At 46.7% G+C, this 115612-nt stretch overlaps 8 protein-coding genes and 2 long non-coding RNA genes across 40 annotated transcripts; 3 read left to right on the top strand and 7 right to left on the bottom strand.

Annotated features, from left to right (window-relative positions):
- Window positions 1-1362: 1362 nt before the first annotated feature.
- GPR55 (G protein-coupled receptor 55) lies at window positions 1363-21089 on the bottom strand. 3 transcript variants are annotated; one of them, XM_090147165.1, is made up of 4 exons: window positions 20947-21089; window positions 18559-18682; window positions 6513-6724; window positions 1363-4067 (listed from the first exon to the last, which is right to left on the bottom strand). In XM_090147165.1, exon 4 carries the CDS (start codon window positions 4058-4060, stop codon window positions 3140-3142), a length of 921 nt encoding a protein of 306 aa, XP_090003291.1. In that variant the 5' UTR covers window positions 4061-4067; window positions 6513-6724; window positions 18559-18682; window positions 20947-21089; the 3' UTR covers window positions 1363-3139. The 3 variants fall into 3 exon arrangements, with proteins under 3 accessions (XP_090003291.1, XP_090003292.1, XP_031452291.1); XM_090147166.1 differs by lacking the exon at window positions 20947-21089 and having other exon boundaries at window positions 18559-19004; XM_031596431.2 differs by lacking the exons at window positions 18559-18682; window positions 20947-21089 and adding an exon at window positions 7742-7944.
- Window positions 5442-29207, top strand: LOC116230959 (uncharacterized). Of its 5 annotated transcripts, none has more exons than XR_016469558.1 (6): window positions 5442-5754; window positions 14028-14373; window positions 15162-15240; window positions 15744-17989; window positions 28843-28997; window positions 29071-29207. It is a non-coding gene; the product is annotated as an uncharacterized LOC116230959 (long non-coding RNA). The 5 variants fall into 5 exon arrangements; XR_016469560.1 differs by having other exon boundaries at window positions 15744-15808; window positions 17907-17989; window positions 28843-29201; XR_016469559.1 differs by adding an exon at window positions 7934-8079 and having other exon boundaries at window positions 28843-29201.
- Window positions 24156-28702, bottom strand: LOC116230958 (G protein-coupled receptor 35-like). The gene is made up of 2 exons (XM_031596434.2): window positions 28446-28702; window positions 24156-27089 (listed from the first exon to the last, which is right to left on the bottom strand). The coding sequence occupies exon 2, from the start codon at window positions 27061-27063 to the stop codon at window positions 26116-26118; it is 948 nt and encodes a 315-aa protein (XP_031452294.2). The 5' UTR covers window positions 27064-27089; window positions 28446-28702; the 3' UTR covers window positions 24156-26115.
- A 4000-nt stretch (window positions 29208-33207) lies between the features above and the next one.
- On the bottom strand, window positions 33208-36836 carry LOC116230816 (G protein-coupled receptor 35-like). Its single transcript, XM_031596198.2, has 2 exons — window positions 36262-36836; window positions 33208-34676 (listed from the first exon to the last, which is right to left on the bottom strand). Exon 2 carries the CDS (start codon window positions 34662-34664, stop codon window positions 33717-33719), a length of 948 nt encoding a protein of 315 aa, XP_031452058.2. The 5' UTR covers window positions 34665-34676; window positions 36262-36836; the 3' UTR covers window positions 33208-33716.
- Window positions 36837-37440: 604 nt separating this feature from the next.
- On the bottom strand, window positions 37441-39673 carry LOC116230960 (G protein-coupled receptor 35-like). Its single transcript, XM_090147782.1, has 2 exons — window positions 39586-39673; window positions 37441-38831 (listed from the first exon to the last, which is right to left on the bottom strand). The coding sequence occupies exons 1-2, from the start codon at window positions 39671-39673 to the stop codon at window positions 37828-37830; spliced, it is 1092 nt and encodes a 363-aa protein (XP_090003908.1). The 3' UTR covers window positions 37441-37827.
- An 8428-nt stretch (window positions 39674-48101) lies between these two features.
- Window positions 48102-53427, top strand: LOC149916576 (uncharacterized). Its single transcript, XR_016469561.1, has 2 exons — window positions 48102-48430; window positions 50792-53427. It is a non-coding gene; the product is annotated as an uncharacterized LOC149916576 (long non-coding RNA).
- Window positions 53428-58270: 4843 nt separating this feature from the next.
- Window positions 58271-90694, bottom strand: ST6GAL1 (ST6 beta-galactoside alpha-2,6-sialyltransferase 1). Of its 23 annotated transcripts, none has more exons than XM_090147143.1 (10): window positions 88556-88902; window positions 82091-82241; window positions 76268-76429; window positions 73424-74187; window positions 69743-69872; window positions 68115-68790; window positions 65233-65330; window positions 62278-62379; window positions 61297-61471; window positions 58271-59753 (listed from the first exon to the last, which is right to left on the bottom strand). In XM_090147143.1, the coding sequence occupies exons 6-10, from the start codon at window positions 68737-68739 to the stop codon at window positions 59512-59514; spliced, it is 1242 nt and encodes a 413-aa protein (XP_090003269.1). In that variant the 5' UTR covers window positions 68740-68790; window positions 69743-69872; window positions 73424-74187; window positions 76268-76429; window positions 82091-82241; window positions 88556-88902; the 3' UTR covers window positions 58271-59511. The 23 variants fall into 23 exon arrangements, with proteins under 23 accessions (XP_090003269.1, XP_090003270.1, XP_090003275.1 ...); XM_090147144.1 differs by having other exon boundaries at window positions 73424-73603; XM_090147149.1 differs by lacking the exon at window positions 73424-74187 and having other exon boundaries at window positions 88556-88648; window positions 88741-88902.
- Window positions 90695-99098: 8404 nt separating this feature from the next.
- On the top strand, window positions 99099-103511 carry ADIPOQ (adiponectin, C1Q and collagen domain containing). The gene is made up of 3 exons (XM_031596447.2): window positions 99099-99405; window positions 101643-101865; window positions 102290-103511. The coding sequence occupies exons 2-3, from the start codon at window positions 101652-101654 to the stop codon at window positions 102814-102816; spliced, it is 741 nt and encodes a 246-aa protein (XP_031452307.1). The 5' UTR covers window positions 99099-99405; window positions 101643-101651; the 3' UTR covers window positions 102817-103511.
- A 3326-nt stretch (window positions 103512-106837) lies between these two features.
- On the bottom strand, window positions 106838-109547 carry COPS9 (COP9 signalosome subunit 9). Its single transcript, XM_031596449.2, has 3 exons — window positions 109394-109547; window positions 109240-109312; window positions 106838-108616 (listed from the first exon to the last, which is right to left on the bottom strand). Exons 1-3 carry the CDS (start codon window positions 109454-109456, stop codon window positions 108579-108581), a joined length of 174 nt encoding a protein of 57 aa, XP_031452309.2. The 5' UTR covers window positions 109457-109547; the 3' UTR covers window positions 106838-108578.
- Window positions 109548-109662: 115 nt separating this feature from the next.
- OTOS (otospiralin) lies at window positions 109663-112960 on the bottom strand. 3 transcript variants are annotated; one of them, XM_090147141.1, is made up of 4 exons: window positions 112891-112945; window positions 112495-112591; window positions 112147-112173; window positions 109663-110399 (listed from the first exon to the last, which is right to left on the bottom strand). In XM_090147141.1, the coding sequence occupies exons 2-4, from the start codon at window positions 112544-112546 to the stop codon at window positions 110221-110223; spliced, it is 258 nt and encodes an 85-aa protein (XP_090003267.1). In that variant the 5' UTR covers window positions 112547-112591; window positions 112891-112945; the 3' UTR covers window positions 109663-110220. The 3 variants fall into 3 exon arrangements, with proteins under 3 accessions (XP_090003267.1, XP_031452308.2, XP_090003268.1); XM_031596448.2 differs by having other exon boundaries at window positions 112495-112960; XM_090147142.1 differs by lacking the exons at window positions 112147-112173; window positions 112495-112591; window positions 112891-112945 and adding an exon at window positions 110602-110924.
- Window positions 112961-115612: the final 2652 nt, after the last annotated feature.

The following is a 115612-nucleotide window of genomic DNA, read 5'->3' as shown; positions in this document are numbered from 1 at the left end:
TAAAGCCAGCACAGCTGGGCTCTCTTCCTGCTTTCTCTTCCTTCAGAAATGCCAAGTATACTCAGACAGGTCTTCTCATTCACAAGCAAAATGTAGTCAAATTGAGTTATATACAACATCACTTAGGGCCCACAGAGAAGTGGCACTGGTGGTGATAAGAAGGAGGACAATACCCCAATTTGATTTCTATATTCTATTCTCTGAGTTTGCATGGCATGAGCAGGCTGAATCTATGTCATGGCTACCATCACTTCCATTCTTACAGATAATTTTCATAAAAAGATCTCTGTTTCTTTCATTGAGCAAATTAAGTTTCTTTCTGTAAATGAAATCTTTTCTTGTCTGCCATTGACAATGCATGGCCATGCACACAAGCACCGTCATAGAGAGCCCTGGCACATCAAACTTCTCCACCCACATCTACAAGAATCCTCGTATCCTTTTCCTCTCTGCCTATGAGGTCTGTGGACTTATTCCTTTTAAGATTATAAAATTATCTTTTCCAAGCATTTTTATTCCAATAAATACTTAGAAGACAAGGATATTGCCTCATTAGTCCCAACAGTGTTTATCATAACTTTGTGCCATGTGTCACAGTTGCTACCTGGTGGTTTTTAAGAAGCTCCTGCAATTCCTCAGTCTTGTGCTGTGCTTGAAATAGAGCTATTGCCAACCAGTGCCATAATATCAGCAACACCGAAGCAGCTTTTTGTCTTGTACAGGAAAAATATAAACAGCTTTGCATTTGCTGAAATCACAGGGCAGTGGGAAGGGCCCTCTGGGACCAGCTGCCTTCTCACAGCAGGTATTCCTCCAACACAAGATCAGATCATTTCTGTGATAAATCTGACTACATGTTGGAAACATCCATGAGTGGTTATCACACGGCTTCTCTAGGCAATCCCTTCCAGTGTTGCATTGCTCTCTTGTGGAGAAGAGGGTAGTTCCCCCTGGAAGGGTACTGTCAATGACTTATGGAGAGATTTTCCTCAGAACTTTATTATCTAAACTTCTGGGTGTGATCATCTTTCCTGTTTTTACTTTTTTCCCTGTTTATTTCTGGTAATTCGGTTGTTCTTCAATACCGTAGCTTCAATACCGTAAACATGAAGTATTTTCTGGGAAGCAAAATCTTCAGCTAAGTCTTGGAGCTGTTTTAAGGAGAAAATGAGCTGGGAACGTTTGGATTTTGTGTTGAGGGATATGGTTTAGTAAGAACTATTGGTGATAGGTGGATGGTTGGACTAGATGATCTTGTAGATCTTTTCCAACCTTGGTGTTTCTGTGATTCTGGGATGAAATAGGGAGATAAGGATCGTCTGCTGCTGTCAGACTGGGGAATTAAAATGTATTTTCAAATCATACATTTCACACATACAGTTTATTTTCTAGAACATGTTCTTTCCAAAACACACATCTCATATGCAAAGTAATGCAAAAAGTACAAGAAAGAAAGGCTATCTCATACTGAAAAGGATGCAGGTTTCTGAATGATCGAGGCAGTAGCAAATAATGTTTTGCAGACCTCCTGTTTTGTAAAACTTCTCTTTCAGCGTAACAGCAGATTATGGCAAAGGTGATGATAAAAACCTGTTTGTCTCTGTGCTCCTCTCATGACTCAGCTGGGCAATATCTAGTATTAGTGAGCTGTAAAGCACTCTTACATTAGGTCCAGTGTGAGATGTGTACAGCTGCCCACTTGTGCAATCAGTCATTTATTTAGAAATCAATTGACTGAAAATTCTATTTTCGAAACTAGCCCTGTGTCTTTTGTTTCTTTCCTTCAAACAGAAGCCAATTTCTTTTCCAATTTTAAATAAAAGGAGTATCTGCCTCAGAAAAAAAGACCTGGTTCCCACAATTTAAAGCAATTTTATGGCTGTTTTTTAAAGACACAGAAATGGATTTCTTGATGTGAAAGTGCTTCTGGGTAAGAGCATAAACCATAACAATATAATGGTACAAGAAATAGGAGGCTTACATTGCAATAAGGAAGCCTTTAGCTTCAACTCAGGGCTGAATGTACAAACGGCCCAAGGGCAGTGACACACCAGAAGAGCTGGCACAGAGTGATTAAGGCACGTCCAGAGACATTTTGTGAAATGGAAAGTCCAGGCTAGGAGGACTCCTCTGAGGAATGAGTTTGACAGAGCTGATCCAGTGTTTCGTCTGGGAGCCTGGAGTACATCAGACAAGTGCTCCCAACTGTATTTCATGCTTGTGACGTTGTACTTGCTTACGTACGTTCTTCTTCCCCAAAAAAGAATGAGAAGACAGGCAGAAAATTTTCATACATCTATCTTGTTATATCTTAGAATGATTACCTACGCTTCCGTATGTACAGCCTTTCACTAAATGCAGTATTTGAAGGGGTTATTTTGTTTTTAATGTGCAAAAGCTGTTTTAAAGTTGCAGGATAAAACCATGCTAGTTCCTGAGCAACAATTATCAGAAAGGTTTGTTGTTTGTTGCTGTTACCCAAGATGGGGTGTTGTATAAAGACGTGTTGTCATGTCCTGGGCAGCCTGGTCCTATGTGGAATAGCCCTGGCTGGTGTATGATGGTTTATAATGCTTATGGGAGGGCCAGCCAAGATTTTGGAGCAAAGGAGCTCCAACAGAGACCTTCTGCAGGGTTTCCAGAAGGAAAGAGCAGAGCCAGGCTTTTGGCCAGATACTTTCTTGTATCTCTCAGTTACCTTCTAAGTTAGCAAGAAGGTGTTGAAGTTATTTCTGTGTTTGAGTGGCCCAGAGCAACAAGTTTCTGATCACACTGGTGAAAGGAAAACCACTGTGGTGATGGCAAAGGCTGATTTTAATTGGCAGTCCAGTGACCTTGGTAGTTTTCCTCTGACAAGCCTTTCAGTTTAATAGATTGCATCAAGGCTAATGCTTCTTTTGGCATCACTGATATTTTCATAATGCTGGTTCTTTTTTCCCCATATTCTTACCCTTTGATCTCTAAAAAAGAAGATAAATATTCACATTTGTGAGAAAAATATTGTCCTTCTCCCTCCTGTGCCCTTCCTGCAACGGCCAAGCTGGCCTTACTGCCATGTTGGGAATAATGCTGTCAGTGTTCTACCTGCAGGGCAAGTGGCAGCCAAGGAAGAGGCATTCTTCTATTGCAAAAGGTCCTATCATGTGGCACAAGGCTTAAAGACAGGGCATCGCTGAATAATTTTTTTCAGGTGTGTTTTTTCACGGAATTCTTTGGCAGCGAAGTAATAGAAGATGGCATCCAGGCAGCAGTTGAGGTTGGCTAGTATCATTGACACCTGGATGAAGAGGCTGATGGTTTGTTTCAGGAAGCAGTCCACTATCACATGCTGTCTTACCAGGCACTGCAGGCAGATGGCAAGATGGACAGGTGTGAAACATACCAAAAAGACAACAAGGTTGATGATAATGACTCGTAAGGAATCTTCTACTTTCTCTTTGGCTCTGTTTTTGTGATTCAGAAGAATCCAGATGTTTTGTGCAGAGCAGAAAACCATCACTGAGAGTGGAATCAGAAATCCGAAGATCTCCACAGAAACGATGAGAGGGACACTCCAGGCCTCATCTGACATGTTGTGAAAACATTTTAAAGAATCTTTCTTTTGAAACACATATATTGGGCTGCTGCAAAGCCAAGCTACTGCCCAGATAAAACAGCAAATCAAGATTGCCCACCTGGGGGATTGGTTAGCTCGACCTTCAAATGGATGCTTTAAGCAGATGTACCTATCAACAGTAATGCAAACAATGATGAAGATACTGCCATAGGTATTGACAAAGTACAGTGACTGTATAAAGGCACACAGGAGTCCGGGTGCTTCTGCAATAGAGTAGTGCAACTTAAGTGGGAGGGAGAGAAGCAGCAGAACATCTGCAAGTGCCAGATTGATCATATAGACTGAGGTTTTGGTTTGTTTCTTCCAAAAGCAGCAGAATACTGAGAGGGCCAGGGTGTTGAGAACCAAGCCAAGAATGAAGGTGGGGATGGAGATCCCAAACCGGAGGGTCTCTGCTAATCTGTCGATGCTTGTAAAGTTGCATTCTTCACTGATGTTGGTCATCTCTCCCCTAAACCACAGAGAGAACATGTTAGAGTGTGTAAGGCTCCTCTATATACTTGATACATCTTTTACTTAGGCGTGAACTGAATAATTGCATTTTCTAGTATTTAACCTTCAGCATTGGTTAAATTTTGGATTTGCAAGTGCTTTAAATTGCAGTTGATAGCCTCAGGTAATCTGGCAAAGAACAGCAAATGGAAGGCATTGCATCTTGATAGTTCTTAAATATATACATACATCATTTGTGTGGCAAAAATGTTATAATTCTTAAACATATATACATATAAGTCTTAACAAGCTATTCCTTACAAATACTTTCCATAACCTCTTTAGACTAGAATCACATTTAATTCTAATGAAGAAGAAAAAAAAAATAGGTTCAGGTTTTCAGTTAATCTCGACCAAACAGGTAGCTCAAAATAAATTCTAGGAATAAGTGAAGAGCTTTTAAGACAAACTTGATCAAAAGAAGAATCTGCTTCGGAGAGCAGAAAGTGATGTGTAGCTCATAAGCACTAGCAAGTGGTCCTAGACTTTTCTACAGAAGCCAAAAAAACAATTAGTAGAATAATTTTTGTTTACTTAGCTAAAATAGAAAAAGAAAGAGAGAAAGAGCAAGTAGAAATACTAACAGAGGAAGTGTCCATGTGCCTTGCCAAACCTTCTACCTCTGCTTTTCATGCACATGCTGGTGTTGTGCTGGACAACAGAGGGGGGGACTTACTGCAATCAGTGGGTGATAATATCTGAAGTAGATGATCTGGGAATATCTGCATCTGAACAGAGAATGTATTCAGAGTTTAACACGCTTATGCTGGTAAATAATCTTGTTTCCAGCTCAAATTGCTAAAATAACTGGCACACAAATCTGAAGTTCCAACCTAAGAAGTACAGAGTATGCTATTGCTGTATCTGGAAAAGGATCAGTCTAGCCTATCTGTTAAAGGAAATGAAAGTAAACATGATTTAGACAAAAGTAGAAGTTTTAGGCCAAATCCTCCCTCAGATTTTAAATAAAAGAAAAACTGAAAACATGATAATCTAAATGAAGCCTTGGCAGATCATGCCAGATCATTAACTTCTCTGATGAAGTATCTGCTTTTTCAGATAAGGCAAAGGCTGAAGGTCAAAGACACTTGCACTAGAAACTGTAATTGAACTGCACTAGAAATAACTAAATACCACTAGATATACTTGAGATTTGAGCAAGAGCTGTTAAATAGGTAAGGAAATGTTTACACAAAAGCTGGTGAGGCCTGCAGACAGGCTGAATGAAGGTCAACAGGGAGATGCACAAGGTCGCCCAGCCCAGTCCTTATCAGGTTCACCTGGCCACCCCATTGCTAGTATGGATGCGACCTGCAAGGATGTGCTGTTGGCCATGGGGCAAGATCTGGCTGGCATCTCCAGAGGACTGAGCAACTCTCCTCTGAATTTAGGAAATGCAAAAGGAAGTCTGACTGTTATCAGTGGATTTATCTGTCGGAAATGAGAACAAAAAGAAAACCTTGGTTTGTTAGTCAGACTGAGATTGAGTCAGTCTCTTTGAGCTAGCAAGGTGAGGCAGCTGCTTATAAAGTCATGTGATTGTGGTGCATGGTGAGTGAGAGAATGCCACCAGAGCTGGGGATGCACCAGTGCAAGATGTGCCAGGGAGTCACAGGCAGAAGCTGCTGTTACCTGGGCCAGCACAGGTAAGAGGAGATGGGGGTGTGTTGTGTTGTTGTGTGAGCATGTGTGTCCTATGACCAGGAGCACCCATTTAGCTGGGGAGAGATCAGATGGCATGAAACATTTTGGGGGAGAAAAAACAGCTCTTAATCTAGCATTTGATAAATATCAGAAAATTGCTTGTGGCATCCCTTAGAAGTATGAGCTTTGATTCTAACTGTTACTGCATTTGTCATCACAAAATTACAGACAGCACTGCTCCTGAAAATAGTTTCGGAAGGTGTTAGCCAGCCTTTAAAGCCATGGTTTCAGGTGTTCACTTCCAGTGCCTGAAGCTTTTGATCCCATAGCCCACCTCACATTCAAATTTCACATCTCGAGCAACCCACGGGAATTGTTTGCAAACTGTCTGCATGGAGCAACATTTGCCCAAAGTTTCCCAAAGACTCACTTCCATTGACAAATAAGCTCAGGCATCTGATAAGCTTCATCTTTATCACAGCGTCCAAACGATTAACAAAAATACTGAAGCTGAAAGATGCGGAACTGAATACATCTTTCCCGTCTGACAGATCGAGGAGTACCTCAGTGAGTTGATCACTCATGTATAAGTTTCATACAGATAACATTTCCTTCGTTTGGTTATGAGAATTTCTTTATAGACAGTGCCCAAAGCCTGCTCTCCCCACGCTCAGTCAGGGTTGGCTGACTGTGACAAAAGAAAGTCAAATTACTTCTATTTCAAAGACTTTCAGACAAACCTGTGTGGGTTGATACTTACTGCTGAGATGTCGTCTGGGTGCTCACAACAGATTCTGCAGCGGGTGACTCCAGTCCAAATACCGAAGCCAGGCTTAGAGATTTACCATTTCCCAACTCCTCTTCCACTTTCTTAAGAGACAGGCAACGTGTTTTCTCTTCTGAAGAGAATTTTTTCTGCCCTCTGAGAGCGTCCTGAAGAAATTGCCTGCAGCCCCAGGATTGCTTCAGCTTCTGGAAGTCAAAGGATAATGTCAGAGCCTGGACTTAGCGCCTCTCAAGGCAGACTGCATGAGCTGGAGCAGACCCAGTGCTGTCACTGCTCCGCTTGTTCTTAATTCTTCCTACTCAGTGAGGATTTTCCACTTCCTATGCACTATGCAAGTATTCATGGTTTACCAATGAGCAGAAGCTGGTGGTTAAGCTAGCAGCAAATGTAATGACCTAGGAGCACCAAGGTTTTATAGTACTAACTTTCCTCGTTTGTTTTTTTTTTGCAGTACAATAGGGTGCATGAACGGTTTTCATTTTATAGCTCAGATTGGAGTTCATCTGGCTCTAGCTGGGATTCCCACAAGTCTGTATGTTAGCACAGGTTGGGGATGATGAAGTAAGGGCATAGTAATCCATGAAAGCTTCATTCATAGGAAAGTTCGTCATTAAATCTATGACTTACTCTAAGTATAGGTGTAGCTTTAATAAGGAAATGTTAATCAGATGAAAGAACAAAGCAAACCAATCATTCTCGATCTAGCTGTAATATAAAAGAGGAATGAGGGAAATTCAGCTTACTGCTTCAGCAGGGACTTTTACAGCACTTACCATAATTACCCTTTGCTAATTACAAACCACGTAATGTTACTGCTATGAAGCAGTCTTTGATTGTATCTGTTTTCTAGATCATTATTTGTGTTAGATATGTTATTCTCTCATGAATATGCAAGATAACAGAAAGATGGCTTAGTGCAGTAAAAAGTCGTAAGTCCACATCTGCTATATATTTTATCTGTAGCTGGAAAATCTCTTACCACTTTATACTAAACATTTCGATTGCAATGAAATATATCTATCCTTATCTCTGAAACTAAAAATCTTTTCATTCTCTAAGACAAACCACACTACATAGTTCATTAATTTTTTTTATCCTTATAAGAAATAATTATCAGACAAGCCTAACAATAATACTCTGCACTCAATGCTAGTGTTTAATTGCTGGAAAAAAAAAATCAATTAAAAGACAAATTCTTTTACCTGAATCTTAGCAAGAAGTTCAGCAGGATTGCTTCAGTCCAGGTTGTTCTACAGAACACGAGAGCATTTGCTTAAAGACCATGCTCTGCCAGTACTCTTACTAAATAACCACATCCTTCTTTCCTTCTCACTCTTTTTTTTTCCTCCCTATTTCAAAGGGCACAGCTCTGTGTTTTGTGTTTCTTTATATAGATGAGTGAAGGTGAGAGAGTGTAAAGGCTTGAATCCTCAGCTGTTTCCAGCAAGTAGTTGGCATGGGGAGAGCAGTTTGTCCCTGGAGCCAGGCCTGACTGTGGGCTGGCCTTCACTTGGTGTGAAGCAGCCAAGAGCCGTTACAGGTATGTGGTGACTACCCCCAAATTGCAGATTGTTCATTGTGCTGGAGGGAAGATGGACAAGTAGAAAGTTGTAGGAGAGACAGTCATAGAAAGAGGGCTTTTCCCCCCAGTTCTGTCCAATTTGCATGCTGGAAATCAGCGGTTCTGCACTCAGCTGCTTCTGAAAGATTCAGCTACTTATGTGTGCGCAGCTGTTAAACTATTTAAAGCCAATTCGGGTGTTTGGTTCGTGGCTGGAAGGCAGCAAACAAATGCTTATTGGCAGGAGGAGCGAGGTGTACCTGGTAGATAACGTGTGAGTCACACCGTAGCCAGGACACACTCTCAAAATGTGCTGTCCCTCAAACTCCCGAGACACACAAAGCTTTCAGAGATTTTTCATCATTAGCACTTTCCTAACGGAGTGTGAAGGTCTTCCTCTGCTTTGGGAGCTGTCATTTAATGTACAGCATTTGGAAAGGTAATAGTGCTTACAAAGAGTGAAACAGCAGAAAAATGGGAGCGTCAATCCATTGCCATCTTCAGGAGCTAACAGACAAGGGTGTAATGCTGAGTTGGACTCAAAGCTGTTGGTCTCAGTCCCTAGTTGGCTGTGGTCTGGAGGCAGGGCTGTCAGGTGGTCATGTTTGCACCAAGTGACATAATACACAGGAGAGAAAACATCACTGCTGATCGATGACATAGTGATGTTCTCTTAAATAATAACTGTGCCCTCACACAACAGAACTGTAAGAAGAAAAAACCCTAAATATAGTGTCATATATATAAAATATATAAATAAGTAAATATATATGTACACACATATATATATGTGAAATTTGGCACTTCACATATATGAATAGAAGCAGTCCGCCTCTGGACCTCCTCTGGTTGGAGTGTGAAACTCACCTGCTGGTGCCAGGAACCACCGCTGTGTGTTGTGGTAACTGCTGGCTGCTCATTTACCTTACACATTGCAATACTCCAAACTTAGGGGAAAAAAAAAAAAAAAAAGGTAGCTCTAAATAGCTCTAAGTGACATTTTTCACATTGCCACCTGTTTTTGGAGGTAATTTAATCTTTATAGAGAAGTTCTGTTCTTACCACAGAAAAAGTAACGCCAGTACTGTGGCAATTTCTGAACACTTTTTTTCTACCTGCAAATGAGATTGGAAGAAAAAATAAAGGAAAATAGAGAACCCAAGCAAAGCTTGAGTAGAGTTTGTAACAGGATTGCATAGCTGAGGAAATAAAGCTAGTGCGATTCATAATGTTTTAGAAATATGTTATAGAACTGAGAGGCTCTAAGGGCTTTCCAACTTCTGTCTTCTCTGAGCTGTGGGCTAGCTATGGGTCACAGCAACAGACCATTATAAGTCTGAAGTCGTGAAAAGAAATCTAAGAGTGCACCTAAACATTAACTAAACATTTTGCTCAAGGAGGCTGTGGATGCCCCATTCCTGCAGGCATTCAAGGCCAGGCTGGATGTGGCTCTGGGCAGCCTGGTCTGCTGCTGGCGGCCCTGCACATAGCAGGGGGTTGGAACTGGTTGATCACTGTGATCCTTTTCAACCCAGGCCATTCTATGATTCTATAATTAAAAATGCACTTTTATACCCAGGAGTGGATTCATTGCTCATGGCTCTGCAAATTTCCCCCTTGGTGATGCTTGGCGAAGCAGAACTAAAAAATCAGCATTTCTGCACACCGACCGCATGGTTGCTAAGTTGGCAGTTTGCTTGTGATATGTGTGGGTGCATCGCTTTTATGTAAGCACATAATTTGTTGGTACACAGATAAGTTGTGCTTTTGCAGGCTAGCTCTTCATTAAAAACTAGTACAGCTTAAATCTAGAGCATGTCTAATCTGGGCAAGCTGTGAATGACTCACTGCCATACCTGCAGATAGATTATCAGCTGAGAAATTAGAGCTTGTTTCCCCTTCTCTTTGGTGGCTGCTTATTTAATTTTTCCCAACAAGTGCTATGTGTGATCATGCTCAGCAGGGGATATTTCTGTGAGTTTGGTGTTCCCAGTGCCTTTATCACCCTGCTATCCTGCTTACTAAATGCTTAATTCTAGAGATGCAGGCAGATACGTACACCTCTAAGGTTTTTGATGGGAAGGAGATAGGATGTTATTGTTTGCTTCAGTTTTTTGCTTCTCTTTTTTCTTTTTTTTAAATTAACCACAGAAATGTGGTAAATGCCTATTACTAGCCCTGCCTAGAGACAACAGTTTCATCAACCTTATCCTTTTGCTCTTAGTGTACTGCAGCTAGAAAACAAATAGTGGTCAGTGGGAAAGGAATAACCTAAATAATAGTCTGAGTAACTAGAACAAAATATACAAGCGAACAACTTACAAAGCTTATGGCAAAGATAAGGCTGAGAGGCTGTTCAGCCTGGAGAAAACAGAGGGGGGATTTTATCAATGCTTATACGTTTGTGATGGGTGGGAGTCAAGTGGGCAGGGCCGGGTTCTTTGCAGTGGTGCCCAGCAAGGGGCAATGGGCACAAACTGGAACACAGGAAACTCCATACAAACACAAGGAAGAAAACTTCTTTGAGGGTGACAGAGCCTTGGAATAGGCCGCCCAGAGTGCTGGTGGGGTCTGCTTCTCTGGAGATACTCAGGACCTGCCTGGACACTTTCCTGTGCAACCTGCTGTAGGGAAGTTGCTTTAGCAGCGGGGTTGCGCCCAATGATCTCCGGTTGTCCCTTCCAGCCCCTGCAATTCTGTGATTCTGTGGGTTTCTTTAGGGACTGCTGATTTTTCTCCATGTTTTATCCTTTATGTGCAAGTGCTGCTGTTGCTAAACCAGGTAGCACTTGTCATTTTCAAGGACTCAAAGCCTGTTTCAGAGGAAACACATCCATACATTGCGAAACCACATTCATGAATGCTGCTGTTCTTTTTTTAGTGGAAAATGTATCGAAGCAAATTTGCAGTTCAGCTTTCACAAATGTCTAAAATATGTGTTTGTTTGTATTTAATGGCAAGAATGGAATGAGCTTAGTTTCAGATCTAGAATTAGGATGCCTAAATGCAAATGAATCAGATTTCAAAGATGAGGTCTGACAGATTTCTGTGCCACTCTGGAGGCGTGTGTGACTTGCTCTCCCAGATAACTATAGAACATAGACTTAGATATCCAGAACACAGAGTCAGGAAAAGAGATTGCCAGTGAAGAGCTGAAAGGTGAGTGAAAAACTGTGTTCATCCTTGGGAAGAAATTCTGGATGCGATGAAGAAGTGGAAGGTTCATCAGCCCAGACCTGAGTCTAAGCCCATCTCAAAGTAATCTTCAGTGGTGTACTGTGAGTGGCATCTGATATTTTTGTGTGTCATAATGGTTTCAAATACTGGATGTATAAATTGAGTTAAGATAATAAGTTGTCTTGTTCTGAGCAGGCTACCATTGCTTGCTACCACAAAATTGGCCTCTTTTTCCTAAAAGGCTGTTTTCTAAGTTCAGCTCATCAAGTGCACTCATGGAAAGGAGAACTATCCAAAGAGCCAGTGATGGGGAACAGCCAAATTCAGCCTCTGAGACATAGAGATCTTTAATGGCAACAAATACAGTAGCTCTTGGAGCTGGCTGTCTGTGAGTATAGAACTACAGCAGTAATAATTCTGAGGCACAAATCCTCAAGCTGTATCTGATCCAGAAGTTCAACAACAGGACACCAAGCATACGGTGTGGCATCTTCCTCATAGCTTCAGAGGGCCACAATACATATCTGAGAGACAGAGCAGCTTGCATCTTGCCAAAGCACTTCTGATCATGGATGTACCAAAAGGCTACAACTTCTCTTGGCTATTCATAGCCAGACAAGCTGTGAGCTCAGCCTAGTGAAACTGTAAGAATAGACGCAGGGCTTCTTGAGTGAAGAATATACACAGAGCTAGCTGCACAATTGTGCTTTGCAGCCTGCTCCAGTGAGATTTTCCAGCACACCCCTCTTGTGCCAGCTGAGAAGGTTTGTGGTTACCCTATTGGCTTTGGTGAAGCCCAGGGCAGATGCAGCCTACCAAAATGCACATAATTCTTACAGTGTTTCCATGGGATTTGTACAGAGCGCATCTTTTGAGGAGCCCCTTGGAAAGGGAAAAATGTGAGGTCACTGTGTTGATCTTCTAAAGTAGAGAATAACTTCTGTTTTATGAAGATGCTATGCTTACCAAACAGTGGCACTGCTGGGGGAAGTGGTGTACAAAAAACCTGAGGTTTCAAAGGAAGCAATGGCAAATTTCACATCCATCTGGTAAAAAGAAACAATGATTTGCAGCAGTGTGGATATGAGGCACGCTGGGATCTGAGCAGGTGGAGCACACAGCTCCTCGGCAGGTCTCTGAGCTCTCAGGCTCCTGTGGGTTACAATGTCATATTGCAGGATATTTCTCCTGCCAGACACTATGTGGTTCTTAGACATTATTCTTTTTCCTCACAGCAGGAGAGATCAGATCAGAAAGTGATGTTACGATCACAGTCTCAATCATAGATCATAATAAATAAATGGCATGTCGAATATTTTCCCTTCAAAGACTACAAATATTTTCTTTGCGTTTCAGTTATACCTGACCACTGTTGACTATTGGAAGTCAACAACCTTCACTACAGTCTCGCACAGAGTGAAGAAAAGTGGCAGCAGCCGTGCTACCCACACCTGCCTTGCACAGTCATTCCTGTACTTCGTCTGGAGCTGCCTTGTCTGCAGGGTTTAAGCATACCCAGTGTTATGACTTCCTGAAAGATGTAGTTCTGTTGAATGGCTTGAATAGAAAAAGTGCTGACTTTAACAGAAACTGCACTTTTTTCCCCCCCAGTTTTCTGTAACATTTCCTTATCCATCTTTCCTCAGTGTAGGGACTGATATTTCTGGACAGAAAGCCTTACACAACCAAGTCCATAACTGCAATGGGCTGGAGTTGAATGATCACAGGTTTGCCTAAAAGCAACATTTCCCCCATCTGTGATGTGGCCTAGATTATTGCAGATAGAGTGAAGTCTGCCATTGTACATCTCTGAACTTCTTTGCGAGAGGTCCACTTGGGAATTTTTGCTCTTCACCACCCTAGAAATGTGTAAATGTTTATTACTAGCAAGCTGCAGTTCATGGTTTATCTTGTGGTTAACAGGGTTTATCTTGTGATACCAGGTTAGCAGTATTTGATGGGAAGGGGCAGGTGGATTGCTGCTTGAGGGTGGCTGGGATTTCCCTCTTCTTGCACTGGGTGCACCTCAAGTCTGGAGGGGCTAGATGGGCAAGTGCTCCTTTTCAGCCCTTGACAAGGTAGTGTTCTCACGTTTTCGAATGCACTGATCACCAGAATTGCTCAATGTTGTACAAGAGTGGGACCTCATGAAAGCCACGGCCCGAAGCAACGACTAATTAATGTTATCTCAGCACTGCTATATGTGTGTGTCTTCCACACTGCTTGCCAGCTCACTTGTTGAGAGTGAGAAGGACGTATGAGAGCATGAGAAATCAAACCTAGTTTGTGACTAATAGATCTGATAGGGATCCCTAAGTAGTGATCATACAGCAGATTGAGATCCCCTCAGGAGTTTAAGAGCATGAACATTAAAAATAGCCTTACTCTTCGTGGTCTCCTGATTGAAATTCTTCTGACGGTAAGCCAAGAAAGCTGTTACTAATTTAATGCAAGACTATTTAATAGCAGAAATTTCATCTGCCTCGCACCTGTATGCTATGGAAGTCTAAAACACATTGTAGCTAGAAAATGGGTGTTTATCTCTTTCCTTCTGAGCCAATGCCACTGAAAGGAGCTGATTCCAGCTAAGGAGCACTGGGTTGAATATAAATTAGTATACTGCGAAAAACATCACTCAAACTGTCTGCATTGAGATGTTTTTGGATCTTTGCAGAATATGCTGCTTCCATTGCAGTTTAAAACACTTTTCCATGCTATAATCATCTCTTTGTTGTTGTTCCCTGTTTAAGGCAATTTGGTCACTGTTACAGAAGGTTTGTGAAGATGTGAAACTGCTGACATAGAGCAAGCCTGAAAGGGAAGCCACAGCTTGCAATCTCTATCGTCTCAGAACCCAAACGCAAGTTTTCAAGGCAGTGCCATGCATGTAGCCAGATGGAAGCATCAAAGCCCATTGCCCTTGAGCCCATTTGTTCCCATCCTGCATTGGCAGCGCCCTGTGGGCACATTAAGTTCCTCAGCTCCAAGAGAAAGAAGCCAGAGCCTGTTGCTGTCCACAAAGAACATCTCCTGTGCTCATTTGCTGCTAGGTTGATGAGCAAAACTGCCTTGAAAGAAGCAGACATAAAATAAGAGGTAAATCATTTTCTCTTCAAACTAAGTGTATCTTAGCTAACAGTTATTCTGGGATTCCATAGGGAAAAAGAGAGTAAAATCAATTATTCAATATGTTTCATTGATGTGTGTTGTCTTTGCATTCTGGGATTTTCCCATTGTAGCTCGTGTAATGCTGAGCTGCCACTACATTTTTACTGCTTTCAGACCCATGTGTTTTCAACTATGCTTTAATGTTTGGTTGAGCATGTCTCAAAGGGTTGCGGAGGAACGAGACCAGCTCTGACACCACACAGAACAATTAAAATGAGTGGTGCTGCCCAAGGGACAGGGGTGTGTGAGGCATGAGCTGAGGCTCATTTTTCATACTGGTGTTGCCTCAGCTGGATGATGGCAATTAGTATGCCTGTAGCTCCCGTGTTGGCTTAGCTTGGTGTTTTTCTTGAAGTTTCTGCACAAATTACTCTTGTCGCAACCCAAGTGCACTGTCAGGGTGCACATTTCAATGCACACCACCCAGTTTGTGTCCCCTCGTCTTGGCACTTAGATTTCTGGGTATGAGAATGAGAATGTCAACCTTGCTGCTGCCACAGTGTATCCTGAGAAATCCCTGAGCACCAAAATCCCAGATTTAATTACTGAGATGTTTAATGTGGAGATGCCATGAGTGCTGCTGAGAAACAGAAAGTGCCCAAGAGGAGCTAGTCAGATGTGACCAAAAAAAAAAAAAAGTAGTAATAATAAAAAAATGAAAAAGAAAGCTTAAGAAAATGCTTACAAGGAGTGATTCCTGCCTTTACTTGAGATAGGTTGGAGTGGCTGCCTCTATAGGTGGAGGAAATACAACCCGACAGTGCCATCTTGAGGAAGTGGACAAGAGGCGTCAAGGTGGGTTTTTGTTCTTGTGATTCTCCCTCTCTCTCGATATAGAGATGTATATGTATATCACATTTTGTTCTGGCTGCCTGCCACTGGCAAGTGTGTTTACACTCAAGTTAGAGTGAACAAATGGCTTCGGAAGTAAAATTGCACTTCGTGTGCATATAATGATGCCACTTACAATGATAACCTTCCAGCTTTCTGCTGCAAACCAAGTTCTAGAGGTTTATTTGTAATGTTGAAAAGGTCTATTCCCTTTATCACAAGTGCATTCTTATAAACAGCCTGTATTGAAAAGCCTTTCAATATGAAGAGAATCAAGAAGGCAGTCTGCAGGAAAGTAAAAAACCCCCAAACAAATGAGAAGAGCCTCTCAAATTGCCAAACAGTAGTGGAGTGGCTGAAACTGCCACGCAACCAAAGACAGGCATTTTCTGAACAAAGAGTTAAGCAACAACAACAACAAAAATCTTATGGAACAGAAGTAACTTTACCAGGTTGATCTCTCTTAGGGTGGTTGCTAAGGCCAAGACACTTGTAGAGTGATTGTTCCAAGGCAGATGGAAAACTCATGAAGGTAGGCCATTGGATAGGAATTTAATTGTATTCTTGCCTTGAAGTCTTGTGTTTTGTACTCCTCGCTGACCACAAGGGTTAATTTGTATAAACACACCTTGAGTGACATATCTTGGTCTTAGCAGAAAGGGACTTCAGATTCTTAGAGCGGTCCTTCATGGACCTGTGCTCATCAGCCATCAGTGTAGTCAAAGCAAGTCAGACAGCTGGAAATTCTTTCTCCAGTGTTGCTCCTGTGATGCTTAAATTTTCTAGGCCAGAGGAAGAAGTTCCTTTGCAAACCATTTCACTGAGTCTAAACCTACAATTGGGATTGTTCTTAAGCACCAAGATATACAGTGGCAGCTGTGCAGATACTCCTACAATTCTGCCTTAGTTTTGGCATGGTGAGCTTGTTAGTCAGTCACTAGTGAAACATAAAAGCTCAGCTTGCTCATCACTTCAGCCTTGGCAGAGTTTTCCTGGTGAAATGAGAGCCATCTGGAGTGCCCTGTGGTGCATGGTACTAACATTACACTGTACCTCTGCAAATCTTAGCATTCTGCTTTGTTTAACAAAACAAACAAACAAACAAACAAAAGCCTTAAACTGAAGTTAATTTAACACCACAACACACATCCTCACAGCTTTGACTTTCTGAAGGCAGCAGTTGTATTCCTGTGTTTGCACAGCTAGCCATGCAGCATCTGTTACTTCTCTCTGATCTCCCTTAGCAGTAGGTGGGAATGCCAGCCTTCTGCAGCCTGAAGGAAGGGGCTCTACCCTTCTGCTTCTCATTCATCTCTGATGACTTACAGTCAGAAAATTGGTGCACAAAAGAGCAAATTAACAATTGTGTGAAAAAGCAGTTGATTTTTCAGATTTTTATGTAATCTTTGTACTCATAGGAGCTAGAATAACTCATAACGCTGCAGAACAAATGGATGTAGTTTATGAATGAATGAACATATTGCTTTATAATGATATTGCTTTATGTTGTCACATGTTACGAAAACTACTTTCTCTGTTCGCAGCCTCCTAGGTATTTCAGATGGTACTGACAAGTTTGATGAATGGTTTGGGAAAGGAAGAATGCAATGTGTCATAAAGTTGTATGCATAGTTTTACATGTGGGTTCTAGGTCTTAGAGCAGCTTGGAGATGGAGCATGACTAGATATGAAATGGAAGGTTATGTAGGAAAAAAAAAAATCAATATAGTTATAGAATAAGCAATTGTTTAAGGTTCTGGGGAGCAGCGTTCAGTCTTGCGTGCCTCTCCTAAAAAAAATACAGAGAGGAAAATACAGAACAGCCCAATTCAAGACAGTAAAACAGGAACAAATACAGTGAGATACTTCGAAATGCAGAAGTGGCTGAGCACAGAGTACAAATGCTGAAGTGTGGAGAGCATAAATAGATCTTCAAACACATTCATAGTAGCTATTAAGACAAAGGAAGTAGGTATTGCTATATCCTCACTGCAGATCAGAAAAGAAATAATGGCTTTACACTGCAGCTGGAAATGCTCTGCTCAGAAACTAAAAGAAACTCTTGTAGCTGAAGATAGCTGAGCACCAGAAATACCCCTTGCTGGGAGGTGTTATTAAAAGAAAGTTAGACACATTTCTGCTTGTTGTAACACGGGAATGCTTCAGGTCGCCCTTTTTTAGATTGCCTTTTCTTGCCTTTTCTGCAAGCCTGTGTTTTCACATGCAAAAGACTGGGTTGAATTAAAGGCATTGCCCTGTATAATGTGACAGCTGCATGTGTGTTAGTACTGAGGGTGCAAAGAAGACCCTAGCCAATTAGGCTCCTTGAGTACCAATCAGTGTAATCCCAGTGACATTAACTCTAACCTTTGTATGAGTCCTCTTTATTTTCTGCAGGTTGTCAGTAACCCTTTGACCAGTGACATATCATTGGATTTAATTATGCTATGCCTAATTTTGAATGGATTTGCCTCCTCATCTCAGCCTTGGCTGTCAGCAGTCACCCTGCCCATACACACCATTACACTTTATAAAAAGCATCCAAAAAGTAGACGGATACAGAAAAGGGGAGGGAGAAAGAAAGAAAGAAAAAAAGGATGTGATGAAGAATTACTGCTATTTTTCTTCAGATACATCTTTGCCACGTGTCATTTGTAGACAAGAGTATGTGCTACTGAAGAAGACCTTTCTGGGCTACTCTCAAGAAACTGAGGTAAAGGAGCATGGATCTTATTTTTGTGTTAGGTCTTAAAGAGTTGTTTAAAGGGTATTACTTCTAACTTGCACTGCTAATTCTGCCTGGTTAAAAACAAAAGGTAATAGCTGCATGAAGCTTTTTGTCCTAGAAGGATAGATCATTTGACATCATTTGACTAATGTTTAAAGATCTGAATATATATTATTCTATTGCCAAAAGTACTGGTGCTGTAAAAGATGAGGGTAGAAATATCATGCAGCTGCAGCAGACAGATGCAGATCTGAGGCTTGCTGCTAATTGTTGACCAAGTCACTCTTTTGTGGATCATAATTTAGTAAATAGCCACAAGGAAGATGGTGTGGTCAGCTCTCATCTCCGTGCCTATAAACTAATGACACTTTTTTTCTTCATTTTGATATGCCCAATTATGTAAGATGAATATTTAGATAGTGTTGTACATGTGAGGGAGTTTCTTCAGCAGAGCTTGTTTAGCTCTTCTCCAAACCCTGGTATATAAAGCAATAGTTACAACAAACATGATGCAACCAAAGCTAGTAAAATCACGATGAAACAGGACCACTCACCTTCAATGTTCTCCATTCTTCTTGGCTCTCTCCAGTTCTTAATGCATTTCCTCACTATCGTGATGGACTGCAAAAAGAGATTTTTGTCCTCTTTTCTGTGCTTGTTGTAGGAGACTCATCAGATCTGGACAGTGGAGAAGGGGTTTGATTAAAATCAAATTCATTCTGATAGGTGCTGGCTGCAGCTCATGAGATAGCATGTAGTCAAAAGACAACTTTTTGTGACTACAAAGAGAGAGAAATTAAAATTACAGCTGATAATCATGGGACAAGGACGTGAAGATGTACTCTTCTGATATATACAACAATAGCTTTGAGAGCTTTGTCAGGATGGATTTCAAGAGGCGTGACAGAATTTGCTACTGACAGAGGTCAGGCTTCCCTCTAGTGGTTTGTTACCTTCTGCACAGCCCCATAGCATAGCTAACTTGGGCCTTTTACATTTCATAGCTCTCCCTAGCTTTTGACAGGTGTATGTGGGTGCAGGTGTTTGCCATTCAGAGCAGCCTGCAGCTCAGCAGGATGTACCTGGTGAGACCTGGCTGCAGTTGGCCTCTCTTGCTCTGGCACATATGGGGACATGAGTGCTGACTGTGCTCTGAAAAATAGAAGTCAATAATCTGTTTGGATTTCTAGTTTTAGAAGATAATTCTATGTGTATACAAAGTGATTCCGTTTACTCACTGAAGGCAAAAATAGCTCCTGATGGGCTGTTATATGCAAAATGAGACCTAAAGCACAGACCCCAGTAACCTGGGAAGGCTTCTGTAGGCTTGCAGTCCATCACAGCAAGGGTGGCCTTCTTTTCAGCTTTGCAGTTTGGTGCCAAGGCCCTGCATCTGTCCTTTCCTGGGCTCAGACTCTGCTCATTATGCCGTGTTTGTGTAGGTGGCATTACAGCTGGGACTGGGCCAGCAGAGGACGTGCTGGAGTCACATTTCCCACCAGCCTGAAATCACTAATAAAGTATGATGGACTTATGTCTGAGCCAAAGGAAAAGCCTCTGCTTTCCAGTGACTGAAGCAGATGTCCTTAAAATACCCAATCAGTGAGAAGTGTAGGAACACAGCTTCTTCAAATACTGGTAAAGGTAACTTAGAGACAAATTGCTGCATTGCAAATCAAATTCAACCAACCTACCAAAAAAAACCCACCAAACCCAGTAAAAGCAAAGCAAATACTGCCCTAAGCCTGGAAATCCCAACTGGAGAACACTGACTGGATCTTCTGGCCCATGCAGAACATCTCTCCCATCTTCTCTCCCATGCAGAATCAGGAGTTCAGGAAAATAAAGCAGTTTATACGAAATAAGGCATCTGCTAAACTAACAGTACCTTCTGTTCAGAATTATTAGTCATGGGGGACTCCTAATTTCTCTACTTTTGCAAACCTTATGCATCAGGAACTGAACTTACATAAAAGTTTTTGTCTTTCCCCTCATCCAGCCCACAGCCTCTGCCGTTTCTCCAGATTCTTACTTGCTTTCTTTTCCCCTTACATCCTTTGTGTGCTGCTGCTATGTTTTGTCACCAGTTTAGGGAAGAAAGCAGAAGAAGGCAGTTTTCTGTCCACACTAACGTGCCATTAGTAAATAGTAAATTAGTAAATTTCACTGGAGACTGAGAGTTCACAACATTTTCTCTCAAATCAGCATTATTACAAATAATAGAGGATGATTCATGGCGAGTTTTTCTTTGGCTAACATTATAAAATGAACCTTGAAATATTTTTCCTTCCTTCCTTTTTTTTTTTTTTTCTTCTTATTTCTGTGTGACAGCTTTGTGGTCTGCAGATATTGCTGAAGTAACTAACATCTCACATTTGTTGGTCTTGAACTGGTTGTTTACTGAGTGAAATAATTTAATAGCCTGAGCTTTGCTGGTCAGACATAGGCTGCTCTGGCACGAGGTGGAGAAGCAAAGGGGCAGATAAGGAAGCTGGAAGATTGGCTCTACTCCCATACTGCACCTTGGTGTGATGTTGGCTGTGGAACTCAGCAGTAAACCAGGGCGGAGAGGATGACCTGATCACTGGAGTTGGGACTTCTCCTGCTGTGCTTGTTGTTGAAGGTGGGCAGCTTGGAGGAGCAGATGTGGAATAACCGTTGCACTGTCCTGGTGCCTGCCTAAGCATAAGGTGATTAGAGGTCCTGTGAAACCACGCTGGCCCTGTGTTAGTGTCTGATGGAGGTTGCTGGCCTTTGCTGACATTGGAAAGGTGGGTGAGGTTACTCCAGAAATAGCACTAACGCTGCTTTTAGAGAAAAGCACTGGATTTTCATGACACCAAGGCTCCCTGCTGCCTGTATCAGCACAGGTTATAAACATGTTCAATAGCAAGAGGGTAAATACAGGCTTGAGGACAAGCTCTAGCAGCTGCTGCACTTACCTGTGAATTCATCTTCCTGATAAGAGAAAGTGGGTGGTTTTCAGTTGCATGCATTCTCCCCAAAGTACATCTGTCAGCCCTGCTGCTTGCCCTTCATTCCACAAACCGCTGTAACTGCAGGGCGGCTGGAGGCTGTCAGTGAGGCTGTGGAAAGGAACAGGCTTGCGCAGATCAACCCTTTCACAAGGTTATGGCTTGAAAGAAGATGGTCACATGCTGTGGTTTTAACATCTGTCCTGTCATAAATCCGCTGTGATGATTCGGTTTGTCAGTGTGCTCACACCTCCAAAAAGTGGGGGTATAGGTTCACAGGCAGCCAGTCTTATGGGAAGATCTGACTTTGGTGTTCCTTTTCTTAATAAACATAAGGTGACCACCACATCTTGGCTTTAGATTAGGGATGGTTCTCTGAAAAGGAAAGAAAAAGAATGTGAGAGGCAGTGCTAAAGACAGATAGGAGTAAGGTACTGCTCGCAGAATTCTTTTTTCTTGCATTTGTTGTGTTTGCTTTTTTGTTTGTTCATTTTGCTTCCTATCAACTCCCCAACACAGTTTCAGGTGCATGAGAAGAAGCTCTTGTGGTTTCTCCTTCTGTATTTCTGGGTGATGTACGATGTGGGAGCTGAAAATGGAAGGAACTTGGCTGAGCACAAAAGTGACAAATGTTATTTAGCATCTTTATTTCACACAGCCCTGTCTGAAAGCAGAGCAGCAATTCGTCTTTCCCTCAGGTTTGCCAAAAAAAAAATGAAAACAAAGTAACAGCTGAATAGGGAAATGTTTCAAGGGAAGCTAGAGTGAGATACCAGGGTGTTGTGTGTCTATGAGAAAGAGGGAAGTGTTGAAATACACCACTGGAGAAAAATCAGCCTTGGGTCATCCTGTGCTGCTCTGCCAACCAAAAGTGTCACCTGCTCTTCCTAAGGAAGTACATCCACCATCCACCCACCAGAGAAGTTACAGATGTGCCAGCAGGTGCTCTCCTCCTGGCTGCACAGCGGGTCCCTGGGGTTTGCCTGCTGCTGGGGGTGGGAACGAGGCCCCTGAGGTCATGGGTAGTGCCACTCAGATCTCATATGGTCATTGGCCACAACCTGAAAGGGAGCAGCCCTGAAGTGGTTAAAATTAAGGTCTTAATTCTTCTCTCATTACACAGTTGCCACTGAGAGAAGTAGGAGAGCGTTGAACGTTTATATTGTTTATATTGTTGACCGGAGCAGTGAAATATCCGATTTACTGTAAGAGTGTAGATTGAAGAGGAATCTCTTTTTTCCTGCCCCAAGATCACTGCTGGCTGTTAGCAGCTCCTGCTGGTGCTGCCCTGCCTGTGCTGGCTGCTGAACCGTTGCTGCCTTTGCTGTGAAGCTAGATAAGATCGTGTATTTCCTTTCCTTCCACCACCCAGGGCTGTCCTCAGAAGAAATGGTCAAATAATCCTTGGTACAGACAGCAGTATAAACTTAAGCAGGCCGTGAAATGGCTCTGGCAATGTGGAGGAGCAGTGCAATCCACTGATGGTGATGGTGTGCACACTGATGTCCTGCCTGTACAAAACACAATGTCTCTGTGCTGGAGACATGAAGCAGGGCCTCTCTGAACCCCAGAGAAAGGCCCACCAGTCCTTCTGTTCCTGCCTGGTGCAACGTGACTTCTGGTGGCGGATCCCATTTTTACGTGCTAACAAGCGGCTTTGAGCTGTGATACCCACAAGGCCAAAAGACCTACAAAGTTGTCTGAGCTGGTAACAGTCTTGCTTGAAAAATGCCAAACTTCAGCTTAACCTAGTACAAACTTCTATCTGGCCAGGAGGGCTACACTGGTAGAAAAAAATTGCCAGAGAAAAGTGACATGAGAGCTTTGAAACTGATAAGCTGCTGACAGAGCACTGTATTTCAGGCAGATAGGGCTGCAGGTGCTGCAGCCTGTTAGTGCCTTCATGGAGGGCAAGGAGCACATGGTGTCAGATGCTATCCCTGGCTGGTGTGTGAGCTGCCCATGTGGGACAGCTGCTCCCATCGCAGTGACTCAGTGATGGTTCTGAGCCCTCATTCAGAAACTGAGGCACATAGGAATGCTTCTGAGTTGGGCTAACAACTGTGAGCCACCCTGATTTTCACTTCCCCAGCAGTGCCCTCTTTCTGTCTTCGATGAAGGCATCTCTGAACTGTGTCATAATCTCTTGGTGAGAGCTTTCGCACTTTCCCCCTACACCTGACATTCAGTTGAACTCTCATTTTTCAGTCAGCTGCCCCAACTGTGCTTGGCAGCAGGGTTCAGTTAAAGTGTGACAACAATGGAAAGCCCCAGGCAGGAAAATTGGTGTGAGACATCACCAGACTTCAGCGAGTGACAGCATGAAAGCTGGAGGTTATTTTGGATGTTATACTATGGTGTGCCTGTGTACCAGTTTGTGCAGCTACCTCTCGTGTGCTGCAGCATCTCTTCATGTGCTTGATTTGATTTTCTTCAGGTGATTTGATTTTGGTAACTTGTCCATTCAGTGCTTGTGTGGAGTGTGAGCTGACTGCCCTCAAACAATTATAGAATGATTTGGGTTGGAAGGAACTTACTGCTCACTCATTTCCAACCCCCTGCCCTGGGCTGGTTGCCCTCCACCAGATCAGGCTGCCCAGGGCCCGATTCAACTAAAGCCTCCAGAGCTGGGGCACAGCTTCTTTGGGCAGCCTGTGCCAGTATGTCACCATTTCTGAGTACAGAATTTCTTTTCTTCAGGCCGCGGTGGATGAAAGGGTATCTTGTCAACAAGCGGTCATGTCCCCCTCATCTTCTGGTGGTTACTGAGCTCACCAGAGGTGCTGAAAAATAGGAAATTGCTGCTGCTTCCTCACTGCTTGATACATCTCTTAAACCTTCTGCGTGTGAGAACTTGGCCAGATGGTTACAGGTTTGGAAGGAAGCTCAAAAGCTTTTAGATGGAAAAGGCAAGCAAGCTGAACAGCATAATCCAGTATTCTGGCTGGGGAGATGGAGTGTGTTTCTCCATCGTGCACTCAGTGCATGTGCCACATATCTCGGCCCCAGCACAACCAAATCCCTGACTGCCCACAACTCCCCCTGGACAGCCCCTGTCAAACAGTTCAGAGTAGAGATTTGGGGCCTGTTTCAAAGGGACAGCACCACACCGCTCCAGCGTAGCCTTACTGTCCCATCCGCAGCCCCACTGAGCATTTGAGGCTTTTCCATTGTGTGCACCTCACGCCTTGATGTGAGGTTCGTGTGGTTAGAAAATTTGGCCACCTGACCAAGTGTTCATGGTGTGTATTTTGTGCAAGCAGCTGCTGGAGGAAGGGGTGTTACTTAGAGCGAGACGGCTGAGCAGAATCTGCTGAAAATACTTTGTAGTCAGCTTTGTGTCTCCCCCACCCATTTAATTAGCGGTTAGTGGAGGAGCAGTATTTTTTTTCCTGCTGCATCTAAAATAACTGTTTGGTTTGTGCAGTGCTTTCACCTCTGAACAGTTGGTGAGGCTGCAGGTTCAGAGAAAACACTGGCAACCTGCTATTCTTCCAAACCTGCTCCCTCAGCACACAAATCCCACACAGAGGAGTGAATCTTGAAGATTAGTTAATTTTTATTAGGGAGAAGCCCATCAAACTAAACTCACAAAAGTATCCTGCATGTATGTCAATGCAGCAGTGCAGGAGACCCATCAGCACACAGGGCTAGGGCCTCACTGCACCTTGGGCTGGGGGAGGGAGGAGATACCTATCTGTGCACACAGTGCTTTGATGTTTGCTGAGAAAAGGAGGGAGCAGAAGCAGGGAGAAACCAGCCTCCTTCAAAGGTGCACTTTGTCATCAGAACCTCTTGTCATCCCACTCTTCACTGTGCTGTGAACATAGGCTGGATGTTGCTTGCAGATTTTCATGATGACCGAGCAGCTTTCCCCATTGCTGTCTGAATCTCTGGTAAGTGCAGTGAGAAGCTGCAGCACCCAGAGTCTGACCAGCCTTTGCTCCCATCCTGCCCCGGTGAACGGAGCGCTCTGCCCAGTGGTTGCCTGCAGCAAGGTCTCTCCATGAGGGGTTTCTTCCTTTTGCCACTTTTCTTGAGCAGGAGGATTCAAAGCTGAGCTGGGTCTGGGGCTGGAAGGCAGCAGCAGGGCTCAGCCTACAGGCAGCTGGAAGCCCAGTCTAGGCTCAGGAGGGATGGGTGGAGGTGTGCAGCTGGTTTACACATCCCACCTCAGAGCACGTGCTGTTGTTTGAGCATCGTTATGGGGGAGCTGGTTAGTTGTTTTTCTCCCCTGCTGTTTGTAAGTGCATCATGGGGTTCCTGCAGTGCTCTGCTTTTGAAGATCCCAGTCTCTGTTGCAGCCCGTGCTCCCTGCTTGTTGCTTAGGCAGCAGAGGCAATGAGCTGTCCCCATCAGGGACAGAGAGCAAAGTGGGTCTCATCACCACTGGATCCTCTGATGTTTCCATTTAGCTCAATAAGAGGAAGAGCTCATTGCCAGTAATACAAATTTATTTAGATTGGATACTTTGGAAGAATTTGTTGCTACTTTCTTTAGAGAATTATTTACACTATAATGTGGATCTGACTCCATTTACAGAGTTGTCATTCCCACCCACCCCAGCTCTTTGGATAGTATTTTTAATGCAGTTTGACTCAGATGCATTCAGTGTGAAGCTTTTTCCCCTATACAAACAATTGCAGTTCCTTTTGACCCCATTTTTCTACTGATCACCATTTTATTGCTGTCATACAGTCCAAACAATGCTGTAAACTTGACTAAAGCATCTGCTTCTGGGACTGGGTGTTTATTACTAAGAAAAGACATTTGTGACATAAAACCATCCACCTTACTTCTTCTGCAACGGTTTCGCTTTGAGATTTTTTTTCCTTTTTTGATATTTCAAATAATTCCTGTTCATTTGTCAAAGCTACATCAAAACTGGCCCAAGGTAGGGGGATGGACAGTAAAAACTTTTCCCACTGATTGTACTTGCTGGGGTTTATGGGGAAATGATTCTATGATTCTATCTTACTCTGATTTGGATAAGGCAGGGAATTGTCACTGATGATCTAGATTGTTGCATGAGCATCTGGACTGCTGTGGTTGTCTGAATGAGGGCTGATTTTCATGTATGAATCTTTCCCGTCAGTAGAAAGTCCCTCCATCACTCTCACACAAAAAGAGATACCTCTACATTTGGCAATGTTGTGTTATTACTGGGAGCTGAACTTCAGCTGCTTCTCCTGAGTCAGATTTGGACCTCGCGAGTTTGGGAGACGCTTCCTGAAATTCCTTGTTTACAAAGTAGTAACAAATAGCATCCAGGCAGCAGTTCGTGTTGGCAAGGACTGAGGCAAGGTGAACAAAGTCATTAACCTTCTGTATCGCAGGGCAACTGGAGCTGAAGGAGTCCAGTAGAAAGCGAAGGAGATGCCCAGAGTAAACAGGCAAAAAACATACGATAAACACAGCCATGTTTGCTGTCACGATGTAGACAGCCTTCCTGATTAACCTTTCCTCGTGGCAGTTTTCGTTCTTCATTCTCATGAGCTCTGCAATGACTTGTGTGGAGCAGTAAATCACGACGATCAGTGGTATGAAGAACCCTCCGATAATAGCACACAGCGTGATGACAGAGGGGTTGACAGAAGATTTCTCAAAGCAAAAATCATCATGCTCTCGGTTTTCCAGCGTTTTAATGAGGGAAATCACACAGATGATGACTATCCAAAGAAATCCAGATGTAAAAGCTGCCTGCAGTGGTGACCGCAGTGCTCTGGCTTTCAAGGGATACTTGATAGCCACGTACCGGTCGGCTGCTACAACAGTGATGATACCGATGCTCATTAAGCGGTTTATGAAATAGCCACCTTCCAGAATCAGGCACCATCTGTCTACCTTCATCTGTTGGAACTGGGATAATGTTTTAAAAGGTAAAGTGAAGAGCAGTAAGCAGTCAGCCACAGCCAGGTTGACCATGTATACTCTGGTTTCCGTCCACTTGCTGAGCTTGCAGCAGAACACCCATAGCGCCAATACGTTCAGCAAAACGCCCAACAGCAATACTGGGATGTAAACACACAACTGGACAAGTGGAAAGTTTTCGTCAGCTGTGATATTGCAGCTGCTCTGGTTCATTTTGGAGATATTAAGAGGCACAGTTCCTGGAAAAGCAGATTATATTTTTTAGAAGCTAGACTATGACTGAATCGGTGATTAATTCAGATAGTACTTCATGGGCCTCAGAGATTTACCAGCAGTGAAAATGAGACAGAGCAGATGATACTGCAGAGCAGAACTGTCTACGGGGCACCTGGTGGGAAGAGATAAGATGGGACATGAGCCTGGTCAGTTGTGGAGGGGGCAAAAAGCATCTCTCACTGCATTCCATACAAGGCGAATGGCTAGCAGAAGGCAAGGCTGGAAAATGACTGCTTCTGTTTTAGGCCAGACTCAGATGAGCCAGAAGCAGGTATTCTGCAGCTGGAAGTTATGTGAACTGTTACAGCTCGTTTGGCAATGGGAAGGGGATGCCTAAACTTGGGTCTCATCCCTCCCATCATAGTGGTGCTCACAAGAAGCCAGCCAGCATCCTCACTGCTCAGAATGCTCTGGGAGACGTGCTGCAAAGAGACAGCTGTCCTCTCCTTCGATCCTGTGCTGTCATCACTTCTTATTAGTGAAAAGAGCCATTATTCATCTATCTCTCATTATTTTAGCTGCCATCGAGTACTATCTTTAGTCATAACATTTTGTAGTTTGCGGCAAGAATCAGAGATAGGTCTGTGGGCTGCAGGCTGTCTTTCAAGGATTGTGAAAGTTGGTCCTAATCTCTGAAGTAACAGAGCAATCTGCCAAAGTGCAAGAAAAAAAAAGGCATGGCAAGAGATGGGATCAGCCACCATGTAAAATACAATGGTGAACTGAACATGATCTGGTGGGTGTTTTTTCACCCAAAGGGCCATGCTGCTTCTTGCCTTCCTGCTTTGGAAGAGTTAATGCAGGTTCATATTCTGTGCTGCCCTGTGAGACGTGGCCACAAAAACCCTGGGAGGTATGAGATGTGAGGGAAACATGGCTCTGTGTGTGCAGATTCTCTGGGCTCCAAGCATTCTGGCTAAGCCATCTCTAGGGCAGTGCTGCAGCCTCTGCGGGAGCTGCAGCTCTCAACCAGTTTTGAAAATCATTCTGCCAAGTAACCCTGCTGTGAGGGAACGTGCACTGCGGGTACCTGCAGCAGCTCTGTGTTTTGGATACAGGGAACATTTTGAGACCAGAAGAAATAAGGGAAATGGGTAAATTGTAATAGACAATGGGGAGATTTAGCAAAGGTGGAGGCTACCCTTTAGCATCTACAGCATGTCTACTGTGGCTAGTATCAAAACGAGATTTGAAAATGCACAAGCTCCATTCCTCTCCCAGTTTCTCCACCACCAGTTGGGTATCCCACCATAGATGGAGAAAGGCAATGCCTCACAGAGCTCCAGTAACCGTGCCAACAAATAACCAGGATGGATTACCTGCTCGCTCGTTGTCCTTTGAGAGGTCGAACGTTCCTCCAGTCTGGCTGTGGTGCAGCGTGCAGTGTGCTGAGCTCTCCCAGCATGTGAGGTGCTCTGTGATGACCACTTGAAGGTGGTTGTGGCAGCAACAATGCTGGTGGAGGAAGCATCCCCACCCCTCCTCAATGCATTTCCCCGGGGCAGAGCTTCCTCTGCTGCTGTCGCTGCCATGGCTCACACCACCCCCTATTGACTGAGGAGCCCATGTAGTAGCCCTGTGGTAAGGTGAAACGTTCATAAGCCATGTAGTCCTGCAGACGTTCCTCTGGCGATGGAGTGACTTTGGGTTTTTCCTTCAATTCACTTCCAGTGCCCAATGCCTCGCTGGCATCCATCAACCTTTCTCGCCCAACAGGCTGTGCGCGCTGCCCGAAGAGAACGTGTTGTCCTGGAGGGTCCCTGAGATCCTCTCTCTGCTGCCTGCTGCTCCCTGTGCTGAGCCCCAGGATGGAGCAGCCTTGGTGGACTCCTGGTCCCGTTCACCCAGCTGTGGGAGTGCTGAAGGCTAAGGTTTGCAGACAGTTTTGTGTTTTTCGTAAGTGTGTTTCAGTCTGAATCACAGTAATACTTTTCTCTTCCACAGTTCTTGTCAACCAGTAATTCTGAGAAAACCTGGCACGGTGACCCTTTGACCCCCAGAATTTACATCTGCCCTGTGGTGCAGGCACCTCTTGGCCAGGGGCTCCATGACAGCCATCCACTGCAAGTCCACCTACTCAGTTGAGGGGCTCAGCAAGCTCAGAGGTCCTGTTATCAGTACCTTGAGTTGCTGTTTTGGGCAAACCCTTCCAACTTTCTGCTTCTAAGATCTTGAGACCTGCTTCCAGGTCAAAGAGTAGCTTCTGGAGTATTTGTGCACTGTCTGTCTATGCATTGCAAATCAGCCTCTGAGATTTACACCTTGCTACTGTATTGTTGTAATAGAGCTTGGCTTAAATACTTCTCCTGTGGCTTCCCATTCTCCCTCTTTGCAGATCTTACAAACAGTTGTCGACCTATTAGTACACCCAGCTATTTGATCCCTAAATGGCATCATTTCCATGTCACTTTTGTTGTTTGTTTCAACAGCAGCACTGGGTGATTTGCTCCCTTCTGCTTGTGATTCATATGTGTAAGCAGCTTTTTTGTTTAAGGAGAGAATGTCTCCTGTTTAAATACCTATCACCTTGATTTATTGCTGAGAGCTATTTGATCTTTACACTTCCTGAGCTCTAAGACTTATTTCTGTACTGAACAATCACTTTTTCCTTCCTCCATAAGCTCTGCCTGGTTTCTGACTTGAAGCTGATCCGTAGCCAAACAGAGCCCTCCCCAGGGTGCTCACCCATGCTTCTGGTACAGCTCTGCTAGCTCAGGTGTGCAAGGCCTGGCACATGGCAGCAGGACAGGGCCTGGGGAAAGGTGAGGGAGGTACCAGCATCCCTTCCCCACATGCAGCAGGACACTGCATTGCCCTGCTGCATTCAGGCTCTGCAAGCTTCTTGCCCAGGGTCTTTCTTTCTCTGATTTTCTGATGGGAAGAAGAGACATTGCAACAGTCGGTGTTGATCAAAATGAAACTAGGGTTTGGGAGCAGAATGCATCGGTGCTATTTTTAGCATGGGAAGCCTGTGAAACAGCAGTGTTAATTGCATCAGCCCCATCTCATGAGTGACCCTGGCTGCTGCCTGCTTCCCCTTTCTCTGTCCTCAGAGCCACACAGGAACCAACGGTGGCAGATAACACACTCACAGGCTGCTTTGTGCTGTAACCCAGCTTTGACCCTCCAGCCACACCAACATTGAGCACGAACACTGAAAGGTTCAGCTTGTTTCTCTCCATCCCTTGGAAACTGCCGAGCAATGCTTGTGTTTGGATGTTCAAATGTTAGTGCGATTAACCTTTTGTTTGAAATAGCAATGTTCATGCACCTCACTTTGTGCACCTGCTGGGGACACAGGTATTTAGGTAGGGTTGGTTCCAAACAATGTGTGGTGTGCACAAACAGGTGCAGTGCCCTGCAAAACTAAGGGATCCTGAATGCAGTAGGTGTCTCAGTGAATGCGGATGTCAGAATTAGTGGCTATAAATCATAGAATCATAGAATCCTTAGTGTTGGAAGGGACCTTTAAAGATCGCCTAATCCAACTTCCCTGCACTAATAGGGGCATCCATCAGGTTGCCCAGGGGCCTTGCCTTGAGAGTCTCCAGAGTCAGGGCATCCACCGTATCTCTGGGCGACCTGTTCCTGTGTCTCACCACCCTTACTGTAAGACTTTTTCCTTATATGCAACCTAAATCTCCTCCCCTTTAAGCTTGAAACCATTTCCCCTTGTTTTATCACCACAGACCCTGCTACAGAGTCTGTTCCCTTCTTTCCCGTATCTCCCCTTTAGATACTGGCAGGCCACTATCAGGTCACCTCACAGCCTTCTCCTCTCCAGGTTGCACAGCCCCAGCTCTCTCAGTCTGTCCTCATAGGAGAGGTGTTCCATCCCTTGGATCATTTCTGTGGCCATCCTCTGGATGTGCTCCAACAGGTTCATGTCTCTCCTGTACAGAGAACTTCATGGATAGGAGGGTCTGGATGAACTGAGAGCCATCAGTTGTGCAGAGGCCGTGAAGCCAGCCCTGGCTGGACCTGGTGGGATCAGAGCCAGCCCAAATTTCCTATGTGCATCCACCTATTCTTCCCCCAGCCCTGTCCCTCCCATCTGTCTCCTCACCTCCTACTTTGGCCCCCTTTGGTAACCTTTTAGGAAAGAGACAGCAATGTAGAAGTGCAGTGGACCACTGCAATTTTCAAAGAAATTTTAAAATGTATTTAAAGGCGGTGTGTTGTCTAACAGGGTCTAACTCACATGCAAAAGCAACGTGTGACGTGGCAGGAAAGGGTAGAGAACCCACATCTGATATCAGGAGGCCTTTCCCAGTAAAGCCTGAACAAAGGGCTCATGCTGACTTTAGCAGACATCGCCTTATAGAGTAAGAGTGGTTTGTACACTTTTTCCACTGATTCTATCTTCTTTTCATTCTAGCAAAAGTTACTTTTTGTACTGACAGGTACAGTGCCAGTTACAAGCCTCTTTAGATTTTACAAAAAGCTTAACAAAGTGCCAGCCCTGCTTGTCAGAGCTACTGAAAGGCTGTGGCTGCTGCTTCCTGCTGTCATTACTCAGATTCCTGTGCTGGGAGATGGCAAAGATTTGTGTATCACCACATTATCATTTTCATGAATTGCTCCTCCAGTGAACACCATGCTGTAGGATGGTCAGTACCCAGAAGACAGCAGTGTGCCATGCAATGTAGATGCAGCCCTGGTCACTCCACAAAGAGTTTTCAGAGGAAGCCTGATGTGGGTGGGCTTTGCGAGACCTTTCTGTGGAAGTTGTGGTAGAGCCGTGGCTGAAGGCTTCTCAGAACTGCCCTGCGTGATGAAACGTCGTTTTGGTTTTGGGAAGTCCCATCATGAGACTGGGATGACTTTGGCAGATACGATCTTTGGATTTTCCAAGGGTGTATTTTGGTTTATTTCAGGACCCAGCTGACAGAGTCCCTCAGGAGTTAGTTCTAAAGGACAGAGGAGTCCAGGAAGGCTAGATATTCTTCTGGAACAAAATCTGGAATGCACAGGAGCAGGCTGTCCCTTTGTGTCAAAAATGAGTGAGTGCAGAAGAAGGCCATCCTGGCTGAGCACAGAGATACTGAGCAGAATGAAGTCCTTATAATCCATGGGGAAGTAACTTGTGACCTACTACACCACTTGAGCACGCACAGACCTGTGGGGCCAGATGGGATCCCCTTAGGGCAGTATGTCCAGCCCATGGCTCACAGCCCACACGAGGCCCAGCATAGCCCGTCCTGTGGCCGCCCTCAACCCCACACCGTCATGGCAGCAGCTCTGCCCTCCAATTGGCACGATCTGGCCCCAAGCATGCACCCATAGCTCAGCAACAACATGCGTCCTACCAGCACTGTCTGGGCTCAAATCAGAGCACAGGGAGGGCACAGAGCAGTGCTAGCCCAAGTGACAGCAAATAATTGTTTGCATTTTGATACACTGGTTAAGCACAGTCCTGAGAATAGAGAAAAATATGCAACCGTGCTTTCCATTCTGATACAGGAATTTGAGAATAGGTTTCAAGATTGCTGAAAAAAATCTTCGATTTTTTGATATATTCACAATTCTATTTTCAATTGATATAAATACATTACCTGTGAATTTTCAAATGGAATGTATAGAGTTGCAATCAGACATTCAACTCAATGAAAAATCTGGTCATGTCTCCTCTGGACTTGGAGGAGATCTCTCCATGAAAGTGCTTTGAGGAGTGTGGCATGCAGGCTCCTGTTCATTGCTGGTGACAATGCATGGCTGACGGTGATGACTGTGATGAAAAATAGTGTTTTGTAGCTGAGAATTTGCTTTGTCAAATAGTGTTACTGTGCTCTTCGTAGCTGTTGTTGTTTCCATGGAAATAAATAAGACTTTTGGTGCAACTTATGTATATGCAACTCAAGACAGTTCCTCTTCAGTCAGTGCAGCCCAGGCAAGCCAAAAGTTTGGACATTTGTGGACTGAAGTACAGAATGAGCTACCAGAAATGCTCACCAAGCCATGTCAGTAATTTACCAGCAGTCCTGGCCAACTGGAGAGATTGAAGTTGGTTGGAGGTTAGCTAATGCAGTGCCCATCCACAAAAGCAGGTGGAAGGATCAGGAGAACTACAGGTCAGTCAGACTGAATGTGAGCCAGCATCCTGCTGATAGCTGCAGGCACTGAGATTTTGCAAATTGGCAAGAAACTGCCACTGTACAGGCAAATCCTTTGACACAGATGTATTAGGCTTGGCATTGTACTGGAGTGGCTTTTCCCTTATTTTAATGACCAAAAATTACAGTAGTAGAAGTGGCTTTATACATTGCTGTAACAGTGCTAAGTTTCTTATGTTAAACTGCATGATATGTACAACAAAGTGCGTGGTCAAAACAATGGCTTTATCAGCTATTCTCTGTACCAGGGGGATCTCTCTATTGACGAGGAGACACCTGAACCTGTGATACAATTATTGAAGGCAATAATCTGAGCCGCATTTAATTGTGAGAGCAGCAGGACAAAATTCAAGTTATTATCAAATCCCTTTCTACAGAAATGCCCATACCCAGAGCAATTGCAAGTGGTCCCATTCCCTCTGCTTCAGAACCTGTGCAGTGATTTGGTCTTAAAATCCATAGCGCACTTTCCTTTTTCTATGGTGTGACTTGATCTGTGGGTTGCTGCGACTCTTGGCTTTGGTTCATCTTAGACCTCACTGATATACAAGTGGGGAGCAGAGAGGAAAATTCCTGACTTTCCTTGGCTGCAAAGTAATAGCAGAATGCATCGAGGCAGCAGTTGGAATTGGCTAAGCATGAAAGGATCTGAATAGAAACCCTAACTTTTGAAAGCAGGTGACAAGCTCCAGCAAGTTCCGCTGCGAGTCGCAGGAGTAATGCAATGTAGATCGGTGAAAAACATAAGATGAACACACACAAATTCACAGAAATAATGTGGATTGCTTTCTGGATTAGCTTTGTCTCATGGTGGCTGCTGGCCATCTTCTTTCTGAGACATCTGATGACTTGTATGGAACAAAAAATTATGATCACTAGGGGAATAAAATACCAAAAGCAAATGGAGAATGATGTTAAATATGCAGGCTGAGTAGAATGTTTCTGAAAGCAGAAATTTTCTCTCTTTTTTTTAAAAAACATGTTCAAGTAGGAATAACCTATTTGCATTATCCAAAGAAACCCGCAGATACAGGCTGATTTCAGTGGGGATCGAAGAGTTTTTGCTTTCAGAGGGAACTTGATTGCAATGTATCGATCGATGGCAATCAGCATGATGATGAAGATGCTCATAGGACTGTTCGTAAAATGTATCATCTCTATGGCGAGACACAGCTCGTCTATGGGATGTTTGTTCTTGGTAAAATATATCAGGAAAGGCAGGGTGAAGAGCAGGGAGCAGTCTGCAAACATGAGGTTGATCATGTACACCCGGGTCTCAGTCCATCTCTTGAGTTTGCAGCAGAAGACCCAGAAGGCGATGGTGTTCAGCAGGAACCCCAAAACGAGGACTGGGATGTAGACAATCAGCTGAAATAGCATGACACGATCCTGCAACATGCTGCTGATTTCTGTGCAGTTCGACATGGTGGGCAGTCTCTGCAAGAAAAGGGTGCAGGTGACAGACCAAGCTCGGGGACAAATCCCCTGGGCCGGGTCCCATGGCAGTGCCCTCAGCCTTGGCTCCACAGCTCCTGGCTCCTCTGCACTGCATGAGTCAGAACTGTGGGTGGGACAGGGTGGCACACAGCTCTCCTGGGGCTCTGCATGTGCACAGCAGTTGGGATTTTTGGGATGCAGACCTGCAGGGGCTCTGTGGCTCTTCACAGCAGCTAAAAAAAACCAGAAGCAAACCCCTCCTGCAACTATTGTGGGACAGCAACCCATCTGCCTGCAGGCCTGGCTGGCCCACCCTACATCCACCTTCACACAGTTTTGGTAACAGCAGAGGGTCTCCAAAGCAGGATTTTGTAGTCCCTTACCTCTGCCACTTCTGTGGTTATTGGAGATCTATTGGCTCTCTTGCTTTAGGACAGCTCAAAGCAGAGCTGGGCAGCATTTCTTATTTGCTTTACTGCCAAAGCCATCCGATGTCTTGCTATGCCCATGAACCCACCCAGGACTCAGGTCCTTCCTTGGTGAACACGGCTGTAGGACAGCGCTGGTGGCTTTATTCCTGGAGCACAGTGTGTGCCATGGGCACTGCCACTCCTCCTTCTGCCTGCTGGAGATGTATGGCTTGACAACAGGAGGGGACGCCTGTCTGATCTCAGCCTTCAATATAGGAAGCCAAAATGTTGCCAGCGCAGAAAACACAAATCCAAGATTCTAACCTACTCCTGGTGCTTCTGTAAATAGTTCAGGGCATCTGCTACTATCTGCTACCAGCAAAGACCAGGAAGGGTGAAATCAGACTCAGTCTGCAGTTACAGAGAAGCATGAAAAGAAAACAATCAGATTCCTGTCATCTGTTATAGATACATTGCCTTATAAGTCAGTGGCTTTTAAGCCCTACTATCTAAACTGTGGAGAAACAGTCTGACTGCATGAACTACATGGATCATTTTTAGTGTCCAAAACTGGACACTAAACTGGAAGCTGGATCCGACAATGCCAGAAGAAAGCTCAGCACCTGCCCCAGTACCAGAGTTGGGGTGGTATTACAGAGATACAACTTTCAGAACGGAATTTATGGAAGGGCTGACATGCAGCCAGTGTCCTGGCTCCTGTGAGCTTCCAGCATCCCAGGTCCTTGGCTGCACAATGCTACCATCCACCCTACAGCTGTTCCCTGCCAGCCTACTGTCACCATCCTGCACTAGAAATGCTGCTTTCTGCTTGCCAATCACTGTCCCACCTAGCAGCCGAGCCCCGCGAATCCCCCATGTGAGTGCTGAGCCCACAGCAATCCCCTGGTCCCATGCCTCAGTGTGCCCACAGCAGGGTGTCCCCTCACAGAAGGTGCATGGAGAGGAGTGGTACATGGCCACAACATGGGGTGAAGACCTCCCTGGATAGCACATGTGGCTGCCAAACAGCAGAGCACATCAGTGAAGGGTAGGAGGAGAGTGAGGCACCTCCGTACCACTGCTACCAAGTGGGGAGCCCTGGGCAGTGCTTTGTGAAGGAGCTCAGGAAACAGAGCACACTGCCACACAACCATGCAAAAAGAATTAAAAATTACCTGCTTCTTGTGGGGCTGTCCTCGGGTCAGGTCCTTGGGCAGGTCACAGTTATTCAGGAGATGCCAGGGCTGTGGGTGCTGTGCAGGGTGATGCTGAGTGGGGTGATGCTGTGCTGAGCAAAGCTGCTCAGGAGCCTGCTGCTGATGGCTCGGGAGCACTGAAGAACGGTAATGAACTCTTGTTCCCCAAAATTGCTTATTTACCACCTCCTCTTTAGGACGGCTGAGTCTCTGGTGCCCTCTGTTGTTCCTCTCTCATCAGCTCAGTGACCACCATCCGTTTTTGCACACAACCTGCTCTCCCTCTGCTACCATGCACACAAACGAGCAATTAAAATTTCATATTTTCAGTGGTTTGAAAACAAATCCTTTCTAAAATAAAACCCACAATGGTTGCAAATTGCCCATTTGGCAGCAGAAGGACCCCCTGGGAGCTCAGCACACCATGGTGCCTTGGGTGTGGTTGCAGAGTAAGCAGAGGGAAGGGCAGTGGCTTTTCCTGAGGGGCACATCAGTGCTTGTGCACCTGCAAAGGTGGGCCCAGAGCAAGGGTCCTGGCATGTTGCTCTTTGTTGTTTTTTGTTTGTTTGTTTGTTTTTGCAAGATGGGGGCATATGTGGTGGTCCTGCTTGTCCTCTACGTGGTGCTTCTTTACCATGGCTCATCAGTGTGATGGGGAAAGCCACACCAGAAATGGCCAACCAGGCACAGGTAGGAGGCACTGGCACAGAGGGGAGAGTTCTGTGGGTGTCAGGAGGTGGGGAAATTGTGTAAATGGGCAGGGAGGGCTCAGGACATAGTAGGACTCTCTCACAGCAATTTCTGGTGCTCTGCTCTCTTCAGGAAGTGCCTGGACAGCACTTGGCAGCAGTTACTGAGATTTGTCAGTATTTAGAAAGAAAAAAGCCCTTTCCTAGGCAGCAAAGAAGAACAGGGGATCATCCCCCACCCTGTCTCCCCCCTTGTTCTCCCCACTGGCTTTTCTGAACTGCTTACTCATAAAATGCATTATAGCCATGGAAATGTGAGAGGTGACAGTGTAGGCAGGCTGTGGAAACCCAGCTGTGTCCAGTTGTGTCCAGCTGTGTGATGCTACCCCAAGCCTGCACTGCTGCCAGCAGGGCAAACCTGGGGTCCAGCCTGGCACCGTCGGATTGTTTTAATGCAAGCAATCTGAGATACACCATGAGATAAAGCACAGTACAGGGTTTTTTGTTGGCTTTTGTGTTTTAGGTTGAGTTGACTTTAGTTGCAACCTGAAATAAAACAGGGTGACTGACATACACGGGCCACCCTTCTTCCCATAAGAGTAACACATGGAGGGGAAGGGAACATGTTAATGCACTGCCATTGCAGGCTCACTTTGGCACCTCTATGTAAAATGATTTATCAGCTTAGTAGAAACACAGGGTAGAAATTACAGCTTAACAATGATACACATAACAAAGCTCTCCTTGGAGCGAAAGGGGGATGGTTATCCCCATAACAGCACAGCCATATCTCCTCTTGGCACCGTAGAATTTGTTGGTTTTGTTGTGGTTTCGTTTTGTTTAGTTTCTCCTTTCTTTAGCAAACGTGTGTCTGCACAGAATGGGTTTGCGTTGTTCTGGCAGTGCTGGACTTGGGCAGCAGGATGGCTTCCTGGAACTCCTTGGTCACAAAGTAGTAGCAGACAGAGTCCAGGCAGCAGTTGGACGTGGCAAAGCACCGCGTCATGGAGGAGAAGTTCCTCAAAAAGTGGTTCAGGGAACAGGTAGTTTCAGTGTGGTTCATTATGAGGCTGGCAATGAGCATGAGGTGGGACGGCAGAAAACATAGAAGAAACACAATCAGATTGGCATAAATGATATAAAGAGCTTTCTGGATTGACTTCTCCTCCAGTGAGTTTGTCTTTAGCTGTCTCTTAAGGTTCCGGATGATTTCTATGGAACAAAAAGTCAAGGTTGCTAATGGAAGAGTGAAAATGAAGAACATGGAAAGCAGCATCAGAGTGGTGGGAGTGCTGGCATCGTACTGAAAGCAGAAGTCAGCATATCTCTTCTGAAGTTTTAAGATGGTTGCAATGGTGACAGCGAGCCACAGGAGCCCACAAAGAAGAGCAGCTTTGGATGGAGACCTGAAGGCCCGAGCTTTCAGGGGGTGCTTTATGCCGAGGTACCGATCAATGGAGATAAATGAAATGACGTAGATGCTCACTACCATGTTGATGAAGTACATTGCCTCTATAAACTGGCAGAGTTCATTTCGGACTGACTTTTTCCAGATCAAATATGCCATGAAAGGCAAGGTGCAGATGACAAAGAAATCAGCAAAGATCAAGTTGATGGCGTACACCCTGGTTTCTGTCCACTTCTTTATTTTGCAGAAGAACACCCACAGGGCAAGGACATTAAAAATTGATCCAAAAAAGAAAGTGATGATATATAGAGCAAATTCAGTGAGATGAACATAGGGATTCACCTCTATGTCTGTGAGACTGCAGTTCTTGGACTCATTCATTGTCCTGATATGTGGATGACGTGATGGTCTGAGACCTGAAATGGGGAAAAAATGGTAAGACCCTCCTACCTCTCAGTAAGTGCATGGTTCCTATAAAAAGGTCATTTAAGGAAATATTTACTCTGTTATAAATGTGAATTTGAGTCTACAAGATTGGCTTTCTCAGGCATCCTGTAACTGGGATGGATCTCTGTCTCAAGCTCTGTTTGTATTTACTCAGTTTATGAGTAAATATCTCTGGGAGCACTTCCAATAGGACACAGCAGGCAGCCTCAATTAAATAGGAGCTGTTGAATGAGGGGGGGGGAAGACATGCAGAAGAGAACACATGGATACCAGGACAACCTGTGATAATGTCAGTACTAATTTTCTAAGCCAGCCTGTGCAGATGAGACAAAATGATTCAGACTTGGTTTTGAGACAGGCAGGGACTGAAGCAGCCAGCACTAAGTATGTATAACCCATGAGCAGAAATTCTTCTAATGAGTCTCTTGGCCCAGGACCTGCTGCTCCTGCTCCGAGCTGAGGAAAACAGAGCAGAATCTGAGTCCTGCATCCCAAAGGCATGACAAAACCCAAAGGGAGTGAGTGAGGCATGCTGCTCTCATCCTCACTGCAGGGAAGGAAGGATTGAACAAACGTTAGATCTGTTCATTCCAGAAGAGAGTAAAAGTCTGCAGACGTAAAGCAGAAAGACTTACCCAAAAGAAGAAGCGGTCCTGCGTGACAAGAAGCTGCAAGTAAGGGCTTAAGTGTTTCCTTCTCAGGGCAAACACCCTGGGAAACCCATGAGACATAAGAGTAGGTCCTGAGCCTCTGTCACACTGTCTGCCAGATGCTTCACAGCATTGCTGTTTGTATGAAGATCCGATAAAATCTTCATACACTTTTTACAGCTTTTATCAGGCTCCATCCTATGCAAAGCAACTCTGTGTGTCCTGCACAAGGGGTTTTCTCCAAATCAGTGATGTTGCGGAACTTCTGCTTGCATCTCAGCGCACGTTGGAAAGAATATAATGTTTTATTTTTAAAGCAAGATTTTACCACTCTACTGGGAGAGTGAAATGGTGGCGATTTGGTGAAATCCTCAGAGACGCAGGGAGACAGTGTGACAGCAGCGCCCTGGTTAAGCAGTTATTTGTCCCTGAGAAGAACACAGAGCTTGTGGTCGGATGGTGAGGGTGCTACCTGCAGCATTGGGCTGCAGGCCTGCTAACTGATAAATACCTCAAGTGTGAGGGGGTTAGACAAGCGTCCTGGACACCAGCAGACATTAATGTGACTCCTACGCAGAGCTCTCACAGGATTATTGCATGCTCAAGTCTGGGTTTCCCAACAGAGATTGCTGCTTGCTGCCTGCTAGCTGTCACCCAAGGAAAACCTCTCTGAACCTCAGTAAGTAGCAGCAGGGGAACACCTTCCTCCACAGTGCAGCTGCCATGTTAAGCTTACCACATCTTTGCAGGTGTGGCTGATGCCCAGGTTGCTCTAGGTTGGCTGTGGTGTGCACTGCCAGCACAGCCTCTGTGCTGAAGTACAGCACAGGCAAACCACCAGCGTGCCCTGCAGCGTGAAGGGCTCTGGCTGACGTTGGCTTTGGAGCAGAAGATGTGGTCCCAATGCAGTTCCCAGCAACCTGCCCAGCAGCTCAGGGCTTGCAGGTGTTGCTGGCCAGGAGCTCACAGGCTGCAGGAAGAGGGAGGAAACTAGCAGAGGGTGTGAAAGCAGACACAGATAAAGTATGGGTGAACAGTAAGCTTCCTCAAAGAGATGCTGCACGATAAACTAGCACATCCTCCAGCTGCTGAAAATGCTTAATGTGGATCAGAGGTGGTGAGTTGATGGCTGCAGTACCAGAGCATCTCAGTGCTCCCGCAGGAGCAGGAGCAGGCTGGGGCCAGAGGGGCAACAGCACAGCACTGTGTCCGCCACAGACTGCAGCAGGATGGGAAGCTGGGAGGTGGGAACAAGACAAGGACTGGGCACATTTTTCTCCAGTTCTTTCCTGGCCTTGAGCAGGGAGCTTGGAGAAAGCAATGTGAGACAGAGGCTGGGGACACAACAGGTGTCACAGCAGCATGGTGGTGGCCAATACCCGCTGGGGTGACAATGAGAATAGCTTAGTTTCTAGCCACCAATTGCTGTTAGAAAGCAGCCTGCTCTGCTCTTCCTGCAGTAAGCACAGGAAAAGAACATCTCAGCAGTACAGCAGGACCATGTGCAGCAGCATCTGTGCTGAATCAGAGAAGCCAGGCACTGAGCTTCCTCCACCTCCTCCCCACCACAGCAGGCCCCTGAGCATGCAGAGCAAGAGAACAAGACAGGGTGAAGTTACCTGAGGGTATAAAGCCACAGAGTCACAGCAGGTCTCAGCAGCAACCTAGCAGGAGTGGGGCCAGATGGGCTGTGATCAGGCACACATGATGCACCTGAACTGACAGCTCGCGAGTACTTGAAGGCTTCTATAGTACCTCCTCCTCCTGCGTGAGAAAGGATCTCATGTCTGCTTGTTCTGAAAGATAAGATCATCTGCTGCCTGTAATGCTTTCCATGAGGACTCAGTGCCTCATCACTTGACACTACCTAGAAGTGTGGTCATTGGCTAGCAAGTGTACTCAGTTAATGCAGAGCTAGGCTGCTGTGCTGACACCAAGCTGGGCACAGCCAGGAAGGTGCAGCATCTGTTACTGGCTCACTTGAACAGCCGAAGATGCAAGGCCATCCTTATGCAGTCCCGGGCAGTTCAGTGCATGGCACAGGCAATCCCCAGGGTGGAGAACACCTCACAGCCTCTTCAGATGAACGTGGCTCCTCCAAGAGCCCCTTGGGATGTGTTTGTTGCATGGGGCAGTGGTGCAGCAGAAGGTGTCTGCGATGGCAGGGCTCCAGCTGCTCCCCTGCCTTCAGGCTGGCCATGGGCCTGGGGGGCTCTGCCACAGTCTTGGGGTAGAGCTTCACTTGTCAGATCCTGCTCTGGCAGAATTGGATGAAGGATAGGCATCTATAAGCCCAGAGATGGGCTGTCTAACTGGTGTTAGCAATGAGCATGCCTTAGGGCTGGTGGGGAATGGCCTTGCTGCCTACTGACCCTCAGTACCCGACCAGCCCACTGACCCTCAGTACTGTAACACTTCTTTGGTGCAGGGCTGCTGTTGATGGTTGGCTGTTCATAAGAGAGTGCACAAGGTACTTCACTCACTCACAAATTGGGTGCACTGGAGGTGCAGATCAGGGCACCCAACAGAAGGTCATGGAGATGAAACCCACTCACACTGCTCCACTTACATGGAGACTTACATACCTTGCATTCACCCCATAATAAGCACAGAGATGTGCTGAATGGAAAAAGGCACAGGGGAAGGGAGCAAAAAGTTCCCTGGGGGTTCAGGGTAGCAGTGGGCTTCAGTGTCTGGTAGAAATGATGCAGTGGAAACTATCACAGCAGCATAATTTCCTTTCATGGGAGACTTGTCGATAAGCATGTTTGTGTCCGCAGAAGGTGAGAAACCAGTATGGTAATGAGTCATCCAAGTGAGAGTTGGTTCTGCAGGATCTCAGCCTGGAGCCAGACTGCTCCTTTGGGACTGGGGGTGTTGTGCCCATGGCCCGGTGATGGGGCACCCAGTGTTTGCACTGGCAGTGCAGCAAGTTAAGCTGTTATAAGGAGTCTTATGAGACACAGGACACAGCCACGTTGCCACATATGCACTTCTACATGCAGACCCTGCTGTTTCAGTTAGCAGTAGAATGATGACACCAGGCTGAAAGGAGCAGTTTGCCGTAGCTGTGCTCACCATCCACCAGGCCCAAAGAGGTCTCCTCTCCAGCCAGGTGGGCACAAGTACTCTGCTTTCTCCTGCTGCCCGTGTCTGTGGAAAAAGCAAAGCCTTCAGCCTCGGCTGTCTCCACGCTGATGGTGCCCACACTCACCCCGATGTGTGTGCTCAGACCATGCAAAGTGGGACAGGAAGGGCAGTGACTCACAGGTTGCACAGCTGTCACCCACCAACACATGGCTGTGGCTGTCTCACTACATTGTGGGGAGCTCTTGCAGGATGAGGAGCTCTCACGGTGTGGGCACGCGTCCCGTCCACAGGTCTCCCTGTGGGGTCCTGAAGGCCATTTTGGGGAGAAGCCCTGTCCATCATGAGGCACAGTGCAGTGGAGGGACAGCCTGCACCTGGGATCAGTGACCCACTGCGGCCACATGGCAGCCCTGCTGCTGGGGAGAACTGCTCTGAGCTGAGGAGAACAGAGAGCTGCTCCCCTGGGAGCCCAGAAAAGGAGCAAGCATGCAAACATGCTGATCAACATGCTGAGGTCACTGAGCCTAGAATGACTTTGAGTTTTCTACTGAAAACATCATTGACTTTTTTCTACTTAAACTAGTAGAAAAACCAGTGCTGGCAGTTGATCAATAATGTGGTCAATGTTATGTACTTTGCAGTCACAGAACTGCTCTGCCCTGTGCTCCCATCCATGGAGGGAGGGTAGCAGAAATGCGGTCATGGCCTGAAGCAGTGATTGAGCACCTGGTGGAAGGCAGGGCCAACCCAGGGGAGCTTAGGTGCATGCAATGTATCTGAGTAATTGGAAGGGATGGAGCCGGGATCCAGCCCTTCCCAGACCTCATTTAAGGGCTGGTAGAGGAGGTGAGGGTATCTTGCTGGTGTTCCTTTCTACCTGAGGTCTTCTAAAGGTAAGCTGTTTTTTTGTTTCTGCATTTGCAGCTGTTCTTATTTGTTCTGCATTTGGACTGGTTCTTATTTGTTGTAGTCTCAAATTGTGCCACCCTGCTATTATTGCTGTATTTTCCATCACATTATAGCATTACAGCACTGCAGTGGGTCTGCTGGGTTGGTTGCCAAACAAGAGGCTTCAGTCTCAGCTCCTACAAATTCACAGCAATGAGACTTTTCCCTGCAGGGGCTCTGGTCCTTTGAGGGCACCCAAAAAGGCCCTACATGTTTCCTATCCCTATAGCTGTAGATTACAACTTGGACTATAGTACTATAGCCATCGTCTGTCAAGAGGACAGTGATGTGGGACAAGGCTTTTGCCTACTGAATCCCAGGTGAGCTTTACTAGGAGTAGTCTGCCTGCTCTGAGATATGGATGACTTTGTTACAAGAAATAAAATCAGAAAAATCCAATCTCTTTTTCTTTAAAGATCTCCTCAGCTCTTTGCACTTTCTTCAGCCTCCTACCACATCCCTGGATGGAAGGATGCTAGCACAGATTACATCTGTTTTTGTGTTGATAAAATAGAGTGCGCTATGCATGACTACGTGGTGTGGTTTTGGTTGTGGTGTGAAACAGGAGGAATACCTACGTGCAATGATGTCAAACTTCATGTGACACACTGAGTGACCTTTGATTGTACCACCTTTAAGAAGGCAGCAAAGCAAACGCCCTCAGCCTTATTTATATTCCTTCCCACATTTCAACTGTGAAGATCTCAGTCCTGTATTTATAATCCAGAAGGCTACGTTGTGGTACAATCATTTGGATGTAAAAGGACTTTGTCATTGGCTGGTGTCATCACCCAGCCCTGGCAACAGATATCTTTTTCCCTCCTGTACGTGCTAGTAAGCATTCAATACAATCAAACTCTGCAGTTGGAATAAGTGGATTCAAAGCAACTGGTGCTGCCCTCAGCCCACTGGGTGGTGTGTGCATTGTGAAGTGTAATATGTCAGCAGTCAGACTTAGTTGTTCATGTCTGTCCTGTTTTCCACCACAGGGAAGCATGCATTTAAGTATCTACTGTTCTTTTTTTCTGGAGCTGCACTGAGTGCACGCACAGTGAGCACAACAGAATAGCAGAGAGCATGGATGCGGCAGAAAGGCAGAGCCTCTGGGAGAGAGGCACATGTGCACTCTGCATGGGCACAGCGTGGGGAAAATGTGGTTTGGGAAGTTCAGCTCTACACTCTGCTGCTTGGATGTGTTGGCTTCCGGAGTCCCATCCCTGACACCCATGTGTGTCATCACTGAGAACTGGAGGCAGTGTGACACACAGCCACTGACCTCACACCACCAATGGCTGCTCTCCCAGTTCTCTTCCTATAATCAAGACAGCTTTGTCAGAATAGATGTGCCTTTCATGGAGTCTCATGGGAAGACCTCTGCACTTTCTAGAAAGAAGGAACAACACCTGGGCAGGAAATCTGGTGAAGAGGATGCCATCCAGCTCATAGTGCTGCTCTCCATGAGCAACAGCTGCAGGAGCCAGGGAGTGCACAGTGCTGGGAAGAGCAAGCAAAATTCCATGTGCTGGATCCCATGTAACAATGAAGGTGCCTGGGGCTTTGTCTGCCTTGTTTTGACACTTCACCTGTGTGAGAGCATTTGACCACAACTTCTTACTCAGGAAAGCAACAAATTTCCCCTCAGCTCCCTTGTGCAAAAATCTGGCCGCAATACATTTTCCAGATGCCAGTGATACAGATGGTGAGATTGCAGATTAACATCTTCTCATGACCTCAATGCCATCAGCTGCCTGTCAGGGGCAGGGCTGTACTCAGTGTAAGTGAAGTGACTGCTAAATCTGCCCAAGCTTTGCTGCTGTAGTAGTCACAACAGCCTCTTATTTGGGCTCCCAGTCCTTCACCTCTTCCCACTGTCCGTTGTTTAAAATAGCCATTCATTGCAGTATTGGTGGATTTGGGGCAAGAAAACTGTTGTGGGCAGCTGCAGCCTGCAGCTGAAATGTAGAACCATCCCATCAGTCTTCCTGGCTGGGGATGGCTGAAGGTAAAGTATTGTCCAGTAGGAGAGCGGGGGCAGCAAGAGAGCTGTCTTAATTCCACCTTAATTCACGTACCCACACCAATTATGGGTGCACCTTGTGCCCCTTGCACTGATACAAATCCCCCGTGGCACTTTCACTGTTGGGCAGACTTGTTATAAAGAAATGGTTGGTGCCAGTAAATCTAACCAAAAACCACGCAGTGTGTTTCAGGCAGGGAAGCAATCAGCTCAGCTTGGTTACATGCTTAATTCAATGGGTTGTGGAAGGGGAAAAAAAGGAACCACTCAATTATGTTTCATTGCAAACCTTTTCTCACAGAAAACCTCTTATCTTGCTCTCCTGATTCCCGGTCACTGAATTGCTTTTCCTTTAAGCCACTATTGGGCTTCATCTTGCTTTCAGTCTGTTTAGGAGTAACTAGTTAACGCTACTGTTTTTCTAATCATTCTGTTGGACGCTGGAACAGCTGGCCACACTCAGTGGAAAATAGCACTGTTAGCAGCTCAGGGTTTTCTGTGGGGACCTGCATCCTCTCCAGGACTTGGACAGCCCTGCAGTGTGTGGGCAGAGATGTTTCCCATGACATTTGGATGCTTGCTGCTCCGTGGCCTCAAGCCCCTGCTTACAGCAATACCACATCTTTCAGAGCAAGGAATTGGCCCTACTGCTGCAGGAGAGTTGCAAGCCATGTTGGGGATGTTTTTATGCCTTGCAAGTACAAAGCAATCCTGGAGTTCTCAAAACCCTCAGCTCTCCAAACTGATTCTTGGCATCATTGCCATAAGCCAAAAGCTGGCACAAGAAACAATGGGCTTTCCAGGTTACAGATTCTTGCACTTCAAGAAAACACTGCCTCTAATGTTGCTGGATTTTGTACAGATGTGCAAAAATGTGGCTGAGCTGGGGAACTTTTCTTCCACTCAGTAGTTATGCTGGGCTTGCTGCTGATCTCCCCTTGCTAAGTGAGAGAGAGAGAGCACCAGGAGTTGTCTTATTTCAGGATAGGTCTTCAGGATGGGAATGCAAGAGTTCAGAGTCCTGGGTCTGGCCAGGTCATTGCTGGTGCCTTGAGCCAAAGGGCTTTGCCCACACCAAAGCTGCACTCCTTGCACCCAAGCAGAAGGGCAATCCTCCAAAGAACTCCCACAAAGGAGAACTTGGGATGATCACAAACCTCACAGGGCAGCACTAGAGCCATATCTGTGGCACATGGGCACCCTTCAGAGCGTAAGGGGCAGCTGGTTGGTGGTTTGGAGTGCAAAAAAGTGAGCAAGTGATCTGGTAACCTAACAAATGGCAGCTGCCTGGCAGAGGCTTGTGATGTGTGTCCTTTCCCCATTCTGAAGAAGTCATTTCTGTAAATGTCTGCAGCCCCCTGAGTACATGGGGCATTTTGGCTTTTAGCACACTTAGAGAAGCCTTAATGGGTTTTAAAAGAGAGAAGAAAAAATCCATTAATGTTTTCCTTTGTTTTCACAGCCTATTATCTACCCTCTGTGATGATCCATGCTCTGACCTGTCATAGGGCAAATAATGCAGAGGTTAATGGCAGGAAAATGTTTACTAAGTGAAGCCCTCGGACTTGGAGGGAGAGAATAGAGTAGGATCTCTCCTTAGAGACCTCTTGCCTCTAAGACTGGTGGTAGACCCAAAATTTTTTAAGGATCTTGACCCTTCTCCTGATAGCCCTTGTTGCTAAATTAACACCTTCTTTCCACTTTGATACACACAAACTGGAATTTTCAGTTTCTCCGAGGTTGGTTTCCACTTTTTAAGGATGAGCACCCAAGCCCTACCCTCTCTGCTGCTTGCTGAGCCACCTGTGTGCTTTCTTCTGCTTCTCAAATACCCAAAGAGCCAACCCAGCTCTTCCACAGCCACTGCCTTTCTCGATTAGCTCTAGACACACCTGAGAATATTCCTGTCTTCCCTATCCATACAATAATCATGGAAACAAATCTAATTGGATAGATTTATTCCATAGAAGGCAGACTGGGAAATGTATTCTTTGAGACAGATAACTCAAATTTATGGCAAGTCAAAGGCCAACCAGAGTTTTGCCTTTGCATAATTTCTTGCTCCTTCCCCGAGCATTTAATCCTCGGTGATTAACTACACTGAGATTTACTGAGGTTAGAATAGATGGGGCAAGAGAGAGTCATGTACAAAATAATCATCATTGTTCACTCTTTTTCATGTAAGTGGTTATTCTTCAAACACTGTCAGTGGGAGTTATTTTCATCGGCTGTAATTAGTCCAGTAGGAGGATTATTACCTGTCTTATTATGGATAAGAAAGAAAAGGTAATTTGCACAGTGCTGCTGCCTTCATTCACCTGAGGGCTATTGCTGCTGTTGGGAATTACTGGGGTGACAAGCCTCCCTCTGACCAAAGCCAGACATCAACCTGGCACCCATGCATGGGTTTTGAAAACAAAAATCAAACAAACAGAAAATCAGCACCAATACATTGATTTGGAAATCACCTCTATTCTTCCAGCATAGGGGTAGCATCAGCGAGGCTCTGTGAACCCCACACAAGATAAGGTTCAGGTGTTCCCTCTGCTATGTCCTAAGAATGACTTGAGCCATCCTAGCCATTGTCTGCCTGGGCTTTATTTTGGGAACAGCAGCGGCTCAGCCTGAATTCTGGGTATCTGAACAAAAACCATTTGTCCTGTGATTCCGTTCTGATCTCCCAGGGAAGGACCATGTGCCACCTTGTGGCTAAAATGCAGATCAACTCAACCAAGGAGGAGGGGAGAGAAGGAAAATGAAGACAACTTCAATTCCTTAAGCAGGTGCCACGGCCATCACCTTCTTTCAAAGTCTTCAGCAAAGTTTTAGTCCTGCCCTCAAAACTCAGCTCTCCCAAGGAACCCCGGGTGTTTTCATCTGCAAAGGGTGCAAAACAGAGGTACTTTTCAATCCTTTTCTAAATGGGTGCAGGAGTTTTGGGGGCACCAGACATCCCCCACATCACAAATGCTCACAGCAACGCCCATCCCATTGGTCTCATTTCTCAGGCTGCAAGTGATAGGATGTGAGGAAGCAGGTGTTGGGGTGGGCTGCTCAGGGAGGTGGTGAAGGCTCCATCCCTGAGGGTATTTAGGGAACATGGTTTGGTAGTGGTCTTGGCTGTGCCAGGCGATAGTTAAACTTGACAAACAGATCTTTTCCAATCCTGTGAGCTGGTCCGTCCCTCCCATAGTGCAGCCAAGAGAGCAGGAAGCCTCTAAAGCCCTCCAAAGGCTGTTGTATTTTCCCTGCACATAAGGTGTTCCACTACCAATAAAATCACACTTTGTCCCAGGCAAGAAACCAAGTGCCAAGAATTCTGTGGTCATGGAAGAAATGTGCAGCTGCTCTTGCTGGAGCCTCCACGGCCCCCTGCCTGCAGCCTGCAGGCGTGCTCATCTCCTTCCAGAAAGGTTTCCCAATCTGAAGAACAATTGGGTTTTTTTTGTTCCTCAAATTAATCTCAACTATTTTTAAATCAGTTTCCATTTTTGCTCCCTGCTGCTAACTCGACTCTGCCTGCCTGCAGCATCAGCCAGAAAGCCTCCAGCTGCAGCAATAGCAGCTTGGGGGGCTGCTGGGCCTTGCAGAAGGTGCTATTGCCAAGCTGTGATCTTAATGGTCATTTTCAACCAAAATTATTCTATGTTTCTATGATTTATAAAACTCAGAGGGGCCCAGTAGCTGCCCTCCTGCATGTAGAAGAAACCCAGCAGCCATGCCAGCAAGAGCTTGGCTACCTGGCATCATGCAGATGCATTCAGTTCCTCATGGCACCCTGTGAGGGCTGAGAGGAAGAAGTTCTCCAGAGACACAGCAGCACTGCTGTGGCTTTTTGCCTCATCACCAGCCCTCCGAAGCTGACTTCTAACACCAGCAGTGTTCACCTCGGTCTGAAGAACTTTCCTTCCCTCTGGTTCTGGATACCACCTGCAATCACTGCAGTCAGTGCTGAAAACACATCTTGTGTATTTTCAAAGCAATGTGATGACTCTGTTGTTTCTGCAAAGTATGTAGTAACAACATCAATCAGGAATTTACTACGTCCACAGTGACCTCTATTTAAACCTGTTCTTACAGTTTGCTGCATCAGACTCTCATCCTTCTCCTGCCCATAACATCCATTGCCTCACCACATGAATGCTGTGCTGGAATAAACCTAGGCTGGCTTTCTGACCTCCCCTTGACCAGCAGTAAAGAACTGGCCACCTGGGCCAGACCTGTGCACTCACTTTTCCCCTGGAAGTTACCCAGACAAAATTCAAGTAGAAACCTGGTTAAGTTTTGCACAAGTCCTTTGCACGTGCCTTGAATACCAATATCTGCCCAGCAGGTCTCAGGTTTCCCTCATGACTGTGGAAGTCACATATCTGAAAGCAAAAATGCTTCAGGGAGAACTGTGGAAGTGGGAGGATAGCAAAACCTTCTGGCCTTGCAGGATGAAAATAATAATCCTTTCTGACTCCTGGCAAGGAAACCCAAACCTGCCTTGCTTACCTGCAATGCCATTCCCTGGCATTAACAGATTGAAAACTGCAAGGTAATTTTTAGGAAAGGAGAAAATCCTTAAAAAAGTAAAGGGAGTACTGCATGGTATAGGTTTGCCTGCCTTTCTGACCTCACCTGAAGCAGGAGCAAAGGATCCTACAGGTTTCCTTTCCTAAAACAACCAAAGGAATTCAATACAGTGCCCCTTCGCCAAAGCCCTGAGGCCAAGTGCTCGTGATGCAAACATCTCTTCTTTCCTTGTGGCATCCCCACTCACAAATGCCACAGCCCAGCTGCTCCACCACACGGCCTGAGTGAAGCCTTACACCACCCAGTGGCTAAATAGAAAAATAAATAAATAAATAAATAAACAAACAAATAAATAAATAGGAGCATGAGGAAACTATCACACAAAACTCAAATGCCCTGCTGGAAATACAACACTTACTCACTGGTAAGTGCTGCCTGCTAGGGAAGCTTTGATTCTGTTCTATTTAACTTCTATACAGGTCCATGTATATCTCTGATTTTAAGGCTGGCAGCAAGAGGGAGTGTTTCCACTGCAGCATGAGAAATTCCCAGCAAGCAAAATGTTTCCATGAGGCCGTCCATCAGCTCTGGCTGCTGCCACTTCTCGGAGGAGGAGGAGGATGTGCTGCTGCCTCTGCCTGTGCTCAGCCCCTGGGAGAGCTCCCTGCTTTTCGCTGCTGTATGAGCAACATTTTCCTTTCTCCCTTATTTATTTATTTATTTTTAATATAAATTCCCCCAGGAATCTGCCTGGAACACCAAAGAGGAATTTCCTGTTGCCCACTATTGAAAAGCATCCCAACACCAAGAGCTGCTCGTGCTGATTAAACCTCCGCTCACCGGCTTGTTCTGGATTTCTGTGACCACAGCTTTCATCCTGCAAAAACAGCCGTGAATCACTGCCAACATGTGAGACACCAGCTAAATCAATGGAGGCTGCTCAGAAATCACAGGCCATTAGTAATGCATTGATGGGTTTGAAGGATCACTGCATTAAACAGCACAGACCCTGTGGAGCAGTTCCCACCTCCACAGAGGCTTGCTTTATTCACCTTTCTGCTAGATAGATTGTTTTGATGCAGCAGGCAGACAAATTAAACTGGATTTACCCATGTCAAACATCCCTTAGGCCAGCCATAACCTTAGAATCATAGAGTCACAGAATGGCTTGGGTTGGGAGAATCTTAAAGACACCCCCTGCTGGGGGCAAGTTGTCAACCATGAAATCAGGCACCAGATCCTGCTGCACAGGGCCCCATCCAACCTGGCCTTGAGCACCTGCAGGGATGGGGGTTGGTTAGCTATGTGCTTAGCTTGACTGTGGTTTTCTTGCAATGCCCCAGTCAGAGCTAAAGCCCCAAACAGAGGGGTTTCCCTCCTGCAGAATCCCTGCTGGGTCTCTGCAAGGCACGGCTGGTTGCTGAGCAGGGACAGCACGGACCCCATGGCAGCCAGGATCCCTGATTATGTGATGCAGCCTTTGTTTCCCTCATTTCTCGCTATTTCTGATCTGATTTCTAGTCCAGGCTTGCCTCTACCAGCCCTCTTTGTTATTCTTCAGAACTATGTGATCCAGAGAGCAGACCGGATAAAGTAACCACTGCATCGAGTGCCTCCAGGCAAGGGCTATGTGAAGGTTAAAGAGATAAGAGAGATTCCTGGTCTGTAACTGCAGAGAGATGGCTGATAAGAGCCTTACCTGTGCTCCCCTTCCACAGGAGGGGTTGGAAAGGCAAATCCCATGTAACCACTGCTTCAGGAAGAGAATACCTGAGGAGCACACAAACACAGGAGAGAGCAGGGGGCAGCCAGCAGCATCCTGTAGGAGCACGCAGCAGTGGTTTCCTGGGAGCAAACCAGTTAGTGAGAACCCAATCCAAATTTGATATTAGCATTCACCAGCAGCGTAACAAGCAGTACTGTGGGATGGCTGACAGGGAGGCAAGCATGCGGCCTTATTTGCTTTTCAGCACCTTCAGTGTCTGAGGAAATACACGGTTTGCTCCAAAAGTAATGCCTCCTAATTATTTATGCGGAAACTACAACAGGTACAAAGAGCACAATAGCACTCTTTGATAGAGCAAATTCTCAGCTAGAAAACGCTATTTTTTTTTCTACATAGTTATCACCTTCAGCTGTGCATTTTCACCAGCATGGGAGAACTCAATGGCACAGCTTTGCTTCATGCAGGCTCGCACGTCAGACGCCATTCAGTCAGACTGCCTCCTTGCTGCCGTCTGTCACACAGCAGCAAAATGTAATGGGATGTTGGTGGGAAGGTTCAAGCTCTACTGCCATCCTACCAACATCACCTTCAGTGTCCATCCGCGTGCCTTGGCTGGACCCTGCTGAAGCACATCAGGATGGCTGTGCCGGCCGGTGTCCCAGGGTGAGGTTCTCAGGCCTGCTCTGCAGAGCGGGGCCCACTGGGCCTTCTGAGAACAAGCTGCTCTATAAATAGGCCATGAGAAACATCTCACGGGTTCAAAATTAGCAAGAAAAACACTGAGGTCTCAAATATCTCAGCAGAAGGTTTCACAATCTTTTTCCATGCTCTGACACAGCCCTATCCATGAGCTGAGGGCTGTGCCACAGGCAGGGCTGCACGTGGGGGCCCGGCTCAGGGCACACAGCATGTCAGGTCCAAACCGTCCCTTGTGCACCATGCAGGGAGCAATGAGCACTTTCTAGTCACGTGCCTCCTACTGCAATCTCCCAGAAAGAAAAATAATGGCTATCTTACAACTGAGCTGCAGTGCATTACACTTCCAGCTGCTGCGAGCTCGTACAGCAGGGCTTCAGACCCACGAAAACCCATCACAGGCTCAAAGGCAGAAAGGAAATGAAGTCTAGGTGTGTTTTTCCTCATATCATCTCTGAGAACAAAGTCTCTGGCATTTGCAACACCTCCAAATGAAAAAAAAAAATGAATGATGCCTGCAGACTATCAACTAAAGCATGGAAATAATCAGGAATTTCACCAATGCTTATTTGGAGCGTGGTGACAGTAAAGCAACATGGGCTGAAGAACTTTGCTTTCCTTACCTTTGCTGAGAATCACGGTGATAATTAAAATAGGAAGAGCATTTGATTGCTACCAGAAGAGCTCCCTGGGTCTTACCAAGCCTTTCATTAAGCCATGTACCAGAAGCGGTGCTTTTCTTCAGCCTGGGAAGAACCACTTGAAGAACGAAATGAAACAAACCACCCACAAGCAGAACTGCAGTGGTTAAGCAGTTACAGGCCAAATCCACTCTACTTGCCAGAATCTGCTGTGGTGTACTCAGATAAAACCCATTTGCTGGGACTGTTTAATCCAGATACAAACAGATACTCAGCTTTAAAATTCTGAAATAAACCCATAAGATTAAAAAATTACACTGCAAATGTAGCTTACTTGACTGACTCCTTAAGGCAGAAAATAGGATTTATTCTTTATTTTACAACTTACTGTTGGCCTGAGGTTTTGAACATGAAAGCAGAACACCTGTAGAGATGGCCCTACGCCTGCCCATCATCCAGGGACCCTGCTCATTCTGAGCTGAACCCATTCCCCATGGCATTTTCCAGGCCTCCACCTACCTGACTTTCCATTTGGTGCAACCCCACGCTGCCTCAGAACATTGCTCATTAACCTGGAAGGTCACAGACATGTCTGGCAAACAGACGTTGGTGTTTCCAAGAACAAGACTGGATGTTTGTTTTAGCTGTACTTCTCCAAATTCATTTCCAGATAAGGATGAAGCAATTAAGACAGGAAGCACAAAAACCCAGCTAGTCCTGTGAGAACATGTCTTCCAGCTCCCAGGCAGAAAACAGCAGCAGCCATCGAGGCAGAGGTTGGTCTGCAGGATGAGCACGAGGTGCAGGCAGGCAGCACAGCACCCTCCTAAACAACCAGCTTGGAGCCTGCAGCTCCCCGGGTCAGCCCTCAGTTCTGGTTCTGGGTCACCACTGCATTCCAGCACTGCCCTGCTGCAGCTCCAGAGGGATTCCACCTGAGCTCTCTGCCCTAATTGCTTCCTGCAGTAAATACACACGTGCAGCTGCTTTGTAAAAAAGCCATAGCCCAGAGACACCCCACACATCCCTTCTTCCCTTTAGCCCATTTCAGTTCAATATAATAGTGTTTCTCATTATTGCTCATCTCAGCAAGGAGCAATGCTGGATAAATTAATTTGTAATTGGAAAAGTGACTCAGAGATGAAGAGAGGCATAGAGTCCTGAGAGAATAAATGCTAATAGCTCCGGCTTCCAGGGAGAAAGCATGCCAGAAAATCGGAATTAGGAGGCAAAAAAAAGATGTGAACATGGCTCTCCCCTCCTGCACATATTTAAATGGCTGAGATGAGTACTAAAATGGCTGTACTTTCCCAAGTGATGGCAAACAGACAGAACCCGGGCTCCTGACCCCATTCCCAGCACATCTCCTGCACACCCGTGGTGAGAAAGAGGGCAGCCAGCTTCTTGGCTCTTCCTCTCATACAGATGTATGTACACCTCATGGGGCAATAAAAGCCAGCAGTCTTATCAGAGCAGGACCAGACTCCTTAAGTGACACTGAACACCACAAACCTGGTTATGTGAGGAACACAGTCGCACATCAGCACGGAGCATCTCGCTCAGGTTAACAGCTTTATGAATGGAAATTAATTCAGAAGCGCTGCAGGATTTCTGTTGTGTATTCAGTTCAGTGAAACAGCTTTTACATACTAACCCTGCAGCAAAACTGCACTGACTTTAGGCACCGATGGCTGCCAGCCAGGACCCGGAGTGCTGAGCTGCAGGAGCGGCATTGGTTACATATCATTTCCTGAAACCCACTTCACAGCGCTCCCCTTCTGACAGAAAATGCAATTTCCTGCTGACTTTTACCATATACTTGTCAAGGTTTTTCATTCGTAGTGCTTGGCAAGTGAAAACCATACCGTCAGAGCAAACACCTTCCCCCATCATGGGATGAGCTGCAGCGAGGGCTGTCCAGCTGCCTGCTTCCTGGGGACCCAGCTTCAGCCCGGCCAGGGCCCTCATACTTGAAGCATGAGGTACATTAGCAGGTAAATAAAAAGCAAATTTTTAACCTGCAGTTAAGCAAGAGGTGGTGTGGGACTTTCCAGCCCATGCTTTGAGCAAGCAGTGACTCCTGAGGGCTGCCTTAGGTGCATGGTCAGACCATGTCCCCAACTCAGTGCTCACAGCAGCACTGCAACACGCAGCGTTGCGGCAAAGGCCCCGCAGCCTCAGTCCTCCTTGGAAGCAAAACATGAATCGTTTCTGGGCTTTGCTGACCTCTGATACGTGACCTCAACACAATCAAAACATTTAAGCCAGGAGATAGTCAGCCATTGCCAACTGCTCCTGCATTTAGTGACAAGAACCACTGCTCTGCCAGAGAGAAGATGAAATGAGACAGGGTTGGGATGGGATGGCTAACCTCATCACACCCATCTATCAAATACATTCGAGTTCAAAGCTGTTTGCATGAGTCTAATAGGAGCAGCGGTGCTGCTGTGACCTTTGCCAAAATGGAAATCAAACCCTGAGCAGCACACACTTACGTATGTGTCTTCTTTGCAGCATACAAGTAGGACATGGCCCATCTCCAGAGATCTCCTACTACCTGTTCCAGCAGGGTCCCAGGATGGCATGCATTCACTGTTAACTTTAGAAACCGGATGAAAGCCGTGTATTTTGATAGGCTCTGATTCCTCAAGGTAAAAGAATAAAGCAGAATAAAAGAATAAAGGATAAAACCGTATCAACTTTCAGTTTCAAAAGGCTCTTTTGTTCTTAACACAGTTCCAAACCGTGACAAACTTTCAGTGCTTCAAGACAGTCAGCTGAAAAAAAAAAAACCACATTTGTATTTCTGTATTATTTCTTCTGCTAACCATGCAGTAGGACTGCCTGTATCCAGAGAGCTGAGGACTTTTACTAAACAGCCTGCAGTACTGATCAGCTTTGGGCTCCTGAAAACAAACCTCGGTCCCATAAAAAGATCCAGTCTAATAACAGTCTAATAACATGAGAGCTGTGATGTGGAAATTCAGTGTCAGCCTACAAGATGCTGTTTTCTACCAGTTATGGTTCACATTTTCTCTTTTTATACTCACATTTTTTCCTGAAACTCTGTCACGTGGCCAAATCTTGAAGTCTCTTAGGATAACCTCTTCTAACCGAGTTAGCCAGGTGCTGTCTGAACAAGTACAAAAGAAAAGCATAGCTAGATGCTGCCTACATGGTAGCGATTCCAGTTGGACCAGACGACCTTAGAGGTCTTTTCCAACCTTGGAATTCCGTGACTCTATGGTTCCTTTCCTCTTGAACTCCCAAATCCTATTGCCTGAGCTTAAGGACTGGATCTGGAGCCCTCCAAGCCCCAGGAAGCCCTGCAGGCTGTCACAGTGGATGCGACCTGCCCGCTCCTGTACAGCACACGTTTGGGTTAAACTAACAGCTCTGTCAAAGAACTGATGAACTGAATTTAAAGACATTTCTTTATTGTCCCTTTTATGGTGAACAGTGCTGAAAGTAGCCTTGACATACCACTTCCTTCTGCACACATACCACCAAAGCGACGCATTTGCTATTTTTCCCCACTGCACTAAAAGTATATTTTCTACCACAGATGCTGCTGCTGTATCGTACAAAAAGGGACAAAAATAAGGAGGAACATCCCATCAACCACCCCCTGCTGCTGGCTCACTTTGCCAGCGTTACAGCACAGGCACAGCCACCTGCAGGGCCACAAGTCACCCATCTCCCCACGCCACGTCACACAAAGGAGAAGGGTCCTGTTTTCTTTCATGTGCAGATACCCACGACCCCACTAATGCTATCATAAAACCATAGAATGGCTTGGGTTGGGAAGGACCTCAAAGGCCATCCAGTTCCAGCTCCCCCTGCCACCCAGCAGATGAGGTGCCCAACGCTGCACCCAACCCAGCTTTGAAGGCCTCCCAAGTCCCTCTTCCCCAAGGAGACACTGAGGTGGTTTCTGCCATTTATAGCTGTCTGCAACAGCAATTCTTTGAGCTCCTGCTGGTCTGTCAGTGCAAGTTGATTGCCAGTCCAGCATCTTTACCAACCCACGTGAGATGTCAGAATTCTTTGGAACTGCAAATTACGAATGCCCAGGCTGAAACTTTTTCTAACATGAAAAACATCCATCAGCATCTACTGAAAAGCTTCTTTTTTCAAGTGTTTATAATTCTGTGGGCTCCTGGAAGTGCTGTACTACTGTTTTTGTAAAGGACTCCAGGGCCAGGCAGAAAAAGCACTGCAAGATTGCGGCATGAATGGAAATAAAGGCACTTCAGACTGGGTTTGTTCCCAGAAAGACAGCTTTCAAAGCACGCTGGCCTTCAAAATAGGCTGCATGCTCAGCACTGGCACGCAGACAGCAAAACAAGTTCACTGCACTTTGGGAAGTATCTATTTCTGTTTAAAGAGATCTAATTTCTGCCAGAAGTTTCTTGCAGCAAACCACAGCACTTTCAGTCAACTCCCTTCGCTCCTCCCCTTCTCTCTCTCCACCCAGTTCTGTATCGCGCTGAAAATCATTTTCAGCATCACGTTGACAGCATGGCAGGGTCTTCCTTCTGCTGCTGGACTTCTGAATTCAAAAGCAGCTGCAGCAAGAAGGTACTCATCCATGTGCATCCCCTTATGCCAGCTTATGAAGCTACTCAGCTTCATGAAGAAAATAAGTCAGGAAGTAAATTCAGCATTATATACTTACAAGCTGCATCTCCTCTTGCTATCAGAGACTTCAACGGAAAGAAACTGCACTAGAAATACATTTTGCCAAACCATCCCAGGGGTCAGCTTTTCTCTGTTCATCTCCCACCTTTCCCAGGTGAGAGATGAACCAGGTCTGCTCACCACACACGGAACAAAGTCAGCAGTAAAGTGCTACGTGCAGGAGAAGCTCCAAGATCTTTCCCTAACAGCTCAGCGTAAGGAAAGAAACCAAATGCCTAATGAGACAGAAGTGCCCCTGGACAATAGCAGTAGTAAGGATCATCATTTAAAATTAAACAAAAAAACCCCAACGTGTCTCTATCAGTGACAGATCCAACAAAGAACACCCACCAAGGAGCAGATAAGGGCCACATGCTCACCAAAAGGAGCACATCGCAGTTCCCACCTGCTCTGGCACAAGGCCCCATGTTCCATGAATAACATTTACACTGGTTTCACCAAGGTAAGAATGGGCCAGTGACTTCACAGGATTTATTCAAAACAGCAGAAGAAAAGGTTTTCTTTACAGATAACCACAGAATACATCAGTATGGAAAAGGACTCAGAAGGTGTTCTCAGTGACGCACAGAGATTGCAGAGCTGCTGCTTCCACCATGAGGCTACATGAGAGAGAAAAGGTGCCCTGCTCCCTTCTGCCTGAGTTCCAGCATGGGGAGCAGAGCACTCTCTCCTTCCTCACTGCTGATGAAGAATGGAGGCAATGTATCTGCTCGCCATGCATTCAGAAAGCACACAGCAGCAATGAGATGGCCCTGGTTAGCTTGTAGAGACCTGCATCTCATCCATCCAGCTGCTATGTGGCTTTTTTGTTACTGGAGACAAGACAGAAGACAATTTGCCAATAATTACAGAGGTAGATTAGCAGAGAGTTAGAAAGAAGTACCAGCTTCCAGTGAGTTTTTCCATCTGTGCCTTTCAACACCACCACCAAAACATTTTCAAAATACGGCTTCTTTTGTACCAAACACGACACTGTACTGGAGAAGTAAATGGTCAATAAAACTTGCTTAAAATTATTATTAAAAAAAAAAAAAAGCTCCACTAAAATGTCTAAAAATATCTTGCAGAAATTCCTGAATCATGAATTGCCTCCCTTCTCATATGCCAAAAATGCCAACCAGATGATTTAAAAGCCTTGTATTTTGAAAGGTAGTTACCTTGCTTATTTTAATGGTAAAATCAAATATTTTGGACTAGGAATTGAGTTTATCAGTACCCAACTTTAACAGTGATTCCTTAAATCACTGCTCCAAAGAGCTCCAGGGCGATGGGAACAAGCGTCAAAGAATGTCTCTTGTTTCTCAGCAGATGAGGCTTTCAGCTGTCAGAACTCCTTTGAAGCAAGCTGAACTTTATCAGCACTTGATTCGGCCTTATGCAGTCTCTGCTTAGAAAGCATCTCCTGTGATTCCCATACAGCATCATCAGTTGAGCCAAAGACTCCACCAGCTGCATGAGCCCAGCCCCACGAGGAAGACATTTATTGCAGAGGCTCACACAGACACTGTGTGTGGATGTACCACAACGTATTGCACTGCCTTCCAGTTTGGAGAAGCTATGCCAAAGAGTCTTAAGTGTCGCAACGAGGAAGAGCTGTCAAAACACACCAGTGCTTGGACCTAACAAATACGACAACCCTGATTTTCAAAGTGCTTCGACAGTCAAGGCAAAAGTCTGAATACAATAAAAACTGATTTGCTAGCAATGTACATTTCGGAAGCCGGGCAAAGTAACCTTCCCGTGAGCGTAGATGTCCTCATCGGTGCCTTGGTTTAAATGCTTCACCAAGTTTTTCTCAAACAAGAGAGGGTGGTAAGCTCCCATGGTGCAGGCACGGTCGTGAAACTTCTGGTAGTAGTGGCAAATGTCCGTCTGCCGCTTAGAAGGGAGAAATTCATACACATCCACCTCATCGCAGAGCGTCATCATGATCACAATGCCTGTGCAGGGAAAGAGACTAACGTCACATAAACCACACAGTGAGGTGAATGGCCAGGCAAAAAGCACCCCGCTCCAAAGGGAAGGGTTTCCTCCTTCCTAAGTTCAGTTGAAAGCAGGAGAAAACACACCAGGCTGGATGGGGCTGTTTGGTGCAACTGCAACACAGCTGATGGATTTGACCAGAGTGAGCTGTATACAGTGACAGCCATGCTGTAATAACATGGCTGTATTCTTATGCAATTGTCTTGCACGTGTGATGATGTAATTGGTACAGGGCAAGAGCAAGGCTGGTGAAGAAAACAAGGTGTTTAACTGGCAGAAATCATAGAATGGCTTAGGCTGAAAGGGTCCTTGAAGTCCATTATGTTCCAGCCCTCTGCCATCGGCTGGCTGCCCCCATGAGCTCAGGCTGCCCAGGAGCCCTTCCAGCCTGGCCCTGAGCACCATCAGGGATGGGGCTCCCACACTTCTCTGGACAGCAGTGCCAGGGCCTCGCCGCCCTCTGAGTAAAGAATTTCTCCCTAACATCTAATCTAAATCTCCCTTTAGTTTAAAGCCCTTGTCTTGTCACTGTCAGACCATGTAAAAAGTCAGCCTCTCTGCTGTTTATCCACTCCCTGTAACTACTAGAAGGCTGCAGTGAGGTCTGCTCCAGAGCCTTCTCGTCTCCAGACAAGCACAGCTCCCTCAAACTATCTTCACAAGAGAAGTGCTCCAGCCCTCTGATCATCTTTGTGGCCTCCTCTGGACTCGCTCCAACAGCTCCACATTTTTTTACACAGATGCAGAAGGTGCCTGGCAGAGATGGGAGTAGAGGCAACAGTGGAAAACTGGCTGAAGTGCAACACACTGATGTCCACACAGTGAACGAGACCACACTTCTGTACTATGACTTCAGCATACATGTGAATCCTGAGAAGTCTGCTCCTTCTAATTGACATGGCCATGAGATTTACTTGCTGATAACAAGGAAAAGCTTTGCCACAGAGGAATATAAAGTGAGCCTCTTTGCTGGGAGCCTGGATTTAGCATGCTGACAAAGAAATTAGCATACTGAATCAAAGCGGTCAGTCAGACCACCCCCAACCCCGTGCTGTGATTAGGCCTTTAGCTATATGTCTTTCTTTCCATATACATATTAGGTAACCACTTAGATTTTATCTGCAGTAAACAGACTTATTTCCCTGATGAGATCTGAACCCACAGGAGCCGTATGTTCCTCTCTGCACCCCATGTGGTTGAACTGCTCTGGTTTTAGGAGCCAGAAAGCCTCAAGAACATCTCAAAACTGCGTTCTGCTCACCTATTCCCACATGGAACCAGGCCATGTTTTTAACTGCTGTTCCAGAGGGGTGCTGCTTATTTTAACACAACCAAAACGATACCTTTGAGACACGATGCTAGAATTCTGGCATGAGACAAGCACTGCAAAAGCAATTCTGATAAGCCTTCAAACAACATAAATCCATAGCTGTCTTTGAAAATGATATTTTGAAGAACTCTTGTAAGCTGAATGTGAAGTTTAGAAGGCAGTTATCTCACCCAGCATTCCCGAAGACGGTGGGTTAGGCTGAATATGCTCCAGGGAATTCTCCTGCAGAATATCCCAGAGCTGCCACTGCATCTTTGGATTCAGGATATAAAAGGGCTGCTCCGGATGTCTAATACGATACAACTTGTAGGCTTCAAAAAACTTGTAGTCTGGTTTTCGGTACCACTGCAAAACAGAAACAAGAGGTCAGATGGTTTTATCGCAGCATGCCCTTTTTTACAACCAATGGCAAACAGGAAGGCTATCAGTGAGTTAACCTGCTGCTGCCAAGAGGAAAAGGTCCTGCTGGATCTCTACATGCTGCTTGCTGCCCAACCAAACCTGCCCTTCAAGTCTTTGAGGGGACTTGCCTTAATGAACAGAGGGGGAAAACCCATATCTCCTCCCTCTGGCAGAGAAGGACTGTTACATAAGATCAGCTATCTTGTATCATTTCACTCTGCAACCCCAACAGCCAATGATGTTGAGAAGTCTGTCTCCGTGTTGCAGACCCCTGTGCCTCTCAACCCTGAGCACAAAGCATCCCATGCTGCAGGAGAGTTCCCACAGCACCACCTCCTCAAGCAGGCTGGGCTCATTTGCATCGTAACATTCTATTTTCAATAAAAATACTTGGAAGGGCATATGTTTTCAGAAAGCCATTTTTATACCTTTTCCTATGCCACAAATACCCCATCCTGGTTTCACTGACTTTACACTGGCTACAAATACATCCTTATGCCACTTGGAGAAGTGGGACTGGGCAAAACATTTTGTAGTCAGAAGGCTGCAATGCCCACAGGTGAAAATCTGACACAGAGAGCTGACATTAGCTTACATCTTCAGAGTTATCCAATCCCATTGTAACGCGTGAGGAAGAGGTAAACAAGAACGGCCTCAAAATGAGTGGTTGTTCATATAAGGAGGACGTGAGCTAAGAGCTGCACTTCAAAGCATGCATCTGATCTTATTTACGGAAACCTCAGCCTTACCTCATGTATTTCTGCATGATACGGCGCTGGATCCCAGACAATCAAGATTCCAGTGTTATACAGAGCATCTTTCAGGAACTGCTGCTCCTCAACAGTGACCAGCTGGAATGACACAACAAACACAACACGTTGATACACACCATCAGCATCAGCAGCAGTTGAGCAGCAAAGCCCACCGAGCACAGCTCCAGCCACCCCTCTGCTGCTCCCAAAGCATGTCCCACAGCACACAGGCAAGGACATGACTCCTGCAGCCACCCATACACTGCTGGCACAGCCTCCAACAACCTGCACTAACATGGCTTTGCCCTGAAAAGCAAGCACTGGTCACTGAGACAGGGGCTGGTCTTTTGCCCTCCCTGCCTTCAGGCTTAACTTGCACCAGCAGTTCTTTAAAAGCTGTGCTTAAGAGAAGCACTGTCATAAAAATCAGCTTCCATTTTCTTCATGCTCTCAGAAGGCCCAATTAAGAGCTACTCCATTTACCCTGAAGTATCCAGGCTGCTTCCAGCAGCAAACTGATCGCCTTTGCTAAGCAGTGCTCAGGGACGCTGCGGCTGGCCCAGATGTCTATTACTCGAAAATCAAAATGGGTTTCCTCACATCTGTTTCCAGCTCCAGAGGATTAGGCTTTCCCTCGACCACGAGCACTGCGTGGCCTCATTTCCTTGCAGCAGTGGCAGTATCTGGGTCGCCTGCTGACAGCGTGCCCCAAAGCTGGAGTGCAGTGCAGCTCCTGCAGGCTCAGGCAGCTGGCATGGGCTGCCCCTCAGCCAGGTAAGGGTGAGATGCCACGGGGCAGAAACAGGGTGAGGAACACTGGCATTTTGTTTTCATTTTCCTGTTTCCATTGAAAGGCTGGAAATCTTCCAGGAATTTTTTCCAGGGAAGAAAAGAAAGAAAATAAAAGCTGATGTGAAACACGTGGAAGGGGGATTCAAGAGAAGCTGAGCAGCAGAGGAAGTAAAGGTGGGCCAAGCACAGCCATGTGAACCAGCAGAGGCACACCAGCATCCAAAGGGCTGCCCAGAGGCACCAAAGCCTACCTGTAAGAGGCCAGGTGGGCCTCTGGCTCCCCAGTACCTTTAGTGCCTATCTGTTCTATCAACAGAGGGACTGATTCTTTCTAAGTACTTAAACACCATTTAAATTGCTATACAACTTATTTGTCTTGCTCAGTCTTTTGATTCTAATTAGCTGACTAATCCATTCATTCACTAGTTGAAGTTGTTCTTTAGCTAACTCACTGCTTAGCAAATATCTTGCTAGTGTAGCACCTACTCTCCTGGTACAATTACCCACCAGATCATAACGAGCTCCTGCTCTCCAGCTACTGCAGTTTCTGGCCCATAATCCAAACATGCTCTCTTTCAGCCGTCACAACCTTATTTCACTCCGTGGGTGTGCTATCTCCTTTTTTCCCCCTGCAGACTCATTAATGCCAATATCAGCAAATGCAGCGATGGCAGAGAACTCTCACTCACAGCCAAGGAGAGCTGTAAACAAGAGCTATGAGGAAGCCCTTGGTAATCTGCTCCCTGGTCAGCTCAGCTGAAAGGAATCGTGTCCTACATAAGGACATTAGTATTCCCCCCACAGTGTCCTCAGCCCTTATTTTTGTAAGATGTGAGAGCTTTCCCAGGGCAAATTGATGCTTTGCAGAAGACTGCAGGAACACATGCCATTAAAAAAGCAGGACAGAGGGAACAGTCAAGGTCTAAGAAAATAGGCAAGGGAACATTAAAGAGTTTCTCTATTTAGAACAACCACCGAGCTCGTGGACCTACAAGCCCATCCTCAGCTCTGAGGATCCCAAACTTCTCCCCTGACACTATCATCACCCCATTAATCTTTCCTTTTTAAACAGATGCACAAGAAACCCCACTGTACTGTAAAAATCTCCAACTTGTGAACAAACTAACAACTGGGTACTGTTCCCAAATCTATCTGGTTATGTTTGTTACAGAAAATATATCAGAACAACTATCAAGCAATTCAGGGCCACTGGCCACCCATGCCATAGGGACAGCAATGAACACAGACTAGTCTGATAGATTAGATACAGAGCATCCCAGTTCCTTCATTTGAGGACCGGACTGAGGATGGATCAGTGGCAGGAGCCAAAACAAGAGCTGCAGTGCTCACGCTTAGCCCAAAAGTAGAGCAGTCACACGGCGTTGTTGGTGCTATCCTACACTCATGCAGTCGTGGTGTTACCCTCCTCCCTGTGCAAATAACCCAGGTCACTTACATATTTTCACTGACAAACAACTTTGTATCACAGGAAGAGCAGCAATTGGCACTTTCTTCAGAGCAAGATTTCTCAAGTGATAACGCCTATCTGCCACCGTAAAGCGCACAGAAGGAAGAAGATAAAATACAGAAAGGTCAAACGGGGCAGAGGAAGGATGTGAGCTGCCAGATGTGGCTGCCAAAAAAAGACTGCCTGAACAAGGACAAACCGTCCCACATCTGAGTGCTGATTGAACACAGGGGAACTGAGAGGAGCAAGCTGCAGAGCAGAGCACAGCAGGATGCACAGGCTCCTAAGTGCATTTCTTGGGCACTTATCTTCAATCATTTAACGAGCCTGCTAGTATGTTATGCACATCATCTCTGAGCAGAAAAGAAGCACGACCTCCAGCACGTGCTAATTTAAATGCAGGAGCCTCAGAAGGTTTCTGAGCAATGGGGAGAAGGTTTGCCCGTGTCTCTCTTAGGAGGAAGGCCATTCCCTGCCATTCAGCTGGATTCACCTAGGCTGGATGTGGCTCTGGGCAGCCTGATCCAGAAGCTGGCAAACCTACACATAGCAGGGGGGGTTGAAACTAGAGGATCATTGTGGTCCTTTTCAACCCAGGCCATTCTACGATGATTCTATGATTCAGCTCCCAGGCAGAGGAGAGACGTGCAGCTGTGCCATGCTTGGTCTGTTTGAACTTTCATCACACCTACCTGGGAGTTAACAAGACGAATCGTTGTTTTTTGACCCACATCTTCTTGAAATCCCTTGACAGGAGCCCCATTAAACCGCAAGACGGCATCATGGCTGTCTGAAAGCAGAGCAGAGTAAAAGCAGTGAGCTAGCAGCTGGCTTTGGAGCTACGGAGACTTTCCATGTGACCACATGTACCAGCCCAGCAGGCATGGTGGGGATGGGCTGACGGTTGGACTTGATGAACTTGAAGGTCATTTCCAACCTTGATAATTCCATGATTTTATAGTTTACACACACAACTTGAGCCAGACACCAAGCATTATTACACCTCAAGTGTATGCTTAAAAGTGGTGTTTGATGAACTTCTTGTGGCATCCTGTCTGTCTCCCAGTGGTTGTGTTGTGCTCCGCATTTCCTCAGTTTGGTTTTTCACTGGTAACTCACAGACCTTGTTATCATCAAGAACTCATCAAGGCAAGCACTGCCCATTAAACAGGATCTTCCCATTCTGATCTACCACCCTTCCTCCCCATTTCATGTGATTACACAGACAAAATACCCCCAGCCCTTTAAAGAATAATTATTCAGCAGTTTCTTGTGCTCAACGAAGCTTCAAAGCAAAGGCTTCATTTTAAGATTTAATCCCTTTTTGGCACCTTCCCCCAACCAAACCACAATTTTTCCTCCATAGAAATACATCAGGCCAAAACTGGGGAAAACTGTACATGAACAGAGATGCACTCCTGAATTATTCACAGCACTCAGCTGAAGGAGCTGCAGTGAGACCGGGCGCCCAAGCAGCCAAAAGCACGCAGAACCATTACCAGAGATGCCTGCTTGAGCTAAAAGGTGCCAGTTTGTGATTCAGACACAAGGCCTGCTAACTGGGATGGCAGCAGAGATAATGGCATTCGCCCAGGGCATGTTACACAGTGACCTTTCCAGAATTCATTCAGTTTGATCTGGAACAGACTGATGCTTAAGCCCAGGGGACAGACTAGGAGGCTGCAGGCACACAGACAATTGCTCTGCACCCATGGCATGCACTCCACTCTGCAGCAGCAGAGGCACAGCCCATCCATTGCCTGGCTGCTCACATCCCAGATCCAGCACTTGCATGCTGGATTACAATGTGCTGTGACAGCATCCTCAGCTCCTGAGCCATCCCATCACAGGAGTTAGCACAGGCATTGCTGGAAACAAGCCAGCTGGGTGACAGGAGAGCATCAAACAAGAGATCGGGTCACTTCTGAGAAAGCTCCAGCCCAGAAAAGTGCTCCAAGTCAGGTCTGCCTTCTTAGTACTCGACCTGCTTCGCCTCAAGCGTTCATCAGGAGGCTAAAACAATTACATCAACCAACTGTCAACAGCAATTCGTATCAGGAGGCAGTGCTGCCCTGGTTAATGCTGCCACCGCCCTTCTCATCACATCCTTCAGTGCACTTCAACACAGCTCTTGCTGTTCATCCTCACCCAGCACCTGCCCCGAGAGGCACCCATTAAGGACAGCCTCTGGGCACTTGCCAGCACAAACCCTCACCTCCCCACTGCAGCTGAAAGGTTTCCCTCAGTTGTTCCTGAATAATGTATTAAAGGGTTATCTGTCTACTTGTTTCAGAGGATGAAGGCTACTTCCAGCTTAGTACAGGCCAAAGGGACCTGATCCAGCTGATAACTTACAAACACACTGAAGTACTGAAGCCTGCAAGCAATTTCTACAGGAGGGAGCAATCATACATACTCCTCCTGCAGTGAGTTAAGCGCAGTGTGAATCTTCACAGAGTCCCAAACAATAAGCAGTGAACAAAGTGGGGCTGCAGCCACAGGAGAATTTTCTGCCAAGCATAAAACCCAGAACTGAAGGCTGGACAGACCCTGATGCTGCTTCCTTAAAGATACAAAGTGCTTTAGTATCGACTCTCACTTCTTTACAATCACAGTACAAGACCGATGCTTCAGCATTTGTTACTCACTGCACTGACTTCAGATCAATGACCACAAGCAAGAAACAGAGTCAGAGGAGACCTCTGAAGACTGCCCAGGGCCACTGAGTGCTGGGTCAACTAGAGCAGATTGCTCAGAATTGTGTTTCAGTGGTTTTTTTTTTTCCCTTTTGTGCTTTAGTTGTGTTGTTGGTTTTTTGGTTTGGTTTTTTTTTTTTTTGCTGTTTTTGTTACTTCCTTCTCTGTAGGAGTTTCTCCAAATAAAAAGTTTCTGCCTGTTGAGCGTGCAATGAGCACATAACATTACTCAACCCATCCCACACCCTCTCAAGAAACAAACATTTGAGGTGCCAAACCTCTTCCTGGTATTCAGTATTAGTTCTACTTTCTGGTGAGCTCAACACAACCATGAAAGTTAAAAGGACTCAGTATTAAGGAACTACCTGCACAGAAGTCACATCCTCTCAACTCAGTCCAATCCTTTGCACTCCCCCTTGGGGCTTACCCATTTGGCTAAATATTTTTACTTACTGTTTTCCTGCTGAGGAAGAGCAGTGTTATACCATAATCAAATCTTTACAAGGTCGCAGAGTTAAGACTGCAGCTGTTTTCTAGCACAATCCTTTTCATTTCTGAGAAACTGCTGTTGCTATCAGTGGTTGCTCATGGGAGCAGGCATGCCCAAAGGCTAACACTCACAGGCACTGTCACCTACAGCATCATAAGGAAGCTTACGATGCGCAGCGTACACGCTCAGAGAGGAGAAGAGTATCTCATCATTATTCCCATCTCCTCCTAGCCTGTACTGGTATCAAAGAACTGCAAGGATAGATTCCAGCTTATTTTAAATACCTCCGTGGCTCCAGCAGAGTAAGAGCATGACACCAGGTCTCTTCTGTTCAGTGCAAGTTAGAAAACGGTATTGCTTGATTTTATCTTAGTAGAAAAATACCAACCTATCTCTGGTCCCAGGTGAGACGATTTCAGAGAGCCTGCAGAGGACACAACAGCACAGCGACCCAGGCGGCCCACTGTTTCATTGAGGCTTTTCTCTGGCAGGTAGTGCTGCCATTCTGAGGAATTAAACGGGCCGTCTGATCCCTGTATCATGGTCACATTCACCCTGTCCCGCAGCTGGCACAGCAGCTTCTCTGGGCTGAGTTTAGCAGCATTCATCTTCCCATTGTAAGTCACGTTGTACTTGTTCATGGACAGGTAGTTCTTCCTGACCTTCTGCAGCCTGGGTATGAGGTTTCTGGATGAGCTGTCCTTATCCCATACCTTCACATGGTCTGCTGCTTTCCTGGACTTCTCCACTACTCCAGAGGTGATGCCTTTTACTTTATTTTGGTTGTTGGGCAAAACTTTAGGCATCTGACCCATTTCACCAGCAGCTTCGTGGAAGAGGCCCTGTGATTTAAGTAGGTTCCATTTTTCCAAAGTCCTGTGAACCTGTGTATCATCATTCTTGAAAGGAACATAGTAGCTTCCTTTTGTCTCTTTCCACAGGCAAACTGTCAGAGCTATCAGTATCACCACGAGAACACACATAAATTTTTTCAGCACATTGATGTGAACCATAGTGTATGTTGCATCCAAATGGGACAGTGAGCACAGGGCAGGAAGCTGGTCCTGGGGAAGAGAACATCTCAGTCAAAGGTGTGTGCACATCCACACATGCCTATGAAATCACAGGCAGCAGTGTGAGGCAGTGGGTGGGGAGAGAGAGAACGCAGGGGCAATTTTAACACCTCAAACCATTGAAAGATCTCATTTCAAAAGTTCACCACCTCAAATGTCAAACAAATAAGACTTGAAGTGGCTATTAACCATCACGTGTTGTGTAGCAGTGACCGGGGGCTGCCGTCACTGAAACATGTTTAACACAGCTGTAGAAGCACAGCAGCAGGAATGTAGGTCTCCATTTTGCTTTCCTTCACCTCCCATCCCAATCAGCCAATATGTAAATCCCACCAGCAGCATTTCCAGAACTGAGCTGTCACTTCATTACAAGCCTGAACACTAATGAAGCACATAACGAGGCACATAACCGTGCAGAAAAAAACTGAATTCATGAGCACCAGGAGTTTCATCAATTGACATCTAGCAACTACACAGGGAACTTCTGCAAACCCTCAGTGGGCTGAGCATGCTCCTGGTGGGAAACCAGCTGCTGGGATCCAATTAAGCCACAGCATGGCTGTGTTCACAAACGCTCTTTGATAAATGTTATTCAAGGTATGTTATCCTTACAGGTAATAAAGCTAGATCCTGTTGTACAGCACTGCCCATCCCCTTATGCAGCTCCTTGTATGAGCAGTCACCTCCAGCTCCCACCAGCTGTGCTATAAAAGGGAGCACTCCAACAGCAGGTGGCTTTCAGACGACTTTGCCTTCATGTCTTTTCTACAAAACCATATTCCCCAATGAAACAGTTTTACACAAACCACCTCCCAGTGCACCTCAGGAGATCATTATCTGTCCTAGCACGGCACCAGCAGCAATTCCCTCCACAGACAGCTTGCTGACACCAAGCTATGCTGAGCTGTGACGTATCAGAAGCCACCAACTACCGACATCCTACCTGTTGGACAAAACAGTGGCTCTTCCACTCAAGTCATTTTTGACTGTTGGCAGATTTTTGTCCAGGATTTAAAGCAGGATATCTCCAAATACAACAGATGCACGAGGTGCTGAAGAGATTCGAGAAACACCTGCAAAATAAATAAATAAATAAATAAATAAATAAGAAATGAAACTATCATGGAAGAACCTCGTGGTTTGGAGATGAACGTGCATTTCCTCAGATAAGTGCAGCAGTCCCATAGAAGCTGTTATCCAGGCACAAAAGGTCAGCAGCAGAAACATTAATAACACATCAGCTTTGTAAAAGCTTACGTGTCCATTCTCTCAGCGAAGTAAAAACCCCAGTGCTGATGGTTAATGTGTGCAATGAGCGCTGCTAAGAGAAAAGGAGATGAAAAAACTTAACTTTTCCCAAGAAACCATCTTATCAATTGCTCTTCAGCAAGTCAGGTGCTCCTCCTCAAGCACGGCTGCAGACGACTCCTGGCCTTTTTGGAGCAAGAAAGAGCAAGTAGTATGAAAAGTCACTTTACAACATATTACCTTATGCACAGGCCCTCACAAAATACTGTCTAGACAAATCTTTTGGCCTCATAGCTTCATTCTAACCAAGGAAACACAGCAAGAGAAGGCGAGATTTCACAGGGTGATATGTTTCAAGAAGTAGCTTGCTTCTGCAGAACACTGAGTCAGAACAATGCCATGTAAGCTAAATTACAGATGCTACAGTACATAGCATTAGATTCTATGCATCCTAATGCTGACTACTCATATTTTAACTCTATTAAGAAACTGTGAGAAACTCAGTGATTTCACACAGAGCAGCCCACAGTCGGTGGGCATCCTTCTACCCCCCTCTGCATGCAGTTCTGCTGCAGACAGCAGTGCTTTCAGAATCTATATATAGAGAGAAACAGAAACCCCCAAATGGAGCCGTGCAGTACCAACCAGCTCACAGCAAAGTTCCCAGACTCCTTCCGCCTCCCTTCCAGCACACACTGGGCAGACTCCTAGCCAGACTTCATTCACTTTCTGCTTCTTGACACATGGTGAGGGGCTGACTTCCAGGAACCTTCAGATGTAGGCAATAGCAGCACGTCTCAGCACTGCCAGCTTGTGTTCCCTACAGTGAGGAGCACTCAGAGTAGCCTAAAAATTTACATTCTGTGCTTCACACAATGCAATCCCCACCCTGACAACTGTGCACACCGCTGCAGTAGGAAAGTGATTTTGCTTTGACTTGTAAGCAAAGAGGCTGGTTTTTTTATCAAGGGGAAAGGCAGCTTGTTCTCAAGGACAGCACCCACAGGCGGGCAGAACCTGACTGCTCTGGCATCCCAGAGGCTTTCATCCCTGCAGGGAGCTGCAGCCCAGTCTGGCCCAGAACCCCAGCTCAGGGTGCTGGTGCCTGCTGAATGGTACAAAACAGCTGCCCCAGTGGGTAGAGAGGACAGCTGGCAATCTGCATTTCCATGACCCACAGCAGATTTACCCTACAAATGCTTACCACAGCAGCCGCTGTGTAAGACATAATAGCCTGGCAAGCTCTTATCTGTTTTCTGCAGTGATCAGTAAAAGGCTTAGGGATCAGCCCACAAGGATGCCCCAGCACGCATATTCCGGCCATGCAACCCTGCAGCATCACAACTGGATTGGTTCTCCTCCCAGGCCCATTCACCTACATCCCTTAGGGCCACATTCCAAAGCCCCAGCTCTGTGCTGTCTGCAATGACTTCAGGCCATGTTGCAAGTGGGGCTGACTCAAAGCTGTCCCGTGGCAATAAGCCAAAACCACAGAGCTTTATGCCACCTCTGCATCCTTGGCTGTTGTGCTGCCCAGCTGCCTGGGACTGCTGGCTCTCTGTGGTTTTGCAGTTCTCCCTCTGGTCCCAGCAGCCCTCAGGATACATGCCTTGCCATTCCCCTCCTCCTCAGATCAGTTACTGCAGGAGAACAGCAGGTATCTAGGAGTGATATTAGCTTGTGGGAGCCCTGTGGTGTTGTGCAATCTGACACCTTGCTTCCTACCTGCCAGGCAATTCCTAATCCAGCACAGGAACTTTCTTACCCCATGACAGCTTAGGGTTTTCCCAAGGCTCACCAAACACTTGAAAACTCAAGCACGCTGCTTCCCTTTCGATGGGCTTGCTAACTTCTTAAAACAAGAAAAGAGGAAAAAGGCAAACAGATCTGAAATGAGATCCTCTTCTGCAAACAGAGGATGAGATGGAGGTACAGAGCAGGACTCCTTCCACTCAAAACAAAGTGATACTCCCAAGGAAACTGAAAAGGGGAAAAAAACAAAAGGATTTGAGAAGTTATCTAAAATTCCCATCTGTTCTTAAAATCTCCTGTTCCTGTCCTGGGGAAAGAGATTATCAAGACTATAATTGTAAATAAGCTGTGACTGAGTCATTTTGTAATGGAAGAAACCATATTTTTTAATAGACTCAAGACATCAGGTGAAAGCTGATAATACATTAATGAAAGTGAACACTCTGTTCCTCCAGAGCTGTTTCAGGTTCTCTCTGACACTGTGTCCAACCTGGCCCGTTAATTCAGCTGCATATATTTCCGTTTTGTAATTAGATAAACAGAGTAGACTCACAGCAATTCCTTGCTTTTTCTCAAAACATCACTGTGCTGTGAAAATAAAACAGCTGTTGAGCCATGCGCTGAAGTAAGCACTTCCAAAGTCAACACATGCAACAAAAGAGAAAAAAAAAAAAAAAAAAAAAAAGTGAAGAATGAGCAGAAGTGTTTTTAAGTGAGGAACGTGGTTAAATTTCAGACGACACATGAAGAAGCCACACAGTCTGGGAGTAAGCTGGGAACACCATGCTTATCTCAGCAAGGCACACACCTTGCTTGCTGGGCTGCCCATGAACACAGGGATAAGTTGTTGGCTGCTGGGACCAGCACTGCTCCACCACAACATGCTTCCTATACTGGTCACAGCTGCCTGCCTGATGTTTCTCATTCACAGTAAGGGGCAGGGAAGGGACCTGTTCTGGCCTGTGGGTAAAGCGGGGCTCTGACTGCACGTCCCCACTCAGATGCCATCTTCTGGTGGGAGATCGCTTCCAGGGATGTCCTGGTGCTCATTCTGGGAGAAGCTTTCAGAGCTCAGCATAAAACAGAAGGCAGCTCACGGTGGGCACATACTCACAGGAGTGTGCTGTGAGCAGTGCTGCCATTGATGACTTTTCCAACAGTAAAACCTCACTGCAGTAAGAGATGTGGAAAACACTGCTGGTAACAAACCTTCCCAACTTCTGAAATTGCACGTTTCATGATCAAATTAAAAAAAAAAGAGAAAGAAGGTGGGTAATGCCATGCAATAACCACCGACTCTCAAGAGTGTAGCTTTGGCCAAATCTGGAACTCTCTGACATCACAAATTCATCAGTGAGGCTTCCATCATCAGCCAGCTTTACCATAACCTTTCCCACACCAAATATTCCTCTACAAAGCTACAAAGACAAGGGTTTGAGCACTCACTTAGGACTATTTACTTTACATTACGCTTTCAAATTAAACAACAACACTTCCTCATTTTCTCCATTAATGTGTTCCTCTAGGGCATTCATCTTTCAAAATGAGGGCAGCACTTGTTTATTTTAAATTAGCAGCATGCAGCAAGCCAACACTTACTGCCTCTGCAAATATCCCCACTCACCAAGACACCTAACCAGCATTCCATGGCCCCAGGACAATAAACACGCCTTGTGCCAGGCACTGCTCAGCAGCCCCTCAGGGTAAGGCTTCCATGATGCCAGCCTCTTGCAGGTGGGTGTGATATCTCTCCATCTCTTCCAGGACCAGGCAGTCACTCTTTACAGCTTGCTCAAAGCAGAACCTAATTCAATTCAAACAAAAGGATTGGAAGGAGCATGCAGAACTGCACATCTACTGTTTCTGGGCCCGGCCCAGCGGCGCTGCTCAGATTTGGTTCTTTGCTTCCCCTGCAGAGCTCGTCACCCCGAGGCAGTGCTCATCACCACAGCTCCCCCACCATGACACCCATCACGGCCCACCAGAACATGTCATTTTCAGAGAACGAGCAAAAAGAAGTTATTGTACATGAATTTTTATTACTTCTCTAGCACACACACACACACACAGTCAAAATATTGCCTTTCAATGCAAGGAACCTGAGTATAGGAAAAGAAGTTTCCCCAGGAAGCTGCCAGCACTGAACACAAGCTATTGAGGAAACCTGCGTCCAGGTTAAGTGTCAGGGAGGAGTTGCTGTAACAGACACGCAGGAATCCAGATAGCAAAACACACCAAATGTTGTTCACTGTCAAAGCAGCAGCCAGGTTCTCAGAAGCCAAAATATTTGCAGTAGCAGATGTCAAACATGCGTTGTGCCAAGGCAAGTCAGCGAGTCACGTCCTCACGCAGCAAGCTCGTGGTCTGTCTGCCTTTGGATGCAAACACCTGCAAGCACAGCTCTACCTTGGCTTTAACCCCACACTGACATTTCAAAGATAAAATGCAGGCTGATAACGTTATAACGAACAGAAATATTCAGCAGAAATCTAAGCATCTATGTATACTTAAAGACATTTCAAGAGCTTAAAACACTCCTCCCCCCCCACACTCAAAGTTTCACACGTGTACTTACAAAACCAGAAAACATTACTGAAAGTTTCCTGATGAAGGCTTCGCTTGAAACCTCTTGGCTGTTTTTCCCAGCACCCCCATAAGCACGAGGGAGACCAAACACATTAGAGTGCTGCCCATCCAGAACTGCTGGCTGTGCCCCTGCTGAGAGCCCAGCAGCAGCCATGCTATGCACTGCACACAAATCCACCCAGCAAACGCTTCTCTCTGCTTCCTCTCCCTTCACAAATCATGGCAGCAGCCCAGTGAAGGATCATGGTGGTTATGGGGCATGACACAAAGTGATCTGAAGTCCAACCAAGTAGTTAAGGAAGGTAGACGCAGTTGCTGGAGTGAACACAACACTATGCTTGTGAAGCTGAAGTTGAAGCAACAAAGACCACTGCAGTTTTTAGCCTCCCTTTTTCCTGGAGTGAAGCACGGAGAGCACCACGACAGCCAACCTCAGCACAAATGTGGTTTTTATCAAAGCCAGGTAGCGACTTGCAGGCATGGAGGAAGAGCTTTAAACAGATCGATCCAACAGAAACATGGGTTGCTCCCTGAAGCAACAAAGGAGGCCCAGACATTCCTGCATCCCTGCACACAGTGCTGGCTCAGCACTGGGTTCAGCACAGTGTTGTTGCAAGCTGACAGCTCTCGTGTGACCCAGAGCTCCCAGAGACAGGGAAGGCACCCACCCAGCCCCAGGTGAGCCAGGAGGAGGGATGGGGCACCAAGGTGAGCTTTAGCCAAAGCCTGACTCCTTCACAGCCAGATGAGAATGCAGCCTCCCAAGAGCAGGCTGCACAAACACACAGCACTCTCCCCTCCCCTTGGTGCCACCTGGCCATGAAGAAGCCAGACTTCTTTCTGCACAGCAACTCCCCCAGATAAAGAAGTCAGGCATCTTTTGTGCACAGGACATTCAGTGCTACCAGTTACGACACTCACTTTGCTCCTGACCCCCACCTTGCTTTCTGAGCAAACTGCCAACAACAGAGCACCCCTCCAGTTGGTAACAGCTGGAAGAACAGCTGCTGTTGGCCTGAGGTGAGTACACACACAGCAGCATTAATATGCAGTTTGCACCCCGAGAGAAAGCCATGTTTATCTCTACAGCAATTTCTACTTCTGTAACATCACAGATCAGTTCTGTTTAAATACAGTGTTAGCCTCTTGGCCTATCACTGGTTTTGTCCTTAGGTCAGCTATCTCATTGCACTGCCAGGATTGACAGCATCTTCTTCACTGAGTGAATCCTAAAAGGAAACGAGCACACAAAAACATACATGCAGCACGGGGAGTGGCTGATCCTTGCACTTCTGTTGGCATCCTATGCCATGAACTGCAGTCAGCCAAGTTGCTGGAGCACTGAGGATGTGAGGCCATCCTGGAGAGCTTCTCCTTGCCTTCCAGTCATCTTGAACCTGTTTGATTTGAAACTGCTTCCTAGCAAGTGTGGGAGTGATCAGCAAGGCAGCTTCAGGAATGTGCTCCTGATCCAAAGGACTGCACTGCAGCAGGAGGCCCTGCCCTTAGCATTAACCAATTCACGGTGCATCACTCTCATCCAGGAAGCCAAGCCTCAGAAACCACACAGTTACTTAAAGTTGCCATGCCACGACCCAAATAGAGGAGGCCAAAGCATTTCAGTGAGGCTTCCCCCCATCTCTAAGAAAGGAGACTGAAATTCAGCATCAAACAGGCAACATTCAGACAAACCAGACTTTCACCAATCACAGAGAACGTGCAGAACACTGCAAAGCTCACCCCTTAGACTGGGCAGCAAACACTATCCACAGATCTCTCTTGCAACAAAATGCCTTAATGGCTTGCACAGATAAGTAAACATGCTAAAATCATCTCAGAAGCAGACATATATGCTTATCTGCAGATTAGAAACCTGGATTACCTTCACCTGCAAGCAAAATCCAAACGAGCTCTTGCACCACAGGCTACCACAGCTGCTACAACTCACAGGAAGTCTGCAGGGTCTGGCTGCTTTCAGGCAAGAGCTGCTGTTTTCACACTGCTGTCATCTCGTACCCAGCAACTTCCCACACGGTGCTCGAGCCTGCAAGGCAGATCTCATGTCACCTCCAGCCTCCGTCCAACCAATCTGAAGCAAGGCAGATTCTCCCTGTCGCTTAACATTTGAGCTCAGCTCAAAAGCGGAAAGCACTGGGCTTAAAGTTCACCCAACTTCAAACAAGGCTGACTTTGATCTAGCTCAGACCAAGCTTTAGGTTAAAGTTACTCATTTATTTTATTTAAACAAACCTGCCTCCTTTTACTCGATTTTAAGGGGCAGCCCCTATCCCCATTTCCCAGCTGAGGACAGGCAGCCAGGAGGTATGGAAAAAGCAGGAGTTCAGGCCCACAGCTAGAGAGCAAAATGCAGCCCCCATGTGCTGCCTTCCAGGCTGAGGGGCTCTGAGTGGGCCCAAGGAAGCAGCCCAAGTGCTCACTTGCTTTCTAGCCAAGGCAGCCCTTCCAGCAGTGACTGTGTGGGAAATAAGAAAATCCAAATTATTTAGAATGCTAGCATAGTCAGCTGAACCTAGCTGACCCTTCATCTCCATGAACCCAAGTCCTCCTGAGGAAGGGATCCTTCCCAGCAGTGTACTCCTGCTCCTTCCCACAACTTTCCCCCTTCCAGCTTGTCAGCATGGGATCCATGGTTCCACCACACTATGCCTGAGCTTGCCAGGAGATCTGACGGCACACAGCAGTGGCCATCGTGGGGTTCTAGCAGATCTCTGGTGCAGGACTGATTTCCAACACAGGCAAGAGAACCAAAAGTCAACTCTAAACACAGTCTGCTGCATTTGGGTATGAGTACAAGCAAGATGAGCATACAGACACACAGCTGCCTCCCCTGCCATATCATTTACGTGAGCTCCTCTTTTCTCTTCCATCCCACCCTTCTGCAAGCCGCAGCCTTTCTTCCTACCCTTGGCCAATCACACCATATGACCCTCATTGTCTCCTCTCTTTTAGGGGAAGCTGCATCATTGCAACACGAGAGCTAACAAAAGCTAGTAAAAAGCCAAACAGAGTCCTCTACAACTATTTTGAGATTATTCATTTGCATTTCAGTGATCTTTTCCCCCCACCTCCAAGATTCAGGTCAATTCAGCTAAGTTTCTTCTGCTCCCACTGAAATGTGTGTATATCTCTATCTAGGATATATTACAAATATGAATACTTACATACTTATGTTCTTACATCCCCACTGATCACTGAATTAGAAAAGAATGTATTCAGGATACAAAAAGAAACTGATGCAAATGGGATAAAGGCTTTTTAGAAAGCTGACCACCATGCTTAGAGACCACAACGGTGTGTCATCGAGGGAAATGACTACTACAAGTCATCTTCTCCAACTTCTTTTTCCTCTTTCTGAAGTGTTAAATATAGAAATAGCCAGTTAAACAAAATCATTAGTTTAGAGAATTTCCTCTGAAGCCTGAACAATGATTTTCAATTTCTTCCCAAAGTACAGCAGTAACGTTATCAGCCTGTCCCAGTTTAAGTTCTTTTCAACTTGAACCACGTATGAAGTCTCAACTTAGACTGCACCTCCATAAAGCTTTATCTGTAGTCCTTCTCAAACATGACAAAGCACCAATGCTGCCAGAACAGAAAACTTCCAGTTAACCCCCCTATTCCCTTCCCAATGGGCTCTAAAAGCTCACCAAACCCCAGAGTTGTACTGCACACCAGCACAAACAAAGCACGACACCTTCCTCAGCTGCTCCAAAACCTCACGTTGTTCAGAGCTCAGCACAGAGATCACATAGTGCTCGACATATACAGCCTGCAAAGCAACCTCCATCAGACCAAGCTGGCCTTCTTCAGACTACAGTCACCTCCGGGTTTTCTTACCTGCTCCCGGCCAGTTCACTCACAGAGAAGACATGAGTTCCTTTGGAGATCTCTGCAGGGTGCAGCCAGAAGATCTGGCAGCTCAGAGGCGTGTGAGAGAAGGAAGCTGGAAGGAAGTTTCCCATGTGCTTACCTTGAGGCAGTGGGTCCCCTGCACCCTTTGAGTCAGTCAGGGCTCTGCTGCCGCCCAGAGATGAAAGCACAGCTTTCAGCACTATCTGATCAAACAAGTGCTCCAGCAACTAGTGCAGAGGCACTGGTGGTTAATGCTTAATGAAACCACTTTTCTGACTGCAGTCGTTCTTAAATGAGCTATTTTTAAGGGGTTGGGGATGCACAACACCCTCCAGAGCTGCTCCCACCAGCAGCTGGGAGGCCCTCCTGTGTCAGTGCAGTGCAGCCAAAGCAGCTCCCACCATACAGCTGTTTCTGCCAGCTTCAAGTGCGACCTATGTGGAACCAGGCACCTTCCTAACATGCCTGCATCTCCAGCACTCTCCTTCCTGGGACATCCTTCCCAAGCCTCTTCACTCTCCTTCTAGCATTGGCTTCAGACGAGGGAATGCTTAAATTTCTGGAGCTCTTACTCAGGCTGATGTGGTGGGCATTTACTCTCCTGCCTCAGTGAGATCCTTACATCCATCTCCAGACCTCCTCCTTCCCACCATGAACATCCCCTTTTAGAAGTCCTTTTCTCATCTGTTTTTTGTTTTTTTTTTTTTTTTTTGGCCAGCTTTTCTCCCATCTCTCCCAGACCTGAGGCACACAGTGCCTGTTCCAGACTCCTGCTCACCAAGATGCTGTGCATTTCAGAGCTGACATACAAGTTCCATAGGATGCTTCAAGCCAGAAGTAATGCCTGAGGTGGTCACTTTTATCCCCAGGAGCTGGCAAGTAGCTATAGCAACTGCATCTAGAAACCTGAAAAGGTGGCAAGCAAGCCACCTGCTATGCAGTGACTGGAGCAGAGTACAGCTCTAACCCACACCAACAGCACTGCTGTATTACATCTATAAATATAATAAATATACGTGCACATACATAAAACCAAATATATAAACACACACTGAAATATGTTTACACATAAGCATGTACACAAGCATTCCTTTAAACCCTGGTGTTGCATAACATTAACTAACACCACCATGACTTCAGAATAACATATGCAGAAATGAATAAGCCCAGGACTTTTGCACAGACCTCATGAATATGAGACAGCAAAAACCTTAATCGGGCAGAAGCAGGCTGGTACCAGGAGATCTTTAGATGCATGCACAAATGGCCAGCTCCAGGCTGCTCAAAACTCATAGCACTGGTGGAGCCATCCTGAAGCAAAATGGCTCAGATGGGCTGGCAGAATCAAGCACGCAGAATTAATTGCTTCATTATCGTAGGCAACACTTAATTACTCCATTATCTTACAATACTTAACTATTCCGTTATCTTATGTAATACTCTTATGCATGCATCACTCTTTAGAAGGAACAGTACTTCAGCACAGGGTCCAAGCTATTGCTCACTATGCTCAGCTGGTCCAGACACCCACCCTGTAGAACCATGCTGAAGCAAATGCAGCACACTGAGCCTTGGATCATCCTCACGTGTTGCAGTGTTCCTCCTGGCTCCAGGTAGTGCAAGGCATTGCACCCAGCAGTGGGCTGGGCTCTGTTATCCCCCCCCCCGGCCATTGCAGGGAGCCATGGGGTGGGGTGAGCTTTTGCTCATGCTTCCCTATTTCAAATGAGCCAAAAGTAGGAAAGAGAAACTGCCCTTTTCCATTTCAGATACTGACAGGCTAAACACTGCTGACAAGAGGCTTGTGCAGACCAAGTGCGCTCCTGATTTTCAAATACTCAACTCCCCCAGCAGCCTTTGCAAATTATAAGGCAGACCTCCTCATCCAAAACCATATTTAGTAAGAGGGGGTTGGGTTTGGCTGTCCAGCAGAAGGACTTCTCAGCATTTCTAAAGGAGATGAATACTTTGCCCTGGCACAAACAGGGAAGTCCCCAGTGCACTCAGTTGGTTCAGAGAACGAATACTTCTGCATTAAAAGCAAAAGCTGTGCTTTAGAGGTCAGCTTGGCCTTAGATTTCTGGTATCCTAAAGACTGGCATCCAACCAACGCCAGAATAACACTCACTTGCAAACTTACGCTTCACAGGAGCAGGCAGAGCTGCTCTGTGCTGCCAGACCTCCCCATGGAGGCCCAGTCCCACTCCCACACGTGCAGCCCTCCAAGATCCTGCTAGCTCAGGAAGCCCAAGGCCACACCCCAAGACAATTCTTTGTCCCATCAGCGGAGGATTCTCACAGAGGAACACGGAAACAAACCAAAACCAAACAAAAACCCTCGTTTCCAAAACCAGTGTTTTAGAGAAGAAATGTTCTGTGGCTGACCTGCTTTATTTGCTCCCCTTATCCACACCAGAAACCCTCTCCAGCTCTGTTTCCTCCTTGCCCCACGAATACAACAGCTGCCAAAGATGTCCAAGGCAGCATGCCGTGCCCTTCCTCTTTCCCACTCATCTGTCTCCAGCAGAGGATTCCCAGTGCTGCTGGTGCACTCCAGGTCCCCATAGCCCTGTGCCAACAACCCTGGCAGCAGCACAGTGCTGCCTGCCCCACTCACAGCCACCCCGCAGCCCCTGGCAGGCTGAGCAGCTCCAGCACTGCAGCTCTTCGGTTTGCAATGCTAAAGGTAACACAACACTGAGAGGCACAAGCACTCCTGGCAGGAAGGAAAGAAAGAGGGGGTGCATTTTCCGTGTTAAAAATGCAGGTTTTACACAGAGGAGGGAAGATTAGCATGTTTCCAGTGACAGAGGAAGCGGGGAGGGGGCAGAGCCCCTCTCATCTGGCATTCCCGATACCAGGAAATTAAGGATTGAAAAAAGCAGCTGGACAATGAAATCCTCTCAAACTCTCTTCATGCATGAGAACAGGCACAAATCCAACACCATAGCTGCGGCCACCTCTGAAAATTCCCTTACCAAGTTTGCTTTCCTTTGTTTTTCCCTTGTACAGGAGAATGTGATGTTAAATAAAGAGCCCAACCAAACACTCCCCTCAGAGCTCCTGGCACCAGAACCTTCCTGGTCAGGATACCCAAAGCCTTGCTGCAACCAGAAAGCTAAATGGTGTACACTAATTGTATGCCAAAGGGTAGCCCATTCACACAATTGTGGGACTAATGAGGTCCCACATTAAAGCACAGGGCTCTAGGAATATTCTCTATGCGGTACAGACGTTTTGGACTAGCTAATCATTCAGGGAAACAGTTAATGAATGCTTGCAGAGGTGTGATAAGGTCGGGCTGTCAGTGGGAGAGACGGTGAGGGGAAAAGTGTAGGAGTGGCAGCAGTGAAAGCACAGATATGCCCAGGCACAGCCAACGGAGGTCAGCTGTGAACCCAGCTGGGTAAAATTCTCTGACCCAGCAACACAGGCAGCATCCCCAAGGATTCCTGGGGAAAATCCTAACCAGAATGAGCCCCTGCACACGCACAGGAGTTTCGTTCAAGTCAGAATAACCAACTGGAGCTTAGACATTTATCTCTGAGGCTTAGCTAGTACATATTAATATCCACAAAAGCTCCCACAAGAAGCAGAAACAGTGGTTTTTTTGCTTTGCAAGAAGTATAGGATAGCTGCAACAGGAAGAGCAGAGAGCCCTCCCAGCTCTCCTCACCCCCCTCCCAACTCCTCACGCAACATGAGGCAGTCCCAGTGCAAACAGGGGCTTCAAATACATGTGACCTTACTGCACTGACAGCAGCCACGCTCCCACTGCCAGGCCTGCGCAAGCAAGAACAGGGGTAGGGAAGGGAAGAGACTTGACCATCACCTGCATCTCCAGGATCCTTCGCTGTCCTCAGCAGCTCCTGTCAAACTCTTCCAGTCACAAAGGGGTGGACGTCCAGATGAGCCACTGCCACATCCGTGCCATGCAAGCAGCTCTTCATGCCCTCATCTCACTTCTAATCGAGCTTGCTGGCCTAGGAAAGAAATTAAGGAGACCACATGAGACAGTCACATCAGCCAAATGTGCTAATCAGAAATCAGATAGGCTAATCAAAAAATACGGAGTGGTGAAAGCAGTGACTGAGCTGCCAGCACCTTTAAACATGAGTTGTGCTTGAGTAAAACTGCACACACAGTCCAAATAGCAATCAGTGAAACTTTCCTGAGGATCAAATCTGCTGGTCATGAGCTGTGGGCTGCAGAACAGCTCAGAGTCCAACACCAGGACGTGAGGTCAGAGCTCCTGACACAAAGGTGTGGGCAGATGAAACCACACATGGGGCTGAACTGTGGGCTCCTAAGGAAGTCTCAGAACCACAGCCCCTATAAAGCCCCATGTAAATGAGGGCTCCCTTCCTCCTGGACTGCCCATAGACACGGTGTAGTGGAGCAGCAATGCATAGCACATATCCCACAGACCTGACCAGAAGCAGAGCACAGAACAGCCTTTACAGAGTTCATTTTTCTAACCTCTCCCCTACATCTAGCAGAAACACAGTGCCACTACAGCACGTGTCCCAAAATCCTCTTAAATAAGACACTAATCACAAGACTGTTTAGCAAGTCAGTGCACACAATCCTCCTGAAAAACACAGCCTCCCATAATTACGCTGCCCCAGGCAAGTTCCCAGTGCATGCACATGGCCTGGCAAGGTCTGACCCACACAGCCAGCAGCCCAGCTTCCAGCAGGGATCCCAAGTGCTCACAGGGCTCACAAATTACATTCTCCAAATGTGCATACAACTATCCACAACACCACCACCAGCACTCCAGGAATACCTGTGGTTGCTGGATGGAAAGTTACCCTTGTGCCAAGGGATATATATGGTCAGTGGGTGATGCTGGTGGTAGGCAGACAGTTGGACTAAATGATCTTAGAAGTCCTTTTCAACCTTAATGATTTGATTCTTTTACTCTTCTTTCCATAGGTCATAAATTATGTCTCCTCCACCTTTCCTCAGCTTCAATGAGTGCCCCAGGGCTGCTCTGGCAGAGGAAAACACTCCACTGTGTTCTGCTAAAAGAAATCCTGTTTGTTTATTGCTGTTGCAATTGCTTAATGTTACATCCCCAAATGCCATCACAAGTCTTTTAATACATAGGAAATGGAAAGGAAAAAGGCATCTCTACAATACTTCAAAACAAGTAATGTTTCTGGAGTGTTGTCTGCATGGAAACAGATGAGAAAAACCAAACCAAATTAATGACAGCCATGAATTTTAAAAGTATGAATTAATATGCAGCAATGACCTCGGTGTGCCCTCTCATTTCTAGCTCAGGTAAGCTTGAGTTTCATCTGTTTTCATTCACTTCCAGTGCAAACTAAGCAAAATTCAATTAAAGAGTGTTCACAACGAAACTTAACACCATTTTTTACATCAAATTTTAATTAAGGATTAGCTCTAAAATTTATATGCTTTGAATTTTTCTCCCTAGACTAAAGGATATGATTATTTATCCATTTAATTAAACAATCCACAAATATCTAATAAAATATTCATCTGACTGCACAACCATAATAGCAGGGAAAGCTCCTCAAGCCACTGCATCACAGCAGTGCTGACCCTCTGAAGGATGCTGGTGCTTTGCACAGAGAGGCGATGAAGGAGTACAAGATGAACTCCTTACCAGCAGCTCAGCCAAACCCAGAGGCTGCTGAATCCCTAACGCACTGGTTATGCATGTGAACCAATACCTTTGCCCACAGATTCCTGGAGAGAACTACTGCAGATTTTCTCCCAGGATTGAAACCACAGCAAAAGCAGAGTTGTGGGGCTGTCGTACCACCTTACCAACCAGGGCAAATGGGGAACAATGGGATTCCAGTAAGGGAGAGAGGGAAGGCAGCTACACCACACATGGCAATGAACTTGAGACTTTTCCTCAGGTGCAGACTTGAAAGAATTCCCACTGATTTTCCAGAAGGCGCTGCTAACCACGTATGAAACTGCTGAGCCACAGCCACAATACCTAAAACATTCCCAGCCAAAACCCACACTTGTAACAGAGCAAATAGTGACAGCTATAACAAGCAGCACATTAATCCACAAAAAATGAGATTCCTTCCATGCATGTCTCCAACAGCTCTTCCCCCAAAGACTCATGACCCTTGTATATGGCCGAGGGCTCAGCACAATCCACAGACATCCATACAGCATGTGGGGCCACTGCTCAAAGCCAAGCTTTGGTCGTGTTTCCAGACTCCTCAGCCCATAGGTAAACTACCCGTTTGGCCAGACTTCAAGACAGCTGAGCCAGAAAACTGCAACGATCCCTCGGTCCCCAATTTATATCATGAGCAGACAGTCTGACTAACTCATCAAGCGAGTCATTCTTCAATTAAAGTGTTCTTCCAGTAATGTTATTTCGGCTTTTCCAGCTTGGCACTCACATCTCAAATCACCCCTTCATATTACAGGCACAATAATGAATTTCAATCCCTCCTCAGCCTTAAAGAACCCCCATGACTACTGCCTTCATCCCTGCTCCTGGTTCTTCCAACCTGAACCCCAATCCATGTTCCACTTACCCCTTAGCCTTCCCTTCCTCCTCTCCACCACCCTGTGCCTCTCTAATGCACACCATTGATTCCAGCACACCTATCTCTTTTTGTTCCCTTATTTCCTTGAGTTGGTGCCTTCCTGATTCTCTGCTAAGGCTGCTGCTCCCCCAGCACAATGGGTCACTTTCAGCCCCAAAGGGTGCCAAGAGCTCTGCATCAGGAAGGAGGAAAAGCTCTGCTGACACATTAAATCCCTAGCAAATTTGCCCACTGTCAGTAAGTTACCACCTTTGCACTTGTCAGTATCAGATAAACATCTCAGCTCCCTCTCCCAAATGCTCCTCACATCTCTGTAAACATTACCTTAGCGATGCTGAAAGGCCACAAGAAAAGCTGTTAAACAGGAAACAAGGTTCAAATTTGCAGACACAATACCTGTCCTGGAAAACAGCAAGCACCTTCCAGATCCTTCTAAAACATGTGCAGTATTTCAAACCATCAGCTTATAGGAGCCTCAGTCAGGGCTTTTGTTAGTGCTGGTGGAGGGGCCAGCACCCAGCAGTTCTTCACACTGAGTCTCTGCTGGGGGAAGGAAAGCTGGGCTGGGAACTAATGTACATGTATATTGAATTGTAACCTAAAAAAAAGGCAAGCATAGTTTGAGTCTAACAACTATAATCCTGTACATTCAGATCTCTGATTTCCTTAGGGCCTCCTGCTAGCACAGCGTGTTACAGGATTACAGCTGGGTCATAAGGACAGACAAGAAATAACACACTGATTGTCCCCCCTGAGACCAAAGTAAAGTCTTGGAGTTATGCAGAACTGTAGCCAGGGAAGAAAAATAAAAATCCAGAAGAAACAACCAAGAAGCAGGACATCCCAGCTTAGTTTTCACAGGAACATGCCTGAAGTTTCGATCTTGATTGTCAGTGCAAGTCACAGCATGAAGATATCTTCTCTAATCAATCAAAGAACATTTCAAATAGGATTCAAGTTTGCCAAGGACCTGGAGGACCCTTGGAAACCTCGTGATTTATGTATTTCTTGGTTTATTTTTACAATGTAATTGTTAATGGGCTGCTCTGTGCCCAAGCCACTCTGTTCAGCAGGCACGGGGTGTTCTGCACTGCCCTTCAGCCAGCACTGCTTCCTGACAGCTCTGTCCTGCAAATGAATCCAGAAAACCCCTTTTCACTCCAGCATTGCAAGTTAAACAGTGTTTCAAGATAAAAGCAGCCCTGAGAGCTCTCATATGCAGGGAGAAAACAATGACCATGGACCAATTCCAGTCCCCAGGAGAGCCATCTCAGTAAGCAGCTGTCATTGCTGCAAGATTGCCGTGACAATTTCTATTGTCACTCCATCCCTCTGCATTGTCATCACGCTTCCTATAGGCCACGAACTCTGTCAGTGCACACAAGGTACCTGCAGAAAATCTGCACTGATCTGAACCCCTCTGATTTGCTAACCAGCAGATGCAGCGTTAAAACGGTACAGAAGAAAAGCCAGAATGCAGAACACATAATGCTCTATCCATTTTTCTACAAAGTTTTACAGCTGAAAACACAAACTGCTCCACTCACCATAAGCAGGAACAGATGTACAGTTTATGACAGGAGACACTGTTTGTTTCCAGCTTCTCCGAGGGTCAGGAGCCTCAGCCACACCCAGGGCTGCAGGACACGGACACACACCAGTACCAGGGAGCTGCTAAGAGCACATCTGCACACAAGGTGCACGTGGCAGCCTGGACTCAAACCCTGGACTCAAACTGTGCACAGCCCAGACGCTTTGTGCCCCAGGGGAGGGACTGAGTGTTGCAGAAGACCTGTACCCACCAAGCCAGCAGGCATCAGGTAGAGATCACCTTGGAGATGCCACCCCCCCCCCACACACACAGAAGCTGTGCTGGGCATTTGCACAGGCAACAGGACCAAGGCAGCATCGCTCGGCTCAGCATCCAGCAGCTGCCAGGTCCTGCTCAGAGGCAATGCTCCAGGCAAGGGCACCCAGGGCACAGGAGCAAAAGGGACAAAGTGTAGTCTCCCTGCCCATCAACATCCTGCTGGCATGAGGGGGGATAGGGATAGTCTGTACAATTTCTATTTTAAACGAATATCTCACAAAAAGCCCTTTTTCACAAGGACACAGGAATGAGCAACTTTTTTTTTTTTCTTTTTTGAGAAAAGAGGTTCTGATAACTCGTGAGCAGCAGATCATGAGCAAATATTTAGCATCATCTGACAGCGTGTTGGCAGGGCTGTGCCTTCAGACACCCAACACGAGGCACAAGCACAGCAGGAACTTGCCAGGCGCTGCCAAGGGATGGGCAGACCTGAGCCCAGAGAGTGGCACCACCCAGGACCTGCAGAGACAAAGTCCCAGAGGACAGAGCTTCCACAGGCTGGAGATGCTCAGCTATGCATTCCTACACATGAGCTCCTAGGAGCCAAGTTCTACATGATACCCTGTGTCTGCAGATGAAAACATCATTATCTGTTGGACTCAATGATCCTTATGGGTCTCTTCCTACTTGGGACATTCTGTGATTCCACGTGCACACTCCAAAGGAGCTTTCCCAAAGCTGGCATCCATAAACACAACTGGAGAATCGTGTGCAGGCTACTGGCACAGGGTGGGAAGCCCATACACAGACACCTCTTCCTGTTATTGGCAGTTCCGTAAACTACAGAGCTGAAATTATCATAAAAGATAACAATGCGCTTAAGCATAACCTTAAGGCAGGAATTGATGCAGCACCATTGCTGGACATGATGGTCCCATCCAACTCAATGCATAATTCTGTGATTCACACCTCACTGGAGGTTGAGTGTGGCTAAGAAAGTCAATGAACCTGAATTTTATCTATAAACAGTGCCTGAAGTAAGTTTTTCCAAGGTTTTTAATTACACAGTGAGCACATCTGATAACAGTGACTCCCGCTGGCTAGATATCTAAGAGCACTTCAAACTGAAAGCACCTCCTTTCATGTCCTACATCTTTAATCAGCGCAATTATAACTAAAGGAGCATTCAAAGGCACCATTTACAACTCACACACCCCAGGCACATTGCTGAGCAGCACCAACTCCAGGCACACCTGAAGCAGTGAAGAATTCACCTCCAACGTTCTCTGAACACAGAATGATCTCTGGTGCAGAGTTCCTTCCCATGCTCAGAAACGTCATCCCTCCTGAACTCCAGAAGGGGGATGAAGGTGAGCAACTGAAGGAAGGCTGTGTTAGGACAGACCGATTCATAACGCTCTTTGGTTGCTAATCCTTTGCAGAACTGTGATTTGCATACTTCCAGCAAAGCCAACGGCTACGAAAGAAGCCAACGCATGTCATACAGCATCATCAAAGCAATACTGTCAGATCTTTCGTTGTCATCTTTACAAATGCCGAACTGAGAACAGGGAAATGACATTTTCCCCCGGGGCTGCACGTGCTGCTCAGCTCTTCCGTAAGGAGGAAGGAGGACCGTGACCCCGCTGCGCCATCCCTCCCTGACACAGCTGCCGGTGCTCCGGGTCGGCGGCCCATGAGAGCAGCGGGACGCATCTCGAGCACCACAGAGCACGGAGGGCAGCTCCAGGTGGGCTCCGGCTCTGCGTCCTCAGCACTAAAGACGCAGCCAAAGCTCTGGAGCATCACCAGCTGCATCCCCTCTGCCGTTAATTACCGCACCCTCGGCAGCCTCATTCTGGGACTCGTCCTCACATTCATTTCCAGCCCCCACAGTACAGAACTGTCAGCGACCGCCACAAACTCACATATTTACCTATTCCGACCGCAGAAAAATTTGTCTTCGGCCAACGATAACGCACCTCCGTACCCGCGACGCGTTATCGGAGCCTCGCAGACACAAGCTCGCCTGCACGGAGACCAAGCAGGTGGAAGAGATGGCCGCACGTTCCTCCCTGAGCACACGGCACCGCCACCGCTCCCGGACCCGAACTTACGGACCTGCCACCGAGAGCGGCACTTCTTTGTCCCGCTCCGCCGCGCCTCATCGATAGCACGGCCTCGGAAGGACGCGCCAGCGAGCGGCATCGCCGAGAACGCATCGCTCTCCCTCCCCGCGGTCCCGCCCGTCTCCGGCCATCGCACCGGCTCCCCTCCCTCAGTACTCACGGGGCCGCACTCCGTTCGGCAGCGGCCCGGCGCTCACGGGGGCGGGGCGCGCTCCTCCCCGCGATGCAAGCACGCACCCGGGCCGGCGGGCACTGCGGGGCCGCGCGCTGCCGGCGGCGGTACTGCAACCCCCCCGGTATTGCAACCCCCCCCCCCGGTACTGCCCCCGCCCTCCCGGCACCTGCACCTGCACCGCCCCTTTGTTGCCGCCGCGCATCGCCAGGTCCCCGTGCCGCGCAGGGAGTGGTGCTCGGGCAAAGCGATGTGCTGGCACGGGGGCCCTGGCGGGCCGGGATGCTGGGGGGGGATGTTTCCCATCCTCCCCCAGAAATGTCTTTGTGGCTACGACGCCGTTCCCTGCCCACATGCCTTTGGAGGAGCAAAAGTGATCTTGCCCGTGAGCTTGCCCGTATCATAAACGCAGAGAACGTTGGCAGAGCTGCCGCCCCTTCTGAGCACGCAGGCACCAAGTCCCGCTTGCAAAGCGCACCGTGTCCTGCCAAGCCACAGCCCTGCAGCGCCGACCCAGCTTCAACCTCCGTGCCAGACCCACGGGACCTGGTGCCGGGCTGAGTTTGCTAAGTCCCTGTCGGGAAGCCCGGGTCGGAATCCGTGCACTCCTTGCTGCGCCACTCGTGGACCCTCGGCCACCCCGCAGCCCCCGGGGTGGCCCCCGGTAGCGCAGCTGGCACACGGCCGGCACGCTGCATGCCCCCGCCTCCTGGCACCGTTCAGCCCCCCTTCCGCTGCTCCCAGACTCCCACCCCACGCTGCCAGAGGAAGGAAGGGGACCACCCACGGAAAAGCGAAGCCTTCCCCCGGCTCTGGAAGCGTTACAGAACGGGAAGATGAATGGAACCTCACCCAACTACCCACCCTGCCCGGGGGCACAGCCGGGTCCGCTGCGGGGGATGCAGGGCGCTGCCTCGCCTGGCTCCATCCCTACCTTGTGCAGCGCTCCTTAGCGGAACAAAGCCGTGCCAGCCCTTTGTTGGCGCCGTCCTCCCGCGCCGCAGCAGCGCAGCAATGGCAGGGTGACCGCGGGGGAGCAGGCACTCCTTTATCTTATCTGCCCCGCTGGAAGAGGAACGCGCTCTTATCAAACTCCAAAACCTTCCTCGTGAACTCCTTGAAGAGGCGTATCGAGGTGGTCCCGAGTCCTATTTATATTCAGTCCCATCTTCAATTCCTTTGTTCAAAGCTTTCATAGCTTTGATGAACACCGAGCTGCCACCGTGCGGACCTGCACAGGTGGCTGCACTTTGTGCAACAGCAGGAAACCTCTCCTCAAGGGTCTGGCCTCAGGGCAGTGAAAGCAGCTATAGAAGTGGGAGATCAGAAACCCCCCCCACCCAAATCCCTTTGTCCAGCCTCGCTGCCCTGTGCAGCCCTGCCCTGCCAGCAGCCACTGATGGACATGTCGCAACCTGTGCCTTTGCCAGGGCTGAATCACCCTGCGCTTGGAGAGCTTCTCCCACTCTCTTTCCAAAATCTCCGTTAGTGTAATTTCTCCTCTGTCCCCAGAGGGCATGAAGAGCAGTTTATTGCTGTACAGTGTGCCAGTCTGTTATATACTGAAAGCTTTACTCATCTCCCTTGCTTCCCTTTGCATTTGGAAGCGGCAGTCTGCACAGCTTGTTCCTATGGGTCACATCACCAAGCTCTACCATTCCTGCTGGCATGGCACATCCACATGTCTCCCATAGCCTCCATGTCCCCTGCTGCTCCCACAGTAGGCTGCCACTGTTGACTCATTTACCCCAATGGCCGAGTTTTTGCCCTGAAGAAACAGAGTTTGTCCCTGCTGCATCCTGGGTCTCATAAGAGCAAGATGCTTCCTACTGTCCGCATTCCCCTGGGTACACTTTCTGGGCAAAAGTGAAGAAAAACAGCAGTTAAGCCAGTTTGTTTCCTCCTTGGCCAGCCCAATCCAGCTTCTGGGGCCAAGGGAGGCTATGAGAGTCTCATTGTGTTCATTTTGTATTAGTGTCCTCTCACTGTTGTGATGTAAGCACTCAATAAGAAATGTGGCACATTCAGCAGGTGGAGAAATGGCACACCCTGGGCACCAACAGCCATGGGGAGGGATCTCTAATCCCTGCTGGCAAACTGCATATACCCAGCAGCACCTAAGAAGGTTCAATTGTCTCAGGTTGCACTTGCAGACAACATTACAAATGCAAGTCTACACACAGCCCCAGCTAAAGAAAAAATAAAAGGCGGTTCCCTTTTTTGCTGGAAAATTCTGTGTCACCGGGTTGCAGCATGAGGAAGAAAAATCTCACTTGAGGCCAGGATTCTGCTGAGGGAAGGGCTCAGCACTGAGCCTGTTGGCCAGATTTTCCTCACCTTCTGCCCGCATAGGTGGTGGGTGCAGGCTGGCACCTTGCTCCTGTCAGCTCCTGGAGCAGAACAAGGGCTGGAACTGGGCTTGCTGGCAGCTCAGCAGAGCAGTGCATTCATCAGCAGGCAGGCTAATGACAGCAGCCCAGCCTTGCTTCTCATGCCATGCTTCAGTTCATGTAAAACCAGCACACACCCAGCTGCAGCCATCATTTCCTTTGTTGTCTTCACACAGGTGAGTGTCCACATCTAGACAATTAACACCCAGACAATCCTTGTGAATGGCATCCCAAAAGGGTGATGTATGCTGCCGCTGGCTTTGGCTCCTTGCAAGTAGAAAATGGGAAAGAAAATGACCTAACAAAACCGGACTATATGAATGACTTATCTCCCCCAGCCCCTTGTGATCACCTTGCTTAAGGCCAGAAAAGTCTGTCAGCCCTGATAACATAGCAAACAAGGACATCCTCTTCTGCTGAAAAGAAGGCAGCTCTTGGAATCCCACAGGCTGCACCACAGCATGTAGGGAACATGAGCCCTTTGCTGCTTCTACAGAACCTGCCAGCAGCTGAAAGCCACTTTCTAGGGTGGTTAAGTTTACAGTGTAACTGAAACATCTAAATATCTGCAGTAGCATCATGCTGGAAGAAAAGTCCAGTCCTGTCCACACTGCAAGCTGTAAAGTGGCTGGGGTAACACTGAGCACAGCTTGGGTGTTCCTGGGTGAGCTGTCAGGAGCACGCAGGGACAGGGAGGACGTACTTCTCCATGAGGACCAGTATTTCTCCATGAGGACCAGTATTTCTCCATGAAGACCCGTATTTCTCCACGAGGATCTGCAGTTAATTCTTTACAAGTTTGTTTCCTGCAGACCAGACATCCTGCAGCCACACTGCTGGACAAGGAGGTCATCCCTGGGTCACAGCCAGCAGCCTGGAAGCTCAGAGATAAGGAGGGGGGATTCCCTTGGATGAGAGAAGAGTTCTCCAGCCCAGGCTTGTGGCAAGAAATGCTTCCTTGCAGGGCTGTTTTATTCTCCACACATCCACAGTTTTTCAGACTAGCAGGGTTAGTGGTTTCCACAGCTTTTGGGACAACATTCCCTTGGGACAACAAAGTTGGTGGCCATCTTCTGAAGCTTTTGGGGGACACATCTTCCACAGGAAGGGGAATGGCTCCGTGCTGGGAGTGGCCGTGATGGCCGTGATGGCACTTCATCCAGCTGTCAGCACCTGCCATTGGTGATATGCAAACAGAGCTACTCTGGCAGCTCTGTGCCATAACAAAGGGCTCACTGAAGGATTAGTGGGGTTAGCAGCAGTGCCACCGACTTATGAAATCCTGAAAGCACAAAACAGAAAGCAGTGATGTAATGTAGTCAGGAAAACACAGAATTTCAACACAGAAAGTGTCTACTGCAGAGAGAGGAAAGAAACAACAGCCACAGCATCACTTCACCTGCAGCTGGTGCATGTGTACAGAGATGTAGGAGCCTGGCTGAGCTGACCAGAAGCAGGGAGGCTGAGAAACCTCTCAAGACATCACATCTAATATCGCAGCTGCTTCCTTCCCCATCGCTACCACCCTGCCCTCCCTGCCCAGGGGTGCCAGAACTGCCTCCATCCATGCCCAGTCTCCTACCAGCCCTCTCCTTACTTTCAAGAAACGAAGTCATTGCTTACCTCCCTTTTTAGTGAACTAGAAACAGGCCAACAGACTTCAAAAGACTGAGGTATATGCCATTCTGCTGTGTTTCCACAAAAAAAACATCTTTTTGCAGCTTTTCCTTCTGTTTACAGCACAGGCTGAACTGGGTGGGACCATGCATTCAGGAACCAAATCCTCGGCCGTGGATGACCAGCATAATTCCAGATGAACTGGTTCCACTGCATCTGCAGGCACGCAACAAAGTTGCTGATGACACCCAGGGATTTCACATCACTCCCTGATTCCTTCTTTCCAGGCTTAGAAATGTAACAGGAATGAAGGTATTGCTAGAACACGGGAAAAGACAGCAGGAGTCGTGCAGGGGGCTTAGGTAAGGGTGGGAAGGCAGTGTGACACCACAGCAGTGGAACAGGGCAGGGAAGTGTTTGCAAAACCCAAACCAAGCAAAAAGCAGGAAGCTGTGAGAAGGAGCATGCAAGTGATGGCAACAAGGCTAAACCAGCATCCTACCTGCAGGCTGCCGGATCTGCAAGAAGCAAGGCTGGTTTCACAAGTGTGAAAATAACTACAGTTTTGCTGTGGAGGAACTGGGCAGCATGGTGACCCCTCATTGGGGCGTGCCAGGCACCGCTCTGCAGCCTGCAGGGCAGGCAGAGGGGAACATCTCATGTAGCTGCCTGCAGCACTGGGGGCAGGGAAGTGGGTGCCAGGAGATGCGTGCCCAGCTGTCCTCAGTGACACAGAGAGGCTGTGAGCCCCTGTCTTGCCCCTCTGATATGCACACACTGAGAAACAGAACCTGAAGAAAGGATTGGAATACATGGCTCAAAGACAAGGATCCTTCCCCCTGTGTTCAGAGCGAGTAAGTATGCAAAACAGAAAATTTCCCCATGCTTAGCACAGACATGTCTGTGGTGACAGATGGGAGCCGAAGGCTTTGCTCTGGAAGTTGGGAGCAGGGCACAGGGGACACCACCACCTTGAAGTTCCCATTGGGGAGACCAGAGTGGCAGCAAGCTATGGTGGGACAGAACCAAAACCCTAAATGGTTTGCAGAAGCAGCTTTGGGATGTGCAGATGCAGATGAGCTGCAGCTCAGACCACATCCTACCCACACTCCTTAGCCACATCTTTTCTCCAGTGGTTCTTAGCCCACCTGTTTTTAAATTCTCATCACATATAAGGCCCTGTAAAATAATCTGTGCTGGCATCTAACACTGGAAGTGGAAAACGCAACCCAGATGTTTCTTGGTTCATGTTCTGCTCAAGATGGGCTGCAAATAACATATTATGAACATGCAGAAGGAAGGGGGAAAAAGCCACCAGGCGAGCAGCACAGGAGAGCAATGAGCAAATATAGAGAAGCTGTGTGAAAGAAACAGAAGAGAGAAAGAGCAGCATTCCTTTAGGTCGGTGCCTTGGGGCAGTGGCAGGGCTGGGCAGCACCATGGCAAACAGATGCAGAAAACGACCAAGACAAGGCAATTATTTCTAGAGGCAGTGGAAGAGGCACCGCACACCGACAGGAAGGTGGAAAGCCCTGAAACAAGAGATGACAGAGCCACTGTGCACAGAAGTGGCCTGATTATCTCTGACAAACGTATGTTGACATTTGCAGGCTCATCACAAACCAGAGCAGCTTGCAAAGCTGCAAGCAATGATGGGTGGCGTTGCAGTTGGGTGACAATATTTGCAGACGCAGAGCCAAGCGGCAGCACACACAGCCACAGGAGGCAGGTTGTGCTGCAGGGCCACTGAGCCCCTAGGAAATGAGCAAACACAAGTCAGAAAGGGAAGTGTTTGGGGGGGATTTTTCAGCTGTGTGTAGCCATCTGAAAAAAGAAACAACTCAGATATATATTTTCTATTTTTATTTTTTTATTTTTTTTTCCCCTCTCTTTGCTATTCAGAGAACGTCTGCGACGTTTGAGAAGAGGCACAGCAGGGAGCTGGCACTTGCTTTGCCAAAGCAGAGAGAAAGAACAGTCTCTATTAAAGTCACTACTCTCGCAGGGATTATAAGTATAAAAAGAGGTGAATTTATACCGTTGAACCTAATCCACAGAAAACAGCACAGCGAGGAGGCTGCGGGCAGCGTGCCGACATGCAAACCATATTAAAATCCTATAAAGGAGCACCAGGAAGCACGCCTTCCTGCAGAGGAGCCTTCAGCCTTGCGGGGTCTCCCTGTGAGCACGGATGCAGGGCTGAGCCCAGATAGGCTGCGCTGAGGCTCCCAGCATTGGCCTCCCTGTGGCCAAGCACCAAGCCATGATGCAGGGAAAAACACCTTGGAAATGAGCCTCTACCTGAGTACAGCCCACTGCAGTGCTCATTGTGCTCTGAATACACTCACCCCAGATCCTACAAAGTCTGCTGCTGTTTGTGCAGTGCTCATACTCTGCTCAGCCTCCCCAGCCCCAAGCTGTGGCAGGCATGGCACAAGATGCCACAGTGGGGCTGGAAGCCAGCAGGTGCTTTCCAAACCAGCAGAACTCAAAGCATTGGGATAGCCCAGAGCAATTCGTTACAGGCTAGTCACTCAATTGTCTTCTTTGTGAAAGGGAGGCAAGGTCTGCAGCAGGATCAAAGTAATTCGATTCCAGGAAAAATAGAACAATTTACTGCTAAAGCCGGTCAAAGCGCGGTTTTGGCTGTTTGAGTCAGAGAACAAGCACTTATAAAAATGAATAATTAAAGACATCATAGGCCTTGCTTTAGCCCTGCGGCAACCATAAATGCTTTCTCCTGAGCATAAAGAAACACCCCACCAAAAGCGTCATGGATGCAGCAGCCTGTACAACTTCCCGAGGAGCTTTGTGCTGTTTTACAGCCTGGAAAGCCCAAAGCAAAAACATACAGCTCTCATTTCTGATCAGCTTTACAGCTCCGTGATGAAATATGCATCGCTCATACTCCACAATAATATTTCATTTTACAGACAGTGGAAGATTTATAATTCCTGTCATTAACCCTGTCCTTGCTTCTAGGTCATTAGACTTTGTCAGCAATGGGAGACAGATGCACACTGTTATCCTTTAACACCTTACTGGTGCTTTGAAGCAAAAATAATTGAATTTGGGCTAGTGTTGTGGGTTATTTAAACAGGGCTGCAGTACTGTTACAAAGCTGTGTGTGGCACATGCCAGCACTGTGCTTTGGCATGCAGGTTCCCCAGGCTGCAGTCACACCATCATGAGGGGATCAATGGGGACAGGGAGAGCCCTGGGTAAACAGCTCCAAAATTCAGCAGGCTAGCATCCCAGCCACCCACCCTACCACCACGTACCACGGTACACGTGTCAGCACATGAGCAGTGACACAGCAGTGATATGCAGAAAAGTGCCAGAGAAAAGGGAACAGAGGAGATGGAAGGATTTAAGCCCAGTCTCTAAGCCCAACATTACCCGAGACAGTCTAAGTGGAAAGAGTCACTGCACTGATGCAAAACAAGCTCAAACCTGTGCCAGAAGCACAGCAAGGAATCAGCATCTGTGTGAGCCAGCACCGGGCAGCGCTGGGACTCTGCTCAATGTGATGCTCCACCACCCTGCCACCTCATGGAAAAAAGCTGACATCCTGTTTCCATTGGCAAGCCTAGCCTGAAGCTGTTCCAGTGACTTCTCCCAGGTTTGACACATCAGTCTCAAAATGGAGCCAAACACAAGGAAGCCGGGTGCAGATGGGTTTCTGAGCAGAACTCAAAGCATTGGGATAGCTCAGAGCAACTCAAAATCCCACCTGCTGCCCAGAAGCACTGCAACTCCCTCATGCCTCCCTTCATCAGAACTCCCAGGGATGCTCACCGGTGCCTGCAAACTGCCCTGCAGCACCCTGCCAAAAAGGCATGCCATAAAACCTCATTGATCGTGCTGCAGAGAGCGGGAGGCAGCTAATGCATGGCACAGGGCACCGGAGCCTGCAGCCCTGGGTCGATACCTGAGCAAATGGAAAAACGATGGTGGCCAAAAATGACTCCTGCACATTTACACAACAGGAAGAAAAGAGATAGGAGGATGTGATCTTGCAGGAAGGACTGCACGGGGATGGCTGGGTTGTTGGCAGGCACCACCAGCAGCTGCCTCAGCATTCCCACCAAAACTACATCCCCACCAAACCACCCGTGTCCATGGCCACCCTCCAGCCCTCTGCCTTCCCCACACCTGACCCCACACAGAGCTAAGCAAAGCCCCTCACTCTGGCACTGCCAAAGCCCGGCATACAGCATCCAGGCCACCAGGGCTCTTAGCTCCATCTATTGTCCAAAACTCACAGCTAGCTGGGCAACGAGAAAATTCACATCTGCAGAAAAAGCTGCTCTTCTCCATGCTTATGTTAGTCAGAAATCATTCATGAATAAATAAACTGTCTGCTCTTAACCATGTGTTTGAGTGGATTTAGATAGGCCTCAGGCAGCGGGATAACCTGCTGCCAGGGGTGGCAGCTCTCACTGCATCTCAGAACCATTATCCAGATTGGAAAAGACCCCTCAGAACCCAAGTCCAACCCATGTCCAACCCCAGCCCACTCCATCACGCTCACTGACCACATCCCTCAGTGCCACATCTCCACAGCTTTGGAACACCTTCAGGGAGAGTGATCCCACCTCCCTAGGCAGCTGTGTCAGTGCCTCACCACTCATTGCAACAGAATGGACAAATCCTGCGAGAGCTCAGTGGGGTGGTTTGGACTGGGGGTGCTTTGGGGGCATACTGCACACCAGATCTCTGAGTTTGTCTTCTGCTTCCTGCCCCAGAACAAATCCTGGACATGACTGGGCTGTGCTGAAAGGAGCAGTACCTGGCTCAGCTGTCAGCCCACATGGGAGGCGGTAGGAACTGGCAGGGTCTGAACAAACACATCTCCATGTCCCTTTTTGGCATGAGAAGCAGCAGTGTGTCAAGGGCCCCTGCCAGGAGTCAAGCAGCACTCCGTGGGGCTAGGGAAGTTTGTATGTGATCCCCAAGGAGGAGAACATACTGTTGCCAGAGCCTGGCAGGAGTGCCCTTGCCCAAGCTGCCTGCTGCAGCATGGGAAGGGCCCATCTGTGTGTATGGGATGGGCTGACAGATTGGCAGCCATGCTCCTGCACAGTGCTCTATCCGTCCACTCTGCACGGGCTGCACCAAAATAGCACTTTACAGCCTGTCAGCCTGCCTGCTGGATGACATAAACAGTGTTTGCTGTTTTTAGCAAAGTGAGGGCTGTTGTCTCTTGTACGTGCTGTATCCAGGGTGGTGGGGAAGACGAGGGCACAGGGCAGGGCAGCTCAGAGCAGGCGTCCCTGGGGCACAGCGCTCGGCTCTCGAGTCGCAGCAGTGCAGACCATGCCAAGCCTGGCTGATAATGAGCACTCTGCTTTGCTTTTGTGGATGGCTAAATATAACTCCAAGCTTATTTTTAATTCAAAGGAGAAGTTCCAGTTCACTGTCCATCATTGCTGCCTGGGATTGGGTCTAAGAAAGCAAGCAAGGCCAGGCTGAGTGTGAGGCTGATGAAGGCTGGGAGCTGAAATCTGCCTAGATTCCAGTCAGGGAGAGTCAGCTAATCTCCAACCAGTTCTATGCTCTGTGTTACTGGATGAGAGAGGACTGATTTGAATCTTCACCCTGCCTGGAAAAATTACTGTCAAGTTAGAAAAAAAAAAAAGTAAAAAATTCTTCAAATGCTGGACCAATAGCTCAACCAAAATAGGGAAGAAAGCAAACAAGAAGCTCAGTGACGGCTCCACCCTGTTTCACCCTATTCCTTAACACTACAACTCCTTTCCCTAGCTGAATCCCATGCCTACACATCAGAAAATCATTTCTTACACACATCCTTGCCTTACCCCGGACAGCCAGCTTTCAGATTGCCACGAGCCCTGCCACGTGCAGGAGGCAGCTTGTTTGCCCAACTCTGTCTGCAGTGCAGCTCTGCCAGCACTGCCCCATCCCAGCGATTCCCTTCTTTGGTGCAGCAGCAGTTCCAGCTGCTGAAAGGAGAAGCACAAACTTCTCATACAGTGATTCATTTATGAACACACTGGAACAAAAAAAAAAAAATCACCCACATTCAAATGTGTTAATACAAGCCCGTAAACGCCCTTTCTCCATCAGCTACAGAGAAGTCTTCCAAGTTACCCAGAGCAGTGACTGTTCACAGGCACCTGGAACAGTCAAGCCTCAGACAAGCCAGCTTTCAGGCACTGACTTCCCCAAAACATCACTTCTCTTTGCATTCCCTGGAAATTCCCAAACTGCTCTCTCTCTTCTTATAGATACTCTCACAAGCTGACACTTTGAACTGGACAGTATAAGTGACCCCAAAAACAAGTGACAGCTGGAAAAGTTAATGGGAAGACCCACTGTTAAGTCAGCGTGTGCAACAGCAAATGGAAAATAGAGGATCTTAACGAACAGCTCATCGTGCCCTTAGGGACAGTGCTGTGCTGTCCGGACTCCATTCCTAAGGAGACTGCAGCAACAGCCAGGACTCCCAGGAGCGGTAAGCATGACTTCTCTCCCCTCTTCCTAAATGCTGGCTTTGCTCTTCTTTTCGGCTGAACCACACACAAACTTTCCCCCATCACATGAAGATTCCTCTCTGAGCCTTATTCTCAGAAGAGATAATGATCATCTTAATCCAAGAACTGCTCACCTCCCTTACTCTCATCACACTCTTGTTTCCAGAACCACTATTTGCAGATCCAAACTCCTCAAACAAAAGCAGTCAGGAATGGCAGCACACAAATCCATAGCTCTGGTGGAGATATTGCAGGGGCACCTCTGGAGCCAATTCCTTCTGCAAGGAGCCCAAGCAGCACTGGCTTTGCTCCTTGGCACAAACCTGTGCTACCCAGGGCTGAGACCCAGAGCAATTCAACACTGTGACAGCAGCAAGGAGCGTGCTGCCCGTGCTGCCTGCAGCCACTGCTAAAGGAACACAGGGCTGCGTACCCCATAGCCCAGCTAACACCCTTTGAGGGAACCACAGGAGGTGGAAAGCATGCATGGCATCTTTTGAACCATTTTGTGTAGAGAGTTTGTGCATGTGTATGTCTGTGTTAAACTTTAATTTTGAATGGCACTGTTCTTATGCACGATATTCTGATTTCTGCTGCTAAATGAATAAGCTTCCAATAATGCATGTGAGCTTTAATTCTCATGTCAGTTTCCGTATTTACTGAATGCTACCAAAGCTTCTTAGTTCACCTGTTACTTCTCTGAAAAGGCACAACTGACATTCACATGCCAAAGAATTGCTGTTTTATGAACAAGAAGAATAGCAGTGGGGAACACATGGAGCTGGGTAGGGTCCCAAGAGTCGCGTGCCCCGCTCAGCAAAGTTCAGTACAGCAAATCAGCCATCCTGCAGTGCACCTAAATATGCACATACATCCCACAGGGGCCCTGGGGATCAAGGAGGAGCATGCATCTCTTCCACTCCGCTCCTAAACTGCAGGTTGTGGTCTCTGGACTGATCCAGGCACAGCACTCTCAGCACCAGAAGTGCCCAGAGGGGACTCATTCCCACCATGAAGTGCTGGAGCCCAACTGGGCTGGGAGGGCTCCAGGCTCTGTGTGCTTAGCTCCCTGTGCAGGGCACTGCCCACCCAGGTCACTGTGCAGAGCTCTGAAGCTTTCCTGAAAACCCCATGACATTCAGAAACAAAATCCATGGTAACCTCTTTGCAGTTCAACTTGCATTGAAGCTGCTATGCCATAGATGAGAAACTACTGAAAATACGACATTTAAGTGGTTCACAAAAGAAAAACAAAATCAACTCTGCAACAGAGTTGCTCTGAAATACTATTTCTCTCAAAAATTATAGAGCTAGGGCACTCTAGTGGCCATGCTGTAATTCACATTTCTTACTCAGCATGCCACTCCCCATAACGGGCTGCTTTTTATTTCAGGGAATAATTCCTGCATGGGGAGCAGGACAATATAACAATGAGATGTAGATATCCATTTCCTGAATGCCTGATTTAAAGCACGTGAAGGTCCCATCAGTTTCTGAGAGCCTTGAGACAACTTGTCAGGCTGAACATGATGTGTTCCCACAACTCTAGTTCCAGACAAACGTGCTCTGATGAGCAGAGCAGCTCAATTAAAGAAGAGTATGACTCTGTGGTAAGCAGAAGCAGTGCAAGATGTGCTCTTGCAATCCAAAAACACAATTCAGGTGGAAAAAAAAAACAACAGTATCATAACTCAATACAATCAAAAAGAGGAAGTTTGCATTACTCTGGGGTTAGCATACTGTAGGCACAGGGACAAAACAACTCATCAGCAACACAGCTTTTGAGATTTGAATGCAAATCTGCGCTCCCAACCAACAGTTCAACCAGCCAGGTGGAAGTTCAAGCACATGGCTGCTAACTGAGCAGAGCCCAGTCCCAGACATCCCCAAACCTGCCAGCTTGGTTCTGAGTTCCCACCATGCCAGTGCAGCACAGTCAGTGAGCACCTAAGAGCAGCTCTCCAGCTCTCTTCTCTGCATGCTGGCTTTGCTACAGGGCCAACATCCTCGCTGCTATTAAGGCCCCATCCTGGCTCTGCTTACCGGATATGACACCACAGAAAGGCCACTGAGGTACACAGAATTAATTTCCTTCAGACGTGTTGACTCAAACTGTAGCCTCCTGTAGTTTGCTGATATTCAAAGGTGGGGGGGGGGTTCATTACTTCTCCTATTTCCTTTAAAACTTTGAAGTTAACAAAACCCTTATCCACTTCAGGAACTCACCATGAGGAGCTCAGCAGGCTTCCTTGTTTGCTCACTGCTGCTGCTGCTGGCTTTACATGGCACAGAGGTGGCTGCCCAGGATGACCAGTCTGACCCCAAAATGTCATGTGCCAACTGGATGGGAGGAGCACCAGGACACCCTGGCCACAACGGGCTGCCTGGAAGGGATGGCAAGGATGGAAAAGATGGACAAAAGGGGGAAAAAGGAGAGCCAGGTTGGTGAGGAGCTTGGGCTATAAGTATGCTGGTGCACATGGGCAGTCCCAGGATGAGCCCCGGGCCCAGTACACATGATACCTGGTGGGTGTGTACCATGAGCAGTGGCTGACCATGTCCAGATTGCTTTTGAATGCCTCCAGCAATAGAGATTACACAGCCTATGGCAAAGAGATAGGTTGATGGCTGATTTTTCAATTAACAATTGTTCCCCAGACACACAGCTACCAGTAGGTTGGCACACCTGGGAGGGATGCGGTGTCCCACACCAATGGGCACAGATGTCACCCAGCCTGCCCACAGGGGAAAGACTGGGCTCCATGCTGCTAGGCAGCCAATGATGCTGCGGGTCACTGTTCAATTCTGGCACCAGGGTGGCAGAAAAGGGCAAACACAGATTCCAATCCAAATTCTGATCCTCAGGTCTACAAGGTGCCAGAGGTGACACAGGTGAAAAGGGTGCCACAGGTGCAGAAGGACCGAGAGGATTTCCAGGACACATGGGGATGAAGGGGCAGAAGGGTGAAAGCACCTACGTGTACCGCTCCGCCTTCAGCGTGGGGCTGACGGACCGAGCCCCCCACCCCAACGTCCCCATCCGCTTCACCAAGATCTTCTACAACGAGCAGAACCACTACGACACCAGCACCGGCAAGTTCCTCTGCAGCATCCCCGGCACGTACTTCTTCGCCTACCACCTGACGGTCTACATGACAGACGTCAAGGTCAGCCTCTACAAGAAGGACAAGGCAGTGATCTTCACCTACGACCAGTTCCAGAAGAACAACGTCGACCAAGCGAGCGGCTCTGTCTTGCTGCACCTCAGCTCGGGGGATGAGGTCTGGCTCCAGGTGTACGGGGAGGGTGACAACAACGGGGTCTATGCCGACAACATCAACGACTCCACTTTCATGGGCTTCCTCCTGTACCCAGACATGGATGACCATTAGAGCAAGGGGGGTACACGGGTGGGGACAAGGCCACTTAACCCCACCTGCCTTCTGGGGCACTGGCACTACAGCTGCACTCAATTTACCAGAAAATTCCCCTGACCACGTGGGGGCCACCATTGCCCAGGGTGGACCCCATCTCCCCTGAAATCACTGACTCGACACACAGGTGACTTCCGTGGGACCAAGAGTTCACTCCTACCTCTGCTCTTGCTCTCCTGATGGAAACCAGGGCCCCAAGTCAAGCACCACTCCGGCCACATCATGAAATGGTCGCTTTCAAGTTGGGCTGGCCTTGCTTTTAAATTTAAAGCTGATTTTCATATATGTTACATTAAAATATCACATTCTACCTTACCCCTTTCTGTCACTTGAATCCAGTTGACACAATGGTACCCGGCTCAGCCAGCGTTACCTCCCTGCTTGAGTACAGCTGCAGCTGCTGGCCGGGCTTTGGCCATCGGCACTCCCCACCTTATCAGGGCCTCTGATCTCCACCCATCATTTGTTCTCCCTCTTCTTTAGCCCACACCTTCCCAGGTATTCAACACACAGCAGAGCTAAGGCGTTACTACAAGCGCAAGACAGCATTAAGGGCTTTGACTAAAAATACTTCCTACAGCAGCACTTCCCAAACCCCACGGGATTACCACACTGCACAGAAAATCACAATAAAGTGCTCTCTCAATACAGAACTCTCCTGCCTCTTTGTCTGCGTCGTTGGGAAGGGTTTAGAGAAAGGGGATAGCCTCCCTTCATCAGGCAGCCCAGGAAGGAAGGAACATACATACAGTCTGAGCATGCTGAGCTCAGGCAGGTGGGAAAGAACACCAGTACTGCTGCCTGTGCAACAGCACAGCTGGCAGCACAGCCCCATTCCTGCAGCATTCACCTCTCAGGTGCATTCTCTGGTTGGCAGCTCAGGGCACGAGAGGACAGCACCCCAAAGATCTCCTGGCCTCCTGTGAGCAGAGAACGGCACAGCCTTTCTATACCTGCCCCCCTATCATGCAAGAAGCTGCTATAAGCGGAACAAGATGTATCAGTTGGAAACTGCTTTGACCTGTGTCTTTCCATGTCCCACGGGACTCCTCCTGACTTTTCCCCACTGGCACAGTGACAGGGACTTTAACACCTACAGCAGAATCACGCAGTGCTGCTCCTGGATCAGCAGCTGACTCAGCCAGCAATTGACCCCCTCTGGTCCCCAAATATTATGTTCTCACAAAATCATGCCTCTCAGAGCAAACACTGCAGTCAGTTCCCATGAGATAACAACCAATATAATGGTACATCAAGGCCAAGGGCAGGTTATAGAGAAAGCACTCTGATCCCTTGATCTTGACAGCTACATTTGACTCTTCCCTCCTGGTATTCCTGCTCAATGAAAGGCAACACGCTCTCACCCTGAATGCGCAGCACTGAGAGATTAAAGTCACCACACAGTGCAAAATAGCATGGATGCAGCTGGAGACACTGGTCAGCTTCATCCTACAGGAAAACCATCTGTAAAAGCATCCGTGCCCCTTTTAGGGACAATTATAGGCTGATCCTAATTGTGCTCAGCCCCACGTAATCATTTGTGGCAGTAAATAATAGGGATACAAATAGCAGCTGCACCAAGCCACAAAAGGCTGAAAGAGAGATAAGTGGTTTTCCTGGAAGCCCTGTTATCATATTTATTTGACAAGTATAAACTTGCTGGAGGCTTTTTGGCATGGAAGGCAGAGGGATGAAGCCTACATGTAGGTAGTTAATCTGTCATTGCACTTCATGCAGGAAATGCCATCAGGTTCAGTTTCTCCTTTAGACAAAACCAATCCTGAGCACACCCAGACTGGGAACAAGACTGCTGTGTGTTTTTGACTTGTTTGTGCTAGATGTAGATACTAGATGAAAGCACTCAGTGCATCAAGTGTTGGGATGGCAAAGCAGCAAATCCCTCCCACCACTTACTATCCCTCGACCCACCCCAGGACACTTGTCCTGCATAACACCATTGCTCTTTGAGGAGAGCTGTGTGACCTCCCTACCAGCAGCTTCACTACTTGCAGGGTGTTCACTCCCATTGAAATGGAAACATGAAGCACAAAATACCAGCATCACACAGCAGACAATTTCAACCCAAAGAAATCTGTGTAGTCCACCCATAAAGCTGTAGGAGAGCAAGGGGCAGGGCAGGAGAGCTCACCCTGGGCTGCCCACCACATCCCTGAAGGAATCAGGACAGGAAGGATGATGGGGGATGAACAAACACACTTTTTTACATGCCAGTCACCATCTGACGACAAGAATCCCCTTGCAGTGTCTTCACAGAGGCTTCTTCAGCTGGGCCAATGGAACCAACAGCAGTGCCAGCAGCTCCTTTCTGTACCCCGGATGCCTTGAACATACCCAAGGATGTACCTGCTAGAAGCTCCAATACAATCCCTTGTTGAAAAGTATTCCCACACCCACAGTCACCCAGCATGCATGTGGTTCTCAGCTCTATGTTTATCCATAGCAATATAAGACTCAGGACTTTTCCCTCAAAGGGCTTACACAAGTTCATGTAACACGACTAAAAAAGGGTTCATATGTACATATCACAACTGCACATAATAGCACGAATACAGCTAAAATTACGGCTGACTACACACAAACTGAATCTTCCATAAAGAAAATATTCACCAAAGGTCCCTTCTGTCAATTTAAAAGCTTTAAAGAACACTGATCCTCTGCCCCTCTGCCTTTAAAAGCCTGCAGGAGCTTGAGAAAAAGGTTACAATTTGGATTAGGATTCTGATTCTGCTGCTGTGTAAAGATCAACTGGATCAAATACAGAAGGCAAATAAACAAAACAGCTGGAGGTAAAAGCCTAGAATCAAAACTCTTGTCTTGAAACTTACCAAGGACCATCTTACACCGTGCTGGGGCCTTTCCAAAAGAGACCTTGTTAGCATTCATATCCCAGCCCCATCACCGATAGGGGATTTGCAGAAAACAGGGCTGCACTGCCATCTGCAAAGCACATTTTCATGTGCAGAACACCAGCACATTCAGAGCTGGACAATGCCTGAAGCCCCAGGGAAGGAGGAAGAACTCTGTTTATTCATCTACACCGCTTCCTTCTTTATTGAGAAATAAATACCTTCTACTTCAATTACTGAATAAAAATACTGTAAGGAAAAATCTTTCAGTCCTCCAGAAATTAACAAAAAACCCCAAACAAAAATAACGAAGGAAAACCTGCCACCTCCCTAGGCCTGAACTTGCCTATACTTGCTCACAACAAGAGCTCTGGGTTCACCCCCTAACCAGCTCAGAAATGGCTCTGCAGAACTATTACACACAGATAAAAGCTAGTTTCCTTTAGCCTTGCTACTTCCTCTCCCTCACAATGACTATTTTTCAGTTGAAAACAGTTTGTGCATTCCTAAACACATACTGCAGCAGCTGGCAGCTTCCAGCTAGAGGAATATCAGCCTTGTGAGACCAACAAAGGAGAGGGCAGACGCTTAAGTGTTTTGCAGCCTTTGCTTTCTACCTGTGCTGTGCAAATGGCTGCCCCTTTAATAAAGCACTGCAGCACTCAGGACCTCGGTCTGCCAAAGCAGATGGCCAGCCTTCTCTGTCATGTACTGTCCCACTGAAGTCAATGGGACAATTCATGACACTGCATTCAGCTTCTCCATAAAACCTTTCAGAGAGGAGCATTTATTTGAACACTAACATACAAAGCAGCATCCAGTGAACTTAACAGCCCTATTTATAACATCTTGTTTATCAGCCTAAATATGTGCAAAACAATGCTGAGCCATTCATCCTTTAACTTAGAAAAACCTACCCTGATTGGTGTCAATATTCACAAGAGGCACAGGAATAGAAAAAGTCACTAAATGAAATGGTCCAGACAGGCAAACACTTCCATTTTTATTAGAGACTGACATCTCATAATTATCTCCTGATGACAGGCTAATTGTCTGCAGACTAATCAGACTGAGAGACTTGACAGGAAGAAACAATTCGAAGCTCAAGGGCATTTTGTTTTTCAAATTAGCCCTTCCATTTTAATACTGTCCCAAAAGGGACCCAAGAAATTACAGTTCCTGATGAGAATTCTTACACTTTAAGAATTCTTTAGAAAAAGAAAGTTACAGACTCTCCTTCCAGTCCCATTGGACAGGAGATAACTTCATACTCCAGATGACTAACAATATGTGTACCCTGGAAATCATCCCATTAAACTTGAAGACTTACATTTTTTAAATTTAAATTAACAAGGCAAATGAGGGGAGAAAAAAAGAAGCAAAGCAGTACTCCAAGGCAACTATCCTGAAGAATCTGGGCATCAGCAGATGCATGCAGCCAAACCAACACAAAAGGGAACAGCTGTATCTTCAAGCCTTTTCTTCTGTTTTGGCACTCGCTCAGAACGCAGTGTTTGTTTACTGGTAACAGCTCACCTCCCAAAGCCTTGTTCAGGGAAAGCACAGCACCAGAGACAGGAATAATCCAAACAAAGCTGCTAACACTAAGCAGTCAATATCTATATTGGTTTCAATGAGGAAAGCTTGAAATCCCTCCCTCATCAAGCAAAGCAAGATCTAAAAAAGAAAAAAAAGAGACTGCATCCACAACCCTGTTTCCCAAAGGATCACTTTGTGACATCAGACACTAAGCAGAATAAATACCAGAATGCTGCTTTAAACTGCCTTGGAGGACAAAACAAAAGAGGTCAAGAAATCCACGAGAATGAAATAAAAAGGCACACAGTTCTACTTACTCATTGTGCTCCCACCGTTGCTCCAGAGCAGCAAATGTACGACTAAAATAAATATTTTTAATCTCCTCTTTCTTAAGATAAAGAAAAAACAAGGCAAAAATATATGAAAGAGGTAAGGAAAGAAAGGGTTTCTTTTTTTTTTTTTTCTCCATACAGTTTAGCACATAAATTTCACCTGGAGCATTGATAATATTAAGTCTTTAAAGAATGATCAGTCACAGAATTATTTCTGTGATGAGCGTATAGAATTTAGACCTCACTTTAATCCTAAACAATACAGAGGAAAGGATTGAGTTCTTAACTCTGAAATAATACATTAAAAACTCCCTGATCCTTTCATCCTGAGAATCATTTTGATCGCTGGAAGGTGTAATATCATACAACTACTTTTCTAAAAATGAAAGCCTGAATCAAAAAAATGCTAAAATAACTACTTTTTTTCCTCTGCTACTTAGGTTGAAACAAAGCTCTGATGGTAGCTGAACATCAATCTTGAAACTGGACAAAACCCTCAATTCTTCCTACTGCAATGAGTCAAAGCCTATTCTGAAAAAAGTAATCATTTTAGCAGCAGATAATCCCATACACTGAGATGAACAGAACACCTCTAGGCAGAGATATGTCCTCCCCCATATCAGTATATAATAGCCAAAAGTAACAGTGGATGATTTCATAAAAATAATAAAAGAAACAACTCAGAACACAGATTTCATTAGGGTTTTTTTGTTGGTTTTTTGTTTGTTTTTGTTTTTTTTTTGAATAGCACATCAGCAAGTACAATTTTAAGACAGATCTACAAACACCTATCTAGAAATAACAGTCCACAGTTCTTGGTTACTTTTAGCCAGCTGACTTCCACATTCCCTAGGCAGCTTTAACAGTCTTCTTATTCACCCCCTACAAAAAATTTTCCTGTTCTAATCATTGTAATAAATAAAGGACACCACAGGCGATCCCAGAGAAAACTCCACATCTCAGCACAGCAGCACAACTAAGTTCACTGGATGTCATCGTCATCAAACAGATCTTCAAAATCTAGTCAGAAAAACAAGACAGTAAAATTAACATTTCAAATCTCAGCTGCTATATATGCAAACACCACACAAGCTTTCACTGGTCTTGTTATTGAGATTAAAGACAGAAGTCAAGGTGAATTAAGTACATGGCAGCCACCATACCATCAGTCACTACAGATGTAACATTGAGGCAGGCTGCAGAGAGGAACAAAAGCAGACCAGAGCAGCATGCTCACTACCACACATGAATGCAACTCATATAACAATGCAAGTTTTGCAATTAAGTTCATGAAAGCAGAGTCTTATAAAGCAGGGGGTCGTATACAAGCACGAAGTAAGCATTGCAATCAGTCACAATCTGCAGGCTCTGGAACTAACTCTGAGCAGTAACTCTGAGCACGCAGAAAGAGGCAAGAGCTCCTGTAGAGCTCTGCCTTTCGGTCACAGCAGTTAGGCACATTAGTTTATACATTTTGCAGACATTCGCATTTGTGGTTTACTGTAAAAATCCCTTTCTTAAAAGAAGTTTCATTGCCGCGAGGCTGCTTCAAGAGTTTCCCTCACAAGAAAGTCAACACAAACTACCACTACAGCGGGCAACGCACAGCTGCCACACAACAACACGAGCACTTCTGTTCTCACCGTTGAAGAAGTCGGCGTGCACGGCCTTCTCGTTGGCGGCCAGATCCATCAGCAGCCCCGTGCTTCCCCCTGCCTGGAACAGCAGACGCTGAGTGCCTCGAGCCCGCTCCCGGAGCTCCCGCTGTCTCTACCCACCCATCCCCTCCGCTCCCACCTCGTCCAGGTCCACGTAGGGACCGGCGCCCTCGGGAAACATCTCGTCCACCGCCGGCTTCATGGCGGCCCCAGCGCTCTGCCCTCTTACTTCCGGCCGCGCCGAGCCAACTTCCGGAATCAGCCTCGCCGCTCTATGCGTGGGGCGGTGCCGCCTCTCTATGGTAGCCCTGGAGGCGGGGCCGCGGGGAGGCGGTTCGTGCTGAGCTCCGCTCCCTGTGATGGTTTTGATACAAGTTGTGACAGTATTGTAAAGCTTGCCCTGCAGGTTGTGTAGCCAACAGAAGGGGCTGTGTCTCTGAGCCAAGGAGACAAGGAAGTTCTGCTGAGTCTTTGTACCAAGGAAATAGGAGGTCCTGCTGGGAATCGGTCACTGAAGTGCAACTTACCTCTGGGGAGCTTCTGCATGCATAACACAAGTAACATGCACACACTGAAGGTACTTTGTATAAGTGGTGCATGATAGGAGGAAAAGCCCCGTGCGTCCAGCTCTCCTTAAAGAATGTTTGCTTTCTAATGTTCTGTCTTGACTCTTTGCTTTCTGATTGACTGATTTAGGGTAGCACTATGACTGCACATACAGCAGAGCTCGCTTTCCTGAGTCAAGCCCAGCAGCACGATAACAGGAATCCAAACCTCACCATATGACCAAGGAGTTTATTGACTTTGCACAAAAGCACAGCTTGCAAAAAGAAAAGGCTAATTTACCTGCGGCTTTCTAAAGCATGTCACACTACAGGCCCATTCACGCGACCGCAAGCTACTGAAGGGGCTGCTCAGCAGCAGCCACGTGTTGGTGTGGTGTCCCAGCACGACGGCGGGCAGTGCTCAGTCCTCACGTGCAGGCAGGTGGAGGCCGAGGTGGCTGCCTGCGGGCAGCTGTGCAAACAAGGCCCTGGCCATCTCGGCAATCCTGTTGTAGGCTCCCAGTGTCCTGAAGTACTCCACATAGGACCAGAAGTCACTGGAGGAGAAGGGCCAGTATGGCATGGCCACAGGTTCTCGATCTAAAATAAATCAAGAAAGGTTATTATTACAACATGAAGTATTTCTGTTGAAAGCTTGGGCTCAGTGTCGTTTGGAGTTCCCCTCTGCCAGGTGTGGGCACAGCCACTGAACCCTCCGTTCCCTTCACAGAGTGCAGCCACTGTCCCACCCCAGGGGCACCAGATGGGACAAGGCAGAGGGCAGGACTGAAGGGACACCAACAGCATTGCGGCGATTCAGGAATTGCCGAGGTGGCTTTCATTTCCAGAAGGCAGGGGAGTGTTTAAAAGCAAGGAGGAACGGGAATTTGAAGCCCTTTTCCCCGTTGCTCTTTCACTTTATCTTCTGTGCCAAATATAAAAGTCAAAGATGAGATGAACCAAAATAAACTCTGAAAATGCCAAGAGCTGACCTGCCTCGGGCCCAAATCCAGGCCAACACGGAGTCTTATAAAACATAAACACTTGCTGCAACCACATAGCGACAAGTGTCTTCTGTGCAGCAAAGCTAAACCCAGTATTTTGATTTTAAGCCCATTTAAATAAAAGGTAGTCATTCCATTCCTGGGCAGTCTGGTCTAGCATTAGGTGGAATGGTTGGTGGCCCTGCATTTGGCAGGGGGGTTGGAGATTCATGATCCTTGAGGTCCCTTCCAACCCTGGCAATTCTGTGATTCTGTGATTCATCAGACTCAGTTTCAGACCAGGTCTTCAGTGGGAATTAAGAGCTTTAATCTTAGTGTCAGACCTTCTTGTTGTAAATTCTACACTGCACAGTCACAGATGGCATATAACAAACCAAACAAGCCAGCCAAATGCTGTCTGCAGAAGAGAACTGTTAGTATCAGCTGAACTTAGAGTCACTTTGCAGTCTGCTGCTTGGTCAGTGTGAAAGAAAACCCCAATTGTTTATAAAGTGAAGAAGGCATTGCTGAAGAAACTCTTATTTTCAGACTGCCACACTCTTACCTAAGGGGTTGCCAAAGAAATACTTGCTGTGCGCACATAAAACAGTGTGTTCAATCCAAAAACTTTGGAAACAGAGATCATGCATTCAAAAAGGTTTTAGAGCTATAAGGAAAAAAATGGAGCATGAGGAGAATGAGGATGCTGCTGGTTACATGTACACCAACAACAGCAGTAATCTGGTTATGTGAATTCCTTCTATGCAACTTTGTTTTCAGAAAGAATTTTGTCTGAACACATCAAACCAAGGCTAACCTACATATTCTTATCTGTAAGCCACTGTAAATATCATTAGGATGTTGAGGGTTTTTCCTAATCAAAAACAAACACTCATCCAATAGGCTAATCACCCAAAGCAGCAGAGAGCCTGTGCTAAGGGATTTATTCCAACATTTCTTTCATCAGATTTGTGGCAATCTGAAAATGTTAAGCTTTTTGCTGTGGTATTTTTTGCCAATACCTGGACAAACATCCAGTAGTGCTCATCAGGACAGCCAGAATTCTCGGAAGTCTCTCGTATGATTATAAGTCTGGTGCTTTCCAGTTATGTTTTCATAAAACAGATTAGTAATGGCTTGACCATAACCCCTTGGAGGACTTGTCTTTAAGTGGTCATCGTACTTGTTACTGTCTGGCTTTTTCATTTTAAGATTGTAAGAATAGAAGCTTCATGATTGGAGTGAATGTATTTGCTTTCCACATTTAAAAAATAATTAAAAAAAATCACTCTTCTTTCAGGGAGTTACAAATGACTCTTTGAATTGTTAATGATACATAAAAAAGAAAAAGATATTCAAATTACCATCTCCTTCCAGGATTGATCGGGCATCTGTAAATAAACAGGAAAATCATCAGTTCCAACTCTCTCACAGAAGAACTTTCTGTTAACAAAAGTTTTGGTGCATAGACAAATGCTGACAACTCCTTTAAGATACATTTAGAGCCCTCCTTATACTCTAACATTTTTGTTTCTCCAACAGTTGAGTAAGGAATTGCCCATTTGTAGTCAAGAGTACTACAAATCAAACATGCCAGGAAGGAGTTGCAATTAATATACAGGCAATATCTGATACTAAATAGAAGACACTGTTTTAGTGTGAAAATATTTTTATATTGAAAAATCAACATGAATAAATATAACAAGTCTTACCTGTTATTATGTTCATCAGCATCCAGAAGAAAAGGAAGCCAATACATTTCATCTTTTCGGCAAGCAACTGTTTGTTTCTGAAAAATAATCTGTACAGCTGGAGATCATTAAAAGAGATGAGGAATTATGCAAAGTATATCATTTCATCTTTTATTAGAAAAATCTATTCCAAAATAAAGTCTAGTTATTACTTCAGTCATAACAAGATCCAGTTATATTGCATTACATTTTTTGAACTGCATCACAGAGTATTAAAAAAAACCAACTACTGAAGTATTAACTGGCATTGATTTTTAGGTGGCATAAACCCAAAAGGCTTCTCTGAACTGACACAGAATGAAGTGTTTTCAGAAATATTTTAAATTGTGGTTGATTTACGTTCACTCTAGAAATTACCTCTCTTCCCCTCCCCTTTTCTTCTTCTTTCAATAGCAGAGGTCTGGAGCTCTGAGTCAGCCACAAAAACCCAAAAGGATTTCTGGTGCTGTAAAATAGCAGCACTGTGTAAGGAAGGGTGGGGGGAAAGGGGAGAAACGTCACTGAGTTAATACACCAATCTGGTTTGGTCACCTTCACATAGCTATTTTAATTGCTCACATTTGCATTATATTTCTACACTGTGCACAAAAAAAGATCTTTGAATCAACTTTAGCGGTGGCACTTTGATATTTTGAAAACAAATGAAGAAAATCCAGGATCAAACTCAGATTATTACTACTTTTCCTGACCATCTTAATTTCTTCCCCTCTCTCCGGAAAAGTAAAACTTTAGAAATGTTATTTGTGCAAATTGTGAAGAGGTTACTGAATTCCTTCTTCACAAAATCATTAAACACTAAATGCCTTCTCTGGCCTTCTCTGAATCCTTAAAACCCAGGACTTAAAATGCACATATGCACCAAATGCCCACCGGAGCCAATTAGTTTGCATAAAACAAAAAAGCAGGTCCCTGCTGACAGTGAGTGTATTGCAGCCTTCAGACCGTAAGGTAAAACAAGCTCCTCTGCTCCCCACCAGCTGGAATCTTTCAGCTGCCTTTATTCTGAGCCTACAGAAATCATTTATCCATTGCGATTCTAGAGACTGCTTATTGCTGCACTTCCCTACTGCATCTGTGGCACCTGACTTTTGGTGCCTTTGCTATACCACAGCCACTTGTCTGCCGTATGAAGATCATGCAAGGAAAGCCTGCCTGCTCACTCAAAGGCCTGGAATGGAAAGAACCAAGTGAGTGGCCTTGCAGGAGGACCCAGCTTTGCTGGAGTTTCTTCCTATCTACATGCAGAGTTCGATAGTCCTGCCAAGAATTAATTAGAGATGTTCTGAGCAAAGGAAAATAAAGAGCGCTTTGTAGCACACTAAGCTGTGCCAACCCATGTGGAGGCTGAAAAGAAAAATATTATGAAAGCAAAACCTATTCTGTCTTCAAAAAGCTTTAATCCTCCTCTTATTCGTGCAGGATGGGTCCCTGCATCACCCACGTACAGTCAGCAGCTCTGCCCCACTCACCGGGGTTATGGAAGCTGCTGGTGTGAGAAGGCATGTCCCTTGCTTGGTGGAGCCCTTTGGTGCAGCCTTGTGCTCAGGTCCATGGACCTGCACAGCTTATTTGATTATGATACACAGCTAGGGCTTTGCAGGCTATGAGAAGTACATGATAACATGCTTTGGGTGACGATGAGGGAAAATAATTTTGCAACTGACATAGCCCCATCCTGCAGCTCTCCCCTGCAGGAATTAATGAGGTGCTGCAGGAGGATGACACAGTCACTGAGGTTATCAGGGTCACTCAGGTCACAGCAGGGTCTACTACAACACTGGATGGTCTTCAGTGGCCTCCCCTAACCGCTGAGACTCACACTGACATACACTGAGATGGGGCAGTGCCACACCTCCACCTTCTTTATTTTCTTATCCTTTCTTAAACACAGCACTGGACTAGAGGAGAGCTGAGCACTGCTCCAGGTGTTCATTGCTTATCTCCAATGACTGTGCACACAACACAGCACATCTCCTGGGGCCAAAGAAGAGCAGAGTGTGCACTGATTTGCAGCATATACCACAAGCATTCCACATTCCCCTTTCTTTTTTGCTCCATGTCCCTTTGTTCAGACTTTACCCAGAGTGAAACCAAAGCCATGGCACTCTGCTCAGCACAAGTGATGGCACTGCTCAGCTTGCAGAGCCTTCTACTAATGGCTGCTGCCTTGGAAGTTCTCCCACTGATAGGAAGTAACTGGAAGTGCCACGGTGCCCACAAATGCAGTTTTGACACAACAGCAACCACATATTCCAGTAGGTACTGTAGCACTTAAGAAAGCAACTGCTGGAAGAGTTCAGCAGTTTCATTTCTACTCAGTTTGGAATAAAAATCACTACCTTGCCTGTCAGTATTTTTAATTTTCCAGAAAGGCCCATTAGTTCCAAAGACTGTTACCACTATTGCTGGCAGCAAGTTCTCCAAGCACCTTATTCTGAAGATGTTTTTCAGAAAAGGCCATTAATTCATTCAAGCTTGGTTATACTGAGGAAGCTAATGGTAGCGAACGCATCCCACCAACCTGTCCCCAAAGGATCCAATCAAGGTGTACTTTTCGTAAATAGCTCTCAAAGCCAGAAAATCCCACATGCTTCAGCCAGCTCTGTCAGAGACAGAAATCAATAGGAGCATTGAGGACATCCTCTTCAGAACAGAGGCACGCAGTGTGGGCACAGCAGTTGTTTGTACGACTTGCTCCCCAGTGGGTCCCGGAAGCACCAGTGCCAGAATCCTGCCTTCTGCTCATCTCATTTCTGAGGGGCTGATTCACAGAGCCAGCCTCTGTGGAGCAAAGCAGTTCTCCTTGTTAATTAACTAGAAAGAAAGAAAGAAAGAAAGAAAGAAAGAAAGAAAGAAAGAAAGAAAGAAAGAAAGAAAGAAAGAAAGAAAGAAAGAAAGAAAGAAAGAAAGAAAGAAAGAAAGACAAGAAAAGAAAGAAAAGAAGGAAGGAAGGAAGGAAGGAAGGAAGGAAGGAAGGAAGGAAGGAAGGAAGGAAGGAAGGAAGGGAGGGAGGGAGGGAGGGAGGGAGGAAGGGAGAGTGGGAGGGAGGGAGGGAGGGAGGAAGGAAGAAGGAAAGGAA

The sequence above is a fragment of the Phasianus colchicus genome, chromosome 10 (genome assembly GCF_987193195.1).
Source record: "Phasianus colchicus chromosome 10, bPhaCol1.hap1.1, whole genome shotgun sequence".
NCBI classification, from domain to species: domain Eukaryota; kingdom Metazoa; phylum Chordata; class Aves; order Galliformes; family Phasianidae; genus Phasianus; species Phasianus colchicus.
This window is presented reverse-complemented; position numbering and strand designations above follow the sequence as displayed.

What these genes read in the sequence shown, in the direction of transcription:
- GPR55 (XM_090147165.1), bottom strand. Translation starts at nt 4,060, where the DNA reads ATGACCAACATCAGTGAAGAATGCAACTTTACAAGCATCGACAGATTA.
- LOC116230958 (XM_031596434.2), bottom strand. Translation starts at nt 27,063, where the DNA reads ATGAACCAGAGCAGCTGCAATATCACAGCTGACGAAAACTTTCCACTT.
- LOC116230816 (XM_031596198.2), bottom strand. Translation starts at nt 34,664, where the DNA reads ATGTCGAACTGCACAGAAATCAGCAGCATGTTGCAGGATCGTGTCATG.
- LOC116230960 (XM_090147782.1), bottom strand. Translation starts at nt 39,673, where the DNA reads ATGGAGCCTGATAAAAGCTGTAAAAAGTGTATGAAGATTTTATCGGAT. An exon ending in TGTGAAGCATCTGGCAGACA is followed by an intron (nt 38,832 to 39,585) that starts GTGTGACAGAGG and finishes GCACTTACTGAG; the next exon opens with AGGTAGGAGGGTCTTACCAT.
- ST6GAL1 (XM_090147154.1), bottom strand. Translation starts at nt 68,739, where the DNA reads ATGGTTCACATCAATGTGCTGAAAAAATTTATGTGTGTTCTCGTGGTG. An exon ending in TCACCTGGGACCAGAGATAG is followed by an intron (nt 65,331 to 68,114) that starts GTTGGTATTTTT and finishes CTCTGCTTTCAG; the next exon opens with ACAGCCATGATGCCGTCTTG. An exon ending in TTCGTCTTGTTAACTCCCAG is followed by an intron (nt 62,380 to 65,232) that starts GTAGGTGTGATG and finishes GTGTCATTCCAG; the next exon opens with CTGGTCACTGTTGAGGAGCA.
- ADIPOQ (XM_031596447.2), top strand. Translation starts at nt 101,652, where the DNA reads ATGAGGAGCTCAGCAGGCTTCCTTGTTTGCTCACTGCTGCTGCTGCTG. An exon ending in GGGGGAAAAAGGAGAGCCAG is followed by an intron (nt 101,866 to 102,289) that starts GTTGGTGAGGAG and finishes TCTGATCCTCAG; the next exon opens with GTCTACAAGGTGCCAGAGGT.
- COPS9 (XM_031596449.2), bottom strand. Translation starts at nt 109,456, where the DNA reads ATGAAGCCGGCGGTGGACGAGATGTTTCCCGAGGGCGCCGGTCCCTAC. An exon ending in CCTACGTGGACCTGGACGAG is followed by an intron (nt 109,313 to 109,393) that starts GTGGGAGCGGAG and finishes CTGCTGTTCCAG; the next exon opens with GCAGGGGGAAGCACGGGGCT. An exon ending in GCACGCCGACTTCTTCAACG is followed by an intron (nt 108,617 to 109,239) that starts GTGAGAACAGAA and finishes TTTTCTGACTAG; the next exon opens with ATTTTGAAGATCTGTTTGAT.
- OTOS (XM_031596448.2), bottom strand. Translation starts at nt 112,546, where the DNA reads ATGAAATGTATTGGCTTCCTTTTCTTCTGGATGCTGATGAACATAATA. An exon ending in GCTGATGAACATAATAACAG is followed by an intron (nt 112,174 to 112,494) that starts GTAAGACTTGTT and finishes GTTTATTTACAG; the next exon opens with ATGCCCGATCAATCCTGGAA. An exon ending in ATCAATCCTGGAAGGAGATG is followed by an intron (nt 110,400 to 112,146) that starts GTAATTTGAATA and finishes GATTTATTTTAG; the next exon opens with ATCGAGAACCTGTGGCCATG.